General features: G+C 37.6%; 3 protein-coding genes across 3 annotated transcripts in view; all 3 read left to right on the forward strand.

The window, feature by feature from the left end:
• LOC144899461 (uncharacterized) overlaps positions 1-1,903 on the forward strand; it is a 7,485-nt gene extending 5,582 nt beyond the window's left edge. The window contains exons 6-7 of the mRNA XM_078791716.1: positions 607-704; positions 1,722-1,903. Coding sequence (XP_078647842.1) covers positions 607-704; positions 1,722-1,832 — 209 coding nt within the window. The 3' untranslated portion in view covers positions 1,833-1,903. The remainder of the gene's footprint in view (positions 1-606; positions 705-1,721) is intronic.
• A 3,272-nt stretch (positions 1,904-5,175) lies between these two features.
• Positions 5,176-33,519, forward strand: LOC144899556 (uncharacterized). The gene is made up of 7 exons (XM_078792270.1): positions 5,176-5,636; positions 12,397-12,630; positions 19,582-19,730; positions 19,883-19,997; positions 21,428-21,689; positions 30,114-30,205; positions 33,385-33,519. The coding sequence occupies exons 1-7, from the start codon at positions 5,586-5,588 to the stop codon at positions 33,517-33,519; spliced, it is 1,038 nt and encodes a 345-aa protein (XP_078648396.1). The 5' UTR covers positions 5,176-5,585.
• A 15,399-nt stretch (positions 33,520-48,918) lies between these two features.
• LOC131109148 (uncharacterized) lies at positions 48,919-104,567 on the forward strand. The gene is made up of 8 exons (XM_078792269.1): positions 48,919-49,142; positions 53,538-53,790; positions 54,709-54,872; positions 60,368-60,527; positions 76,335-76,541; positions 84,792-84,915; positions 85,070-85,162; positions 104,131-104,567. Exons 1-7 carry the CDS (start codon positions 48,946-48,948, stop codon positions 85,138-85,140), a joined length of 1,176 nt encoding a protein of 391 aa, XP_078648395.1. The 5' UTR covers positions 48,919-48,945; the 3' UTR covers positions 85,141-85,162; positions 104,131-104,567.
• The last annotated feature ends 39,612 nt before the right edge of the window (positions 104,568-144,179 follow it).

Below are 144,179 nucleotides of genomic sequence, written 5' to 3' on the forward strand. Positions count from 1 at the left end.
AATTTAACGATTTAAAATATATCATAATACAATATATCATAATATAATATATCATAATAAATAATAAAATACTTTGAAATACAAGAAATATACACATTTTGTAATATAAAAATGTATAAATTACTACTGTAAAAAAATTGTGCATTTGTGTTCATTCATTCATTTTCTACCGCTTGAATTCTAAAAATAAAATATAGAGATTTTAACATTTTATATACTGCTGCATATCATAATACAATATATCATAATATAATATATAATATAATATAATATATCATATAATATATCATATAATATATCATAATAAATAATAAAATACTTTGAAATACAAAAAATATACACATTTCTTAATATAAAAATGTATAAATTACTACTGTAAATAAAAATTGTGCATTTGTATGAATTTAAAAAATAAAATATAGAGATTCTAACATTTTATATACTGCTATGCAAAGTAAGCCAACAGAATGTGCAAACTGAACTGCAGTTTAGGCGGATATGCATTTTAGGCTCATAGGCTAATATACCCATGAACCTCGTGAGGGCAAGCGGTATAGAAACTGGATAAATGGATGCTGTAAGAGAATTATCCTCTTCTTCTTGCAGTAAAGCCAACCGAGGAGGTAGTCCCCCGCCATGCTCTGCTGCTGAGGGAGCGTGAGCGACCTGACATGATCACGCTTGGCAGCCTTTCACTGCAGCAGGTCAGCGCTACAAAGAGGAATATCTGTGTCATCCTCCCATATTCACCAGCACATCAGCCACGTCCATTATGATGCATGCGTATGGGTGCAGCTAAAGCTAATGGACAAAGGATAGTATGTGTGTGTGTGTGTGTGTGTATTTAACTTTTTCCCTTTACTTGCCGCTTTGGCCCACTTTTTTTTTTGCCTTTTTCCTCTAGTGCAACTATTCTGATATTGCTACATCTCTTTCACAGAATGTCTTCTGAATGCACTTAAGTAAAAAGCTTTTAGTACATCAAGCATTCAAGATAGTTTGCAGGAAAGCTCCAAAATTTGTTCCATTCTTCGTTCATGGTACCTGAGCTTTCGACCCTTGCATAAGATTTGTAGCGAAGCCTTTTTTTTTTTTTTTTGCTGTATTCTGAAGCTACATCTACTGTAGCTCCGGGGTTGGTCCATCTTATTTTCTTTTGACTTGCATTCCAGTCACAGCATAAAGGAATCAATGCAGTTAGGGAATATAGAGCAACATTTACATGCCTGTGTAAACAGATTGCAGAACTTATAGCCACTGTTTATTTAGTCATAATCTCATTTGAAAGGGGAGTAGGAGTACGGTATTGTCAGAATAGAAAGGAAGTGTAATTGGCGAAAAATGGTCCAACAATGTCTCAGCATCACTGGGAAGTCAAAGACGAAGTTGACTCATCCTTTCTTACTGGATAATCAGTGTTGTGATATTCATGCACAGTTTCCACACCCACTACCCCATTCAAAGTGAATGATCCATGAGAGATTTCACATCTATTTAAAAGGAAATAATTGTGCTTTTCTTCTCCAGCTATTCTTTCATGGAAAGCCTCTTGTCACTTAGCTGCGTCAACGTGTCGTGTGAATGTGCTGACTTGGTTGTAAACTCGCACTCTTGAAATATCTTCAGGGTTTGGCCCAGTATCGATTCACAACAGATTGCGGTGGAGTTTGTTTATTTTTGCTCTTCCGTTTTGCAATGACAGCATCCATGTACATTTGCAGCAAGATGCTGAGAAGACACAGAGGGATTGGAGTCAGTGGGCAAAGATGAAGAGGAGAATGATGGCGGTCTTCAGTGGGAATGTTGTAGTAAGTGTTCGTCCAATAGCATGATACGATTAAAAAAAATTGGATCTAGAGTGGTGTGAAAACATGTTTGCCCCCTCCTGGTTTCTTTTTTTTTTTTTTTTAGTTTGTCACACTTATTTCGGTATATTTCGGTATCACAGGAAGTTTTCCAGGTGCTGAAGCAACATAACAACCCCAGATCATCACACTACCACCACAATATTTTGCCGTTGGTATGATGTTCTTTTTCTCAAATGCAGCGTTACATTTACGTGTAACGCTTGCATTTACATGTAACACTGCATTTGAAAAAAAGAACATCATACCAACAGTAAAATATGGTGGTGGTAGTGTGATGGTCTGGGGGTTGTTATGCTGCTTCAGGACCTGGAAGACTTCCTGTGATACTGAAATATACTGATACTGATACATGTAAATGTAAGCGTTACATGTAAATGTAACGCTGCATTTGAGAAAAAGAACATCATACCAACAGCAAAATATGGCGGTGGTAGTGTGATGTCTGGGTTACATGTAAATGTAAGCATTACATGTAAATGTAAGCCTTACATGTAAATGTAACGCTGCATTTGAGAAAAGGAACATCATACCAACAGCAAAATATGGTGGTGGTAGTGTGATGGTCTGGGTTACATGTAAATGTAAGCATTACATGTAAATGTAACGCTGCATTTGAGAAAAAGAACATCATACCAACAGCAAAATATGGTGGTGGCAGTGTGATGGTCTGGGGTTGTTATGTATGTCAAATGTATGGGGACATACACTTCAACCTTTGTCTCGTCAGACCACAGAGGATTTTACACTGACCTTAACGGAGGCCTACAGTTTTTTGGATGTAGTCGTGGGGTCTTTTGTGACCTCTTGTAGTCATTGCTGTGCTCTTAGGGTCATTTTTAGTTGGCTGGCCACTCCTGGGAAGATTCACCACTGTTCCATGTTTTCGCCATTTGTGGGCAATGGCTCTCTCTGTGGTTTGCTGGAGTCCCAAAGCTACTAATAAACTGATAAAGTTGTGTTATAACAGTGAGGGCACTTTTCACACAGGGCCATATAGGTTTTTTTCCCTTAATAATAAAAAGTTTAATTTAAAAACTGCATTTTGTGCTCAGTTGTGTTGTCATTGACTGATATTCATTATCTGAAATTTACAGTAAGTGCGACAAACATGCAAAAAAAATCAGAAAAGGGGCAAACACTTTCAAACAACTTAGAGTAGTCAGTGTACATTACGGAGGAGCAGCATAGATTGGAGTTGCTCCCAGGTACATGAAGATAGTACAGCAGTACAGTGCCACATAGAGCAGAGAGATGCCAACAAAACATTTTCAATAGAACATAACACACTCCTTTAATCATTATTATGTGTGGGTACGTGTGGTGGATTATGTGTTCATAGAACACATGCAGAGTAATTAACAACTCTGATTCTGTCTCATTTATTCCTCTTCCTAAGCACTGTGCCCCCTGCGTTGATGATATATTCAAGCACACAGTGTATTTCTGACTGTATTTCTGACTGTTCTGTGTATATATTTTTTAAAGCTGTATAATACCATGACGCCAAAACTTTGACAAAAAAGGTGACAAACACTATTTAATTAAATAAAGAACCCGTAGGAAAGCACGATGTTAGCATCTATTACAATAGGATATAAGTTAAGTATAACGCACGTTGCAGGGGGAACGTTTTAAGGGAGACACAAAACACAGAGTGAGCCGTTCAAGTGATCGTGATAATCACACCTGATGTTTGCACCTGCTTCTGAAGTTGTACGTGATGTTTAATTGAGCAAGTTTACAGCTCTAATCGTCCACTTTTTAAAGTTAAATTTGTACGGAATAAGAATTAAATAGCGTCTTCGTGGCTGTTCCGTCTTTCCCCTTTACTCCCTCCACTGTTCAGCACCAAGAGTCTTCGATAAAGGTGATGTTAAGTCTTAATTTATCCCTTTTAGTCGTCATTTTGCGTTATTTGTATGTGAGACTATTATTTTTCTTGATAAAAATGTGTTCTTATTTCTAAGTGTGGATGAACTGTATTTGTATTATTTTCTAAGGGAACAGTTGTTTTCGTATGTTTCGGTTTTCGTCGTTTCGACATTTTGTGTCGGACTAATGGAGAAAACGGATGTTTTCCACTGTTATTGTGTATTCATTATATTTTCATAATATTTCATAATATTTTCTTATTTAGTGTAAAGGTAAGAAGTGTTAACATTATTAGAGCCCTCTAGATATGACATAACACCCCTATAGTCACATTTACTATCATATTACTCAATAAAGTAGACATAATAAGATAAAAATAAGCCATATTAGACATATATAAGACAACATGGACTTACACGTTGGCATCGGGAGAGTTGACAGGGTGTTTTACTGTTTGTGTTGCTAATTATTGTTAAAATGAATATAGTTTTTTAATGTTTAAAGGCCCCTCATCCGCAGAGCCGTGAGGCACCAAGAGAAGCAGCTCAGCACAGACACAACACACTTCCCCACTGGTGAGTCCAGCCCATTTCATTTTCATATTTCTCCCCATACGTAGTACATCTGATGGCACATCATCGCCACTCGCGTGAAAAGCATCCCCACTGACATTTGAGAAAGCATGTAATCATATAAGTCCTCCGCGTGCATTGCATTGTGGGTAGGATGGCTCGGGGCCATGAAAATCTGTCCATGTCATTGGGCTCGGAGGCGCATCAATTCTCGCCTGCGTCCACTTGAAGCCAGAGATCACACGTCACATCTCGCAAAGCCGAGCGCCCCCGGCGGGCGTGCGGCTCAGCATGTTTGGGTTTTTAAGTAATTATGAGCTAGCATGGCGGCTGACGTGATAGAATCAAGAAACTACTGCGCCCATCAGGATCTTCACTCGTGTTTGCTTGCTTTATGGGTGGGTGGTAGTTGGACACCAGCCCTGTCAGATGAATGTAGTTGGGAGTTTAGCGCTATGACCTCCTCTCGACAGCTTTGAACCCTGTAAATTCCTTCTGATATCAATGGTGGGTGGCTATTAGACACGGGAGACTTTGTACGCATCACCTAGGGCTACATCTGCCTGGAATTGAATGAGAAATTATTTCACGTTTGCTCTCGCTGTGCCCATGAAAGGAATAAGAGGGGAGACATGGAGCTGACTTGTGGTTTTTGTAACAAATGTAATTCATTTGTCTCCACTGTTTCTGATTTAATGGAGGTTGAGTAATTGCATTAGGAGGCACATTGTGCCTTGTTGTGAACTGATGAAAGCGCACGTAATACTTTTGATAGGCAAACAGAGACGGCGGGGAAAGAAAGAAAAGAAAGAGCCATTGCCTGCCTTTGATGCCGAGCATTTATTTGCCGAATTATCCTTCTTTTTACTCGCATCTTATCCCCAGTCACAGGCAGGCCAGGGCCCCTGTGATATTGCTTTATTTTGAGGAATTAAGAGACGTAGCGAGAAGACAGAGGGAAGCAGCCGCTTATTACGTTACTTCTGATAAGATTGAAAGGCTGAGGAAGAGAGCGAGAGGAGGAGAGAAGTGTTTTGTTCTGGTGTTATTAGATTGCGCTGCTGTTGGCGAGTCTGAAATGTGCCGAGCTTGCTAACAGGGTTAGCTTCTTGGCTGTCTTTGTGCTCGGACATTGATCAGTGCTGTCCAGTGCGGCTCTTAAGGTGTCGGGGAGTGACGTTTACCTGCATGTTTACACTTGTGTATTTGTGTGTGTAGTCCATCGCACCGAGCGCTGGGGGAAGGCCAGGAAGCGATCTCCAAATATGGACAGATGACAGAACTCCCAGAATCCTCTTTGTCGGTGTCCCAATCTCTTTGGCAGGTAAAGATATGGTGTTAGTTGTCAAAAAAAAAATATCTGCAGTCGACACCCCTACAGAATGGCGCCAAAATATTTTCAACAATGGTAGTACAAAAAATTACAGTACTACTTGCAGGGAATATGACTCCCTAAATGTGTTCCCTAACAGTTGAACATCGAAAGACATACGATGTTTAACAACTGGGAAAAGTCAAAATTTTACTTTTGACATTTATTATATAGTTATCATTTATTATCTTTTTTTATCTTTTATATATTTATATTTTTTATAATTTTATATTTTATTTTATAATATATATCATATATATTATCATTTATATATTTATTTATATATATTTATAATTTATAATATATATATTTATTTTTTTATCATTTATTATATTACATTTACTTTCAGCATCAACATTCCTTCATTCATTTTCTACCGCTTATCCTCACGAGGGTCATGGGGGTACACCCTGGACTGGTCACCAGCCAATCACAGGGCACATATAGACCATTCACAACAACCATTCACACTCACATTCATACCTATGGACAATTTGGAGTCGCTAATTAACCTAGCATGTTTTTGGAATGTGGGAGGAAACCGGAGTACCCGGAGAAAACCCACGCATGCACGGGGAGAACATGCAAACTCCACACATAGATGGCTCACGGTGGAATTTAACCCGGGTCTCCTAGCTGTGAGGTCTGCGCACTACAAATGTATAATTATTCTCTAAAAAAAATGCTTTTGGGTAACTAGAATGTGTTAATTTGATTTAAATGGAAAAATGCCTCTGTTTTGGTATATTTTTGTTTTCTTTACAGTGAATTAGTGATGAAAACCGGAGTTCAAGAACGTGGGAATTTGAACCACCATTGTGTACAACATCCACAATTTTACGAGACTTCAAGTCAGCACATGTCATGTCTTCATTCAAAACGTGTTTCAGGTTTTATGTGACATGCAACAGACTGCCCTAATGCCAGTCAGTTTAATGGCCGAGTGAAAAACAATGAAAACAAGGGTATTTTCCGCACTTAAAAAAAAAAAATGGAATGCCTGTAAAGGGTGGAAAAACAGGAAATACATTTGGTCACCATGTCCTATGGCAGAGGTGGGCAAATATTTTGACTCATGGGCCGCATTGAGTTAACAAAATTTTCCGGGGGGGGGGGGGCATATATTTAACACACACACATACTATTTTATGCTTATAATTTTCCTTGAATTATTTGTCTAATTTTATTTGTAAAAGTGCTTTACTATCAGCTGTATGCCCCTTCATGCCCCTTTTTTCAAGAGCACTTTAAACATCAGACCACATCAAACTATATAATTTAATAGTTTTGTTGTTTTTTGGGGGGCTGCACGGCGGTCGAGTGGTTAGCGTGCAGACCTCACAGTTCAATCCCACCCTCGGCCATCTCTGTGTGGAGTTTGCATGTTCTCCCCGTGCATGCGTGGGTTTTCTCCGGGTACTCCGGTTTCCTCCCACATTCCAAAAACATGCTAGGTTAATTGGCGACTCCAAATTGTCCATAGGTATGAATGTGAGTGTGAATGGTTGTTTGTCTATATGTGCCCTGTGATTGGCTGGGGTGTACCCCGCCCCGTTTTGTTTTACTAAATAAGACATCCGACTTGCAAGTCATGTTGCCAGTTTTTATATTAAAAGTTCAAATACTTAAAAAGCAACTAGCGGGCCGGATTCAATCACTTAGTGGGCCGCATGTGGCCCTTGGGGCCGTAGTTTGCCCACCCTTGTCCTATGGGAACCTTTTAGACCGAATAAATGAAGACAAATCAAAGTTCCCTTGTGTTTTTATTGAAATTTTGTAATGGATTGTGTTCAACCTTGGAGGTTCCAGTGTATATTTGTTTGGAAATATTTAACAATTGCTAGCAATCAAAAACAATCAAGTGATGTAGTTTTTGTGAAATCATGTAATGAATAGTCACCCAGACAGGTTTGGTGTTTGGGATATGCACGAATGACCTCCCCTATTGAATGATTTCTTGCAGCTTTGTGGTCCTAGGTATGGAAGTAGGAGGAATAAGAAGATGAGAAGTACGAGAGTGGAGTGAGAAGGAAGCTCAGCAGCAGCTGTGGGAGGAGCGCGCTGTTGTGTTGCATGCGGGGATGAGGCTGCCATGCCACCATGCTGGCTTAAAGATGTAATGAATCTTCAGTCAGGGGCTTTCCTTCCAGGGTGACAACTGGCTTTGAGGAAGGTTGTAAATGCAGGGGAGATTGTGGTATAATTCCTCAGACTGGCGTTTGTGCCCCCCAGTCACCATTCGATTATCTCCCAAATTGCTGTGTTTCACTGAGATAAAGATTTTTTATGGCTTGCTGACTTGAAACAACCGGCACAGGCAGAAGAGAGAAAGCAATGGCCAAACCTGCTACGCATAGTAATTTCCTTTGGTAAATGACAAAATCTTTGTTTAGGTGACATTTCCCCAAAATGACTGCGGCGAGATGAATCTGAAATATGAAATGCCGCATTTGGCATGCAAAAGTATGAAAATGTATTTCTGTGCAAAATTCATGGAGGCATTTAATTTAGAACGTGTTTAATAACTATGGCAGCCTGCATCAGTAATCCTGCCCGGAGGTCCCAAAAAGATTGTCATATTTATTCTCTCCTTTCTTCACCCCCCCTCCTTCATTCCGAAGCCAAACATTTTTAAGGGTAAATGTTCATTGTTAATTAAGATTTACTAATTAAAATGAAAATAATTAACGAGAAAGCTTAATCTCTGAATATTAGCCCGTACTTAGAAAGAAAGGAAGTTTTTGTATGTGGCATTTCCTGTCTCCATTAAGAGTGCATTTTGTGCGATCAGTCAATGTGTGCAAAGCCTTGAGAAGATACAGTATGTCAGCGACAGGACGGGGGACGGCGCCTTGCCAGCCGAGGCATGGAGGGATCCCTCTGCGGAGCCTTTGATCTCATCTGTAGGAGTGCTGTAATGTTACGCCACTTAAAGCACGACTCCCGCTCGGGGGCGAACAAACCACCTCTGATATGGAAAAATTGGCCCACTTCACCTTTTGCCTTCACCTTGCCGTCTCGTGCAAACAATACCTCTTAAATACATACATGTGCAAATTGGAGTGCCGTGCTATTATATTTTGATTCCTTTGCTCCTTTATTCTCTTTCTCCCCATCCTCCTCCTCCTGTGCACTTTTTTTTTTCAGTGTGAGGGTTTAGGGGCCTCCGTCAACTCCTCCAAAAATGTGTGGGCTAAACCCCTTTGCCACCAATTATACTCATTTCACTGAACTGGAGGTAGCAGAGATGCGGATTCTGTGGTTCTTATTGGGAGTGACCGGGATGGATAAGATCAGGAACGAGGGACATTACATGTTAGAGGCCTTCACTGAACTGGAGGTAGCAGAGATGCGGATTCTGTGGTTCTTATTGGGAGTGACCGGGATGGATAGGATCAGAAACGAGGGACATTACATTTTAGAGGCCTTGGAGATAAAGTCAGAGAAGCCAGACTGAGATGTTCGGACAAGAGGAGGTTTATGGATGTAGTGAAGGAGGACATGAGGGTAGTTGGTGTGAAAACACAGGGTTGGATGGAGGAGATTGATTTGCTGTGGCGACCCCTGAAGGGAAAAGCCCAAAGAGAAAGAAGATTCTCATTTCACTTCTGCTCAAATTATTTTGTTTTGGTTTAGTGATACACATGACAGAGTATGATAAAAGATATTATATTTTTGTACTCATTCATTTTCTACCGCTTACCCTCACGAGGGTCGCGGGGGTGCATGAGCCTATCCCAGCTGTCTTCGGAAGAGAGGCAAGGTACACCCTGGACTGGTCGCCAGCCAATCGCAGGGCGCATATAGACAAACAACCATTCACACTCACATTCATACCTATGGACAATTTGGAGTCGCCAATTAACCTAGCATGTTTTTGGAATGTGGGAGGAAACCGGAGTACCCGGAGAAAACCCACGCATGCACGGGGAGAACATGCAAACTCCACACAGAGATTGCCGAGGGTGGAATTGAACCCCGGTCTCCTAGCTGTGAGGTCTGTGTGCTATATTTGTGTACTGTATCACATAAAAGTACACACCTCACACTTCAGCAGCCATGTTTATTATATCTCTAAATAGAGAGTATACCTCAATTAACAATGCTCTGGACGTTGAGTTAACAGTCGGGTATTTTAGCTTGATGGCTAGTCCTTTTCTGGACCTTAGTTTGAACCTAAAGCACAATGCAGGAGCTGCGGGGCCAGCTATTTTGGTATTTGATAAAAAAAAAAAACAACTGAATGCAGCTTCTTAAAGGGAAAGACCAACGGATTTTAACCAGCTTTCAGTCTTTTCGAGTTGTTTTTTAAGGTATATTCGTGCCAACGACGCCAGAAAATAATTAACCTTAACTAAGTAATCATTTTAATTACCTTCCGGAAGTGACGCACTGGGTTCATCTCGCCCAATACAACAACATAACACACTGATCTTACCTGCAGCGGGCTACACAGTTGATCGATCGCATGCAAGTTTACTTCTAATATGCCTGCTTGCCTGCTTGTTCCATTTAAAAGTCACTTGTAACGAGTGAGTGATCTTAAAACTTCTCATACCTATGCTTGGTTTGATCCAGAGTGTCCTGAACAAGTTACACGAAGAGGTAGAGTTCTGTAAATACATACGCATTTGTTAGAGTTCCTCTAGGTCCTCTTGGCTTTGGAAATCTTCTCCAGTTGTACTGGTGGCTCCTGAAGTAGGTGTCTAGCACAGCTTCATTTAGGTGAGCCACGAAATCTGGGTGCTCAGTCACACACTTCTGTACATAGCCTGGATGCTCGTCGTCTTCTTCCACATCGGTTGGCTCAGGGTCGAATTGGTCCACTATTGTTTGTGCTTGTTGGATTTCATGACAGCACACACATTCGTCTTCTGTCGGCATGGCTTGGCATTTCTGGCATGTGCACCAGTAGTCGCCGGTAACCCGGCCGGCTGGTATGGCCGCCATTGTGGTTGTTCTGTCCGCCTCTTCAGCCGCTCTTCTCCTGGCTTCTACTTCTTCTGCTGTCAAGTTTGGCTCAAATTGGTAAGGCCGAATGGTTCCTCGATGAAAAAATTCATCTTCAGAAGACGAACTATTCCCAGAAGACGCCATAGTCTCATATGGCAAGTGAAGTTGGTCGGTCGTGTGTAGCGTGTCAATGGCAGTCAGTGTGTTATGTTGTTGTTGTATTGGGCGAGATGAACCCGGTGCGTCACTTCCGGAAGGTAATTAAAATGATTACTTAGTTAAGGTTAATTATTTTCTGGCGTCGTTCGCACGAATAGACATTAAAAAATAACTCGAAAAGGCTGAAAGCTGGTTAAAATCCGTTGATCTTTCCCTTTAAATGTGAATATAATCACATTTCCTTAGTTATCCATGAAAGCAAAATTACTATGTTTGTGTTAGGAAAACAACCCTAACCCGAAGCAAATCTTTGTGTTTTTTTGTATTGATTTGATCCATCAAGGGCAAGGATGGGCAAACTGCAACTCATATATTCCTACCGCAAGGCATGCTGGGCAACTCTTTATTGCAGCTGAACTACCCAGCATGCCTTGAGGGAATTTGTAAATAACATTTTTAAGTTACGTGTTATGTTTAGCGCTTAGTTGTTTTTATGTGATGACGTTAACTTGCCGTGGATGTGCTGTGTTTTTGTTTTGTTGCTCCGTATGTCATTCTGTTTGATGCCGCATATATAAATAGACCTCCTCGTCCACTTTTCCATGACGATGTCACTGCTGGTGACCTAACTCGTGCTTTTCCCCCCACCTTCCTTTCTTCTGGAGTTGTGTTTGGGCTAAATTTTTTTTGGACAGTTTTCCATGACAGGGAACCATGCTTTGCTTCAGAACATCAGTAATGGTAATGGTTTAATTTCATTTGAACATGCATCAGATTACAATTGAATGCATCACATAATCAGTTCCCAGTTCCACATGTCGAAAAGGAGTAGGAAGAAGCAAAGCTTATTAAATCCTACCCCTCCATCTGGTCTTTTACAATCAGTAACTGTTACATTTGTTCACTTCCTGCTTTCCTAATATAGTTTAAGTTTTTTTAATATTTTTATTTTTATTTTTATTTTTATTTTTATTTTTATTTTTATTTTTATTTTTATTTTTATTTTTATTTTACTTGTATATTATTTGATTTCTTTTATTTTTGTCACGTACCGAAGTACAAGGTGATATGACCATCCAATGACATAATGGGTACCATAGTAAGTGTCAATATAGTGATATGTATAGCACATCATGACTGGTTCAAGACTCTTCATCCTTGTATTTAGCAAACATCAACTGCTTGTATTGTTTCTTGAATTGGCTCATCGTTGTGCATTGTTTGAGGGTCTTACTCAATCCATTCCATAGTTTGATTCCACATACTGAAATGCTATGGCTAGCATAACGTAGTCCTAGCATATAAGTGTTTCAAATTTAGTTCTTCCCTGAGATCATATTTCTCTTTCTCATGTTTCTCATGATGCTCTCTTGTGTTGCTAAAATATCCACATTTAATTTCTACAGTATTGTCATATGAGAAGATGTACTGTATTGGTAATGCTGAAATATGAGGGGTGTATTTTCCGAAACAAAGATGGTGGTATGATGTCACATTTGCTACGTAGCTGACGCAACACTCACCATCCTGCCTACACATCTTATGATAGCAATACTTGCATAAAAAATACAAATATGTGTGTGTGTGTGTTATGCTGTAGGTGCATCACACTACAACGACAACCCCCCAGCCTGTGCATGTGTGTGTGCGCTGTTTAAGGGCCACCAGAGACAAGCTTCCCAGGGGCCTCTACAGCATCAGTGTGGCCCTTCACAGCCGTCTTGGGGGCCCAGCTCTAGCCTGGAATAACGAATGGATGGTATCCACCGACCCGGTTGAACACCAAGGCCACCTCTACGACATTGACCTGCACTTCAACCAGAATGTGGTCATGGTGAGGCTATTTCCAAAACGTTTTTTAAGTGTACATTTTTTAACCTGATTCTAATCTGATGCATGCCAAAATATGATTGAGTGATTCCTAACTGCCGTGTTTTTTTAGCTGTGTGTAAACAGTGGAGCGTGTTTGGTTTGCACTATGCATTACGATTCACAGATAAGACTTGCATGGCTCAATGACAACGGAAAGATCTTCATTGACAGGTAACAGTGACATGTTGCCTCCATTTCCTTTTGTGGATACTAATATGTTTTTATTCAAGCAGGCAAAGACAGAATGAAGTGGGGGGGGGCCCCCGTTTATTTACATTATGCTCAGGGAAGTGTCTTTCTCTCAGATGTGTGTATGATGAAAAAAGAGGCACAAATGCAAAACATGTGCTGCCTCTGCAACTCTGACGCTGCACGAGAAACTCGAATTGATGGGAAATTCATTGAAAAGCAGCACGGGATGCAATCTGGCATTCTGTACAGTTTCTGAAATCCTCCCCCTGTTTCTCAATGTGAAGACAGCATATGAAAATACGCCTGATACGCAGCCGCAAGGTTTTTTTTTTTTTTTTTTTTACCCCGGGAATCTTAGCATGAATAAAACAACAACTTTTCAACGTGACATTTAACCCTCGCATGTAAATCAAACCTAAAATCAATTATTCATTTAAATAAGGGAAGTCATGTTTTATTGGAATGCAATGAGAAATGCTGTCTGTAGGCATACTTGGAAAATAGTGGAGCAGATTTTTTGCAGAACTGACTGAAGATGTACTTAAGTCCTGAAGCGGTGACTTTATTCATGAAATATACAAAAATAATTAGGGATGTCCGATATTGGCTTTTTTTTTTTTGCCAAAAAATGATATGCCGATATTCTCCAATTCTCAAGTTCTGATCCTGATATCAGCCAGAAAATAGTGGAGCAGAACTGACTGAAGCTGAACTTAAGTCCTGAAGCGGTGACTTTATTCATGAAATATACAAAAATAATTAGAGATGTCCGATATTGGCTTTTTTGCCGAAAACCGATTGCCGATATTCTCCATTTCTCAAGTTCTGATACTGATATCATCCAGAAAATAGTGGAGCAGAATTTTTGCAGAACTGACTGAAGCTGAACTTAAGTCCTGAAGCGGTGACTTTATTCATGAAATATACAAAAATAATTAGAGATGTCCGATATTGGCTTTTTTGCCGAAAACCGATTGCCGATATTCTCCAATTCTCAAGTTCTGATACTGATATCAGCCAGAAAATAGTGGAGCACAATTTTTGCAGAACTGACTGAAGCTGAACTTAAGTCCTGAGGCGGTGACTTTATTCATGAAATATACAAAAATAATTAGGGATGTCCGATATTGGCTTTTTTGCCGAAAACTGATATGCCGATATTGTCCAACTCTCAATTTCTGATCCTGATATCAGAGAGAAAATAGTGTTGGCATACTTGGAAAATAGTGGAGCAGAATTTCTGCAGAACTGACTGAAGCTGAACTTAAGTCCTGAAGCGGTGACTTTATTCATGAAATATACAAAAATAATTAGAGATGTCCGATATTGGCTTTTTTTTTGCAGAAAACCGATATGCCGATATTCTCCAATTCAATTCAATCAAGTTCTGATCCTGATATCAGCCGATACTGATACCAATATGTGTATCATGACATATCTCCTGTGGCGGATTTAATATTGTTTTTCATGATCAGAGAAAAAAAATCAACTGATTTTTATACTGATATCGGGTACTTATTATCGGTACCAATAAGCAACCTGAACCTCCTGTCGGAGTGCACTCTTTTCAGCGCACTGAATTGGATGGATATAGATAATAAAATACAGATGCGTCATATAATGAGATAGGTGCATGAGATAGAAGGTGCTTGTCACTGCCGTCCTTCCATAGAGAGGAAAAGCCAGCACCAGCTAGAGGTGATTCAAGCTTTTCCCGGAGAAATCCATATACAAATGAAAAGGTAAGACCACAAATGTTTTTCAGTTGATAAAAAAAAAAATAAAAAACGGGACTAAGAAGTATTTCAAAACTAAAATATATTATTTTCTTCTTACCTTTGCAATAAGTAACCTGTACAGTAAACAAACAAAACAAGTCTCAAATTGTAAGGACTAACTCAAATATTCCTGCTGGGTCAATTACGTAGGTTATTTTAGTATTTTGCTTTATTTAGATTAGATTTCACGAAAAGCTTCTAAAATATACTTATACATATACTATAAGAGTGCCATTGTCTCTCTCTCACACACACACACACACAGAGAGAGAGGAGAATAAGGCAAATATTTGTCATTTCTACATGCTGTCATTTTCACACTGTTTATGTTTCAAATAATCAAAACCGCACCAGAGTAATGTGCGTGATTGTCGGTGCACATCAGGGTTCAAATAATCTCCTTTACACTTAACCAAAATCCCCCCAAAAACCTACCCCAATGTATCCACGTGCTATTTTTGGTATTGTTTCTTGAGAAGGTATACTGTAATAAAAATTTTGATTTTTGACTCTTTATCCAATTAGTAAATCAATTTGATTCTGCCAGATTGGAGCCATTCGATTACTTAGTCATTCCCTACTGTATACTGGGGATCATTTACACAGTGCATGCCCAGTTTTATATTTTCGTAAACTCATTAAATTGGTCTTTTTTGGTAAAGCATTTCAGTCAATTGCATGGAATCCATGCACATTTAGACGAAAAACATCTCGAGTCGCTGCCAAATGAATGGTCAATAGTGACAGCTGGATCTTTGTGTCGGTTTATCCTGTGATCTTCACACTGAAGTTGAAGGGTTTCTTCTCTCCATTATGCCATCCACACTAAAGGCCTTAGCTATAGCTGGAGCATTCAGCCCATGTGGACACTGTCAGTGCATCTGTGGGCGTATTCACTGAGCTCCAGCATCCACATGAGATTGTCTCCTGCTCCCATCAAACATAAAGAACGGGCTAAAAGCTGGCATGAAGTGAATGCAGACCTGGGATCTGATTCAGAAGTTTAAAAAAAAAAAGGTTTAAGTACAGCATGGTAAATGGCTCATGACACTCACCCCCGTTCCTTCTCATCTCCCCAAAAAAAACAGCTATTGACAAACTGTTGTTGTCGTCCTCATTGCAGTGGTTGGTTGCTTGATCAGATTTGTCTGACGATCAGAGCTGGCTTGGTTGTTTTCTTTCTTCCGTCTGGCCCACACTATATAGCGTGCAATCTTTCCCCAGCCTTCTCTAAGAGGAAATGAGGAATTAGTGATAGTAGGAGGAAGCCAGGAGCTTATTTTTCTTTCCTCCCTTCTCCCTCCCGACTCTTTTTTCATGCACCCAGAGTCACTTCAGCTGGCGAGTGGGAGCGAAAGAGTCAGGCCTGCTGTCTTTGTTGTTGGTTTTTCTCTGAAACACTAAATAGGAAGCAGCACAAAAGTTTTAAGGTTAAGAGGATTTAAGAATTTATGGGATCCCCTTCCCTCCTACAATGTGTTTGCATGGTCAGTGAGGAATGTTTTTTTAATGTATTTCTATTAGCTGTTGGGAAATTGGGCCACGATTCTCAAGAATTTAGCAGGAAAATCATTTTTTAAATTTTTTTGTAGAACCAAAAAACAAAATAGATGCTATTATTCATTCATTCATTCATTCATTCATTTTCTACCGCTTATTCTCACAAAGGCCACGGGGGTGCTGGAGCCTATGCCAGCTATTTTTCTTTTTTTTTTCATTTTGAATATTTTTTTTCATTTTTAATCTGAAAAATTATGAATTCCAGACTAATTTTTTAAACAATACTAGCCCTCATTCATTCATTTTCTACCGCTTATCCTCATGAGGGTCGTGGGGGTGCTGGAGCCTATCCCAGCTATTTTTTCATTTTTTTTTTATTTTTTTCATTTTTTTTTCATTTTTCATCTGAAAAATTATGAATTCCAGACAATTTTTTTTAAACAATACTAGCCCTCATTCATTCATTTTCTACCGCTTATCCTCACAAGGGTTGCAGGGGTGCAGGAGCCTATCCCAGCCTTTTTAAATTTTTTTTCCTTTTTTTTCATTTTTCATCTGAAAAATTATGAATTCCAGACTAATTTTTTAAGCAATACTAGTCCTCATTCATTCATTTTCTACCGCTTATGCTCACGAGGATTGCGGGGGTGCTGGAGCCTATCCTAAGAATTTAGCAGGAAAATCATTTTTTTTAATTTTTTTGTAGAACCAAAGCATTCATTCTTTTGCAACAGTGAATAACTCATATGAGTTTGCCGTAGAAGGCAAGCGTTACAATAGGCTAACCACTGTTAACCTATTAAACTCGACAGACCTCAGCAGTCTGTGTTGTTGCTATGGTAATTGCTACCCTCGGATCAATAAACACATGCCAGAGGAACATCAGCTAAAAGCTAAACAAAACAATTTTAAGCACATGTATTCGATATAAAAACAAAATTTTTTGTTTTGCTTCAATTTTTCATGATATCACAGATCCGAGTGGGTTGAAAAATCAGTATTTTGTGTGACTACTATTTACCTCAAATACAGCATCCTGTACATACTCAGTGGGTGATACAGTGTGTCCATGGAATCATGTACAGATCCTTGCAAAATGGGGCCATGCAATATCATGCTGCAACATGAGGTAACCCATACCACCACCACCGTTCACCTGATCTGCAGCACAGGTTCATTTTATCAACAGCATTTTAAATGCGGATCGGCATATGCACTACTTGAGGTACCTGGTAATAACACCAGAAAATAATTGCTTATTTTGGATTGGCCTTTTATTGTAGACACATTTGAGTCCTGACCTGAATCCTATTAAGATGCTGTGCCGTGACCTTATAAAGGCGCTTGGCCAGAAGGTGTGTGTCCCATTACATCTGGCGTAAAAGAACAGCAAACCAGTAAAATACGGTGGTGGTAGTGTGATGGTCCGGGGCTGTTTTGCTGCTTCAGGAACTGGAAACTTACTATGATAAATGGAACCATGACTTCTGCTGTTTACCAAAACATTCTGAAGGAGAATGTCCTGCCATCTGTTCGTCAAACTGAAACCAATTTAGGTTCCTCAGCAGGACGATGATCCAAAACTCAACAAGTCCACTTCTGAATGGCGGAAGAAAAACAAAATGGCATAGTCAAAGTCCTGACCTGAATCCTATTGAGATGCTGTGCCATGACCTTAAAAAGGCGCTTGGCCAGAAGGTGTGTGTCCCATTACAAGCCAACAGTAAAATATGGTGGTGGTAGTGTGATGGTCCGGGGCTGTTTTGCTGCTTCAGGAACTGGAAGGCTTGCTGTGATAAATGGAACCATGATTTCTGCTGTCTATCAAAACATTCTGAAGGAGAGTGTCCTGCCACCTGTTCCTCAAACTGAAATCAACTTGGGTTCCTCAGCAGGACGATGATCCAAAACACACCAGCAAGTCCACCTCTGAATGGCTGAAGAAAAACAAAATTGCCTAGTCAAAGTCCTGACCTGAATCCTATTGAGATGCTGTGCCATGACCTTAAAAAGGCGCTTGGCCAGAAGGTTTGTGTCCCATTACAAACAAACAGTAAAATATGGTGGTGGTAGTGTAATGGTACGGGGCTGTTTTGCTGCTTCAGGAACTGGAAACTTACTGTGATAAATGGAACCATGACTTCTGCTGTCTACCAAAACATCCTGAAGGAGAATGCCCTGCCATCTGTTCGTCAAACTGAAACCAACTTAGGTTCTTCAGCAGGACAATGATCCAAAACACACCTCTGAATGGCTGAAGAAAAACAAAATGGCCTAGTCAAAGTCCTGTGGCATGACCTTTTAAAAAGGCTTCATGTTGGAAAAGCCTCCAATGTGGCTGAATGACAACAATTCTGCAAAGATGAGTGGGCCAAAATTCCTCCACAACGCTTTAAGAGACTCATTGCAAGTTATCACAAATGCTTGATTGCAGTTGTTACTGCTAAGAGTGGCCCAACCGGTTATTAGGTTTAGGGTGCAAACACTTTTTCTCCTTTTTTATTTAAACACAACATTTGTTGATGATATGAAACATTTAAGTGCAAAACATGCAAAAATATAATAAATCAGGAAGTGGGGAAAAACACTGTTTCACACTACTGTATGTTTAGTACATTGGATTCTCGGAAGAAACACAGCATGTATGTCAAAATGTGTACTCAAAAGACAGTCTACATGCATTATTTAAACGCCGTCTTCATGCAAAATGCATTTCTTACATTAAATGAATAATATGAAATGCTATTTTAAGTCATAAACTAGTGTCCTACATTAGATACTGATGCTTTTTTTTTCTATATATTCATCCGAAAAGCAAATCAAATCTCTGTGCTTTCTATTCCTACTAATAGACAGAATAAGTATTTCCACCTGGTGATGGATGAAGTGGCCCACACCTCACTGTCAGTTCATTTTTTACACAATTCTCCGGGTAAATAAGAATGCATGTGTTTGGCATGGAGCACGATAACCACTAACACTATTTGCCTCATGCAAGATCGCCTTAATAATACCATCAGTCTGATTGATGGTCTCCTCCATGCGTTGCGAATTCAGTAACTGTCAGCTTGTCCTGTTCCCTCCACTTTGCTTGGATGCTTTATCACTCTCGCATCTCACTTCTGTGTGGACGGGTGGGAATGACAGTTAAGGAGGTTCGCACCAAAAAAGAAAAAAGAAAAAAAAACATGGAAATGAGATAAAGAGGATTCAAGTCTAGGATGTAGATTAAATTGACCCCCGAGGGCTCCTTTTCCTGTTGTTACCTTCTGTCTGTCATTGGCTTTGTGGTTGAGAACACGTCTGTGCATGTTTACTTCATTAGTGCTGCATTAATAAATGTACTGTGTCCATACTGTATGTGTGCTTACGTTGCGGGATGCACCTGCAGGCATCATCTGCATAAAATTAGGAGTTAGGTTGCACCCATTTTGTGTCTGCAGATCATGCCTCCAACCTGCGAGCTTCTCCCCTCCATGGTCCTCGTCTTCCAACTGATTGCAGCTGTGCAGCAGAGCAGCTACATGAAGTCGGTTCTGGCTTGGGGAGCATTTCCGGTTTGTGGACCAAGACTTGGCCTGGTCCAAGGCAGGTATGCTATATACTGTAAAACAGACTATGAATATGCATTCTTAGGTTTCATGTATTAAAATATTCATAAAGAAGAGCACCTGCAACTGTTCTGTGTGCATAAATCAACTACATGAATTGGCAAAACACATTTGTATACTTTACTCAAACCAGCTACAAAACTCCACTGCTGAGAGGGGAGCCCAACAGCCAAGTGAACCAGTTTAGGAAAATTGAAGCCCTCATGTCCTCTGATCTCGATCACTGGCTGTGCAACATGTACTTTCAGGTAGGCTATTTTTCCTTGATGGTGGAATTCCAAAATTTCAAGTGCTTTTAGCTCAGCTTTTTTGTGTATCTGCAGCTTTAATGCAAATGAGTTGTGTTTGTTTACAAAGGTCTAATGTACACTTTATCTACCTTAATCTATGAACAAAATAGATGCTATAATTCATTGATTTTCTACCGCTTATCCTCACGAGGGTCGCGGGGGTGCTGGAGCCTATTTTTTCATTTTTTTCATTTTTTTCATTTTTTTCATTTTTTTCATTTTTTTCATTTTTTTCATTTTTAAAATGAAAAATGATGAATTCCAGACAAATTTTTTAAACAATACTAGCCCTCATTCATTCATTTTCTACCGCGTATCCTCACGAGGGTCACAGGGATGCTGGAGACTATCCCAGCTATTTTTTCATTTTTTTCATTTTTTCATTTTTTTCCATTTTTCATCTGAAAAATGACAATTCCAGACTGATTTTTAAACAATACTAGCCCTCATTCATTCATTTTCTGCTGCTTAGCCTCACAAGGGTCGCGGGGGTGCTGGAGCCTATCCCAGCTGTTTTTTCATTTTTTTCTTTTTTTCATTTTTTTCATTTTTCAACTGAAAAAAGACAAATTCCAGACAAATTTTTCAAACAGTGCTAGCCCTCATTCATTCATTTTCTACCGCTTATCCTCACAAGGGTCAGCGCGGGGTGCTGGAGCCTATCCTAGCTGTTTTCGGACGAGAGGCGCGGTACACCCTGGACTGGTGGCCAGCCAATCACAGGGCACATATAGACAAACAACCATTCACACTCACATTCATACCTATGGATAATTTGGAGTCGCCAATTAACCTAGCATGTTTTTGGAATGTGGGAGGAAACCGGAGTACCCGGAGAAAACCCAGATGGCCGAGGATGGAATTGAACTCTGATCTCCTATCTGTGAGGCCTGCATGCAGCCTATAAATCAATGTATAGCCATTTAAGCTAAAGTGCTAATATCGGTACTAGTACAGAACTATCTAGTACAGAACTATCTATCTGTTCATCCATCTAAATGGTGTGTACAGAAACATCATGCTAAATGATCCAACTTAAATCATCAGCAGCAGCTGACTGAGGGGCAGTTGGCAGCCATGTTTTATTTAAAGATGTGTAGTGAAGCCTGCTTTTTTACTGAGTGGTCTTATAGGAGGCGATGATAAAACACTTCACTGTACTGACTAATAATCATGTGCATTTTATACTCGTGGTAAGCCTGATCTTTATTGAATTAAAGTGTCATTATTTCATGCTGTGACATGCTCATTGATCACACATACCTGTAGTGTAATTACACACACATGCTGCTCTCCCGCAGATAATAGCTATAAAAGTCGTGCACCTGCAGAAAACAATAAACTGAGTATTTGAACTCAAAATATTTTCCCTTTTTTTCATATTCAAGATAAAGGCACACCCACCAGGAGCATCCAGGGTACCAGAGTGCCCCAACCCCCTGCAGTCGCCACCTTTAAATACGTCTGTCATGCTCCAACCTGTGGTCAGGCACAGCCAACCCCAATCCAAACCTGATCCACAATCCCAGTTGAACCCGCTCCATGGCGGCGCCAGAAGCAGAGCAGGAGAACCCGCCTTGATTCACTCTCCCCAGGGCTCTCCCTTTCACCTGTCAGCTGATTCCACTTGTTCTTCATCATCTCTGCCAGGTAGGGGTTCAAATGTTCAGTCCCACCCCCCACAGACTATGTCACAGTGGGTAGAAAATGTCACCCTAATGTCACTTGAAGTGGGATTCAGTATGTTTCTTTCCCGGTGCTGGAGGGCAGGGATGGGTTAAGACAGTGGGCACCTCAATATAACACCTCAAAGTGTCTAAGGATCTCTTTGGTAAAAAACAGGGAAATAGAGCACATTCATGGCCATAAGTCATTGACCATTTGATTGATAATGAGTAAAAAAAATGAGGATATCCGTATTTCATGCACACAAGCACGCCCTCCAAATCATCAACCTACCACTGATCAGATATCATCAGATTTTCATGGAAAGGTCTGTGATCGCCATATGCAGATCGATACCAACTGATCCTTACGAAGCTATAGCACCATGGTGTGTTCCGGAAACTGTTTTTATGCAGACTGAGAAGGTAGTAAGTACTCCAGAACTTGGAACTTGGATTACTTGCACCAACCTCAATTTCTGCAGAATAGTTTTAAATTGTTGACCCATTTTGTGGTCCCTGGAACAGGACTTTTTGTATCGTTAAGTTTTGGGCATGCTTTTCTGGAAGAATCGGTTGTAAAACGTTTGACTTTTTGTGTAACTGACGGTGATGGGTAAGTTTTTCCAGATCATATTGCCAATCACTGCATGGTGATTGTGTGGTTAGAGCGCAGACCTCACAGCTAGGAGACCCGGGTTCAATTCCACCCTCTGTATGTTCTCCATGTTTTCTCCGGGTACTTCGGTTTCCTAGGTGTTCCTATTTTAGCAGCACAATGCATATTCTTTTAGCATGTTCCTAAAACATGCTAGGTTAATTGGTGACTCCAAATTGTCCATAGGTATGAAAGTGAGTGTGAATGGTTGTTTGTCTATATGTGCCCTGTGATTAGCTGGCCACCAGTCCAGGGTGTACCCCACCTCTCGCCCGAAGACAGCTGGTATAGGCTCCAGCACCCCCTGCGACCCTCATTAGGAAAAGTGGTTAAAAATGAATGAATGTTTCTTCTTTAGTCGGGAACTGATATTTTCCCCAAACTTCCATATGTTCTACTACTGATCACTAAAGAACGGAAAAAAGGTAGAAACAAACTTTTTGTTTGTGATGAAAGAAGGGGGGCTGCACGGCAGACGAGTGGTTAGCACGTAGGACGAGTGGTTAGCACGCAGGTCTCACAGCTAGGAGACCCAAGTTCAATTCCACTCTCGCCATCACTGTGTGGAGTTTGCATGTTCTCCCCGTGCATGCGTGGGTTTTCTCAGGTACCCCAGTTTCCTCCCACATTCCAAAAACATGCTAGGTTAATTAGCGACTCCAAATTGTCCATAGGTATGAATGTGAGTGTGAATGGTTGTTTGTCTATATGTGCCCTGTGATTGGCTGGTGACCAGTCCAGGGTGTACCCCAATTAGTTTGGAATTCGTCATTTTTCAAATGAAAAAAAAAGAAAAAAAAAAAAAAAAGAAAAATAGCTGTGATAGGCTCCAGCCCCCCCGCGACCCTTGTGAGGATAAGCGGTAGAAAATGAATGAATGAGGGCTAGTATTGTTTCAAAAATTAGTCTGGAATTGCCATTTTTCAGGTGAAAAATGAAAAAAAGGGAAAAAAAGCTGCCCGAAGACAGCTGGGGTAGGCTCCAGCACCCCCGCAACCCTCGTGAGGATAAGCGGTAGAAAATGAATGAAGGAGGGCTTATATTGTTTAAAAAATTAGTTTGGAATTCGCCATTTTTCAGATGAAAAATGAAAAAAAGGAAAAAAAGAAAAAATAGCTGGGATAGGCTCCAGCACCCCCGCGACCCTCGTGAGGATAAGCGGTAAAATGAATAGAATGAATATCGCCAATCTAAGGGGTGTAACCAGGAATTTGGGGTTCTAGGAAAAACTAATAATCATGTTGGGCCTTGTTCCGTTTTTTTAAGAATTACCTATGATCCCTTGGAATAGGAATTTTAGCATTCCATCCGTCCATCATCTTCCGTTTGCCAGGCAGGCAATCATTCATACCACCCCCACCAGCTCCAACGGGGGGCCTTCCTTGGCCAGCTGTGAGACATGGTCACTCCAGCATGTCCGAGGACCGACCCGAATGCGTCCTCCAGGTTGGAATCGACCTGGAGGCATTTGACGAAGATGGGGATTTGTCCATTGTTTTTCCTGACATTATCTGTTAGCTCTTACCCAACTTTTAGTCTTAGTCTTAACCTTAGTCGTCAACTTCTCACCCAACAGCTTCAAACAGTCATTTGGTATCGATCCCCTTGTTGTTAATCCATTCGGCGCCTCATCTTTATTTAACAGTCCTCAAAAGTTTCTGCTTTAAACATCACACGGGCTTTTTAATTACAAATGAGTTGTGACAGGTCTGCTGGGTAGCACCCTGGCCCATTTTAAACGTGATGCCGACTGACAGCTCGGCAGTGTTCTCCCAGCGCTGAAACATGTGGAAGAAATTGGTCTTTTACATTTCACAGCTTGTCGCTTCCTCCGCCGACTGACCTGTGACCCCCCACAGAGAGCCCTAACGCCCACAAGGGAAGTGTCCCCAACGAACCGAGTGGCTTTCGAGGGAGAGTGAGAAGAGTAGGGTTAGATTTATGTTCTGCCAACACAGGTCTAAAGGTACACGGTCTCCTCGAAAGCACATGGCTTCAGACAAACTCGGATATATGTCAGCACACACATCCACACTCTAGGTGAGAAGGTTGCTTTGGAAGTGAACCCGATCCGTAAGTGAAATAACGGATCAAAAGGTGTCCCAGCAAGCCCCTCATATCCGCCGCTGCCTAAGCCAAAGTGACGTTTTTTGCCTCTTTTGCATGCAGATCCGTTCATGTTGCATTATGTCTGGAGCACATTCTGCTGTTTTATATGGAGGGATTACATCAACATTGAAGGAAAACCATTGGGCGGACAGCTTTAACCGATCTCAAAAATGCAAATCCAACTCAATGGGGAAAAAGAGGAAGGAATTATTCCCTCCCTTCTGCAAGTATTCAGGTTTTGAGACGTTTTCCTTCCCATTTCATCGCTTCTAATACGTTCTGCGTGGCGCCGGATGTTCTTCATCAGTCATTTGTCTCCGAATTGGGACAAGTACATGGAGACCTCTTGGCATGCCATGTAATATAAAGCCGAGCATGACAGTCGGGCTGGAAGTTTGGGTTCCTGAGGCTAAAATTTAATTAATCCCCCTCGAAAAAGAAAAAAAAAAAAGTGTGAGGTGTCTGTTTCGGAACAAAACCTGACATCCCAATCTAAGAGAATAACTGACATGTTTCAACCCCTAAAAAAATGTTATTGTGTAATGATATAGCTTATTTTTGGATGAAATGTCTCATTTGACTCATCCAAGCACGATGGAGAGTATTTGGCTTTTTAACTTGGAGATTAGCTGGAGGCGTTCTGGGTTAAGTGACCTTTCCCATTAAATGAATGATCCAGTTACATCGGGGTTTGTTTGAACCTACATGACTAATTAGATTAGCGTCTTGTTTCGTGATCGCCATTAGTGGATCACCATAAGCATGCAGATGATTCCGCAGCTCCTTCATTTTTGCTGCCTCCATTAAGACATCCGTCGCCCTTGAGCGGATATGTGGATTTCAAGGTTTTCTTATTGAATGTCTGCTTCGGAGCGTCACCCCTTCAGTTTCAGGATGTGGTCTCCTCGGGGGCCCCCGGTCCCTGTCATCATAGTTTGAAACCGCAACATCCTCCTGATGGATTCAATATTGGACTTCACAAGACATGCATAGTAAAAGGATTGGCTGAAATGCGAGGTGTTTTCGAGGGACAATAGTAGAAAAATCTTTACAGTAGTCAGTGTACAGTTTGTATACATTTGTAATGGTAATGGTTTTATTTCATTTGAACATGCATCAGATTACAATTGAATGCATCACATAATCAGTTCACAGTTCCACATGTCCAAAAGGAGTAGGAAGAAGCAAAGCTTATTAAATCCTACCCCTCCATCTGGTACTTTTACAATCAGTAACTGTTACATTTGTTCACTTCCTGCTTTCCTAATATAGTTGAAGTTTTTATTTATTTTTATGTATTTAATTTTTATTTTTTTATTAAAAAGTTATTTTTTTATTAATTTAATTTTTAATTTATTTTTTTAAGTTTTTGTCATGTACCGAAGTACGAGGTGATATGACCATCCAATGACATAATGGGTACCATAGTAAGTGTCAATATAGTGATATGTATAGCACATCATGACTGGTTCAAGACTCTTCATCCTTGTATTTAGCAAACATTACATAACATATTACTAATATGAACCTTTTTTGATCATTTTGTATTTTTTATATTTTTTTTTTACTTTCCTTGTGTTTTGATACTTTACTTTACTTTATTAATTATCGTAATATTATAACTTTTTCTCAATTAATCTGACAAAAATTTCAACAAAATTACCCATTTTAGTCAATTTTTCATAAGACATCCCCTTCAGTTACAGCCATTTTTCACCCTAAGGCACATGGAATGTTTTAAACATAATTTTTAAAATAGACTTAAAATTGCTCTGAGATGAAATCCATTAGTGGAGAGTTGCATCATCATTACTTTTAGCCTTTTGCGCAAAAAAAATCATAAAAGATGTACTCTATATACTATATATACATTGTTGGGGTCAAATGTTACGTAAATGGCCCCCATGTCACACTTTGGACACTGCTGGTATAAATAGCTGGTGTGTACACCTCACAGTGAACATGTCCAAAATGTGACTATTTAGTGTGAGCATCCTTTAGCATTGCCTTAATCATTTGTTATCAATTGTTATTGATTTATGATGATTTCATTGGTAGAGCGAGTGGAGACACCTAGCTTGCCAGGGCACTCGTGCAGCCCCAAAGCATGATGCTACCACCACTATGCTTGACTGTCTGTACTTAGTACTCACAGGAGAAGACATAATTTAAAAAAAATTGCTGACATATTTGGGGCGTACTCACTTTTGTGCTACTCGATGTTCATTTTTGTGGATGAAAGTAAATGTCCTATATTTTTTAAATTTTGTTTTTTCACCATACAATTGTTCAGTTAGTCATTTTGCCCATGCTGAGATGATGAGTACTTACATGAGAAGAAATAATTTAAAAAATGGCTGAAATGTGAGGGGTGTACTCACTTTTGTGCTACTCGATGTTCATTTTTGTGGATGGAAGTAAATGTCCTATATTTTTCAAATGTTGTTTTTTCACCATATGATTGTTCATTTAGTCATTTTACCCATCTCACTCACACGAGAAGGCATGAATTAAAAAAATGGCTGACATGTGAGGGGCGTACTCACTTTTGTGCTACTCGATGTTCATTTTTGTGGATGAAAGTAAATGTCCTATATTTTTTAAATTTAGTTTTTTCACTATATGCTTGTTCATTTAGCCATTTTACCCATGCTGAGACGATGAAACATTTTTAAAAAAGTCCCGAAAGCATCACAAAAACAACCCGGCACACATACTCAAGGGTGAGCAGCTGACCTGTGATCCCTGTGCAACTTTGGAGCAGTCATCAGGCAATTAGGGGCCCAGGTGAGCAGCAACTGCCATCTCAGCGGTCAGCGCTTACACACTGATGGGGTCTCGACAGTGTTACGGCCCTCGGGCGTTTTCTGTCTCCTTGGCCTGTTTGGCGAGTGAGGTGTGTAGAAAGGCAGCACTCCTCCCACTGTGGGAAATGCAGAGAATAAAATGTTACTAATGATGGTGCGTCATTACAACGCAGGATGAGCGTGTTTGCGTTCTTCATACGTGCACGGGGGGATTGTTTCTGGCCTTGAGTACTTGAAGAGGCCTGAGTCGTGGCGGCTCCGGCGCGCCGAGTTCACGGACGTAGCCCTCGAGGTGTGCACGTTGAGGCTTCATGAAATGACGAGCAAAAGCATCTGAATTCACAGTGGGCCAAACGGTTGCTGTTTGTTTTTGCTTTTGTCCTTGAATGCATGATGAGACATTTGGCTGGTCTGCTTGTGTGCATTCATTCATTGCAGATTTGCCGCTAACCCAGTTTAGACAGTTCTATGGCTACATACTGTACCTGGTGTACTGCAGAACTCTTTAGTTTTGTTGCTCAATTACTAATAGTGTGTTCTCTCGCTGATTAGATTACTATTTTCATATAGCAGATGGTGTTGCATCTTTTTCCAGCAAGAATGCAAGGGCCACTTTGATATTAATAATGTATTTATGCTAAGAAGTTGTATACGTATATGGCATATTTCAAGATATATTTTGTGATATTTTTTACTTTTTTTTATTTCTTACTTAATTATATTTTTATGAATTTTAATATAACAGTAGGACCTTCTTTTAATATTTTATATTATTATATTTTAATATTATAAGTTTAATTTCAGTTTTATTTATTTAAATTTTCAAAAAATTTCATTTTTATTTTTTATAGTTTCTCATAATATTACAACTTTAAAAATAAGTTTCTTCAAAAGTCTTCAAAACAATATTTCACCTCATAATATAATATATATAAATATACAGTATATTATTCCTTTTTTAATTTTGAGTTTATTCTTGTATCATTATATGATTTTCCGCAACATAATTTTCCAAAAATACGCCACTATTTATTTTTTTTTTGATTGTCACAATATTACCACTTCACGATTTGTCTTTCGGATTTTTCCTCATAAAATCTTTTTCTCTTTACATTGCAAATTTTTTATCTTAACATTTTGACTTTATTATTCTTCTTTATATTCTTCTATTTATGCTGTCGATATAGTTTGTATTCAGTTTTGAAAAACATAAAGAAATAACTTAAAGTAGCAGAAAAAGGGTAAATAACAATAAAAACTGACAAACATTATATAATAATGACTAGATAAATACAGAATATACTATTGCTAAAAACATAGATAGATAATACCTTATTAAATACTACAATAATACATTTGATTTAACGATTCAGAATTCAAAACCTTGCAAATTTGTGGATTTTTGGCCAGCAAAAAAAAAATTATGAATTCATGAAAATACTCTGAAAAGTCCATAATAGTTTGTAAATATGTGATAATAACGCAGAAATATAAAAATAATAAATACAGATTCTTCCATAGTCAACTTCTGGCTTCAAAACGTCCGGACACAAGTTAATATGTACAACTCATTAGTATGAATTGAATAGTTAAAGTCAGTTATTGCAAATGTTGATCCAAAATCGTAACAGAGATCCAGCAGGAACAGGAATTAAAATTTTTCACAATCTTCTAAATGAATCTTGAATCTTGAATGAATCTGAAGCTTTTTATTAAATATAATAAGCCCTCTGGTGGGGACTGTATCTTCTCAAAGCCCCCCCCCAAAACATTGCTCCATGTATCTCTTAACACCCTAAATATAAAAATATATCATTTGTGTCTGGTTTTACCAAAAATGTGCCTAAAATCTGATGCAAAATGTAGATCACAGTTATGTAATGATAATGAAAGCGTGGAAAGACATGGAACCTTGTTACCGTGCAACTGAATGCAATCCAAATGGTTTGCAGCACTGCACTCGTAATTAACGCGAGCTGTGTGTTAGGATGAAATCAGATTTCAGACCCCCTCAAAAATTGATCTTAGCACTCTCGTCCTGCCGTTTAAAAACTATTTTGCTGTCAGAGAATTCTGATGGGTTGCCTATTTTTAGGTTTTTACGACTGATGGGGGGGAGGTGGGGGTGTTTCATATGTATTATATAGATATGACCGCTTCCACTGGGGCACCGAGTTTCACATAGTGAGATTTTTGCATGTATAAAAGCTAAGGTTTACTTAATTACAACCTTCAGGCAATGCAGGAACCCCGTTTTAAAATTCTGTGAATGTTAATATGCTAAATAATGCAGATCTCTGACTCTTCAAGCATGAGACACACATCTGGCGGCTTACCATTTAAATTACAGGAAAAAGGGATGGAGAGGGGGGAAAAAAAGAACACTTCAAAAAGTAATTTTCCAAAGAAGAGACAAATGGGAAACATGTATTATTTCATTTATTTTTTATACGTTTTTATTGCATACATTAGAGTCTGCTAGATGACTGTGCACTTAAAATGTGTGCTATGCTATAATATATTATTTCAATGGTTAGTGTCATTTTGTTGAAAATGGATGCCAAAATTTTGCCTTTTTCCGGTCCAACTGTGTTGATGATGATGCAAGAGATAAATTAACATTTATCAGGTTATTCTTCTTATTATTATTGTAATTATTATTATGCCTTTTCTGCGTTTTGCAGCTGCTATCAAAAAAAATATTCAATTCAAAAACTAACTCATGGCAAAACAGGAAGGTGGTGTCATTTTGAAACAATCACATGTTGTGAATTTTTCTCTTTCATTCATCATTTGTATTTATGCATTGTCAATACTATTTACTATCTCCTTTTAGGGAAGGATTCTTCTCCACGAGCCATTTGTGGCAACGCCGGAACAAAGGGTCATCCTCGCAGGGAGAAAGAGGAGCTTGGGCCTCACTGCAAGGTAACAAAATATCAACAATATTAACCATTAGTTGTAAGAGTTTTCTAAAAATATAGTTTAACAAGAGAACATCAAAAAACAATAACAGCAAAAATGAAAAATGTGCAGATTTTTTACTAAAAGAAAGTGAAAATATTCAGAGAAAAGAAGCTGGAATTTTACAACAGGAAGTTAGAATTTTATGAGAAAAAATAACATTATTTTAGGTGCATGAAGTTTAAATATTCACAATTTTTTTTAGTGAGAATATGAGAATCAAAAACTTTATGGCAAAAGTTATAATGTATGAGATAAAGTCAAAAATGGGGAAAGACTTGTAATATTAGTAGCGTAAAACTGAAATGTTACATAAAATTACTGTAATATTATTAGAAACAAAACAAAATAAAGGCAAAAAAATACTGCTGTGCTAATTTAGCATGCTAGCAAGCTAATTTAGTTAGTAATGCACCTTATCAGGCTAACACGTGATATTGATAAGTGTTTATACATGTTTGAAATTACAAAATGCTAGTATGCTAATATAGCATGTTAGCAATGCACCTGAACATGCTAACACGTGATTGTGGTGTTTGTGTCTGAATATAAAACATGTTAATATAGCATGTATAATATAGCATGTTAGCAATGCACCTTAGCATACTAACACGTGATAGTGGTGTTTGTGTCTGAATATAAAAATGTTAAAATGCTAATATAGCATGTTAGCAATGCACATTAGCAAGCTAACATGTGATAATGGTGTTTGTCTAATGTAAAAAAATTGAATATGCTAATATAGCATGTTAGCGATGCACACTATTATGCTAATACGTGATATTGGTAAGTGTTTATATGTGTCTGTATATACAAAATGCTAGTATGCTAATATAGCATGTTAACAATACACCTTACCATGCGAACCCATGATAGTGGTGTTTGTGTGTGAACATAGCATGCTAACGTGTGATATTGGTGTTTATCATATGTCTGAATATACAAAATGCTAGTATGCTAATATAGCATGTCAGTGATGCACCTTAGCATGCTAACATGTGATAGTGGTGTTTGTGTCTGAATATAAAATGTTAATGTGCTCATATAGCATGTTAGCAATGCACATTAGCATGGTAACACGTGATATTGGTAAGTGTTTATAAATGTGTCTGAATATACCAAATGCTAGTATGCTAATATAGCATGTTAACAATGCACCTTAGCATGCTAGAACATGATAGTGGTGTTTGTGTCTAATATAAACAAATTTTGATATTTTATTATGTTAGCGATACACATTAGCATACTAATACGTGATATTGGTAAGTGTTTATATATGTGTCTGAATTTAAAAAAATGCTCGTATGCGAATATAGCATGTTAGCAAAGCACCTTAGCGTGCTAACACGTGATAGCAGTGTTTATGTCTAAATAAAAAAAATGTTAATATGCTAATATAGCATGTTAGCAATTCACATTAGCATGCTAACAAGTGATATTGGTAAGTGTTTATCATGTGTCTGAATATACAAAATGCTAGTATGCTAATATAGCATGTTAGTAATGCATGTGATAGTAGTAAGTGTTTATATACATATGTGTCTGAATATTAAAAAAATGCTACTATGCTAGTATCATGCTCCAGCTTGTTTGTGTGTGAAACTCCTCCCTCCATCTTCTGCATGGTGTCGTGTCGACAAGGCATCGCACATTTTGACCAATCACGTGCGGCTTTATCAGAAACAAAAATGACGTCTCGTTCACTTCAAAGAGACGCCTCTAAGAGCCGCTTTGTTCACGAACAGCCCATCTCTACTTCCCACCTCCCCGGCTTATTATCTGAGATTTGTCAAAAAGCATTTCACACCGACAGGTATTTGGGAGCCTTCAAAGGCTGTTTTGACTTGCCTGACAAACTAAAAGCAGGTAAAATTCAGTAAAATCATCAAAGCCGCATAACCTGGCCTGCGCTTTGCTCTTCTAGTTTGCATGTTACCTGATGTACTTGGAGGGAAAAGCTGCTTCTTTGTTTTTGTTATCCGCTACCCGTGCAGGTCTTGAACCTCCCTCCGCTGATGTACAAGCGACCCCACTCATTCATCTGTGATGACCTGTTCTATAAATTGGTTTTAGTTTGCCGCATCCTCTACAGACTTTTCTCCTCCTGCTCTTTAAAACCTTGCTACGTCTGTCAAACGTTGTGGTGTGGAACCCAGTTGTCTAATGATTAAGTGGAGTGATCTCCAACTTGCCCCAGCCTGGAAGCACAAGGGATCAAATTTCAACCATTCAACCTGCAGTGCAGGCCTAATTAAAATGAATTTTCTCCAGGCGACCACTTTGCCCACAGGGCAGGAATCCAGCTATACACCAGATCTGCTTTTAAGGTATTGCATTAAATTTATTGCAGGGAGACGCCAGAGAACATTGTGCTTCATATACCCACTGCATTTCTTCTCTTTCTCTCTCTCGCTCGCTCGCTTTCTGCTTTCTTTCCCGTTCTCCTTTCCACCTTTTTTATTGTGATCATCACTCTGGAATCCGAGCTTTCTTTGGCAAAGATTGCCCTATGAAAACGAATGGAGCTTTTATTGGGCCCTGCTCGTTTACTACTTCCTGGGTTTGTCTCAGGAGAGACAGAGAAAGGAGGGAGACGGAGGAGAGGAGCAGGTTGAAAAGAAGGAACGAGAGAGCGTGGAGCTCATTAGCATACATCAGTATGAGTATTTCGCAACTTCAAGCAGAAAAAGGCACTAAGCCCACCCAAGGGCAACGCAGGCAGGGGCTGACAGGGCCGGGGAAAGCAAGCCGTTAACATGTTGGCGGCTTAACAAATAATATCTGCTCCCAAGTACCTTGGTGAAATATTTAAAGCCCCACTTCCTAACTCCATTTGACTGTGTTTATGATGATGACAGTAAACGACTTGTATGCGATATCATATATTTAACACCGCCGTCGCCGTCGCCGCTCGCACGTTTCCCCCCCCAAACAGACGCCGAGTGAATGATGGCGTGCCATATGCGATTTTGCCATCGTGCTCGTCTCGTGTCAATGCCGCTGCGTTTTGAGACGCTCGGAAAAGCGCCACCGCTGTCAACCGTCTCCGCGTGCATCCCCCAAGATAAATTCCGAGGTCTTGCTTCCTGCTTTGCTTACAAATGACGTCCGCGTGTGTTCTCCCCAATTCCTGTTCCTCACAGAAGAAGCCAATCAAGAAGACAAATAGCCGCGGTCCCAGCGTGAGCGGCAGCAGCAGAAGCAGCGGCGGCGGCAAACACACGATGCACAAACTCTCTGTGGAGGAGATGGAGGAGTACACCTTCTCCCTGCAGTAAGTCACATTGTCACTCATGATGAAATACACAGTATCTCATGAAACCACTACCTGATTATGATTCATATTAGCTAAATAGTCAATGAATTACAGTCAATAGTCAGAGTCACAGCTCCCCAACGTCAGCAGCACTCATGCAGCCCGGCCCTCAATTAGTCATCAGTACAATTTGAACGTTATTGAACAAACATCCCGATCATTACGGCATTTTATTAATAAATGCAACCCCTCACCTCTCATTCATTGAACCACAGCTCCCCAACGTCGGCAGCACTCATGCAGCCCCGACCCTCAATTAGTCATCAGTACAATTTGAACGTTATTGAACAACCATCCCGATCATAACGGCATTTTATTAATAAATGCAACCCCTCACCTCTCATTCATTGAACCACAGCTCTCCAACGTTGGCAGCACTCATGCAGCCCGGCCCTCAATTAGTCATCAGTACAATTTGAACGTTATTGAACAAACATCCCGATCATTACGGCATTTCATTAATAAATGCAACCCCTCACCTCTCATTCATTGATCCACAGCTCCCCAACGTTGGCAGCACTCATGCAGCCCGGCCCTCAATTAGTCATCAGTACAATTTGAACGTTATTGAACAAACATCCCGATCATTACGGCATTTTATTAATAAATGCAACCCCTCACCTCTCATTCATTGAACCACAGCTCCCCAATGTCGGCAGAACTCATGCAGCCCGGCCCTCAGTCATCAGTACAATTTGAACCTTATTGAACAAACATCCCGATCATAACGGCATTTTATTAATAAATGCAACCCCTCACCTCTCATTCATTGAACCACAGCTCCCCAACGTCGGCAGCACTCATGCAGCCCGGCCCAACTGCTTGACACTGCTTGACTGTTGGCAAGACAGCTGCTAATCATCTTTGTTGCCACGGCCTCAATATCAGTAGCTATTAATAAGATACACTAATTGGTTCCTACTTTGCGGAAATTCACTCATCACAGTGATAAGTGAATTTCCACAAAGTAGGATTCAGTATTAATAAAATGAATATGTCCATAGTTTGAGAAAACCTGGGTAGAACCTCCTAATATTGATTATTATTATATAGATATTGATATTAATATATGATTTTTTAAACATTATTAAGAGTAAATAAGTTTTTCTAAGGGATGATTGTGATTGTTGTGAGATATTGATCAAGTCTGGCATTTGTGACAAGTGTGGAATATCATCCAGGGTCTTTGAATGCATCATATTTGCATTTTAGTTAATTTATCCATTTTTATGTTTGATAATGCTTAATTTGCTTCAATATGCATATTTGTACATTAATAATAAGGCTGTATTCAAGCACAAACATTATGATTTATTAATTAATAGGGATGACTGTACTGCAAGCTGTACACTGACTACTCTGACTACTACTTCTCTTGGTCAGAGTGCACCAAGCAACCATAATCTTCCCACAAAAACTCCACGTTCAAGTCTTGCATTGCTACCAACAAGGTGTCCCAATACTTTAGTCCATATTGTGATCTTCTGGTGGAAATATTGCAATATTGGAAATCCTGCAAGCACAACTGGCAATTTTGGGGGTAAGCAAAAAAAAAAAAAAAAAAAAAAACGAAACAATGTCCTTTCATTCCTTAATGAAATTTCAACTGTTTTGTATGCAAATGAATATGGAGTCCATATTGCTCATGTGTTCAGCTTAAGTTTTTGGCTACAATCATTTATTTTTCCCGGACCCCATTTTGGCATCAGAATTAAGTGACTGAAGTTTTCCTTTTCATCATCGCTTTCGGCATTTGATTTTAATGAGAAAAAGGGGAATGCATGGAAAACAAACAAGGAGCGGGGCACCGCAGCATTTCAAACAGAGTTAAAAGCAACAAGGTGCAGAACTTGCCCGTGGTGCATCAAAAAGTGGCTGAAAGCGACATTTTCTTATTTGAAAGTACACACAGGTACGTATTTGTTGGATTTGAAAGCCGGCTAAATTAAGGGGGAGGGTATAACCAAACGCTACTGAAGAATATGTTTCTTCATTTGTGCGTGTTGGTGATTTATAGCTGCTGGTCACATATTAAACAAGATCAGAGACTACTCGCTGACATCTTGTGAACATACTGAGGGAATTCAAATGATTAGCAGCGTGTCCTGCCAACAAATGTCGACTATCTGGAGGGAAAGTGAACACAATTAAATATTATTCAGTTTCAGACGTTTCTTTCATTGCTTTCTATAGAAGCAAAGTAATGGAGGCATGGCTGCATCCAAGTGTTGCTATTGATTTCATCTTCACAGGAGAAGACATTACACCATCTTTTGAGCTAAAGGCTCTTTTTATGACCTCACCTAATCAGAACATTAGAGAGACACACAGTGCCGCTGTCGGCTTTTCACAGGCGATATAAAAGACACACCGCAAAGCTCAAAGTCATCGCCTCACGCTTATCCCTCCTGCTGTGATGTTTGACTTTGCCGAGGCTTCTCCACATTACCTGCAGGAGGCACGGATTGTTTATTTGTGTCGGATTTTTTTGTTTTTTTGGATGCTAAAAATCCTATCAAATCAATAGATATAGTACCTGTATAGTACGTGTACACATGCCATCCCTGCTGCAGTGATTGAGGGATATTACTGCCATCTATTGAGCCACCAGAGACTGAGCTCACTGAGGTTTTCATAGGGTGTCCTAATACTCATGCATTATTAAACAAACATTCCCCAACTCTACATGGGGGATTGATTGGGGATATTCACATGAGTGACACGATGCATTCATTCCCAGTCATGCTCATCAATGTGGTGTGCACCTGTTACGCAAAAAAAAAAAAAAAATTACACTGTGATGTGTCTTAAGAGGCTCCACGGCTCAGTCTAAAACAAACGGAGTACATTCATTCATTCATTTTCCTCACGAGGGTCGCGGGGGTGCTGGAGCCTATCCCAGCTGTCTTCAGGGTGAGAGGCGGGGTACACCCCATACTGGTCACCAGCACAATCACAGGGCACATATAGACAAACAACCATTCACACTCACATTCATACCTATAAACAATTTGGAGTCGCCAATTAACCTAGCATGTTTTTGGAATGTGGGAGGAAACTGGAGAACCTGGAGAACATCCAAACTCACACACAGATCGCCGAGGGTAGGATTGAACTCGGGTCTCCTAGCTGTGAGCTCTGCACGCTAACCACTAGACCACCGTGCAGCCCCAAACAGCGTACATATTTGTGAAATTCTTTGGCTGCGGGTGCAATTTCAACATCTGTAGCAAGTCGACTGTCTGTCATGCGCGTGACAAGTGACAGCTTGTATAGGAATTAATCAGTGGCGCTAAAGTGTGGAGATCACAAACAAAATCCTCAGCAAAGGAACTCACTAAATAGACATATCTAAAATTATGCTGAGCTTCTCATTGGGAGTGACCAGGATGGATAGGATCAGAAACGAGTACATCAGAGTGACATTACATGTTAGAGGCCTTGTAGATTAAGCCAGAGAGGCCAGACTTTGGAGGAGCAAGAGTCAATATATTAGAACTGCCAGGTCGGAGGCATAGAAAAAGACCAAAGAGGAGGTTTATGGATATGAGGGTAGTTGGTGTGAGAGAGACAAGGTTGGATTTGCTGTGGCGACCCCTGAAGGGAAAAACCGAAAGAGAAAGAAGACAGTGGTTGTAGGTGAGGAACCTGTTTTAATCAAAGTCATTCTCACATTGCAATTAGATCTAATTAGTCCAATTATCAAGATTCTAATTACATTGAAATATATCCCCTTATTCTCATATCAATTATGTGACTTGTCCTGATCGGGAGAGACAGAGAGACGGCGTCAGGACGGAGCTGGGAGGTAAAAGAGAGACGCATTTTCTGTCTCGGGAGGACTTCACTTGTCCCCGAAGGTGTTTCCCAAAAGTGAGGACATCTTCTCAGTACTATAGAAATGAGCAGTCAGTAGCCACGTTTACATTAGGAGTTTTTCTCTTTCCGAATGGAATCTTTCCGAATGACCTTTCCGAAAGCAATGGTATCCATGGAAAAGAATATTCCAATCGCGTGTCTACATGAGCCGCTATAATCAACCAGAATAGTCAATGGGGCATTCGCAGTAAAGCGTAAACACCAACATCACGTGATACCGACTTCCTCCAGTTTTTCTTTCACTTGTTGGAATAACTCCGTATTGACAGTTTTTCGTTGGTCCAGTCTTGAAATTTAGTTTGAATCAAAAACAAACTTTCCGCAGCAGTCCAGTGCCGATTTTTTTTTTAAATCGAAGAACGTCTGGAGCTGCGTGTTACGTCATATCTCAGCATTCCCTGAAAGAACGCACCTGGGAACAGGAAAAGATAAAGTTCAATCTTGCTAATATTTTATAATTAAGCTCGGCACATGTTTTATACAGATATGTATTTTATTTTTTTAATAAAACTGGACTTGTGAATGGCGTATAGAAGGGTTTAGATTCTCTTCCACAGATGGCGCTAATGCACACGAAAGCTGCTTGCCAACCGCCAATAAACAACAGAAGAAGAAAAACACCACGAAGAAGAGGAACGCAGTCTGACAACTTTCCGATTGAGCGGGTACAAGATACCTCAATCGGATTGGGGAAAGGAATATTCCACCCCTGGGAATCCGATTATATATTCATTCGGATTGGCACTTTTTTTTCCGGAATGAGGTGTATACAAAGGTTACATTCTTTGAGCAAATAAACCGAATGGAATTGGAATATTTGGGTCCATGTAAACATGGCTAGTATACGGCTTGTATATGTGGATGGATGCCAAAGTGAAGTACTTGAGGTGCATGAGTACTGCCAACATGGGGGAGCTGTGGTGCATCACATATACTGTGACTAACCCACACACACGTAGATGCTGTGAACCTAATTTTAGTTTTATTTAACCTGGTGAGACAAAGAATAACTATTTGTTATGTTGTATTTGTGCGCTAATAACATCATAACTCTCCTGATCTAATAGTAGAAATACTGCTACTTGTATTAAAATCAAGCATTCTCACAGTATTCGCAGTATTGCATTACGATGCTGTAGGTACAAATGACACACACGGCATGTTCTTGTTGTAGAATCAAAGAGAACACAATGACCTAATTTCCCCCAGTTAGCTCGCCTCGTTGGGGACCAACGTTCCTCTCCGCAGCCTATCGCCGCTCACTCGCACCGCTTCTCGCCGTCTGCATGCGTCCTCCATCTGTTTACAAACGCAGTAGAAAAATGGACGTTCTAGAGATTTCTCAAGAATCCATCTGTTTGGCTCTGTGTCGCTAATTACTCAAGCGGAGCTGCCAACCTTGAAGAAATTTTACGAGTACATCCCCCTTTCCATGCCAACTTGAAAAATCACCTTTTATCAGAAAAAAAATGGTAATGGTAATGGTTTTATTTCATTTGAACATGCATCAGATTACAATTGAATGCATCACATAATCAGTTCACAGTTCCACATGTCCAAAAGGAGTAGGAAGAAGCAAAGCTTATTAAATCCTACCCCTCCATCTGGTACTTTTACAATCAGTAAATGTTACATTTGTTCACTTCCTGCTTTCCTAATATAGTTTATATATTTTTAATTTTAATTTTAATTTTAATTTTAATTTTAATTTTAATTTTAATTTTAATTTTAATTTTAATTTTAATTTTTGTCACAAAGTACGAGGTGATGTGACCATCCAATGACATAATGGGTACCATAGTAAGTGTCAATATAGTGATATGTATAGCACATCATGACTGGTTCAAGACTCTTCATCCTTGTATTTAGCAAACATCAACTGCTTGTATTGTTTCTTGAATTGGCTCATCGTTGTGCATTGTTTGAGGGTCTTACTCAATCCATTCCATAGTTTGATTCCACATACTGAAATGCTATGGCTTTTTAACGTAGTAAAAAATTGTCTGACCTTTTGCCGTTCTTAAGTAATCAGCAGTAGAACACAGGCAAGTTTCAGGGAAATATCGGTTCCCGACTAAAACAAAGAGAAGCCTTTGAGAAAACAAAAAAATGAGTTATTTTACATCAAAATAACAATTTATTGACAAATAATAGCATACTACATACTACGACTACATACTACTAGGCTAAACTTGAAAGAGAAAACAGCAAAGTACAACCGAATTTGTACCTGGAGAACAGCAAAGTGCACAAGTGTATAAGGGTCAAAGTGTGTGTCATGTATGAAAAACACGAACATTGGCAGGTCTCCACAGGATTTTGTGTGTTGTGCATTCAGTCAACCTCACAGAAAAAATAAAATAATCCTGTGCACACTCAGGGGGGGGGGGGGGGGCAAGGAGAGGTGGGCCACTTTCCTGTGCTGAAGGGGCAGAGATGTTTATGAGAGGCCCCCCCACCACCACAGCGTTAGGGATTTCTATGTCCAGGCATGCTGTCAGCTTAGCAGCAAAGCCCAACGTGTGGGTCACTTCATATCTTGCATCATCTCACTTCCTCCTTTTACGGAAATGAGATCTGTCATTTTCCTGACAGGCGAATGAAGCCAAATGATTGGCTAATCTGCAGCGATGTGGCTGTCAGTCGATGCTGACTGGGATCCCATTGGTGCGCTGGGTCACATGCATGATGCTTGACAGGAACGATATGTGTGTGTGTGTGTGTGTGTGTGTATTTAGGCCAGAGCTCTGCAATCACTCGCTCCTCAGTCTGACACAAACATGTCAGTCAAAGTAAACAAACTGGTGCTTAAAAGCAGATTGTTATGACTTTTAGCATGCAGATGTGTACGGCAATGCAAAGAAATACCCGACATGCACTTTGAATAATAAAACTGACTTATTTTTTGTTTTCAGAATTGAATGTTGGAACAGATCTAATACTACTGTGGTCAAATAGGTAAATACAATGAAGGATAAGCGGCCTAGAAAGTGCATGTATGGATGAGTGTTTTGAGCAACAACTCTTCCTGTCGTGTGCCCTTCACTGGCTGGTTTGTCCCTTTTAGCTTTTCACTGTGGCTCACTCAATTTTCCACCAAGATCTCTCTAGCGACCATGTCCTGTAGTTTGGGATACAAGGTCGGAAACCAGTTAAATAATGATGCAGTTCTCTGGAGGCCTTGATCCTTTGCAGTTCTGGAAACGGATAATAATGCATTGCATATAATAGCTGGTTATTTTATCTAATTTTATTCCATACAGAGAATGACTTCAGGAAGTGGACACAAGTGTATGTGTTTATGTAAAAGAAAAAAATGCCCAGATGTCATCATTTCAAAACTTTTATAAAATGTAGTACTTCTATTATAAGAAGTGGTAGTTATTATTAATAACTGGCAGAAGGTGCATTGATTTTACAACATGTACATGTTCAGTCCCTATGCTGGGCTCCTGCACGGGCAAGCGTACCGTTGACTTTGTGGCTTATTTCTAGTTGTTCTGGTTAGTTCTGCTACACAAGGTGGTGATTAGTAATAATAACTGTCAGGAGGAACGATGTGAGTAGAGTCCGCATGCGGCGTTGCCGCATGAGCTACCACACTGTCGTCTTTGACATTGTGGTTTATTTTATGAGTAGCTGGTTAGTTCTGTTATGCAGGGTTGCAATTATTTTTAATAACTAGCAGGAGGAACGTTGTCACTGAGTATACAGTGCATGAACAACCATACTGTCGTCTTTTGACTTTGTGGTTTATGTTAAAAGTTATTCTGTTTCGTTCTGTCATGCAAGTTTTCAATTATTTTTAATAGCTGACAGGAGGAACGACGTAACATGCCCAGGTTGGGTCCCCATTCTGGGCCCCAACATTACCGTTGTCTATGCCTTTGTGGCTTATTGTATGAGTCGTTCTGGTTTGTTTTATTATGTAAAGTGGTGATTATTCTTTATAACTGGCAGGAGGAGCGATGACATGTTAATGTTAGGTTCCCATGCTAGGCTTCTGCATGGGCAAACGTACCATTGCTTCTGACTTTCAAGTTGTTTTCATTACTTCTGTGGCGCAAGGTGAGGATTAGTATTAATAACTGGCAGGAGGAGCGATGTCATTGATTATGCAACGCGTCCAGGTGCCAGGAGCGATGTAATTGATGATGCAACACGCCCAGGTTGGGGCGCCATGCTGGGCTCCTGCATGAGCAAACATGCTGTTGAAGAACTGTAGGAATCGCTCTCATTAGTTCTATGATGTAAGGTGATTATTCTTAATAACTGGCTGGAGGAGGGTCCAAGTTAGGTCCTCATGCTGGGCTCCTGCATGGGCAAGCGTACTGTTGCTTTTGACTACAAGTTGTTTTGATTACTTTTGTGATGCAAGGTGAGGATTAGTATTATAACTGGCAGGAGGAGCGATGTAATTGATTATGCAACACATCCAGGTGCCAGGAGCGATGTAATTGATTATGCAACACGTCCAGGTTGAGTCAACATGCTGGGGTCCTGCATCAGCAAACATGCCGTTGAAGAACTGTATGAGGCATTCTTGTTAGTTCTATGATCTAAGATGATAATTCTTAATAACTGGCAGAAGGAGGGTCCAGGTTTGGTCCTCATGCTGGGCTCCTGCATGGGCAAGCATACCGTTGCTTTTGACTACAAGTTGTTTTGATTACTTCTGTGATGCAAGCTGAGGATTAGTATTAATAACTGGCAGGAGGAGCAATGTCATTGATTATGCAACACATCCCGGTTGGGTCCCTATTCTGAGCTCCTGCATGAGCAAACATGCCGTTGAAGAACTGTATGAGTCATTCTTGTTAGTTCTATGATATACGGTGATTATTCTTAATAACTGGCAGGAGGAGGGTCCATGTTTGGTCCTCATGCTGGGCTCCTGCATGGGCAAGCGTACCGTTGCTTTTGACTACAAGTTATTTTGATTACTTTTGTGATGCAAGGTGAGGATTTGTATTAATAACTGGCAGGAGGACCGTAATTGATTATGCAACACGTCCAGCTGCCAGGAGCGATTTAATTGATTATGCAACACGTCCAGGTTGGGTCCCTATGCTGGGCTCCTGCATGAGCAAACAAGCCGTTGAAGAACTGTAGGAATCGTTCTTATTAGATTTATGATGTAATAACTGGCAGGAGGAGCGATGTCATTGATTATGCAACACGTCCAGGTTGAGTCCCCATGCTAGGCTCCTGAATGGGCAAGCGCATTATTTTGTTTGACTTTGTGGCTTATTTCAAGTCGTTCTGGTTAGTTGGCGATTATCATTCATAACTGGCAGGTATCATGCAGAGGCCAGCGCTCATACTCATCATAACAATTCAGACCTCATGTGTCTGAACGTAATATAATTTCTCTAGTGTGAGTGCACCCTAAAATATCTTAATAAGCATTCCACAAATGGCTGGCAAGACTGCCAAAGACAAATACCATCAAATCCTAAAACAGATGCATAATCAAGAAGATGAGATGTAAGCAAAGATAAGGTATCACCCGTCCTATCTCTTTGACACCTTAGATAATCACGCTTCTATAATCAGCACAGCAGTCATGCATGTGGGCCACGAAGAGAACAATCACATTATCTGTCAATCTTTTAAGTCTATTTTCACACTCTCAATCTTTAGCTTTCTCCACTTGCCCAACAGCAAGCCATTCCTCGACGATGTGTGAAAAGATGGCTGGTTTTTAGTGGCATTTATAAACAATGCCAGTGGCCCAAATAAGAAAGTGACAGGAAATAACTTTAATCCTCAAAATGAAAGGATAAGTCCGATACTTTAAGTGGCCCTCCACTGGAGGGTTTAAGCCAGCGGGGCCGTTGCAGAAGGATTCGGAGGGTTACCTTCTGTGTTCCCGGCCCCTGGAGACGTCGTTCCATTAATCTGCTATTTAAAATGAAACACACTACTGTAATCCCTCCCTCACGCTGCCCATTCTCATTACCTATGCATTTAAAAACATTTAATTCCTGTTTGTAGCAGCTTTTATTTTGCTATTTTTAAAAGGGAACCCCTCCAAGAGACGGTTCTTTGCACAGATGATTGACGGGTTATTTGCATACCTTTGCACAATCTGGCGAGGTTCGGAGAAACTGACGAGTCCGTTTTTGCAGGGGAAAAAAAATAAAAAATGGGAACACAAACATATCCAAAGTAAGCTAATTAGGGAACAGCTTTTGACCCAGATTTGACAGAATCCTTTAAAGTGCAATTAAAATGTCGTAATGTGTGCCAATGCATGGTTCATTTTAACTCTGGGCCTTTGCCACATGCTATCAGTTGTTCAAGGGACAAGCTCTTTCCTGCAAATCCAACTCTCCAGTCCCTGTTTATTGACGCATTATACATTTTGTATATGGAGGTGCTATAATGACATCAATTCAGTGGTGAGAAGAGATTTCACATCGAGTTACCAGCTCGCTTTGGAAAAGACGCAAGGCCGCCGCTCAAGTGTCTAAAAATATTCCTCTTTCACGCATCATCAATATCTTCATTATATGAAGGATGTGCGTCAGGTTGTGTTTGCTGTTTTCACTTAATGCCACATGACAGGGGACCGTCTTGCCTGTGTCTACGGCACGCTCATTTTTTTTTTTTTTTTACCACAGTTGTACGATTCATTGAAAAGGCTGGCAATACCGATCACATGGATAAGTGCTATTGGCTATATGTGTCTGTGTCTTCAACTGAGGACGATGCCAAAACTCATTCATTCATTCAATTTCTACCGCTTATCCTCAAAAGGATCGCGGGGGTGCTGGAGCCTATCCCAACTGTCTTCGGGCGAGAGGCAGGGTACACCTCCAGCCAATCACAGGGCACATATAAGACAAACAACCATTCACACTCACACATTCATACCTATGGACAATTTGGAGTCGCCAATTAACCTAGAAGCCCAGAGAAGGGCTAACGTCATTGCAGCACCCCAATGAATGCGTTGCTCAAATGCAATACAGTATGGGAAAACTTTAAAGGATTTTTTCATTCATATTGGTACATGTTTGTATATTTGAATGTGAAGTTGTTGTATGATGACTTTAGTGACTGTTATATTGTTATATACAATATTTTTATACACTATACTGTTATATACAATCACAGGGCACATATAGACAAACAACCATTCACACTCACATTCATACCTATGGACAATTTGGAGTCGCTAATTAACCTAGCATGTTTTTGGAATGTGGGAGGAAATATTCCTTAACATTCATTAAACTTTCAGACCGTTTAGTGTAGTAAATACACCTGCATTATACTTTTGATGATATGTGTCTTTATTTGAGGAGCCCAGAGAGGGGCTAACGTCATTGCAGCACCCCAATGAATGCGTTGCTCAAATGCAATACAGTATGAAAAAACTTTTAATTCATATTGGTACATCTTTGTATATTTGAGTGTGAAGTTGTTGTATGATGACTTTAGTGACTGTTATATTGTTATATACAATATTTTTATACACTATACTGTTATTTACAATCACAGGGCACATATAGACAAACAACCATTCACACTCACATTCATACCTATGGACAATTTGGAGTCGCCAATTAACCTAGCATGTTTTTGGAATGTGGGAGGAAACATTCCTTTACATTCATTAAATGTTTTAGTGTAGTAAATAGATCTACATCTTACACTTTTGATGATGTGTGTCTTCATATGAGGAGCCCAGAGAGGGGCTAACGTCATTGCAGTATGGGAAAACTTTAAAGGAGTTTTTAAATAAATTACATTTATTATAGAGAAAAATACCGATATCAATGGGCCGATATTGTCAGACATCCCTAGTTATAGGTGGTCAACTGAGTCAACTCCACATATGACCGACAAAGACGGGCTCTCTCTGATTTTTACTTGGTCTTATACTGTCAAATTCCTGGCTTTTTTTGTCCGCTTTTAGGCAGACTTTCCCTCACTTGAAATATGTACAATATGGAGTCGCGGGAAGGGCTTTTCGCCAGTGTGGACAGGCACACACAGTGCAAAATGAATTGCAAACCATGAACCAGACGGGCTGTGTATATATGCAGATGAACAATTTGGTGCTGATCTGAATTAGAATTTTGAGACTCTGTAGGGATCTGCACTGTAAACTAGTCCTTTTGTATTCAATCTTTGCCATAAAAGAAAAAAAACTATAGAAATCTCGTTTTTTGGTCTAGTGGTTTGCGCGCAGACCTCACAGCTAGGAGGACCAGGGTTCAATTCCACCCTTGGCCATCTCTGTGTGGAGTTTGCATGTTCTCCCCGTGCATGTGTGGGTTTTCTCCAGGCACTCCGGTTTCCTCCCACATTCCAAAAACATGCTAGGTTAATTAGCAATGCCAAATTGTCCATAGGTATGAATGTGAGTGTGAATGGTTGTTTGTCTATATGTGCCCTGTGATTGGCTGGCGACTAGTCCAGGGTGTACCCTGCCTCTCGCACAAAGACAGCTGGGATAGGATCCAGCACCCCCCGCGACCCTCGTGAGGAAAAAGCGGTAGAAAATGAATGAATGAATGTTTTTTATGATAGTGTCATGGATCCTTTGTATACAAAACTATGGTGAGACCAGCCATGTTGTTTGGTCCAGAGACAGTACCACTGAATAAAAGACAGGAAGCAGAACTGGACGTGGCAGAGATGAGGATGCTGTGGTTCTCATTGGGAGTGACCAGGATGGATAGGATCAGGAACAAAGTACATCAGAGGAACATTACATGTTATAGAGGCCTTGGAGAAACAAGTAATGGATTCTTTGTAAAGAAACACTTTGAATAGTGTGTATACTGTATATGTAACATGTGACTAAATACTATGATAATTAACACCACTCACTGTAGTTGTAAATGAACACATTACTGAGCACAAACGCTACAACAGTGCAGAATTCTGCCATTACTGTTTTGACCATGTTTCCATGGTTGTTGTCATGTAACTGAACCAAAACAACACCATGTTTATTAGTTTTGAGCCTCCTTGCTATATTTGTGCACAAGTGTGGCATCACACGAGCAGACAGCAATCCCTCGCAGCGGTGTTCAGGATCCCTCAGCACCTCTGCCTCCTCTGTGCCGCCCTTTGTTGGTCTGCTCAGCTATTCCCTTTCATATAGAGGGCACAGATGGAGCAGCAGAGGAGACAAACTCGCAATATGTCAGAGTGGGCGAGTATACTCGGGTTTGCGTGACAAACTAAAACCGATGCACGGGCACATATAGCATATAGGAGCGTTCTGCGCTGTATGCTGTAATTTGTACATGTAAACACACAAAGCAATGCTTGACCTCTCTCATCCGGCTAACATTAATTAAAGCATTCTCAAAGAAGCCGAGTTCTAGTGAAAGATTTGATGGTGCGACTTTAGGCCTTTGCCTGTGGATATCCCAGCGTCTCACCACGGTGTCCCAGAGCACGGTTGGAATTCACTTTGTAGTGTCTATCTAGGGAAAATGTTCCAGTGCCTAAGGACAGAAAACAGAATCAATTGTGTTGCCCTACCCCTCCACCCAATAAATTAGTCTAGACTTGCATCTCGCATTACTTTAATGGACTCCAAGCAAGCACACCGCATTTCCTCCCAACTTGTATCCTTGCCTGAATATGCAAAGTTTGTCCGCGTACAGCAAAACAGATTCTTTTTGTGAGCTTGGCATTCTCTCTGAGGTGTTGGATTGTTTCAAGTTCCTCAGTGGATGCGCACATGGGCAGAGGGATTCATTGAGAAAACGCTTAGACAGCAATTTTAGGCTGATGAATATTAATAGGGTTCCTGAAACAATAGCAAGCCAACATCTGTCATGGAAGTTGGCCACTGGTGAGTTGAGATTAAGTGCAGAATTTGAACATTTCCCTTTTTAAATACATGTATATAGGGTGATCATATTCATTACTCAATGCCAGGACACTGAGATAGTCCTGTGTGCGGATGGGAAATGATGTTAAAAATGTTATCAATAACCAAAGACACTAATTCCAAATGATAAATGTTTATAAATGTTATAAATACATAATAAATACATATAATAAATAATATATGTAATAATATATAATAATGTAATAATATGATAATAATATGATAAATAATGTCATAAATAATATAATAAATGATATAATATTAATATAACAATATTATTATATTGTTATATTATTATTCTATTATTTATTATTTATAAATAATTATAAATACACATTTATAAAAAACATTTAATAAATATTTATAAAAATGTATAAATATTTATAAATATAATTTTAAAAAGTGGCACAAAAAATAATCAATATTTGGGGAAAATATTTAATAATTTAATAGCTAATATAATAATAATATGACAATATAATAAATTAACATTTATAAATATTCATTTATAAAAAAAAACTATTTATAAAAATGTATAAATATTTATAAATATAATTTTTAAAAGTAGCACAAAAAATAACCAATATTTGGGGAAAATATTTAATAATTTAATAGCTAATATAATAATAATATAACAATATAATAAATTAACATTTATAAATATTCATTTATAAAAAACAACTATTTATAAAAATGTATAAATATTTATAAATATAATTTTTAAAAAGTGGCACAAAAAATAACCAATATTTGGGGAAATATTTAATAATATAATATATAATTATATATAATATAATAATATATAATATAATAATAATAATATAACAATATGATAAATAAATATTTATAAATATTCATTTATAAAACATTAAATAAATATTTATATAAATGTATAAATATTTATAAATATAATTTTAAAAAAGTGACACAAAAAATAACCAATATTTGGGGAAAATATTTAATAATATAATAAATAATATAATAATAATATAACAATGTAATAAATAAACATTTATAAATATTCATTTATAAAAAATAAATATGTATAAAAATGTATAAATATTAATAAATATAATTTTTAAAAGTGGCACAAAAAATAACCAATATTTGGGGAAAATATGTGTACCTTCTAAAGTCCCGGGAGAGGAAATATGTCCTCATTTTTACAAGACTTCAATTTTCGATGAACTATGTGCATATGTTTTGCTTTTTCTTTGGATTATTGGATCTTTTGACAACATTAATTCCAATACCCGCCCTTTCAGGGATTACATCACATGTAGTTGTGTTCTACATTTTTTATTTTTGAAAGCAAATGGGCATCTATGGTAAACAAACATGGCCGTGGACTAGACAGAGAATGTTTGCAGTGTGAATTACTGTGGATTTGCTTATCTTTCAAATTGTCTTGTTAATGAGCATAAAGGGGACCCCACAGTAAACACATTGCTGTGAATGATGTTAAATAACATGTCTAATGCATTGGATGCTTGTCGCTATGGCGGAATCGTGTTTACAATACAATAAACAAAACACGACTTGTTCTCTGCCAACTTTGACTATCATCCCTTGTCTTGAAACAGATCTCCACATCGTGGACCGAGTCCCTCTCAGCTGTCCGATCCAACCCACTTGGCCCTCCGCATGCTGCCGTCCGAGCTGGGCCTACCGTTTCCCCGGCAACAACAACATCAACAACAAATGCGCGGTAGATGTACGGGCTACGTTTGGCAGCTCGGCCTCATTATGCTGCTGCTGGCTTTGATGTGGTTTGTGAGGCTCTACCTGCATTACTGCAGCCAGTGGCTCTACCTGCAGGCCATAGCAGTTCCTGTCAACAAGTGAGTTGCCTTCCTTTGATACTGTCATTCACACACACGCACACACACACACAATGTAAGGACGGGTAGGGGATTGCACTGATATGTAGACAACGCAGCTGTATAGATGATTTTCTAGTACATTCTGCTGTAACACATAAAGTACAGATATTGCTGAAGTAGACATATTGGATCTTTGTATTACATTCCAACAAACATTATTAATATTAGTCAAGGTTTGGCTAGAAATAAGATATGAAAATAAATCCTAGTAGCTCTTCACCATCTTCATTTTGTAAAAGTGAGAAAAACATTTATTGACCCCTAATATAACCAATAGTACATTTAATTAATTAATTAAATTTAATAATAATTTAATAATGTGTATATATGAAGAATTTGGTATCAATATGAATTAGGAATGATCACACTTGCACTCTACTGTTCCATTTGCATCCCACTTCTGACACCAAAATATGTCACTGTTTTACATTTTCCCGAATTTCTCATTTTATTGTTGCATTAATCCTAATCCATGAATCTAGTCATCTATCAATGAAAATGTGGCATTGATCTGAATTAGGAATGAAATGACTTAGTAAGGGTCTGCACTTTATACATGCATCCAACTTCTGACACCATAAAAGGAAAACAGTTCTTTCAACACAACATAAAACAAATACTTTAAAAAAAAAAACATTATTGTTGTCTTATACTTTTGGTAACTTTGCAAGGTCTTTATTTTTTTGCATTTTTCGGAATTTTGCATCTTGTTGCATTCCTCTTTTCAAAAATTTTGACATAGACAGAAGCTATGTATCTATAAACAATTTGGCGTCAATGTGAATTATTTGCATCCGACTTCTGACACCATAACAGGGAAAAATAAAATTATGAAGCAATTCTGAGTTAAGAATGACCATACTTGCACTCTACGATTTCATTTGCATCCAACTTCTGACACCAAAACAGGGAAAAATAAAATTATGAAGCGATTTTGAGTTAGCAATGACCATACTTCCACTCTATGATTTCATTTGCATCCAACTTCTGACACCAAAACAGGGAAAAATAAAATTATGAAGCAATTCTGAGTTAGCAATAACCATACTTCCACTCTATGATTTCATTTGCATCCAACTTCTGGCACCAAAACAGAAAAACACGAAATTATGAAGCAATTCTGAGTTAGCAATAACCATACTTCCACTCTATGATTTCATTTGCATCCAACTTCTGACACCAAAACAGGAAAAAATAAAATTATGAAGCAATTCTGAGTTAGCAATGACCATATTTGCATGCTACAATTTCATTTGCATCCAACTTCTGACACCGAAACAGGAAGAAATAAAATTATGAAGCAATTCTGAGTTAGGAATGACATACATCCACCCTACGATTTCATTTTTCATCCAACTTCTGACACCAAAACAGGAAAAAATAAAATTATGAAGCAATTCTGAGTTAAGAATGACCATACTTGCAGTCTACGATTTCATTTGCATCCAACTTCTGACACCAAAACAGAAAAAAAAGAAATTCGAAAGCAATTCTGAGTTAAGAATGACCATATTTGCACTTTACGATTTCATTTGCATCCAACTTCTGACACCAAAACAGGGAAAAATAAAATTATGAAGCAATTCTGAGTTAGCAATAACCATACTTCCACTCTATGATTTCATTTGCATCCAACTACTGACAACAAAAAACAGAAAACCACGAAATTATGAAACAATTCTGAGTTAGCAATAACCATACTTCCACTCTATGATTTCATTTGCATCCAACTTCTGGCACCAAAACAGAAAAACACGAAATTATGAAGCAATTCTGAGTTAGCAATAACCATACTTCCACTCTATGATTTCATTTGCATCCAACTTCTGACACCAAAACAGGAAAAAATTAAATTATGAAGCAATTCTGAGTTAGCAATGACCATATTTGCATGCTACAATTTCATTTGCATCCAACTTCTGACACCAAAACAGGAAGAAATAAAATTATGAAGCAATTCTGAGTTAGGAATGACATACATCCACCCTACGATTTCATTTTTCATCCAACTTCTGACACCAAAACAGGGAAAAATAAAATTATCAAGTAATTTTGAGTTAGGAATGATGATACTTGCACTCTACGATTTCATTTGCATCCAAATTCTGACACCAAAAACAGGAAAACCTTTGGAAAAATGTTGTTCCCCAAATTGCAGATACGTCTTAAATGTTCTAAGCCTCACACTCGGTCCAATTAATGGTACTTTTCTTGGTCTTTTACCATATTGTTTTGATCCAAGCTCAGCATTAAACATCGTAATATCACCGGAGCACACTTTTCACACAACTTCTTTAGACCTTCACAACTTTTCAGTCTTAAAAATCTCACAAATATAAAACATACCCTAAAGCATCCACATCAAAAAAGGCTTCAAAAGTTCAGATTCATGTCAAAAGAAACCCTATACAAAATCTGTGAGTTGAAAATGCATAATTTATAATGTTTGGGACACCTTCACAATACAAATCCTGCCTTAAGACGATGATACTGCTTAGTTTTTTACTTCAGAATAGAAATATGGCATCTACACAATGATACTGTATCAGAGGTATAAACTGCATTGGTGTGTTTCGCTTCATATAAAACATCCAAGCACGTCGTCAGCGAGATTAATGAACGGAATCAGGTACGCTTTGGACTTTTAGAGCAAGTCAGGTGTGACTTCATGAGCATGACTGATGGGAAGACTGATGGGAAGATTAAGGAGCTCATGAGGCTTGCTGTAAATGCTGAGTCGAGCTAACAGAAGGTTGAACTCGATACTGATTTTACTGCCATTTCTTGTCGCTTTTTTTAATTTATTTTTATGATGATAGCAGCATCACATCACCAACACATGCATATTGACACATGGACATTACGACTACTCCTCCAGATTCCAGTTCCACGCACACACGGTGGACCTTGTGTACCAATATATTAAATATTTATAAATATAATTTTAAAAAGTGGCACAAAAAATAACCAATATTTGGGGAAAATATTTAATAATATAATAAATAATAGAATACTAATATAACAATATAATAAATAAACATTTCTAAATATTTATTGATAAAAATTTAAATTAATATGTATAAAAATGTATGAATATTAATAAATATAATTTTAAGTGGCACAAAAATAACCAATATTTGGGGAAAATATTTAATAATATAATAAATAATAGAATACTAATATAACATTATAATAAATAAACATTTCTAAATATTTATTTATAAAAAATTAAATAAATATTTATAAAAATGTATAAATATTAATAAATATAATTTTAAGTGGCACAAAAATAACTAATATTTGGGGAAAATATGTAATAATATAATAATAATATAACAATATGATAAATAAACATAAATATTCATTTATAAAAAAATTATAAAAATGTATAAATATTAATAAATATAATTTTAAGTGGCACAAAATAACCAATATTTGGGGAAAATATTTAATGATATAATAATATAACAGTATGATAAATAAACATAAATATTCATTTATAAAAAATATAAAAATGTATAAATATTAATAAATATAATTTTAAGTGCCACAAAAATAACCAATGTTTGGGGAAAATATTTAATAATATAATAATAATATAACAATATAATCAATAAACATAAATATTCATTTATAAAAATAATAGATATTTATAAAAAATGTATAAATATGAATAAATATAATTTTAAAAAGTGGCACAAAAATAACCAATATTTGGGGAAAATATTTAATAATATAATAAATAATAGAATACTAATATAACAATATAATAAATGAACATTTCTAAATATGTATTCATAAAAAAGTAAATAAATATGATATTTATTTATTAAAAAATAAATAAATATAAAATTTATAAATATTAATAAATGTAATTTTTAAAAGTGGCACAAAAATAACCAATATTTGGGGAAATATTTAATAATATAATAATAATATAACAATATAATAAATAAACATAAATATTCAATTATAAAAAAATAATAAATATTTACAAAAATTTATAAATATTAATAAATACAATTTTTAAAAGTGGCACAAAAAATATATTATGATATATAATATTTAGGGAAAATATTTGTACCTTCTAAAGGGAAAGGAGGATTCAATTTCTCATTTTTACAAGACTTCAATTTTTGATGAACTATGTGCATATGTTTTGCTTTTTCTTTGGATTATTGGATCTTTTGACAACATTAATTCCAATACCCGCCCTTTCAGGGATTACATCACATGTAGTTGTGTTCTACATTTTTTATTTTTGAAAGCAAATGGTAAACTACGGTAAACATGGCCGTGGACGAGACAGAGAATGTTTGCAGTGTGAAAACATTCTTACGACTACCCCTCCAGATTCCAGTTCCACGCACACACGGTGGACCTTGTGTACCAGAGTCCTTTGCTCCACACCCGCGAGGAGCTGGCGATGGTGGTGGTGGGTCCCCTGACCTTGAACGCACTAACGTTCCTGCTGGTTCTGATCAGATGGGGCTGTCAACAGATATTTGGCTCACTCCCTTCCTTCACGTCAAAGTTTATCATGGCTCAGGGAGTGTGGACAGTCCTGCACCCCCTGGCAGTCCTTGCAGTGGACGCCGTCCTCGGGGTAAGTCACTTAAAAATAACTTGGACACTTGTGCACTTTAAATAGGAGTTCACTTTATCTTGGCAAAGTGACTTTAGATTACAAAAAAAAATGAGGAAGGGAGAGAGGATGAGAGAGAAAAAATGCAAGGTTAGCTGGGTGTCTTTTTTTTTTGGTCACAGGGACATGTTGGGTTCTAACTGTAACTACAGGTTATACTTTTTATTTTTTTTACACTTTTTTTTCGTAATGTCAACAAATAAACATTGCCCTGTTGATAATATTCATTCATTCATTGAGAGGCAGGGTACACCCTGGACTGGTCGCCAGCCAATCACAGGGCACATATAGACAAACAACCATTCACACTCACATTCATACCAATTAACCAAGCATGTTTTTGGAATGTGGGAGAAAACCGGAGTACCCGGAGAAAACCCACGCATGCACGGGAAGAACATGCAAACTCCACACAGAGATGGCCGAGGGTGGAATTGAACTCTCCTAGCTGTGAGGTCTGCGCGCTAACCACTCGACCGCCAAGCAGCCAAGTAGTTTCATGATTTTTAGAAATATATACAAAATATGATTACTATATTTGGGAATACAAGTGTAAAGGTCACTATAGGGGTGTTAGTTCATGTCTAGAGGGCTCCAATCATGTTAAAAACTGTTTTCTATGCTTGATCAATGAAAATATTCATTTATAAATAAGGAATCCAACTACTATATTTGGGAATACAAGTGTAAAGTTGACTATAGGGGTGTTAGATCATGTCTAGAAGGCTCCAATCATGTTAAAAATAGTTTTCTATGCTCGATCTATGAAAATATTCATTTATAAATAAGGAGTCCAACTTAATGAAAATTCACTTATCACTGTTGGGCGACAACCTTATATGCCTTTAAGTCAATATTCTCAAATATTTATCTTTGCAGCGTCTCACCTACAGCCCAGACAGACCAGTAGGCGACGCCGCCAAACTTTTCTGGCACTTCCGAAGAGTGGACCAATCGGGTGCAGCCGGGGTGATTATCACCGTCTTCCTTTACGGTGTCATTTTCCTTCTGTCCGTCACCATCGTCTGCATTTACCTGCTCAGGTGAGACTCCTGGTATTATGCTATCTCCCATTTATGTGAGCTCCATATTACTCCTCCCCTGTGACGGAAAAAGCCAGAAATTGTGTGAGCAATGAAAGTCATGGCTATTTCTGAACCAAAGCAACCTGTAGGGACAGTCTGACAATGAAGATGAATACCCTCTCTGGAACACACTGCCCCTTACCATCAGACTATACATAAAATGTCCATTCAGAAATAACTCTTCTACACCCCAAAGTTCAAAGTTTGAACACATAATACATTATATTCACTGAACATTCATGCATGTATATGTCCTGAATGTCCTGAACGCACCATGCTGAAATCAAATCTTGGACAATTATAACCCTCCTCTTGTGTTAGGGTCGGCACAGACCCGTTTTAAATTTTAATGCATAAAAAGAATCGCATAACATTTGTTTATTGCATTAAGGCTTTTTGACTTTGTCAGGAAACTCTATTTCAACAAAATAAAACCAAAAAAATCATTTTTACTACATTTTAAAATGGTCTGGTTGAAATTATGACCACTGTATTGTTAGGGTCGGTTATAATAATATGACTATAAAGCAATATTTTGAGCCACAACTGAAATCATAAGTGTACAATTAGCCAACACAATGACAACCAGCTCATTTTCTCATCATGTAAGCTTCAGGGGATTCTCATTTTGACCGTTTTTCCAGTATACATGTGAGGTGAATTCACTCATTTGAGTGGCTGATTTCACATTTATAATTTTGGATCATGGAAAGAATGAATGGAAAGAATGGCAAGAAGTACAGTGAACCAAGATCTGGACCTGTTCTGCTTTTTGATTTCAGTTTATACTAAAGTTCTGTTGCTGAAAACAATAACTTTTTTACCTTTTTTTTTACATTAATATATATGGGTCAAAATTGACCCGAACACCATAGATGTTTCTTTAGTGATTAACACTAAAATTAGAAAATAAATAAAACTAATTAATTTAAGAGATATGTTCTATATCCCTCAGTAATAACCAGGTAACAAAAGAACCTTCAATTTATTAATATGATTTTTTTAAGTTCATTTTACCATTTTTGGAAATTGAAATTGAGGGGTATAGTGACAAAAAAAGGCCTCCATGCCCACACCAAAAGTATTAAAACCAATATTTTCATGGATGAGGAAGCCTTAGAAGGTAACCAAGGTAACATGAGAAGTAACTTATTGTTTTTAGTGTATTTTATAGTATTTTAAAATACATGGGTCAAAACCGACCTGGTAACATAACAGATGATACTAGAAAGCTAACACAAGAGGAAGGTTAAAATGACCCCCCCCCCAAAAAAAAAAGATGTGTATAAGTGTAAAATCCGAAGGTGGCTTATAAATGACTGAGTCGTCTAACACAGTATTCATTCAAGGTGTGTTCCCTCAGCCTTGTATCTGCCCAAATTCCATTAACAGGCCCAAATGTAAGAAAACCCTTATTGAATTAATCAGTTTGGGATTGGCGGCCGAGGAGAGGGTGCCATCTAATTTCAGTAAGCGGGACGCTTATCGGGCTGCGGCTAAATGGACAATATTAAAACAGCAGCCGGGAATAATGACTTCTGCCACTCAAGCGCCACGTGGGTTTGTATTGAATGTAGGCCACAAGGCTGAAGCAAGGCTGATCATTTTATGGGTTACGGTTTTCCTATTGGCTGCAAGGAAGGGGCTCTGACATGGAGCATGACCCATTTTGAAAAAAAAAAAAGAAGCCTTGGGCTATATGTAGTATAGATAGAATGGACTGTTATCCTTTTTAATTATATTTTAGGCAGCCTTTATTCACTGGTTGCAAATGTGCTTATCAATGATTTACACCTCTATCCTTTTTTTAACACCTACAAACAGGGTCATGTGACATTGAAGGTGACGCTAGAACCAAATCGTTACATGGTTACACGCTGTAGGAATTAATGAGTGTATACCCGATGTGTCTTTATGCCTTTGGGTTAATAGAGTTGCCACAATTTGGATCAATAAATCATAGCCAATGGACATTTTGGGGTTCCGCCATTTTGTTTCACATGTCAACAGGCAAAAACACAAGAATTCCACAAATTATAACAAAAGACTCATAAGAAATTGCAGCGTTTTTGACTCTGACTTTGATCTCCTGTAAATAATCCATCTACGTTATTGAAAGACGAATCGCTCCACTGCATTTTTATTGACGATGTCTTTGCACACTGCTTACTGTACTTGTAAGCAACGTTCTTGCTTGTTATACAGCATCAACGATCTTTGAGTGTTAAATAGACAATCTACGTCAGTGGGCAGGACAAACACTCCTGAAGGCGCAAGTTCTTGTCTACATGACGTCACATTTGATCATAGTTGTTGCTAGCTCCAACTCTTAGATTATTATTGGAATTCGAAACCGGACTACCCGGAGAAAACCTTCCCATGCACGGGGAGAACGTGCAAACACGAGACAGAGATGCCCAAGTCAAGAATCAAACCCAGGTCTTCCAGATCTCCTGACTGTGTGTCCGACTTGCTAACCACTGGCCTCACAAAACTATAGATGCTCTACTTGTAATCACCCAGTCGTTAATAAACACCATAAATACACCATCACGATCAAAAAAGGACAAACACTCCTGATGGCGGAAGTTTTTTGCTCTGTCATTGCTAGATTATTTAAACTTGAAACCAGACTACCCGGAGAAAACCTACCCATGCACGGGGAGAATGTGCAAACACGAGACAGAGATGCCCAAGCGAATTGAACCCAGGTCTTCCCAATCTCCTGACTGTGTGTTCTACATGCTAACCACTGGCCTCACAAAACTATAGATGCTCCACTTGTAATCACCCAGTCGTTAATAAACACCATAACTACACCATCACTCCTAAAGGCGGAAGTTTTTTGCTCTGTCATTGCTTGATTACATTCGATTGTAGTTGTTGCTAGCTCTAACTCGTAGATTATTATTGGAACTCAAAACCAGACTACCCGGTGAAAACCTACCCATGCACGGGGAGAACGTGCAAACACGAGACAGAGATGCCCAAGCGAATTGAACCCAGGTCTTCCCCATCTCCTGACTGTGTGTTCTACATGCTAACCACTGGTCTCACAAAACTATAGATGCTCCACTTGTAATCACCCAGTCGTTAATAAACACCATAAATACACAATCACGATCAAAAAGCAGCACAAACACTGCTGAAGGCGGAAGTTCTTTGCTCTGTCATTGCTAGATTATTGAAACTTGAAACCGGACTACCCGGAGAAAACCTACCCATGCACGGGGAGAATGTGCAAACACGAGACAGAGATGCCCAAGCGAATTGAACCCAGGTCTTCCCAATCTCCTGACTGTGTGTTCTACATGCTAACCACTGGCCTCACAAAACTATAGATGCTCCACTTGTAATCACCCAGTCGTTAATAAACACCATAACTACACCATCACTCCTAAAGGCGGAAGTTTTTTGCTCTGTCATTGCTTGATTACATTCGATTGTAGTTGTTGCTAGCTCTAACTCGTAGATTATTATTGGAACTCAAAACCAGACTACCCGGTGAAAACCTACCCATGCACGGGGAGAACGTGCAAACACGAGACAGAGATGCCCAAGCGAATTGAACCCAGGTCTTCCCCATCTCCTGACTGTGTGTTCTACATGCTAACCACTGGTCTCACAAAACTATAGATGCTCCACTTGTAATCACCCAGTCGTTAATAAACACCATAAATACACAATCACGATCAAAAAGCAGCACAAACACTGCTGAAGGCGGAAGTTCTTTGCTCTGTCATTGCTAGATTATTGAAACTTGAAACCGGACTACCCGGAGAAAACCTACCCATGCACGGGGAGAACGTGCAAACACAAGACCGAGATGCCCAAGTGGGGAATCGAACCCAGGTCTTCTGGATCTCCTGACTGTGTGTCCTACATGCTAACTTCATCATGGAACTTCACCTATATAAGGTATTCCGCCCCTCTGTGACATCACAAAGGGGCAGTTTTACCACGCCTTCTGAAACAGTGTTTTGAACCATCCCAAACTATCTATCTATCTATCTATCTATCTATCTATCTATCTATCTATCTATCTATCTATCTATCTATCTATCTATCTATCTATCTGTCTATCTGTCTATCTGTCTATCTGTCTATCTGTCTATCTGTCTATCTGTCTATCTGTCTATCTGTCTAGCTCTCTAGCTCTCTAGCTCTCATACTCTCCATCTCTCCATCTCTCCATCTCTCCATCTCTCTATCTCTCTATCTCTCTATCTCTCTATCTCTCTATCTAACTATAAACCATATAAGGAAGTCCACCCCTCTGTGACATCACAAAGGAACGGTTTTACCACGCCCTTTCAAACAGAGCGTTTTGACCCATCCCAAACTTCTTTCAGGTCTCACTTCCAAATGTGGAAACCTAATTATCTGAAACATTGGCATCGTTTAACAGGAGAATACAACATTCTTTTTAATTTATTGTTGTGAATTTCAGAGAAAAAATGTTACAAGCATGGTCTGAAACCGCTATGAAAAGGGAACCTAACGCCAACAAATGTCTTTTCATTGACCCTTTATATTGAAGAGGAATGGGTGGATCACTCCCACATTTCATTCAAATACAAAGACTTGTGTTTTCAAGCTCAAAGATGCAAAGATATGGACGTCTTTCTTTTGCGAGAGACCGCATAAATGAATGAGAAGCGTGATTCAAGTGTAGCATGAAAATAGATGCATGCTGTTTGCAGTGTGTGAGGTCAAGATACTACAAACATCTCCATCCCAAGAGGGACGGGGCATGATGCTGGGTTCAAAGCCGTGCACCACTTCCATGCATAAATCCCCGTTTCCTTGATGTCGGGTGTATTTGAGAGTTGATTACCCTCTGACAGACTACAATCTCTCTGGAAGGGTGCAAGGTCGGTTGGTTTTGATGGTCAGCCAATGCTATTTTTTTGTATACAGACGTGGTGATTCCTTTTTCAAGGGGTTGGCTGCATGCATCCATGTGTGGCTAAAAGAAATATAACACTTTGTGTTATGGATCAATATGCAGTCTGCTTTGGCCGAGTCTTTCCATGTGACTCAGTGCGGGTTCTCCAAACCGCACCAGGAAGATCTCAGGATTGGACTCCCACACATTAGCAGATGCATCAAAGAAACATGCACAGACAGAGTGCTGAAGTCAGCATGAGAACAAAGTGCTTCCTACACACGGGGCAATGTATTTGATTCCGTTTGCACTTTGAATTATTTTCATTGTGTATCAGCCATTGCATTGTGTGATCAATAGTTATCTTCATCATTCCTAAAAAAAGCCACAGTGACAGTAAAATAACACAACTGCTACTATTGTATCCACACCTCGGCTTGTTTTGTCTTGCCTAAGTATTTGACCCCACGTGACCCTTCCCGAGAGAGAGCGGAGACAGTGATTCAGGCTGGCATCCCTCCTGCTTCCACTCCCACATCTTTGACTTCTTTTCCACTCCTTCTAGATTTCACAACGACGGCCGCATGCTGGACGTCTACCAGAGGCTCACAGCCAAGGAGGGGACTTACTTCCTACCTCAGGACTTGGAGCTGTCCAATCAGGAGCTCAGCTACATCGTCAAGAAGGCGGAGCAATGGAGGGGCTTTAATGGAGAGAGACGCAAGGTAGGCAAGTCTGTTCTTGTGGCTTCCTGTCAAATCTTTTTTAACCCTTTCTTGATGAATTGGGCTAGTGGTCACTTTTTATCTGACATAACAAAGGATGGTATTAGTTAATTGCCCATGTGGCTAATTTTAGTTCTTATTTAATGTTATACTATGTTTAAACTATATTTAAGGCTATATTTATTTGTTTATTGTGAGCGTATTGTTTGGGTGTATAATTTCTAATAATATAATTATAATAATAATTTGAAAATCTGAGATTTCCATGAAAAAAAGTCAAAAATTTGTCATTATAAAGTTGGAAATTTACAAGAATGAAATTATGTCAGAAAAAATAGATCATAGATCTTCATGATTAGCATGTCTAGCCCTTCCTTACTTATGTCTAGCACCCCCTTTTCATAGCGGTCTCAGACCATGCCTGTAACATAGTAAATGTTTTTTCTTGAAAATTCACAATAAAGTCAAAAGAATGTTGTATTCTCCTGTTAAACGATGCCAATGTTTCAGATAATGAGGTTTGCACATTTGGAAGTGAGCCCTAAAAGAAGTTTGGGATGGCTCAGAACGCTCTGTTTCAAAAGGTGTGGTAAAACAGCTCTTTTGTGATGTCACAGAGGGGCGGAATTCCTTATATGGGCGAAGCTCTCTGCCGTCCCAAGCTCTGCTCCTCTGTTTACTTGCTAGCAATGGCTCGTTTCGGGAGTTCCTGATTCCCTTCCAGCAAAAGAAATACATTTTATTCTGTCTTTCTGTATTCTGTATTTCAAACTGGACTATTTGGTGAACATGGGCCAGTATGCAACTTTCCATAGGAAGAGCAAGCAGTAAGTAACAATTTATCAGTGTCCTAACTGTGTATTTTTTTGTGTCACGGCGCAAAAGTTGCTAATAGCCGTTTCCCACCATATTAGACGTTACCAATGTTGTAGAAAACACTAAAATGCTAATGCTACTTACCATTGAGAGACGTCTTGACGTAACCTCTTTTTTTGAGACACATCGGAATGTCCAGTCTCTACTGGATCGGATTCAGAATCTATCACATACAGCTTTTATGGGTTTTTTTACGACATTTAAAAAAGATACATCGTTGTTTATTATCAACTCCTATACCGTACGCAGCTAGCGGCAAGTGTGACCTACCAAAGCGGAGTGGGCGTGCCTGCAGGCGGGCCATGGGTGGAATCAATTAAAACAGACCGTTTTTGCGGGAACCATGAAATAAAATTGAAAAACAGTTGAATAGGTGCAGATTCTGGAAGAACTCGAAAGCTGTGTGTGCTCTTGGAGTCCACAACTCAATACAAAGGGGCCGAAAAATGAGCATAATAGGTCCCATAAATAAAAAAATGTAATTGCATATTACTTAAAATTACTAAAAAAATATTAACAAACAAAATACAGCATATTGTGTAAAATAATGCACAGAGTTGGCAAATGATTACATTTTCTTTAGTTACATTTCAGAAAGCTGAGAACTCATCTCAGAGGTATTTAGCTTCATTGTAATTAGAAGAGGATAATTACCAAAACAGAAGCCCAACTAGGAGGCTGCCTGATTAGTCTGTGGAAACCATATATTCCAAAGATATTTCAATAATAATAATTCTCAATCAAAATGCATATGGGATGAATATGCAACACTGGGCTTTATCTTAACGTGGGCTGGACAAGTCAATGTCACGAGTGCAGGATTCCACTTTGCATAAATGTCTGTCCCCATGAAATGAGGAGTGCGGCTCCCGCATGTTTGACAGCCAGGGATACCGCAGGTCAACGGCGACGACATCGACGCGAAAAGTGTATTAGCACCGAGCCGACACTGCCGATGTCAAATCTTTGCATGGTGAGTGGAAATGTGACTTGTTGAGATAAGGGGAAATAGAACGTGGTCATCAAACTGCAGGCCCCTCTTTAATTTAGCCTGGTGGATTTGTAGCGGCACGCATCGCTCTGTGTTCTCCATCTTCATTAACTCCATTTGCTCTTTGCACATACTGTAACCCTGCAAAAAAACTAATTTAGGTGTTTTTTTTTCCCTTCCAGTCTAGTGTCAAACAAGTGTCAACAAACGATGCACCATTGACTAATGCTTACTAATCTACACTTTTTTTCACAATACAGATAAAGTAAATACAAGAAAACTGAAAAGACATGACTGCTATATATATACATTATACTAATATGTCACATAATTTTAAAAATATGACTTTATCATAATCATTTTCCGATGTGCAATTATTTGTGTCACTTTCCCCCTTATTAACTATTCATCCCGTACAGGGGGAAAAAAATATATAAATATGAAAATTCATGAAGGCAAGCAAAGGAGCCGCCCGACAAGAGCTGAAACTAATATTTTGCAACTCTAATGATTTTTTGCATCCCTAATTAGATAGAATAGGGTTGATATGATTAGGTCAGGATGTAGTGTTTTTCATTAAAAATACATTTCAGAAACTGTATTCCAAATGTGCCCCTGCAATTAAATAATGAATCCGCCGCATTTCTTATTATGAACCCAATTAATATGAGAGGCAAGGGCGAAATTTTTAATAAGAGTAGGCCACGAGGCCTTCATTAGCTGGCTGAGAGAAAGGAGGGATGAGGGAACAGGGAAAACAGGGGACTGTGTCTAATTTTCTCATAGTGAGATCATTTTAGAAAGGTATGGAACAGGATATGACATTTTTAACCAAGGGACCCAAATACCGCTTATACCTTTTATGGTAACAGGTGAATTTTAGCTGTCAGAGGTAGAAACAAATGGATAATACATAATACATAAAAAAAAAATAATAACCACAAATTTGAATTGGGGATCATCCCCAGCAGTGTTGACGTAGCCATTCATTCATTTTCTACCGCTTATCCTCATGAGGGTCGCGGGGGTGCTGGAGCCTATCCCAGCTGTCTTCGGGCAATAGGTGGGGTACACTTTGGACAGGTTGCCAGCCAATCACAGAGCACATATAGACAAACAACCATTCACACTCACATTCATACCTATGGACAATTGGCAGAGGGTGGAATCGAACACGGGTCTCCTAGCTGTGTGGCCTGAGCGCTAATCACTTTGAATCACCGTGCAGCCCATTAGATAATACAATCACATTTAAAATCAAATAAATGTAACTGGGTCGAGTGGTTAGCGTCCAGGCCACACAGCTAGGAGACCCGGGTTCGATTCCACCGTCGGCCATCTCTGTGTGGAGTTTGCACAGAGTTCTCCCCGTGCATGCGTGGGTTTTCTTCGGGTACTCCGGTTTCTTCCCACATTCCAAAAACATGCTAGGTTAATTGGCGACTCCAAATTGTCCATAGGTATGAATGTGAGTGTGAATGGTTGTTTGTCTTTATGTGCCCTGTGATTGGCTGGCGACCAGTCCAGGGTGTACCCCGCCAAACAACTATTCACACTCACATTCATACCTATGGACAATTTGGAGTCGCCAATTAACCTAGCTTGCTTTTGGAGAACATGCAAACTCCACACAGAGACGGCCGAGGGTGGAATTGAACACTGGTTCCCTAGCTGTGAGCCGTGTGTACTAACTACTTGTCCACAGAGCAGCCTTATCTCATCAAAAAAACGAACAAGCTGCAGGCTAAAAATATAAGTGTTCAAAAACAGGACACCGCGCCTCAACATCAGGGCCAGAAGGTGGGGCGCAGGTACTTGAGGTCCATGTTGCCTACTCATATCCCCGACACAGACAAACAGGGCAGCTCGATTGTTGTCGGTTATACTCTCCAATATTATACTGTGTCATTGTCTTTTATATAGGTATTGCATAAGGGCGTTGTTGCAAAAAAGCAAAATAACCTTTTCGTCTTTGATTGCCGTGGGAGTATTGATGAGCTCAGTGGTGTGAAAGGCTGAATTCCACTCAACAACAACACAAAAAAAAAATCCACCCATCCCCAATGTCTGTACTCTAACGTTCTGAGTTATGGAGGGTTCTATAGAGCTACTCCTGCTTCAGTAATGAGCCCCATTAATTATGTAAAGGGAGTGATGCAGGCGGACCTTATTAATTGTCTCCTGTCACCCTCCCTCGGATCACCGTAGCGAGAAGGGAGGTGTTAAATTCTCTAATACTTAAACAGGTACGCAAACTGTTTAGTCAGAGGCACGGCTATGACAGTGACAGAGTGGAGCAGCGGCTTACCTGCTGCAAACCTCGTTTGCTGCTAATTCATCCAAAAGCAAAGTTCCCCGATGGTGGTGGCGGTGGTGGTGGTGGTGACATTGGGATAATTGAAGGAGAGGTTAGATTAAAAAGAAAGCAGAAGGATGGCTAAGAGGTGGTTTGCACGGTGGCCCCGGAGATGTTTTCGCAACCTGATTGCATCAACACTCCTCCGTGCCGTTTGTCTTCGCATGTGTAGGTAATGGATTACCTCGGCAGGCAAATTTGGGAACACCCAAGGTGCTTTGCAACGGGGAGGAATCCTGTAGTGCGCATCGCAGCTGTTATGATAGCTTGACTGTGGCAGGTAAACTGTTATATCATTCATGGAGCTCAATGACAGTGAGGGTATTGAACGCTACTTTCATCTAGTAACTAGCTTTTTTACAATGGGATCCAATAGTGCATGTTTGTTAGGGGTGTACACAATAACAAAATATAGGACTGGATTAACAAAATAAAGCAGGTAAACAAAAAGTAGTTATAACAGTTGAGATGTTAGTAGATGTAGTTCGGTAAAAACACATGTAAAATAGACACTAAAAGAACTACAATTCCCATGATACCAGGAGGTATTGAATTGAAAGAAAACTTATGCAGCGATCAGACAAAACTTAAGTAAGTTTGATCAAATGCAAAATTACTATAGCTTCTGTTTGGACATTAACATTGGTGTGGCTATTAAACCTATTATTATTTTTCGACCCTTTGTATTGAGTTGTGGTCTCCTGTAGAGCAGCTACACACAATAACCCGCACAGAAAACTTTTTTAGATTTTACAGAATCTGCACCTATTCCAGCTGTATTTCCTTTGATTTGTGCTTCCTGCGAAAATGGCCGGTTTTAATTTATTTACAACCAACTACGCTGTGATTGTTCACAAGCCCAAAGTGATTCCTAACTATTAATTATTATAAATATTAATTATTATTATTTATTCAAAAATAATTAGAATTATTTGTACAAATAACTGTTCACGCTGTACATTGTTGCTCATATTTGATGTCATCTATTTATTCTCAACATTATTATTATTATTATTATTTATTATTAAACGGGAGCAAGGCAACAACATTTCATTGGCAATTTCTATTTCTATCTATCTATCTATCTATCTATCTATCTATCTATCTATCTATCTATCTATCTATCTATCTATCTATCTATCTATCTATCTATCTATCTATCTATCTATCTATCTATCTATCTATCTATCTATCTATCTATCTATCTATCTATCTATCTATCTATCTAGCTATCTATCTAGCTATCTAGCTATCTAGCTATCTAGCTATCTAGCTATAAACCATATAAGGAAGTTCACCCCTCTGTGACATCACAAAGGAACGGTTTTACCACGCCCTTTCAAACAGAGCGTTTTGACCCATTCCAAACTTCTTTCAGGGCTCACTTCCAAATGTGTGAACCTCATTATCTGAAACTTTGGCATCGTTTAACACGAGAATACAACATTCTAACTACATTTATAGGTCAACACTTACATTTTTAAACAGATTTGACAATTAAAATTTTTCATCACATGCTGTGGTCATCGTACAGTGACACGAGTCCTAAGCCACCTGAGACATAAATGTTGACCTTAAGTAGCAAGGGGAGGAAGCTGAATGGGGGGTTTGGTCAGACAGGGGGGGCGGCAGACCACGACGGAATACACAGGAACCGCTGTCACTTAACAATACAACCCACCGCTCCCGAAACAGGAACCCATAACAGCAGCACAGGAACACCAAGGGAGGCGAGAACCAGCTGAGTGCTTTTGGTGGCATAGGTCAAATCAGAGGGGGCAACCTGTGGTCAATGGTGTGTGTGTGTGTATGTGTGTGTGTCCCTTGCGAGCTCTGAGTGTGCGTTTGTATGCTTCACTGCATTGCAAGAATCCAACTGGCTGATTATTTGAATGACATTTGTGCATGTTCATCTACAGCCTTACACGCATGCAAACCTTTTTGCGTGTCGCATTAAAACAGCTCCTTCTATTACAGAGGAGGTTTTTTTCCTCCTTTTTTTTTTTTTTTTGGACAGTGCTTTGGGCCGCCATCGCCTGAGGCGATAGCAGTCAGGCAAGGGCAGGAAGCACCGCATCTACACAGTCTGAGCATTAGGGAGCTCAATATGAGAAATGACTGCAAATGCTACACGCGGCCATGTTCCTGAAAAGGTCACAGACTTTGCTGAGCACTAACGTGTGAAAGCAGCGGTCAACTCAAACTAACGCGTAAAAGATAAGAAGACGAAACACACATTGCACACGATTCTTCTTCTCCGAGTCCAATGTGCAAAATTTTATGGACATAAGTACAAAGCGCATTAGGGGTAACCGAGCACTGACTATACATGACCATTGGAGCTAGGATGCAAAAGTACATGTTGTCTCCTAAATAATAACAATTCTGCTATAAAATGCTGCATTCATGAAAACTAGGAATCTGGGAATTATGGATGTAGCAAATGTGGTAACTAAATTACAGTATAATTCCAATCCCTTTCAGATTAATGTTAATTCATCCTGATTAATTCATTGGCCCGTGGTGATTAATTCGATTAATCTGATTATTGCTGTTATTATTCATAAAGAAGTGTAATATTTTCGACACAAAATATGCATTGACCATTGAGCCATGTGTTTTGTTTACCTGACCTCATAGGCTAGTTCCCATTGTTATTGAATGCACCGTCGACACTATTATTTTTAAAGCACCACTACCACTACTGCTATAAAATGCTGCATTCATGAAAACTAGGAATCTGGGAATTAGGGATGTCGAAAAGGTGGTAACTAAATTACAGTATAATTCCTTTCCCTTTTAGACTAATTTTAATTAATCCTGATTAATTCATTGGAACATGGTGATTAATTCAATTAATTAAATTATTGCTGTTATTATTCATAAAGAAGTGTAATATTTTCGACACAAAATATGCATTGACCATTGAGCCATGTGTTTTGTTTACTTTTAACCTGACCTCATAGGCTAGTTCCCATTGTTATTGAATGCACCGTCGACACTATTATTTTTAAAGCACCACTACCACTACTGCTATAAAATGCTGCGTTCATGAAAACTAGGAATCTGGGAATTAGGGATGTAGAAAAGGTGGTAGCTAAATTACATTTTAATTCCATTCCCTTTCAGGTTAATGCTAATTAATCCTGATTAATTCATTGGAAACATGGTGATAAATCTGATTAATCTAATTATTGCTGTTATTATTCATAAAGAAGTGTAATATTTTCAACACAAAATATGCATTGACCATTGAGCCATGTGTTTTGTTTACTTTTAACCTGACCTCATAGGCTAGTTCCCATTGTTATTGAATGCACCGTCGACACTATTATTTTTAAAGCACCACTACCAGTTGTAAAAGAGGAGAAAAGTCTTCCAGTATGAACTTGTCGGTCTGAACGCTTTAATTACAGGGAGTGTCAGCGCCATTGCTTAATGTGTCCCTCACAATTAATCCAGGGAGAGGATGTCATTATCCATGGGCAGGCTTTGGAGGGAGAGGGAAAACAAGGCAAAGGGATGAGACGGAGAGCGAGTAAAAGATCCCAAATAGGTAGAAACCATATTGTGTTCAACCAACATGCATAGATGGACACTAACTCCTGAGGTTAAACTTGACAGATCTGATTCTTTGTGACGCTTTAGTGTTAGTCACTTGGTTTCCTCCTCCTTTGCCTTTAAAGACTTTGACCTTGGCTGCTTCCTGCGCCCCTGAGGGGATGAGGGAGGGAAGGTTCTGGTGATGGTGACAGGTGTCGCGTCTTAACAGCGCCACATGACATCCCGAGGAGACTTTTTTTTTCCACTCATAACCTTAAAGAGACAGCGGTGCATGTCCACGATCCACATGTGAACGCGTCTCATCACTGATTCCCAGCTCGAATTTTGGTTATGACCTGTGAGCCTCCGAGGCCTGATTAGTTTGAAGCATGCTCCAAAGTCAAATGTGTGATATCAAAGGCAACTTTGGCATCAGTGGGCTGCATCTTAATGCAAAGATGACCTGGTGAACTCTTTAAATGTGCGTGCACTTCAAAAGTCAGTGGTAAAAATGAGGTGGCAAGTCGACAACATACCAATGTGGTATTAGTTTATAGCTTGTGGGGTAGCTTTAACTTTAAATATACATTTCTGGGTACAGCTTTTCCATTTGATATAGTATAAGGCCTGGATAAAATTGTTAGCATTTATTTATTTGGGTTTTTTAACCAGGGAATTACCATAAAAAGTGGGGAAAAAAGAAAACACAGCAAAATATTAATGACACGGCAACAGTCTGAATCACAGTGACATCTTACAAATAAAATTACATTCATCACACAGCAACTTAACACTCAAAAGGTATACCTAAAAAATGTGCAAACATGTACGAGCTTTAAAGTTTTCCAATAATGCTTTTCATTGGAGGACAAGCAGCATAACAAATGGATGGATGGCACTGCAATGCTGCCTCTATCCACCAGTGAGAGCCACCAGAGGGAGGCTGATGTCATTGCAGCACCACAATTACTTTGTTGCTCAGGCGCATTTCATTTCGGGAAAACTTTTCAATTTTCAACACATATTGGCATATATTTGTATATTTTTTTGAATGTACCTTTTGAGTGTTAAGTTGCTGTGTGATGAATGTAGTTTTATTTGTAAGATGACACTGTGATTCAGACTGTTGAGTTATGACCTCTTGCAGTTTTCAATGGGTTGACAGGTGACTTCCTGTGACTTCACTCATTGCTTGTGATCGGCTTAGAGCGGCACAGATGAGTGTTAAGTTGCTGTGTGATTAATGTAGTTTTATTTGTAAGATGACACTGTGATTCAGACTGTTATATTGCGTTATGACCTCTTGCAGTTTTCAGTGGGTTGACAGTTGACTTCACTCATTGCTTGTGATTGGCTTAGAGTGGCACAGATGAGTGTTAAGTTGCTGTGTGATGAATGTAGTTTTATTTTATAAGATGACACTGTGATTCAGACTGTTATATTGAGTTATGACCTCTTGCCGTTTTCAATGGGTTGACAAGTGACTTCCTGTGACTTCACTCATTGCTTGTGATCGGCTTGGAGCGGCACAGATGAGTGTTAAGTTGCTGTGTGATGAATATAGCTTCATTTGTAAGCTGACACTGTGATGCAGACTGTTATATTGAATGATGTCCTCTTGCAGTTTTCAATGGGTTGACAGGTGACTTCCTGCGACTTCACTCATTGCTTGTGATTGGCTTAGAGCGCCACAAATGAGTGTTAAGTTGCTGTGTGATGAATGTAATTTTATTTGTAAGATGTCACTGTGATTCAGACTGTTATATTGAGTTATGACCTCTTGCCGTTTTCAATGGGTTGACAAGTGACTTCCTGTGACTTCACTCATTGCTTATGATGGGCTCAGAGCGGCACAGAATTAATTAATTAATTAATTCTGGCATAGTAAGCAGTAATATTTTATCAAACCATTCTTTGTTTGATTCAATGTATCTCTCTCTATATTCATTACCATATCTAGGTTATTCTTCTGCTATGTGTGTTAATTTGATTAACTGACTATTTTGATACACAATTGTGTGTTTGGGTTTTAGCAGCATTTTGGGCTATGAGAGAGCAGGTAAACTTAAGTATAAAAGGGGAAGCGATGTCCTTAGGGCCCCAGTGTGAGTCAGACACGGTGTAAAAGTAAGTGATGGCCTTCCATGTGACTTGTTTACTGTAGGCTGGCAATAGGCTTTATTTCCCATAAAGGAGATTAGTAACAGTAAATTATGCATATCTTATTTTTTGGATTATCTTAGCCACTCAGCGATATTATCTCGCTGGATAATCTTCTTTTAAAAGTCGCACAGTTTATTCCGACTGTGTATAGCCATCACTGCTTGTTTATCTTTACTCGAAGTCAAATTTGGTTCGCGCTAGTTTATGACGGAGGACGTGTGCGCTATTTTAGCTGTGATTATTCCAGTTGAGATGCTCACAGGCAGTGGCTTTGCCGCATAGGCACAGTAATGAGGCCGGTGAGAGTGTAGTGTTTGCTGTTTTGTCACTATTTGTGTGCATATGTGTGTGTGTTTCCAGCATGCAAATGTGAATGGGTGGCCTGTCTAGCCCAGTGGTGCGTTTAACAAGACATAGACCTTTGCTTCGGCCAAATCAGACAGTGTGCATCCATGCCATTTTCAAGCTGCTCCAATTATATCCGTCGAGCATCCACATATTGGCCAGATTTACAATAATAGCATATCTATTTCCATTCTAATGGCTGACATTGCTTGGCTTATCCATGCATGTACGTCCATGCTCTTTTATGCTTTGTGCAGCCACACTTGTGTATTTCATCAACCCACACCGTGTGTTTGTGTGCGGATGAGCATTTGTGCAACGTGAACCTTGACATATGAGGATTGTTCGTGTGTTTCAGCGTACAGTGTGCACTTGTTATGTCAAAATTGTGAATGAGTCCAATTCATCTGTGTTGGCATGTTTTTGTATGCGCAGTGTCTGCGAAGCTGCAGCATGTAGGCCTTGAACCTGGGTCAGCTCCATGGCGGTGGCGGGAGAGCATCCTGCTAGGGGACGAGGGTGCGGGGTGGAGGGGTGAAAGAGGGGGGGTTGACCCTCAATAGCTTAGATAGCCTCTACACGGTGCGTACTCCTCTCACCCCTCCTCCCTTCTCCTGCCCATCTCCTCCCCCACCTCCTCCTCCATGCTGCCTGGCCCTGAGTGCCCGCAGGCACTGGAGATGCACGCATGCTCACCGTACGAGGCTTTGTTCATGAGCAAGCGTGTGTGTGTGTGTTAGCATGTAGATGGGTGTTACTGTTTCTATGTGTGTGCGGCTGAGGGATCTGTGGACAAAAGAAGCAACCGTTTCGCCTCATTTTTCCAAATACATCCCGATGCCGTCACTGTCCTGCAAGAACGTAAATTTACTATAATTTACTACTTCTAGCTGTCTAAAAAAAAATACTGAAATAACAAATCCTTATCACTAAACTCTTTGTTGTAGTGACATTTATTAACACTACCTTTAGACACTAGTGGCAGTTTCATGGTCTAGGGCTGCATGAGTGCTTCTGGCAGTTGGGAGCTGCGGTTCATTGTGGGGAACATGGATTCCAACACATACAGTGACATTCTGAAGCATTCCCTGAGCCTTTTTGTGTTCTTACCAACAAAGGACAGCATATAGGGTAGCATATAATTAGCATTGATCATCATTTATCTGCTAAATGTATCGTTTAACTCATTCAACGCCTTCAATACCGACGATTAGTCATCAGCAGTAGAACATAGGTAAGTTTCAGGAAAATATCCCTTCCCAGTTCTCATTGAATGTACTTCTGCCACCTTGTGCCAACAGTGAGCTGTATTATTATGATTATCATACAGTATATGGTTATGGTAATGGTAATGGTTTAATTTCATTTGAACATGCATCAGATTACAATTGAATGCATCACATAATCAGTTCACAGTTCCACATGTCCAAAAGGAGTAGGAAGAAGCAAAGCTTATTAAATCCTACCCCTCTATCTGGTACTTTTACAATCAGTAACTGTTACATTTGTTCACTTCCTGCTTCCCTAATATAGTTTTTTATTTTTTATTTTTTATTTTTTATTTTTTATTTTTTATTTTTTATTTTTTATTTTTTATTTTTTATTTTTTATTTTTTATTTTTTATTTTATTTTTTAATTTTTTTTATTTTTTATTTTTGTCACGTACCGAAGTATGAGGTGACATGACCATACAATGACATAATGGGTACCATAGTAAGTGTCAATATAGTGATATGTATAGCACATCATGACTGGTTCAAGACTCTTCATCCTTGTATTTAGCAAACATCAACTGCTTGTATTGTTTCTTGAATTGGCTCATCGTTGTGCATTGTTTGAGGGTCTTACTCAATCCATTCCATAGTTTGATTCCACATACTGAAATGCTATGGCTAGCATAACGTAGTCCTAGCATATAAGTGTTTCAAATGTAGTTCTTCCCTGAGATCATATTTCTCCTCTCTTGTAGAGAAGTATTGGATGACATTTTTAGCTAATTGGTTATTTTTAGCCTTATGCATTATTTTAGCTGTTTGAAGATGAACTATATCAGCAAGTTGAAGTATTTGTGATTTTAGAAATAAGGAGTTAGTATGTTCTCTGTAGGCGGCATTATGAATTATCCTTACTGACCTTTTTTGCAGTACATTTAGCGAGTGAAGATTGCTTTTATAGTTATTACCTCATATATATGATCAAAACAATGTTTATTTGGTTTAAAAAAAAAAAATTACACACACACTCTTGTGTCCTCCTGCGTCCTCCATCCTTATTTCTAGGAATGGTTCGAGCAGCACCAATCAGTGTCAAAAAGTAGTACAGTGCAGTCATTTGACTTAAAAACTTGAGTAAACATGCAAACCATTGTGTATAGTGATACATTTCCACCTTCTCCAACTCCACCATACCCCAATCTCCAGCCTAGCCCATACCGCGGTCCTGTAGCCACATCTTCGCCTTCCATTGTGTGAATGATACATAAATAACCAAGCCTGTCCGCCACCCAGGCAAATTCAAATGCACCTGTCAAAGTGATGAAGCACCCGCCCGCAGGGAAGCATTGTTTACATTTTCACTCCACTCTTTGCAAAAGTGAGACTCTAATTATTTTCTCCTATTGTAAATTAAAGCCAAGTGGGACAGAACCAGAAACCCGACCATATCTGGACTGGTGGTCTGGGTGCAGCAGAAACCTTTCCTTTCCAAATACTGTCTTAATACTGGAATTAAAGCAGAAAATATTACCAAATCCTTTACATTTACGTACACTTGAATGAAAATTACACCTATACCTCAAGGTAATTACTTTTATTATGTATTTTCATGAGGTCTGCTTTAATTTGGTGAGTGTAAAATCACATTTACCCTGCAAAAAGACAGACAGGCTCTCTTCGTGACCAATCCCTGCACACTTCCTGTGCTCCTGTCCCTCTCGCCCATTCTCCATTTGCCGTAATGTCCGCAAATTTTGAAATTTATGTCCCTGCTGGAAAACATGGTTTGCCATTTATAGTCCCGAGCCAAAAGACATAAGGTCTGTCTCTCCTGATGCCAGTCAAGGGACTCTATCAGATTTCTAAATACAGACCCCGACAATAAATCCCAGCTTGATTGGCTTTGAATTGGGTTAACTCACTTGAATGCTATCTGCTTAAACCACAGCTGGCCTGTCTGCTCTATGCAGGCATTGAACCTAAATCAGTCACTTAGTGCTATCAAATGGGACAATGGTGGAGTGGAAAAAGCACTCCCAAGTCTTGTTAGAAAGCAAGAAGCCAGACGAGCTGCACAATGGAACAAAAGCAGACCAGAAGAAGAGTAGTGTGGAGTGTTTTGTCTTAAGCGTGATGCGCCCTGAGAGCCATGGCGCATTGCATGAAATGGCATCACCCAAACCCGGTACGAAAACACCTTTTCAAGCTTTTGTTGGGCCTTGTCAACTGGATTTCACATGCTAATTGGTGTGGGACTGTAGCATGGCGAACGGAAGGGGGGGGGGGGGGGGGGGAATCATACATTTACCACAAGCAGGTCCGTTTAACCAAAATAACTTCCATACTGTGCCTCTGTCAATAGCCACGTTTACATGGACCCAAATATTCCAATTCCATTCAGGTTATTTGCTCAAACGGAAAGATGTAACCTTTGTATACACCTGATTCCGGAAAAAAAGTGCCAATCCGCAGCTGAAGATGTTCTTCGATTTAAAAAAAAATGGAGGGGAGCAATCGACACTGGACTGCTGCGGAAAGTTCATTTTGGATTCAAACTAAATTCCAAGACTGGACGAAGGAAAAACTGGCAATACGGAGTTATTCCAACAAGTGAAAGAAAAACTGGAGGAAGTCAGTATCACGTGATGTTGGTGTTTACGCTTTACTGCGCATGCCCCATTGACTAGGAACATATTTGTGATTAGAAACTTCTAATTTCCTCAACAAAAGGCTGAAGTCAATGGTTATCTTATGGAAAGTCTTCTAAAACATTATTATTCATAATAGCAGTGCATAGTTCCATATTTACATATTGGGTAAGACACTTCACCCACCTTGTCTCCAGTGCGTCTCCTGGTAGTGGTCGGAGAATTGGCAGCCATATTTACGTCAGACTACTGTGGGGCATCTGTGTCTACAGATGTAGAATACCACAACCAGTGTGTGACTGAGGAGAGAATGAATAATGGGTTCAAGTACTTTGAGTACCTTGATTTTTTTTTTGTGTGGGGCCATGGTGTTTTGTGCGTGTTGTCGTTTTACATTCTCTCACCGCTTGAGCAAAAAAACGGTGCGTTCAGGACACATCGGTAGCCTTTACCAGCACACGCTCTCAGAGTGGGAGCGAGAGCTTCCATGATCTTCACACATGGATGACTTCGAGTTACATGACCTATATAACATGTTACACGCTCTGCTTGCTGCTTGTGTCTCACCCTAATAGAGAAGGGCAGAGCATTACAGGTGTGTAAGGTGCAGATACACACACACACACACACACACGTGCGACGGACACGTCTGCTTTAGGGATGTGTATGCATGGTTGCATACACAACCAGCGTGTTTACCTGCTGCTGATTGGGCCCCATAGGACTCATGCGCTAGTCACAATTAGCATCACATACAGCCAGGCCAGACGGTGCTAATGTATGTTAAAATATTAAAAATAATGACATTTCACAAGTCATTTTAAAGGTCACCTCATAAAGTACACAATAACACTATTGAATAATCATTATGGCATCTTTTTGTTGTTTTTTTTGTTGGTTAGTAGTTTGAGTAACTGTAGCTTTGCTGGATTTATTTTGGAATATTGTAATTATTTTGTCCGAGTGGTTCTCCCCGTGCATGCGTGGCTTTTTTCTCCGGGTACTCCGGTTTCCTCCCACATTCCAAAAACATGCTAGGTTAATTGGCGACTCCAAATTGTCCATAGGTATGAATGTGAGTGTGAATGGTTGTTTGTCTATATGTGCCCTGTGATTGTATATAACAGTATAATGTATAAAAAATATTGTATATAACAGTCACTAAAGTCATCATACAGCAACTTCACACTCAAATATACAAACATATACCAATATGAATATTAAAAAAACAACTCCTTTAAAGTTTTTCTATAGTGTATTGCATCTGAGCAACGCATTCATTAGGGTGCTGCAATGACGTTAGCCCCTCTCTGGGCTCTTCAAATAAATAAATCATCAAAAGTATAAGATGCAGATGTATTTACTACACTAAAACGGTCTGAAAGTTAAGGAATGTTTCCTCCCACATTCCAAAAACATGCTAGGTTAATTGGCGACTCCAAATTGTCCATAGGTATGAATGTGAGTGTGAATGGTTGTTTGTCTATATGTGCCCTGTGATTGGCTGGCCACCAGTCCAGGGTGTACCCGCCTCTTGCCTGAAGACAGCTGGGATAGGCTCCAGCACCCCTCGCAACCCTTGTGACGATAAGCGGTAGAAATTGAATGAATGAATAAATGAAATAATTAATATAACTTAATATTATTCAATTTTACATGTGTTTGTGTAGGTGGCGGTGTATGACTACATCTGGACAGCGGAGGACCCACTAGCTGGTTCCGCCACGCCTTTAGATGACCCACATAGGGAGCAAGTGTCGTCACCCCTGCCAGAGGGAGAGACCAGCACCCACCTGGCCGTTTATACGCTCTACCTAAGCGGGCTCAAGCAACGACACCGTCATTTCCTGCGACAACCAGATGGGGCCATTATTGAGGTATGGCTGCTACACAACATCAGGTACACCTGCAGCACCGGTATGAATGACGAAGGCGTCATAAAAGGTAGAGAAATGGGCAGGCACGCAGAATCCCAGCCACTCCCTGTAGGGAGGGGGGGTGAGAATAAGGGAGGGGTTTCGTCACTGAGTGCAATCCACAGACAACAGTACAGCGATGTGGTGTGAGGGGGTGAACAGCTACATAACAACTAGAAGAACTAGAATCAAAAGGTTTTCCTTGGGCAAAAACAAATGTAAAATTGTGTTTCCTTCTCAAACATAAGAGAAAAAAGATTTGCCCTCAGAAACAAATCCTAATAACTTTATTCAAAACATGTAGTAGTCACTGCTTACCAAATAGTATCCAGTCCAGCACCTTATTGAGACAACAATACATGGGGAATTGAACGCTTCATTACCGCTCCTGCGTTCCTCCATCATTCCTGGCAGTCATCCCCCGAGAGGAACCTGCAGCGTCTCAACAAAATTAATATTTGGAAGTTTGACTGTCAGATAAAAGAAGTATTGAAGGAAGACGCTATAGGCGCTCACAATTAGTGTTCTGTCCTAATAGTCGTCTGTCATTATTTGACTGATGGGGGGGGGGGAGCGTAAACATGCAACATGCGTCTCTCTGTGGTGTGTGTAGCCTGCAGAGCTGATCAGACATCTGGGTAAAATACACACACAAACACACACACAATGCAGATATATGTATAACCATCTACACCAGTGAGCTGATAAAGGCCACGTTAAGTGAAGGGATGCATGTGTCCCTTGGGTGCTGCTGTCTTTTCTTTGCATCTTCACCACAAGAGACGCTGATGGCATTTCACCCGCTGGTAGAACAAGAAGGGAGGGAGGAGGGGGGGGGGCGATAACACCAAAAAGAATGAGCCCCTCTTTGCATATTCCTAAACTAATCCTCCCTTGACTATATGGAGACTGCATTTTATGTTGATATGAGGAATCACCAAAGGGCATTCCCTGCACTTGAAGCTGATTTTTATTGGTGTTTTATACAATTGTAGCATTAAGATACATGCACACTGTGTACAAATTGTCCTCCAGATGTACAGTGATAGCTCCTTGGAGATAAATAGCAATAAAAACATGAATAGATAGACGATGGAATAATAGAAAACAAAATAGCTTGATTGGTGGATCCGTGGCAGGCGCTGCATTTGGTAGTCGGGCCTTCAGTGGGACAGAATTTTTCTCGGCGGAGGGCTGGTATTGGCTGCAAGGCGGTCACCCGGCACCTGAGTTCAATCCCACCCTCGGCCATCTCTGTGTGGAGTTTGCATGTTCTCCCCGTGCATGCGTGGGTTTTCTCCGGGTACTCCGGTTTCCTCCCACATTCCAAAAACATGCTAGGTTAATTAGCGACTCCAAATTGTCCATAGGTATGAATGTGAGTGTGAATGGTTGTTTGTCTATATGTGCCCTGTGATTGGCTGGTGACCAGTCCAAGGTGTACCCCGCCTCTCGCCCGAAGACAGCTGGGATAGGCTCCAGCATACCCCCCGTGACCCTTGTGAGGATAAGCGGTAAAAAATGAATGAATGAGGGTTAGTATTGTTTAAAAAATTAGCTTGGAATTCGTCATTTTTCAGATGAAAAATGAAAAACAAAAAATGAAAATGAAAACGTGAAAAAAAGAAAAAATTGATAATTTTTCATCATGGAAAAAAATGAAAAAAAATGGTCTTTTTTTAAATTAGTCTGGAATTCATCATTTTTAGATGAAAAATGAAAAAAAATGAAAATGAAAACAAGAAAAAAAAAAGACAGCTGGGATATGCTCCAGCAAGCCCCGCAACCATTGTGAGGACAAGCGGTTGAAAATGAATGAATGAGGGCTAGTATTGTTTAAAAAATTAGTCTGGAATTCGTCATTTTTCAGATGAAAAATTAAAAAAAATGAAAAAAATGAAAACAATTGTCATTTTTGGTCATGAAAAAAAGAAAAAAATCATCTTTTTTTAATTAGTCTGGAATTCTTCATTTTCAGATGAAAAAGAAAAAAAGAAAAAAATCACCATTTTTGGTCATAAAAAAAAGAAACAAATATGTCTTTTTTAATTAGTCTGGAATTTGTCATTTTTCAGCTGAAAAATGAAAAAAAGAAAATGAAAAATGAAAAAAAAATTGTAATGAAAAAATTTGTCATTTTTTGTCATTAAAAAAATGAAAAAAATTGTCTTTTTTTAAATTAGTCTGGTATTCGTCATTATCCACTGCTAACCCTTGATCTTTAAATACATTGTCACCGATACGCCTGACTAATAACTAACATAGCATCAGTAACTTCCACCACTCCAGATCTCTACACGACAACATTATCTGCAAATGTCATTTTGAGTTTTATGTTCAAGACCTGTGATACTGATATGCTCAGGTGTTTTTAAACAATCTTGGTAAAAATTGTACACGCATGTGCCTGTCAGGCCCCTAAAGGTGTGTACCGAATTCGGTGGTGATTCAGATAAACACCCTTAAGTTACAGTGGTTGTTTTGTATTGAGTGTGTTTGCTTATACAAACAAATACATGCAGCAAAATGGGATTATCAGTTTATGATATATATATTTATATATTTCTGCAGGTTTGATTACACCGGGTAAAATATAAAAATATTATTTCTCTATCCTCAAAATGCACTTTTATCCTCGCCTCAAATCTTTGGTTGGACCTGCCCTCCGAGCTCCACACTGATACAAATATTTAACCTCATTTTAATACATAATAACGTGACTGCGCTCTCCTCCCAAGCTTAGTTAACAAGGCTAATCATGCTCCTTAAGAAGGCTGCTTCCATTTACTGAGGAAATATTGACGGATGGTTCATTTCCTTTAAAGTGCTCTGTTGTCACAGGCAGCGTCCTGGACGCCAATGCCCCGGAGGAGCAGCTCCTCCCTTAGACTAACATGACCAGTGCTCCGGGGGCCAGCGGCTTTGCATATTACTCACACTTTTTACAGCCCAAATTTGTCTAAACGAACACCTTAACAAGTCAAGTCCTGGAGCGATGGCCCTGAGCTGTAGACATTGTTAGACACGGTTTGGAAGCAACCCAACAGTCAGGTGTATCCTGTTTGGAGAGAAACAGTCGTGCAAAAACTCAATATTCCCGTGTTTATCCAAGCAACTTACCGTATGTTGTTTGAACCTGAAACAACAACATTTGCTGTGAATGAAATGCCACAAATTGTGTAGTAAAATGCCACAATAATGAGGTATTTATCGACTTTCGCTGAAAGAACGTTAATATTAATGATGTATATAATATGCTCAGTCTGCATAAGGGCCCCCGCGGCATAGTGACCCTACTTTTTGGAGCGGAATCACAACAATACAAAAACATTGTTATCCGTACGCTAATAAAAAGACACTGAAGGTAAAGTGAGGTGTAGCTTTGCAAACACTCATTACCTATAAACAGATGTTCCCCAGATGCCAGCTCACAAAATACGCCGCTGACAACAACATTTAGGGCCGAAAATGACGCAGGGAAGTGCATCTGTATAACGCGGGACCTTCAATGAAGGCCTCATAACCGCTCTGTCTGCAGAAAACAAGATGGCTGATGAAGAAATTAATGCAGGGAAAGTCATTATCTCCCCTCCTAAAACCACAGTGGGTTTATGTCCCCCCGTGTCGTCTTTTTTCCTTGCGGGCTAGCGCTTAAGTGTCGACGGACAACTGTGCTCTCGTCTTTCGGCTCCATATGGGAGGTGGCGGCATATGCAAAAAAACTGGCTCGGCTTCTGTAAAACTTCCATTAAAGATGCACAACTAAGACTCCGCCAGCTTGACTATTACCTCTCCCCGCAAATTATTTATGGCTCCCCCGAAAAAAAAAAACAAAAAAAAGAGCTGATGAGGAGTATCTCCAGCGACGTGGATAAATAAAACGAAAAAAAAAACCAAAAAAAACCTTAAAATTTCTGCTGTGTTGTCTCCCTCCTTCTTTGAGAGAGAGTATGCAGTTTATTCACACGCTGCTGTTTTATTCTGCTGTTATGCTTTCTGAATATGAAGTATTCTGCTCTTTGGTCAAAAGTATAGGGACACCTAGCTGTAGTGCTGTAATTGGTAGTCACACTTAGAGCTTAAAAGACAACAAACATGGCCAACAATCATGATAAGATAGTATAATGATAATCATTTCATGTAGAGACCGTTTATATCAGGGGTCTCAAACATGCGGCCCGCGGGCCAAATGTGGCCCGCAGGACACTAGTTTGAGGCCCCCGCCTTGATATGAAAGTTTAATGTTAGTGCGGCCCGCGCAAGTTTGATATGGATGCTGTATGGTATCATGTACCCAGAAAAAAATATTACGTTTGATTAATGTTCATGTTAAATAACTGTTAATAGTTGTCCTCCCTATCCGTGTGGAAGTGGTAAGTTTTTGGCTATTTAAGTTTAAAGGAAATAACTTGAAGGCTACCGTTTAGGTCGCTAACTCTCTAGTTTGCGAGTTAGCATGTGTCTCAAGACCCTGCAGTTGCGCAATATGTTGTAAATAAAAAGAGTATAAATGTGACTATAGTCGTGTTTTGTCATGTCTACAGGGCTCTAATAATGCTTTGTTCATTTTAATCTGAAAAAAATTATTTGTCTACCCACCAACTATATGTGGTTTCTTAAGTTTTTATTATTTGCCGTTTTATTATTATTATATTTATTTATTACTGATTGATTGATTTTCTATATTCTTGATTTGTTTATTTATTTTTCATCTTATTTTGTGCAGAAAAATAAAAAGTAAAATATTTGAGAACAGTGGAATGTTTTATCAGAGCTTTTATTGTAGAAAATCGGAACCAAAGCACTGAAAAAGTTTGTATATTTTTCTGTTTTTAATAAATGCCTAGCACTGGACCCTAGCTCCAGTGGCCCCCAGGTAAATTGAGTTTGAGACCCCTGGTTTATATGATATAATGGCAATTAACTACTATAACCAATAAACTAATTTTTATTCAAAATAAAACATATTTGGATTTAATCCTCTAATGCTTCCCACCACATGATGCATAGTGATAATTCGAATTCCCAATTTCTTGTCACTTTAGACGGCTCTTTTTTCCTTCAAAATATTAGTTATGTTCCAAAATGTATCTTCTTTGTTGTTCTGGTTTTGGAATAACATTTTTTTTAACATTCTTCTTTTGGATTTAGTTTATAGGCTTTAGACCCGACTGTGTTAAATAAATTATATGAGTCAATGTCAATAAATGAATATTTTCATAGTTAGGGTAGCATATAAAACCTGTTTATGGCTTTCTAATTGCAGGTTTTAACATCATTAGAGCCTTGTAGACATGAAATAACACCCCTATATTCTTTGTTTACATCACGTTGCTGATGCTACGGTGTCACTGCAGGGACATAACGGATGACCGGTGGTATCATAGCAAACTAGTGAGCTAACTATTCGAGTGGGGGATCAAAGGAGACGATGACATGTCGGCTCGGCTCTGCTGGCTCAATAGCTAGTTTCCATGCAGTGTGACAGGAAGTGTAATTTAAGTTCAAATAATACAAATCATATACAAATACAAATACAAAATTGGGGTCCTCACCGGACCAATATTGACCTAATTTAACATGCAGCGAATATGAAGGTGGGGGTTAACCTTTTTAAAAACACCTTGCAGCAACATTAATTGACGTCAAAGTGGACAAACTACATTAAACTCATCGCACAGCGACTTAACACTCAAACATTATCCCTCAGAAATATCGAAACATGTATCAATATCAGTTTTATATGGGGAAAAAAAGAACCATAATTTCCTCGCTGACTTGTGAGCAGCAAAGTATTTCAACAATTAGTAGTAGTAGTATTAGTAGAGATTAGCATTTAGCCCAAAATTAGCCGCACCACTGTATAATCCGCATTGTTTATGTTTAAGAAAAAATTAGAGGCGTTTCAAATGTTGCAACTCGTGTGGTAAATATTTTTATTATTTAAAATAATTTATATTAATATAAAAATAAAATAAAATAAAATAAAATAAAATAAAATAAAATAAAATAAAATAAAATAAAATAAAATAAAATAAAATAAAATAAAATAAAATACAACCTTTTTAAAAACACCTTGCAGCAACATTAATTGACAAAACGCATCCATTCTCCCTCCTGCCACTCTTTTGTAATTACTCAGCCCGCATCGTTTTGATTGCCGCTTCGGCGCTGGAGGAGCCACGCTTCATTTGCCGTGAGGTCATCGTCAGCCCTCAGAAATATGAATCTGATTTAGAAAGGAAGGGCTCTGCATGCTGCGTGTGTGTGTGTGTGTGTGTGTGTGGCTACAAGACAGAGGAGAACGTCCTTGACTATGTACTGTATGTTGCATGAAGAGATTAATGCCTCCCTGGCAGCCATATCTGCTTAGCAGGAGGACTTCTCCAAAGTACACCGCATGTAATTATCTGGCAAGTTAGTGCAAGTTTTAGATAAAGAAACACTCGGCGGCACATTTTTCAAGTTGGCTGCCCTATCTCTTGCAATGTGCAACTTTACAAAAGTGCCTACCGACATTTTTTCACATGATCGTGTTGAGAAATTACCTTCGCCGAGGAGGTTACCATTTCAACCACACTTTTTGGAAGGATGGACCAAGGACGGACCCTGTCATTTTTATGAGGATGCATTAAAATTGATAATGTATGAATGCTAAATGACAAAATTGAAGCATGTGCAGGAACAGGGCATCCATTTTGTCATTTACCATCAAGATGCATTCACAGACACTCCGAACATCACAATGTCTTTATTATGCATGCACATGTGGTCGAAATACACAGAAGTATAAAGAAACACGAAAATAGGATATTTGTATTACTCACTTGGTAACTCCTAATGTACAAGTACAATTTGCTGCATTTAAGTATGCTTGGAAATCCCAGAAAATACACCAAAAATATGAATTCAATTCTGGTGTATAAATTGTACCCTCTAAAGTTTGAGAAAAAACGATAAGTCACACATGTCCACGTCAAAGTGGACAAACAACATTAAACTCATCACACAGCGACTTAACATTCAAACATTATCCATCAAAAATATAGAAACATTTATCAATATTAGTTTTATATGGGGAATAAAAGAAAGAGCATTTCCTCGCTACCTTGTGAGCAGTACAGTATTTCAACAATTAATAATAGTTAATAGCATAGGAGATTAGAATTTAGCCCAAAATTAGCCACACCGCTGTAGAAACCGCATTGTTTATGTTTAAGAAAAAAGTAGAGGTGATAATGTCCTTAAATGCAACCCCAGTTAAAGTGTGTTTCAAATGTTGCGACTAGCATGCTAAATATTTAAATTATTTAAAATAATTAATATAAATATAAATATAATATAAATATAATATAAATATAATATAAATATAATATAAATATAATATAAATATAATATAAATATAATATAAATATAATATAAAATATATAATATTAATATTTAAATATTAAATATTCAGTTCATTAAATCATACAAATATAGATTAGAATTTAGCCCAAAATTAGCCACACCGCTGTATAATCTGCATTGTTAAAGTGTGTTTCAATTGTGACTAGCGTGGTGCTAAATATTTATTTAAAATAATTTATATTAATATAATATTAATGTAATATTAAATATTAAAATATATAATATAAATATTCAGTTTATTTGGAGCTTTTAATTCATACAAATATCGATAATCATGTCCTGTCATTTCTTCCCATATCTTTCTTACAATAAAATACACCAAAAATTGCCACATTTCACACATAGTTTGCAAATGTGATTAATCCTAATTAATTAATTTGAAAATGTGATTAATGCGATTAATCTTTTTTCTAGAATTTCACAAAAATGCAGATCCTTTAAATGTTTTTTCTACAACTGGAAGGAATTTGGTATGTATACACATACGTATATATTCCCAAGCTTTACTGTGGTAATACGTAATGTGTTGCGAGATGTGAATTGCATGTACAGTACATGAGGTAAGCCAAACCACAGTTGCGAGAGCAATTTCCCCTGCAGGACAAGAATGTGGACTATACATGACAATACTACACATGTGCCTGCAGGAGAATAATGGTATTTGTATTTTGAGATGCCTGATAAATACTGTATGACTCCAGGCTTTCTGTTTGCTGCTCAAACTCGTTGTTCACTTCATGCATTATATTTGAGTGCACATTGCCTGAGAGAGACTCACTGATTGGGAGCTTTTTGCTGAAGGTGATTGGCGACCTGGACGGGTTAGACAACGCCACCAAAATGCCGCACAACCCGACTGAAATGACGAACCAGGACGGCGCCGGCATCACCCACCAGCTAAGAAAGCGAAAGAAGCTCTTCGGACGTGAGTGCTGTTACGGTATTGAATATGATCTCGCATAATAAGACACCATTGACTCATCTCAAATATGTGTCCCTCCTTACCTGTGCAAACATTTTCCTCCCGCTGTTTGTTCAACTTAATGTACACAGTTTTACGGGTGCTCTGTTCCCCTCAGGGTGCCCTCGTGTTGAGCCAGTAGGAGGAAGCAGGTGTGACTCTGGTTTAGCACAAGACCTAAACCAATGAGAATCGAGCACAGGACTAAAAGGTTTGACCCTAAACTGATATCATGTCACCTTATAAACTGCCATTTTCACATTTCAAATATTCATATTCTAAAGAGGTAAAAGATGAAAAGTAGTTAACTAGTTAATGCAAGTGGTCGGCGGATGTAAAAGTTACTAATCTCAATATTGGCTTGCCATAAGGCAGGATAATATCCCGGCCAGCTTGATTTGTATTGAATATGTGTCTGCTAGTCAGTGCTTAGTGTAATGAAGTAGCTCACAAATCAGACCATAATGGCCGCCTACTTACGCATATTGCTTCATTAAAGGTTGTGAGCTTATTAGCATGTGTCCTCGGTGTCGGGGACCGGGTGATGGGGAAGGGGGATCAGGGGGTGTGGGTGTCGTCGTTGAGGGCCAGGCTTTAAAGATTTTATAGATAGCTAATGCTAAGCTTAATAATGTGTCATTTCTATTAATGAGGAGTCTCCTTTATGGGCATGGTATTACACAGCAGCTCCTGGGTCAGAAACTCTCAGCCACAAGGGGGCGTAGTTGCGTAATAGCTGGGGTTTGCTATGATATGCTGTGATGCGTAATAAAAGTGTTTTCTTTGATTTGTGTTTATTAGCAGATATAAGATACTTTATATGAAAAAAAATATGTAAGATTATCACTCCCTCTCCATTACAGGCATATTCAAAGAGTGAGTAATTTTACTTTATTTTAGTTATATTTAGCTAGCTTTATGGTGCTAAAATTTTGCCTAAAACATTAATTAATTCATTCATTTTCTACCGCTTTTTCCTCACGAGGGTCGCGGTATGTGCTGGAGCCTATCCCTGGAGCCTATCCCAGCTGTCTTTGGGCGAGAAGCGGGGTAAACCCTGGACTGGTCGCCAACCAATCACAGGGCACATATAGACAAACAACCATTCACACTCACATTCATACCTATGGACAATTTGGAGTCGCCAATTAACCAAGCATGTTTTTGGAATGTGGGAGGAAACTGGAGTGGAGTGGAATCAAACTCGGGTCTCCTAGCTGTGAGACCTGCGCGCTAACCACTCGACCGCCGTTGCTTAACACCTTTCTTGTACAATTTTTGAACCATAACCATGGAACTTACCAAAATAAAGATTACACCCCCGTCTTTCATCATAAAGTAATCAGCAGTAGAACATGGGTAAGTTTCAGGAAAATATCAGTTCCATACTAAAAAAAAAAGTCACAGCTTTTTATGAAAACATATATTTCAAGCAGAACTCTGACTTTGACACAAATATTTCTTTTCCTCTGATATGCCAGTTAATTAATTAGTGCAGATTAATTAGAATAACTCATAAGTCAACCAGCATCATGCATTGACTTCCACTGTCATGTATTCATTGAAAGTAACACTGTTACGTGTCCATCTGCCTTTTGACACAAGCCAGAGCCCAAAGAGCTTAATGCCCTCCAATTAGGGATCACTCCATTAACAGTGACAGTGCTACACCCCCCCACCCCCCAATTCAATCAGTCCCATAAGGAACATGAAGCAGAGACAAGAGTTCTAGAGATGACAGGATGCTCTCGTCTGTCGCTTTCCTTGTGGCCTATACCTCTGAACTACAGTATATTTATCATGGTTCTTCAAAAATATATTCGAATACAGCCTATTATTAGTCAAAAATATGGATATTTTTGTGCATGAAATAGTTTAAATGAACAAAAACACAAATATAAAGCATTGAGAAGACCCACACATGATGTCGTCTTGATATGTAGTATTCTACACTGGCCACTAGGTGTCGGAAATGTGGCTGTAATATTTGATGAGACACACAAGCACCAAACTATAACTCACTATAACTCACCAGAGCACCTTAACAGCTGCCCTTATGTAGACCTTAAATGGCTTTTTTCCTTTACTGTATTGGGTAATATGATTGTAAAGGTTACTATAGGGGTGTTATATCATGTCTAGAGGGCTTTAGTAATGTTAAAAACTGTATTTAGCAGGTCATTTTTGCTGTATGAAAATATTTTTAATTATTTAGAAAGATTAATAAATAAGGAATCCTATTTAGTGGAAATTAATTTGTACTTTTTTCTTTCAATTGAATAATGAAATACAATTTCATAATTAAATGAAATAAAATAAAAATGTCATTATTATTATTATTATTAAAATAATTATTAATATAGAATTTACTTATAATTGAATAATTAAATACAAATTTTATTGCTACATTTGTATTCACTTTGAAAGTATATATTATTATTATTATTATTATTATTATTTGTAGTAATAGTAATTGAGTAATTAAATACAACTTTCACTTACCTTTTTTAATTTAAAGTTTTATTATTATTAAAATGTATATTTACATTTATATTTAAATTATGTACATTATATATACTAATTTAATTAATTAATGTAATTTAATTAAATAATTTAACTTATTTTATTAGAATTTTATTGAAAGTATATTATTATTATTATTATTTAAATTATAAATACAGGTAGAATTTAATTATAATTTAAAATATATTATTATCATTAGTAGTAGTAGTATTTACATTATCATTATTTACATTATTTTTATTGTTATTATTTATTATTCATTAAAGATACATCATGCAAAACCGAAATATAACTTCAGACCGCGGACCTAGTGAGCTAGCTGCTGTGTGGAGCAAGTCATACCAATATTATGATGCCGATACAAACCAGTATCTCATTCTTTATGCCGATGTAGGCCCATAATTTCAGTGGGCTGATATTATTGGACATATAAATGTGAGTGAGTGGCATCCAAAACGGGAGGGGCTCTAGGTACTGCACTGGTTCAAATATTTGATTGCTGAGGACAAACAGCATTTCACCACAATCTAAATTTCAAAATGATCCCTGGGAGGGTAAAAAAAAAAACATCACTGGGAGAAAGAAAGAGCGACATGCCGCTGGGTCTCAGTGCCGCACATTTGCTGATTTATGTTAAAAGAGGGCGGGAAGCATTTTTGCAGAGCTTTCATGAGGGAAGTGCAACTTTTTGAAGTGTGTGTGTGTGTGTGTGTGCATCTGCTTCAAGCCAAAGCCGACCTGGGGATGTAGCCTGAGCATGAGGGGCTGAAATATATGAACTAAAGCACTTTGTCCAATTCTATATTTATGAAGGCCTCAGCTGGAGGTGTGCACAATTTGTATTCAGAAGTGGATCAGCAATTCTTCAGGCAAATTCGTTTGAATTCAACTTACTCAACTAAATGAAAGGGATTCAAATTGCACACACTTGGCTGCTTTGTGTTGATTTTTTTTAAAACAGTAAAGAATTTGAATTGTTTCTTAGAAACTACCAGCTATTATTATTATAACAAAAATCTGTAAGTATACATTGAGGCTGCTTTCAAGAGTCTTGTTTATTTTGCACTTAGACGCTTTTGACTAATCTTTCAAGGCACGCAGAATATTGTGTTGAGTAGCTATATGAATATGGAACCTACCAAAAGAAAGATTAGAATGTCGTCTTTTATCAGCGAAAAAAAGTTGCTTTCTACCTTGTTCCATTCTTTAGTAATCAGCAATAGAAGATTGATAAGTTTCAGGAAAATATCAGTTGCCAACTAAAAAAAGTGAGGAAAAAGAACTATTTGTGAAAAGATATTTCATGATTATAGTCTTGTGTCTTTTAGTTCTTTCCTTTTTTTTATACTTTTATTGCTTTGCTTCTTGTTTTTAATATTTTAATATCTATTATACTATTTTATTACTTATTTGATCTTTTAGTTTTGGATTAAATTCAATTTGTACCTTTACTTATTGTATTTTATTTTTACTTTTTATTTTACTAGTTTTTGCAGCACTTTGGAAACTCTGTTTATAAAATGTATAAATATCAATATATTCAATATATTCAAGCATAACTTTCACTTTTCACTTTATTTTTTTTTTGCTTTATTGACAGCTCAGCTAGCTAACAACTATACCATAAAAATAACAATTCACAACATGAATATTTAAAATGTTCACATTTAGAACAGTATATATATATATATATATTGTGCGCGTGTGAATGTGTTCAAATTTCCCAACAACGTGCAACTTTCATGATCCATGCCAGGCACTTCTGCCACCTGGTGGCAGTTTTAATTCCTTTGGAGGGAAATGCATTAGTGGAGAGTTGCATCATCATCACTTTTTGCCTCTTGTGCAAAAAAACGGAAATGATGTATTAATACATTATTGGGATTGGGTATTCTGGTTTATAAAAAAAGTACTTCTTTGGCGTTGAATACAACTTTTATCCAGGAGTTTGGCTGCAACAGTAGCCTGTGTTGTTATTTTGATTATTATGTTATCTCACCAAACATTACAGTAGCATTACTGACACCTAGTGACCAGTGTAGAATACTACTTATCATCACAACATCTGAGTCTGTGTTTTCATTCATGTAGCCATTTTTATAATTGAAAATGTTTTATTTCGGCATAAAATATGTAATATATGTTTCAAGATACGTGTATTTTGGCTGATAGTTTGAGAGCTGAAATCTCTGAGCTAGCTTTTGTATCCTTCCCCTAAACCATGATGTTGAACAGTCTATGCTCAAGGGTCATTTGACAGTTTCTGATCCCAACAACCGGTGATTTATCAAGGAAAATCTTGAAATTTATCTGTGATTTTACGTAATAATAGTGTAAAAGTGTGTTATGTCATATTTAGAGGGTTCCGGTTATGTTGAAAAATGTATTTAGAAGGCTTTCTGTGCTTCAAGATACGTGTATTTTGACTGGACTGAACTTGAACTGAAATCTCTGAGCTAGCTTTTGTATTCTTCCCCTAAACCAGGGGTGGGCAAACTTTTTGACTCGCGGACCGCATTGATATGACAAAATGTACGGGGGGGGGGGGGGGCAGACTATATATTTTACACGTAACAGTCCACCTGGTATTATTGTATCTGTAAAATTGTCATGCAATCTGCTATTATTATTTATTATTTTATATTTATATTTAAATATTTTAAAAATAATAAAATATTATAATAATTACAATAAAATTAAAATAATAATTATTATATTATTATTATGTAAAATATACAAATATAACAATAATATATATAATTAATATAATAATTAGCATTAATATAATAATTATAATAATCATAATAGTTCTAATAATAATTATAATACTCTAATAATCTAATAATAATAATAATAATTATTATTATTATTATTATGTGCTTGTGTCCCTTTTTTCAGGAGCACTTTGTAAACAACAGACCATGTCAAAAAACGAAATTGATAAAACCATCAAAAGGTTGGCTCAGGCCATGATGCCAGGTTGTATGTTGAGTTTAAATGAAATACTTTGGAAAGATTGGGTGGGCCGTATTCAAACACTTGGCGGGCCGGATGTGGCCCCCGGGCCTTGTTTGCCGACCCCTGCCCTAAACCATGATGTTGAACAGTTTCTGATCCCAACAACCAATGATTTATCAAGGAAAATCTTGAAAATTGATCTGCTATTTTAAGCAATAACAGTATAAAGGTGTTTTATGTAATGTTTAGAGGGCTTTGGTAATATTGAAAAACATATTTAGAAGGCTTTCTGTGCTCTAATGACCAACATATTTAACTCCCAAGTAAGGAATCCTAGTTATATATATTATATATATATATATACCTATATATTTGAGAATCACCTGACAACAAGTGTTCCAGCAGCTTTTGTATTCAGAAGCGCTAATATGCTAATTATGCAAAATATGCAAAATATGCTAATCCAAGCTGTATTCTTCTCTGGTGACCCTGAACATGATTTCCTGGTGCTTAACTTGTGCAAAAACACAGGAAAAGACAGCTATAGGATGTCAAAATTGTTCCATATTACAGTGGCATCTGGATGGTGGATCTTGTGCACCCCCCCCCCCCCCACCCCCACCCATTCCACAGTGAAGTCAGGAAGGCAGATGTCCTGCTCACAGGAGAAATCATTTCCAGTGGGGGTTAAAAAGAAAAAGAAAAAAGAAAAGCAAAAGGGAGGTGGAGCAAAGGAAAAAAAATATATGAATATGCAAATCCAGTCACAGTGTGGAACCATGTAATGAGTGGCAAATGTAGACGCTAGCTTTCATTATGCAGAGGTCATTGCTTAATGCCAGGCAGCTGGGCCTTGCTTGCTTTCTCAGCCACCCTCCCTCCCTCGCCACTACCTCCGCTGTCATCTCACCGCAACTTAAAGCAGACTGGCACAAAGAAACATGGCACACACCATGACATGCGCGTATAGCAGGAACACTCAACCACCTGCAGATGACGCTTCAGCTGGTCGCATTTCATACTAGCTTTGAATACCTATATTATTGATAAGCACAATCCATGCTAAATCCATACTATTGCCTTTCATTATTGGTCATTTAATGTAGTTAACATTTTAGCCATTATTTTTTATCAATTTTATTTAAATTGTAATAAATTGTAAATTTAAATTGTAATAATAAATGTATTATATCTATGTATATATTTCATTATTAAATGAAATAAAATAAAAATGTCATTATTATTATTCTTATTACTATTAAAATAATTATGAATATAGAATTTACTTAGAATTGAATAATTAAATAAAAATTTTATTACTACATTTGTATTCACTTTGAAAGTATATTATTATTATTATTATATTATTATTAATATCATTTTAGTAATAGCAATTGAGCAATTAAATAAAACTTTCACTTACATTTTTTAAATTTAAAATTATTGTTATTATTAAAACATTTATATTTCAATGATGTGCGTTATGAATACTAATTTAATTAATTAATGTAATTCAATTAATTAATTTAACTAATTTTATTAGAATCTTATTTAAAGTATATTATTGTTATTTACATTTGAATTACAGATAGAATGTAATTATAATTTAAAATATATTATTATTATTATCATTAGTAGTATTAGTAGTATTTACATTATCATTATTTACATTATTATTTTTTATTTTTATTATTTACACTATTTACATTATAAATACATATGGAATTTAATTACAATTGATTATTATTATTATTATTATCCCGTGTTCATGTTAGTGAGTATTGTATAATTTCAAATAAAATATATTATTATTATCATTAGTAGTAGTATTTACATTATCATTATTTACATTCGTTTTTTAATTGTAATTATTTACATTATAAATACATATAGAATTTAATTACTTTTTATTTTAATTTAAATTTTTATTTTTATTTTTATTTTTATTTTTATTTTTATTTTTATTTTTATTTTTATTTTTATTTTTATTTTTATTTTTATTTTTATTTTTATTTTTATTTTTATTTTTATTTTTATTTTTATTATCCCGCGTTAGTGTTAGTGAATATTGGTCCATCCAAGGTGTTGTGAAGCTAATTATTTCATGCTCCCAACAGGAAAGTGTCTGCTTTATGAATAATATGAACAAATTAATTACTATAGTTTTTCTCAGCACAACATGTCCGCCATGTTTGTGTTCACAGGATGTCGATCCAGTAGATCCATTTTTAGACAAGAGGAGACTGAGTACAGGGAGAAAACGGAGCACTGCAGCAAAGTGGAGAATGTGGACGTTAGCATGTGCAGTATATGTCTGAGCAACAATAGCAACGGGAATGCACGTTAATAGCTTTTCATAATTAGAGTTTCCAACTCCTGCTTTCCCGTGCACTCCTTCAAATAATCCCGTCTTTGAATGCTAAAAATGTAATGAACTTCACGCTTCATTGGCTCTGACATTGCTTAATTAATGGCTGCATTTAAAGTACATAAGGCCCCTGTAATTGATTTATATGCATGATTTGCACATACAGCTGTTGGCTCCTGTAGGAAGCCTCATCACTCAAAAAGCGGCGGGGTTGATGATCATGTCGCAAGGTAATACACGGTTCGGCCTTGGGAGAAATTTTGGGAGGATCAAACATTTTCATTTCTTCACCTGCTCATTTTTCCACTACGAGTCACCTTTTCTGCAACGTTAGCATCGAATCCTTCATTGAGCGATGCCTTCATGCGTCATCCTGCATGCGCTATACTTCTAATTAATGTTTTTCCATGTGAAGTTAGGGGTCACTGTTTATTTTGGACCGGGCCTCTGAGGAGCTCGGATCAATCTCTCTACCTATAAACAACAATCTGGCACATTCCTATCGCTGGCGTGTATTGATTTTTCCATGAGTAGGCATCATGCTGTGTGCAAGATGTTTTTCACTCCATATTTTGAACATGCACAAACATCCTAGCGTTGTCATTGTGCATATTCTTCAGTCGTAAAATGGCTAGCAAATAAGTTAAGGATGCGGCACGGTGAATCAATTGTGCTGCTTATTTCTTTTCAAGACATATTTACAAATTATATTCATGCTGTTGTTTAGCAATAAAGAACCAATAAGGGAAATGTTGGACTACGGAGAAAGATCAGGGAATAAAACATCCCGGCAGAATTTGTCAAAAGCCAATAATCATTGAGAGCGAGTACTACATCAGTAGCGGCAAATCAATATCGCATTACTTTGAGTATGAGAGTATATACAAGACTCATCAAATTGATTATTTTTGATGCTACAATGGCAGTTTCATTTACTGGGGCCCTCTACCACGACGACTGTTCAATTACCGTTGCTGTGTTTTGGCAATGTGTGTGTATTTGTGTGTGTGTGTGTGTGTGGACGGAGGAAGGGAAAAAGAAAAATAGAAACCCACCAAGACAAATGGCTGTTGATTTGACTAACTACTGGAAAGCCTTGGCTGGAATAGAAATGAGGGATCGTGTGTCACGTTCAAGCTCTGCTTAAAAGATGACGTGCTTCATCTGACATTGAGATTTTCATGAATATATTTTCCAAGGGTGTGCCGGGGAAAAAAAAAAAAAACAAAATTTATCATGAAGTTTGTCGCAGGCCGTAATGTCACAGCAAAGATTAGTCAAATTCCTAATGGATTCGGTGTGGAAATGTTAAAGATGATGCCTCCCTTACTTGCTTTTGTTGTTTTGCTAAAATAAAGCCATAATAGCTATTTAAATACATTTTAATACTCATTTAGGCATATTTTTTAAAAACATTTTTAAGAAAAATATTGGACATTATATCAACAACTAATCTACAAAGTCATCATCAAGTCATAAAATACTATTAAAAAAATAAAATAAATGGGAAAAATCCCTATATAGTCAGAAATTCCCTGAGCTTTTTCCCCTGTCACTCACAAACACCAGCAACCTGTTGAGATTTAAGAATGTAAGAATATTTTTTGCCTTAAAAAAAAATCACAAAATAGTCAGAGCTTTTCTACCCGTCACTTACCAAACAGCAACTACTGAACTACTTTAAAGTGTAAAAAAAAGAAAAAAAAACCTTCCACCATAATTTTTAAATAATATTTAACCCATATTTATATATATGAATAAATAGTACTTATATACACGTATAATTGTAGTAGTATACAATGTAATATGTGGGGTTTATTGACTGTATTGACATTTCTTCCCGTCACTCACAACACTAGTAACTTGTAGTGATCCAGCTCATAGATGTGGCTCATTTTAACAGTTTTATAGTGTAAAAAAAAACTATTGTTACAAATAAAAAAAACATGAAAATATTATTTAAAGGATTAAAAATCACAGATGATACAGAGCTTTTCTTCCCATCATTCACAAACATTAACAACCTGTAGACATCCTGCTCGCAGACGTGCCTTATTTAAAATAAGTAAACTACTGTTAAATGTGACCCGACCCTAACAAAGTATTATTAAAAGTATATTAAAAATAATGGATAAGAACAAACCAAAAATATATATAGTACTTACATACAATACAAGTATAATCGTAGTAGTATTTAATGAAATGTATTGACCCAAATATGAGACAATATTTGTTTCCCTTATAAAACGGGAAATTCACAGGCAAGTCAGAGCTTTTTTTCCCCGTCACTCACAAACATCAGTAATGTGTAGAGATTCAGCTTGCATGTGTGCCTCATTTTAAAACTATTAAAACGTAAAAACATTTGGGCTTCACTTAAAATATTACTTAAATAATACTTTATTATTTAATAATATTATTTGATTATTATTTATTATATATGCAGGTTTTATACAAAAATCCCTTTAAAAAAAAACAAAAACTTAAATTCCCCAGCATTTCTACCCGTCACTCCCAAACGCCCAGAATCCTGTAGAGATGCATGTAATAATTTGTTATGTGTGTAGCTTCCTATAAAATAGATGGGAATTCCCAGGTCAGACAGAGCTTTTCATTCCGTCACTCACAGACAACAGTAACCAGATACAGCAGGCAGCGACAGGTCATTGAATCCTCATGCTAATTTTAAGTTAATGGTGATCAATGAAGCATAAAATGTAAAATGTAATTCATGTTTTTGGGCTTGAATTGATATTATTTCCATGTTCTATGCGCATCAATGCAGTATTTTATGTGTCTAATAATGTATTATTAAGAATTTCAACAGTATGAACGGTGGTTCCAACTCTAAAGTGCCCCTTAAGGAGCATCATCAGTCCAACTGTTGCTATATGAACAGCCGCCCCCTTAATAGCTCTAAGTCTTCAATATGGGGCCATCAGGAGAAACAAAGCGCGGTGGCTTCTTGGATGATTAAAAAGTCATTTTCTTAACTGTCCTCCCAGGATTTGTGAGTGTTTTGGAAAGAAAACATTAAATTGCTCCAATCAAGCATAAACGTCTCCTGCTTGTGGTATAATTTGTGCTGCTGTTCACATGGTGGGCGCTTATTTGTCATCCTTTTCCTTTGGCGCTTTTCCCAACCGCCTTGATCAACAATTAATAGTTGGAATTGCTTCCTAGTTACTCGTAGCTGTGCGTGAGACAGATGCCGAAAAGGAGTTTTCTCCTTTTCTACAGCTCCGGCTCTTCTTTCTCCCTTACTGTTCTTTCCCCACAATGACCTTTAGTGCTCGTTTCTTCATTGTGGGGACAGGCCGCGGCCTGGCATCTGATAGAATCAATATTCTATTATGATAGTGCGTGGAGCGTGTGGGGCTTTACAACTCCACGGTAATAGTCTCGCTATTTCATCCCGTGGCAGCAATGGCCTGAGGGATCAGTTCCGGCTTCTCCGGGCTCTACGCTTCCAGCGTCACCCCCTTTCCATTAAGTCCTCTCTGCCTACCAGGGGACAATCTGTGTGAGCGATGGATGGGGGGGGCGGAGAGAGTCCAGCCCAGGTGCATTGTATGTCAATAGAGGTCGTGATGGCTCAATATATAAATATAAATACGTAAGCAGTTCTTTTATTCTATCACTGTATATATTTCACTATTAAATCAACCCTGCAGGAGGATTGTTGACAAAATCATTCCATATTTGGTTGGAATCAAACAATTCATTTATTTTTTTGACATTGATTACAACCATTTTCTGCACGTTTAACTGTCTTGTATGTTGTTTACTCTTAATGTGATGGTAATTATTCCCCATTCCTACAAAAGTTACATGGAAAATTGCATGGAAGCAAAGGTTTTTAGACCCTTTCACACAGAAATGCACAGAATTGGGCCATTATCTATCAGCCGTTTGCCTGTGCCTTATAAATAAATAAATATAAAAAATATATTTAAAAAAATAATATATATATGGAATGAAATATATATATTTTTTCTCATTAGAATGCAAATTTTTCTCCTAATATTTTGACTTTATTCTCGCAAAATCTCATCTTTTTTTCAATTTTTGCACTTTATTTGAATTTTCCAACTGTCTCAATGTGCTTCTTCATTCACATCATATTTTGACTTCATTTCTCATAACATTCAATTTTCCGCAACCTACATATTTAAATTCCTTGACCACGAAAACATACCACAAAAGGGATTGAATGACTGACCGAATGCTGTGCAGAGGGAAGAATAGTAAAAATAAACATATGGAATGAAAAATAATATTTTTTTCTCATTAGAATGCAAATTTTTCCCCTAATATTTTGACTTTATTCTCGTAAAGTCTCAGCTTTTTTTTTCAATTTCTGCACTTTATTTGAATTTTCCAACTGTCTCACTGTTCTTCTTCGTTTGCATCCATGACAGATGCACAAAGGACGCTCATAACTGCATAAAAAAAGAGAAAAATTTGACACCATGCTTGTTGGATGCCAGTCCCTGGTGGTGTAATGGTACAGCTGCTACATTTTATAGTAGAGGTTGTTTAATTTTGATTGAATGACTAGTAAAATGAATAATAAAAATAAATATATGGAATGAAATTTTTTTTCTCATTAGAATGCAAAATTTTCTCAGAATATTTTGACTTTATTCTCGTAAAATCTCAGCTTTTTTTCAATGTATACACTTTATTTTAATTTTCCAACTGTCGCAATGTTCTTATTCATTTGCATCCATGACAGATGCACAAAGGATGGCCATCACTGCATTAAAAAAAAGAAAAAGTTGACTGCCAGTCCCCGGTGGTGTAATGGTACAGCTGCTACATTTCATAGTAGAGGTTGTTTAATTTTGATCCCACCCCCATACACTTTTTGTTTTATTCCAAAACCTACATATTTCAAGTCATTGACCACAAAAACATACCACGAAAGGGATTGAATGACTGGTAAAATGATTAGTAAAAATAAATATATGGAATGATTTTTTTTTCTCATTAGAATGCAAAATTTTCTCAGAATATTTTGACTTTATTCTCGTAAAATCTCAGCTTTTTTTCAATGTATACACTTTATTTAATTTTTCCAACTGTCGCAATGTACTTCTTCATTTGCATCCATGACAGATGCACAAAGGATGCCCATGACTGCATAAAAAAAAAGACAAAGTTGGCTGCCAGTCCCCGGTGGTGTAATGGTACAGCTGCTACATTTCATAGTAGAGGTTGTTTAATTTTGATCCCACCCCCATACACTTTTTGTTTTATTCCAAAACCTACATATTTCAAGTCATTGACCACAAAAACATACCACGAAAGGGATTGAATGACTAGTAAAATGATTAGTAAAAATAAATATATGGAATGATTTTTTTTTCTCATTAGAATGCAAAATTTTCTCAGAATATTTTGACTTTATTCTCGTAAAATCTCAGCTTTTTTTCAATTTATGCACTTTATTTAATTTTTCCAACTGTCGCAATGTACTTCTTCATTTGCATCCATGACAGATGCACAAAGGATGCCCATGACTGCATTAAAAAAAAAGACAAAGTTGGCTGCCAGTCCCCGGTGGTGTAATGGTACAGCTGCTACATTTCATAGTACAGGTTGTTTAATTTTGATCCCACCCCCATACACTTTTTGTTTTATTCCAAAACCTACATATTTCAAGTCATTGACCACAAAAACATACCACGAAAGGGATTGAATGACTAGTAAAATGAATAGTAAAAATAAATATATGGAATGATTTTTTTTTCTCATTAGAATGCTAAATTTTCTCAGAATATCTTGACTTTATTCTCGTAAAATCTCATCTTTTTTTCAATTTATGCACTTTATTTAATTTTTCCAACTGTCGCAATGTACTTCTTCATTTGCATCCATGACAGATGCACAAAGGATGCCCATGACTGCATTAAAAAAAAGACAAAGTTGGCTGCTTTCCCCGGTGGTGTAATGGTACAGCTGCTACATTTCATACTAGAGGTTGTTTAATTTTGATCCCACCCCATACACTTTTTTTATTCCAAATTCGGCCAATGACAGATGCGCAAAATAAGAACGACAACTGTTTTTTTCAACACAACAGGGCAGGATAAAGGGGTCAACTTTCATGTGGTTGTCATTCACACAAAACTACACCACAGGGCAGCGTGAAAGGGGGGCTTTAATGACAGCGTTGCCACCGTGTGCACTAAACCCCTGCATGCCAGGCAGCTGTTGGTACCAACGGGCCCTACGTTGCAGCGTACTAGTGTGTAGGGAGTGCTAAAGTGAAATGTTAAGCTATTAGAGATCATTGCACCAGGCAGACCTCCTATAAAAGATTAATACCATTGCCGCTGCCTTTCTCAAATAATTAACTTAGGTGAGTATTTTACACTGCCAAATGCAGTTAAGGCTTTCAAAATCCTCGCATTCAAATGTCACTTGGGTGTGGAGTTTTGATGGGAATTTTTTAATCTCGGGCAATAAACATTATGAGGTTACCGGGGCATGCAGGAAAAGGGGAGGGCAAAAAAAAAAAAGACTGTTATGATACCATTCTGTGATTTTCATCAAAGGTGTGAATTCTTTGCACTGTAAAATGTCAACATTTATTATCAAATAATTCATGCATGGAATTTTGTCACGGATTCCTTTAAAGCTGTGATGAGAAGTGATGATATTTATGCATTGATATGTTAGAAATGTGCCTACCGTCTTCAGCTGGTGGAAGGTGCTTGTCGCTGCCATTCTTCTATCAAGAGAAATACTTTTTTTTAATGTTATTCAAATGCACAAGCGGTAGCGTTAGCCAGAGTTAGCAACAAATGCGGTAAAGTAAATGCTCTAACTAAAGAATTTGGCTGCTAAAATGGAGGACTGTAATGTAGCGTTCCGTTTGCACTTCAGTCTTGGCAGACATGATCCCGTACCAGCTACAGACGCCATCTTGTTATGGGTTACCAACTTCAGAGCTACTGGATCTGCATTGAAACAAAGCGATTTAATTTTTAAAACGTAATGAACGTAATGTTACTTTACTTTATTTGCCTTTTATTTAACCTACAAATGTGTCAGATCATTTTGCCTTACACTGTATATGGAATGAAGAATAAACATTTTTCTTTCTCGTTAGAATGCAAATTTTTCTGCAAAAAGCTGTGATTTTACGAGAATAAAGTCAAAATTTTATTCTCGTAAAATCACAGCTTTTTTTCAATTTCTGCACTTTATTTTAATTTTCTAACCATCTCAATGTTCTTCATTCACATCATTTTTTTACTTTAGTCTCGTAAAATTCAATTTTCTGCAACTTTGTGCTCCAGAAATGTTATTTTATTAGTAATATGACAACTTTAAAAAAATATATTTTTCCTATCATATTTCAGCGCCATACTACTACAATGATATAACTTTTCCTCATAATCATTCATTCATTCATTCATTTTCTACCGCTTATCCTCGATTTTCCCCTTTTTATGTGCTTTATGTACTTTGGACACTTGATACTGCAGTATCTCACAAAAATGAATACACTTCTCATGTTTAAGGAGACATTTTTATTACTATGTGATGATGATCTGACAAATTTGTAGATTAAATAAAAGGCAAATAAAATAAAGAAACAAAAAAGTGTTTTTATTTTGGAAAAGTGCATATAATGCCATTTCTTGGTGAGCATTGCGCTTTCACCGTGGAAACGTTTATCAGCAGTAATCTCACAAGAATAAAGTCAAAATATTAACAGCAAGAAGCTGTAACCTAATGTTTCACAAAAATTACGTTGTAATATTATGAGGAAAAGTTATATCATTGTAGTAGTATGGAGCTGAAATATGATTAGAAAAATTTATAATTTTTAAAAAAAATTTGTCGTATTAGTAATAAATTAACATTTCTGAAACACAAAGTTGCGGAAAATTGAATTTTACGAGACTAAAGTCAAAAAATGATGTCAATGAAGAACATTGAGATGGTTAGAAAATTAAAATAAAGTGCAGAAATTGAAAAAAAGGTGTGATTTTACAAGAATAAAGTCAAAATATTATGAGAAAAATTTGCATTCTAAACGAGAAAAAAAACATTTATTATTCATTGAATCTACAGGGTTAGGCAAAATGATCTCACACATTTGTAGGTTAAATAAAAGGCAAATAAAGTAAAGTAACAAAAAAGTTTCTATTTTTGAAAAGTACATACTATAATGCCATTCTGTTTCATTATGTTTTAAAAATTAAATCAGTTTGTAAATCAGTAGCTCTGAAGTTGGTAACCCATAACAAGATGGTGTTTGGAGCTGGTACGGGATCATGTCTACCAAGATTGAAGTGCAAACGGAACGCTTGTTGTGTTGCAGTTCCAGATTGGTTTGTTTTGATAAACGTTTCCACAATAAAAGCATGATGCTCACCAAAAAATGTAATTATATGCACTTTTCGAAAATAAGAACACTTTTTTTGTTATTTTACTTTATTTGCCTTTTATTTAACCTACAAATGTGTCAGATCATTTTGCCTGACCCTGTATTTAGATTATACAGTTGAAAACTGAAAATTTTCTGAAGTATTCTTTTAAGGAGTGTTCCCGCCCCAAACATTTTCTATAAATTAATATTTTCAATTTCCGTGTGAAACCACACCAGTGTTTACTTGCAAGCGCACCGAGAGCCCACCTCTCAGGTGGTACCGGTCGGCTTGCTCGGCGCAGACCGTGCTCCTCACTTGATTGAGAGTGGAGGTACGTGATGAAGCCTCGCTCATCTCCTATTCATCATGATGTAACCGTGAGCAACCTCATCTAAATTACCTTCGTCTGGCATCATTCCAGCACATGCTATAAATGAGGTAATCGTCCTTGACTATAAAATTTGCATTTTCCAGACTTAATTGCTATCATTACATTTTTTTGCGTGCTTCTATTAATTTAACAGAATGGGCTGGATCAGAGGCTTTTTTTATGGTGATAATTTGCAGTAAAAGAATGCATTTGCAAAATAGGAGTAGCATCAGGTCCACTTCCATTATCTGTTCCCATGTCATTTAGCAAATACTCGGGAAGCATGTTTGTGTAGAGCCGTATAAAACGCCGGCATATCATTGTGTGGGTTAAGTCAAGCTTGTGTCTCGGAATCTATTTTTGCCTCTTTTGTGTGAATGCGTACACCATGTCAGCTGCACTCAGTGGCGCTACGGAGGAGAGCACGGCGGATGACATGGAACAACAGAGCCATCAACTCCCATTTATGCCTCCCGCCGTGACCTTGCCACAGACGTCGAGCGAGGTTTCAGCGGCGCGCCGAGAGAAACATTCTGCAACCCGCTGCACTTCCTCGGCACTCTGCTGACCTTAAAAGTGTGTCCTCGATTTGGGGGAAGGCTGGAAATGTTCATAGGCGTCCTTGTGTTACGTGTGTTTGCGCTGCCCTACTTCCTTTCCCGAAAAAGACGCTCTACTGCAAGGGTGTCCAAACTTTTTCTACCGAGGGTCACATACTCAAGGGTCACTGCGTCCCAGCTTTGAGGTGAAAAAATATAAAAAATTAAAAAAGATGGCACTAGCGGTATTATCTACCTCTGTATGCGCTATAAAATATTAATTGTAGATGTTGTAGTGTTAACTCATCAGCAGTATTAATGCTGACTGAGCATAATCCTTGTTCCAACATTGGTTCTGTTGTGCTCCTATTTCAACATCCTTTCCTTTCCTGTGCAGAAGGAAGAATAGAAAAAATAAATATATGGAATTAAAAATGTAAAAATAATTCTAATTAGAATGCAAATTTTTCTCTTAATATTTTGACTTTATTCTCGTAAAATTTCAGTGTTTTTCAGAATGCGAACATGCTAATGCTAGCCTGCTAACATGATAGTGTGAAGTGTTCGTGAAATTGCAAAAAATGGTTGTGTGCTCATATTAATGTGATAACAATGCTAACATGCTAACATCTATCATAATAGTGGCGACTTATCAAAACTCATAAAAATGTTACTATGCTAATGTCACCTCTCGTTTTTTTCTCGTAATATTTGGACTTTATTCTTGTAACATTCAATTTCCCGCAACCTACATACTACCTATATATTTAGATTCTTTGACCAAGAAAATATACCACAAAAGGGATTGAATGACTGACAGAATGCTAACATGCCAATGCTAGCCTGCTAACGTGATAGCGCTAAGTGTCGGCTTAAATTCATATTCATGAAATTGCAAAAAAAGGTTGTGTGCTCATGTTAATGTGCGAACAATGCTATCATGGTAACACCTAACATAATAGTGACTACTTATCAAAACCGATAAAAATTTTACTACGCTAATTACCTATGTTTTTTTCTCATAATATTTTTACTTTATTCTTATAACATTCAATTTTCTATCTATATATTTAGATTCCCTGACCACGAAAACATACCACGGAAGGGATTGAATGACTGACCGAATGCTAACATGCTAATGCTAGCCTGCTAAGTGTCTGCTTAAGTTCATATGCATGAAATGGTTGCATGCTCATTTTAATTTGCTAACATGCTGACACCTAACATAATAGTGGCTACTTATCAAAACAGATAAAAATGTTACAATACTAATGTTACCTATGGTTTTTTCTCATAATATTTTGACTGTATTCTCATAAAATCGCAGCTTTTTTTCAATTTCTGCACTTTATTTGAATTTTCCAACTGTCTCTATGTTCTTCATTCAGATATTTTGACTTTGTTCCAGTGTTCCTAGTGTTCCAGAAATGTGTTTTTATTAGTAATACGACAAATTAAAAAATCATTAATTTTTATATAATATAAATATTATATAATATTTCAGCTCTATGCTACTACAATAACATACCTTTTCCTCATAATATTGCAACATAATTTTCATAAAACATTAGGTTACAGCTTCTTGCTCTTAATATTTTGACTTTATTCTTTTAAAATTACTGCTGATTTTGCCCTTTTTATGTGCGGGCCATGGGCCGTACTTTGGACACCCCTGATACTGCAGTATCTCACAAAAATGAATACACTTCTCATGTTAAAGGAGTCATTTTCATTCCAATGTGCTTATATATAGTAGCCTACTTATATACTTTAGAGTAGTCAGTGTTGTATAAATGCACTGAAAATGACACCACATTACCATCAACTCCAGTAAATACAAATTGGTCCCAGTATTGACCCCTGAGGAACTCCGCATGTAATATATGAACTTGCAGATGTGTATTCACTTAGCTTTACGTATTGCGTATTGTCAGTAGCTTTTGACCCAGTTATAAATTTATTTTATGGCTTAAAATTGAAGTGAAGTATCTAAACTCATGCAAAAATGTGTGTGTGTGTGTTTACACTCAGGATGCATGGAGGTGAGTCAGGCCCCTGCACACACCTCCGTGGCCACCCTCGCCAAAACGCTGCTGTCAGCAGCACTCTCTCGCTACGTAAACACCTGACAGCTTCCCCCTTGTAACGTGTGCAACAGAGCCACAACACGCAAGTCACACCACAGATGCTTGAAACAAAGACCCGGGAAGGAACGAACGACCTCGGCGCAGGAGCTTTTTGAGCTGATGCCGCCTGACACGGTCACAACATTGTGCCTTCATCGCCGCTACATCGGGCACCAGGCGGGGGTCGTACCTGCTTCCTGTTTGAAGGCTGCGTGGAAAGCGGCTGTGACGAGCACCTGGTCGGTGTCAGCAGAAGTCAGCATGAGGATTGGAGAAGCGGGGAAGCCTAAGGAAGCCCTCATAGTCGTTGTTTTCCAATACTATTGAAATAAACTGGATATAGTCAGTGAATATTTAGTGTGAGCACCATTGTTATCTAGCAGTACCTTAATCCTCTTGGGCATGGATATTAAAGTATAATTTATTGCCTGAACATTACTGTTTAATACTTGGGAACACACCTGAGTCAAGAATATTTAGTGTGAGCAGCATTGTTATCTAGCAGTACCTTAATCCTCTTGGGCGTGGATATTAAAGTATCATTTACTGCCTGAAACATTACTGTTTAATACTTGGGAACACACCTGAGTCAAGAATATTTAGTGTGAGCACCATTGTTATCTAGCAGTACCTTAATCCTCTTGGGCGTGGATATTGAAGTATCATTTACTGCCCAAAACATTACTGTTTAATACTTGGGAACACACCTAAGTCAAGAATATTTAGTGTGAGCACCATTGTTATCTAGCAGTACCTTAATCCTCTTGGGCGTGGATATTAAAGTATCATTTACTGCCTGAAACATTACTGTTTAATACTTGGGAACACACCTGAATCAAGAATATTTAGTGTGAGCACCATTGTTATCTAGCAGTACCTTAATCCTCTTGGGCGTGGATATTAAAGTATCATTTACTGCCTGAAACATTACTGTTTAATACTTGGGGACACACCTGAATCAAGAATATTTAATGTGAGCACCATTGTTATCTAGCAGTACCTTAATCCTCTTGGGCGTGGATATTAAAGTATCATTTATTGCCTGAACATTACTGTTTAATACTTGGGAACACACCTGAATCAAGAATATTTAGTGTGAGCACCATTGTTATCTAGCAGTACCTTAATCCTCTTGGGGCGTGGATATTAAAGTATCATTTACTGCCTGAAACATTACTGTTTAATACTTGGGAACACACCTAAGTCAAGAATATTTAGTGTGAGCACCATTGTTATCTAGCAGTACCTTAATCCTCTTGGGCGTGGATATTAAAGTATCATTTACTGCCTGAAACATTACTGTTTAATACTTGGGAACACACCTGAGTCAAGAATATTTAGTGTGAGCACCATTGTTATCTAGCAGTACCTTAATCCTCTTGGGCGTGGATATTAAAGTATCATTTACTGCCTGAAACATTAATGTTTAATACTTGGGAACACACCTGAATCAAGAATATTTAGTGTGAGCACCATTGTTATCTAGCAGTACCTTAATCCTCTTGGGCGTGGATATTAAAGTATCATTTACTGCCTGAAACATTAATGTTTAATACTTGGGAACACACCTGAATCAAGAATATTTAGTGTGAGCACCATTGTTATCTAGCAGTACCTTAATCCTCTTGGGCGTGGATATTGAAGTATCATTTACTGCCTGAAACATTAATGTTTAATACTTGGGAACACACCTGAGTCAAGAATATTTAGCGTGAGCACCATTGTTATCTAGCAGTACCTTAATCCTCTTGGGCGTGGATATTAAAGTACCATTTACTGCCTGAAACATTACTGTTTAATACTTGGGGACACACCTGAGTTAAGAATATTTAGTGTGAGCACCATTGTTATCTAGCAGTACCTTAATCCTCTTGGGCGTGGATATTAAAGTATCATTTACTGCCTGAAACATTACTGTTTAATACTTGGGAACACACCTGAGTCAAGAATATTTAGTGTGAGCACCATTGTTATCTAGCAGTACCTTAATCCTCTTGGGCGTGGATATTAAAGTATCATTTACTGCCTGAAACATTAATGTTTAATACTTGGGAACACACCTGAATCAAGAATATTTAGTGTGAGCACCATTGTTATCTAGCAGTACCTTAATCCTCTTGGGCGTGGATATTAAAGTATCATTTACTGCCTGAAACATTACTGTTTAATACTTGGGAACACACCTAAGTCAAGAATATTTAGTGTGAGCACCATTGTTATCTAGCAGTACCTTAATCCTCTTGGGCGTGGATATTGAAGTATCATTTACTGCCTGAAACATTAATGTTTAATACTTGGGAACACACCTGAGTCAAGAATATTTAGCGTGAGCACCATTGTTATCTAGCAGTACCTTAATCCTCTTGGGCGTGGATATTAAAGTACCATTTACTGCCTGAAACATTACTGTTTAATACTTGGGGACACACCTGAGTTAAGAATATTTAGTGTGAGCACCATTGTTATCTAGCAGTACCTTAATCCTCTTGGGCGTGGATATTAAAGTATCATTTACTGCCTGAAACATTACTGTTTAATACTTGGGAACACACCTGAGTCAAGAATATTTAGTGTGAGCACCATTGTTATCTAGCAGTACCTTAATCCTCTTGGGCGTGGATATTAAAGTATCATTTACTGCCTGAAACATTACTGTTTAATACTTGGGAACACACCTGAGTCAAGAATATTTAGTGTGAGCACCATTGTTATCTAGCAGTACCTTAATCCTCTTGGGCGTGGATATTAAAGTATCATTTACTGCCTGAAACATTACTGTTTAATACTTGGGGACACACCTGAGTTAAGAATATTTAGTGTGAGCACCATTGTTATCTAGCAGTACCTTAATCCTCTTGGGCGTGGATATTAAAGTATCATTTACTGCCTGAAACATTACTGTTTAATACTTGGGAACACACCTAAGTCAAGAATATTTAGTGTGAGCACCATTGTTATCGAGCAGTACCTTAATCCTCTTGGGCGTGGATATTGAAGTATCATTTACTGCCTGAAACATTACTGTTTAATACTTGGGAACACACCTGAATCAAGAATATTTAGTGTGAGCACCATTGTTATCGAGCAGTACCTTAATCCTCTTGGGCGTGGATATTGAAGTATCATTTACTGCCTGAAACATTACTGTTTAATACTTGGGAACACACCTGAATCAAGAATATTTAGTGTGAGCACCATTGTTATCTAGCAGTACCTTAATCCTCTTGGGCGTGAATATTGAAGTATCATTTACTGCCTGAAACATTACTGTTTAATACTTGGGAACACACCTGAGTCAAGAATATTTAGTGTGAGCACCATTGTTATCTAGCAGTACCTTAATCCTCTTGGGCGTGGATATTGAAGTATCATTTACTGCCTGAAACATTACTGTTTAATACTTGGGAACACACCTGAGTCAAGAATATTTAGTGTGAGCACCATTGTTATCTAGCAGTACCTTAATCCTCTTGGGCGTGGATATTAAAGTATCATTTACTGCCTGAAACATTACTGTTTAATACTTGGGAACACACCTAAGTCAAGAATATTTAGTGTGAGCACCATTGTTATCTAGCAGTACCTTAATCCTCTTGGGCATGGATATTAAAGTATCATTTACTGCCTGAAACATTACTGTTTAATACTTGGGAACACACCTGAATCAAGAATATTTAGTGTGAGCACCATTGTTATCGAGCAGTACCTTAATCCTCTTGGGCGTGGATATTAAAGTATCATTTACTGCCTGAAACATTACTGTTTAATACTTGGGAACACACCTGAATCAAGAATATTTAGTGTGAGCACCATTGTTATCGAGCAGTACCTTAATCCTCTTGGGCGTGGATATTAAAGTATCATTTACTGCCTGAAACATTACTGTTTAATACTTGGGAACACACCTGAATCAAGAATATTTAGTGTGAGCACCATTGTTATCGAGCAGTACCTTAATCCTCTTGGGCGTGGATATTAAAGTATCATTTACTGCCTGAAACATTACTGTTTAATACTTGGGAACACACCTAAGTCAAGAATATTTAGTGTGAGCACCATTGTTATCGAGCAGTACCTTAATCCTCTTGGGCGTGGATATTAAAGTATCATTTACTGCCTAAAACATTACTGTTTAATACTTGGGAACACACCTGAATCAAGAATATTTAGTGTGAGCACCATTGTTATCGAGCAGTACCTTAATCCTCTTGGGCGTGGATATTAAAGTATCATTTACTGCCTGAAACATGATTTTGTCTGTACTCCCTCCAGAACAAAAAGCAGTGGTATCATCCGCAAATAATACCAGCTTTAAGTCTTTCGTGACTTTGGAGATATCGTCAATGTAGTTGTACAGTTTTGGTTCCAGTATTGACCCCTGGGGAACTCCACATGTAATATATGAACTTGCAGATGTGTATTCTCCTAGCTTTACATATTGCTAATGTTGCTACATGCTATATAGGCTACTTCCTGGTTGTTGCAGGATGATGTACACTGACAAGATTGTAGCACTCGGTTTTGAAGATGTGAAAGAAAACTATTTCATGTTAAAGTAAACAAGTTCGCGTGCACTACGCTTCACAAAGACTAAGTACACACGTTTGTGAGTTCTGCGCTTTGTTTGGGTTTACTGGTGTTGAAAGCTGCAACTTAGCGCTAGCGCTGTGCTAATCCCCATCTATCAGCACACTAAGCTCACTGTATTCAATCAAACTACTTCTGCTGTGATTTTGTTTAGAGTGTCAATAGCATGCTCCCGACTTCATGTGGCATTTTTTTTTTTTATGTTGTGGTCTAAGTTTGCAAAGTGTACATTTGGAGAGTTGCATTAATGCCAAAATCAAGAGGTCGTTTAGCAGCAGAGGGAGATTTTGTTGATGAAGCACTGTACTTGGCATTCATCTGTTGTGCAAATTAACATTTAATAGCCACACACATTTGAATATGTTCTTTTCACAACACAGTGTGGAACGCGCGCACACACACACACACACTTGTACACACATGCATGCTGAGGGGGACGTGAGAGACGGCTTTGTGGCCGCGAGCGCTTTTGCCCACTGCTAGCGACATTCATTGTTTCCAAAAAAAAAAAATTTTATGTTGTTTCTCGTGCTTCCTCTTGTAAACAACTTTTGCCTCAACTTGTTGTTGATAACGTTACACTGCATGGCTGGGGGAACACTTGGGTTCACAAAAGTAGTACCACTGAGGACCAAAATGAAAATGATGAAAATTAGTGTATTTTTATTTTATATTCAAATAAACATATATGTAGATATGTAAGTAAGTTTATGGATATTTAAAAATGTTAATACAATAATAAATGTAATATATAAATATTTTATTTTATATTAAAAATATATAAATAAAATACATAAATATAATTTAATATTTAAAATAATATATAATAATAATAAATAATATGTATAATAATAATCTATATATAATATAGATATACATATGTAAGTAAGTATATGGATAGTTAAACATTTTAATACAATAATAAATGTAATATATAAAAACTTTATTTTATATTTAAAAATATACAAATAAAAACATAAATATAATTTAATATTTAAAATAATATATAATAATAATATATATAAATAATATATACAAAATAAAAATAATAATATATATAATATAATAAAATATAATAAATATATAGATATGTAAGTAAGTATATGGATATTTAAAAATGCTAATACGATAATACATGTAATATATAAATAAATACATTCATTAAATAAATATATACATTTTATTTCACATTTAAAAATATACAAATAAAATACATAAATATAATTTAATATTTACAATAATATATAATAATATTTTTAATATATGTTAATATTATAAAATAATATAATAATACATAATAAATATATAGATATGTAAGTAAGTATATGGATATTTAACATTTTTAATATGATAATAACTGTAATATATATTTTATTTTATATTTAAAATATATAAATAAAATGCATAAATATAATAATTAAATATTTTAAATCATAAAATATATGCCAAAAATGATATTTTAGGAAAATTAAAAAGTAATATTAATAATAATAACAATCATTTATTAAATGTAACCATCCTTAAGTCGGGGTACCAAATGACAACACCTTCCAGAGTCTCTGATTCACCATCCAAGCATTTTTCGACTGCAGGAGGAAACGGCACTGAGTAGTTTGGCCGTTCTCCCTCAGGTGTGACTTCTAAGGTGACAAGGTGTAGTCTGAACAACAACGTTTAGCACCTGGACGCCGCTGATCCTCCTAGCCAGGATCAGGTGCTCTCCCTGGGGATGAGCGGTACGGAAACCCTGATAGCTACCTTGACCCTGAATTAAACACTCTAAGTCCTTGTGTGTGAGTGTGTGTGTGTGTGAGTGTGTGTGTCTCTGATTGAGACTGATGCGTGCCGATCGGTCGCCAGGCCGTGCTCAGCGGCGGCTCGGCAGTGTCAGGTGAAATTAGCAGCCGCCGATGAAGGACCATCAGATCCTGGGGGATTCATTAGGGACATACCCCCACTCCGCCCCACACACACTCTCACACGAGCCTGCAGCCCGTCACAGCATGCTGACAGCACTTCACACTTCTAGAGCCCTGCCACACATTGCATGCAAAGATGCAATCCTGTTAGTTTATTAGGTACACCGGCAAACTTCTTAACAAGTAAATAAGATATATATATATATATATATATATAATTTACTTGTTATATATATATATATATATATATATATATATATATATATATATATATATATATATATATGCATATGCAACCAAATTTGATGCATTTTCTTTAAACAAAAACACAAATATAAGTCTTGCAAATGCATTCAGTTATGATTCTATGTAGTATTCTACAAGTCACTAGGTGTCAGTATTGTTACTGTAATGTTTGGTGAGACACAAGCACCAGACTTGACTGCCAGAACAACAGGCTTTTATTGCAGTTTTGAATAATCTCACAAACATTAGAATACTAGACCTCCGCCAAGCTCCATAGTTCCCCCCCATGTTGTGATTTACACCATAAATGTTCGGCCTACATTAATTTTTACTACATATGTTGCATTGTTAATTCATCTGCAGTATTATTGCTGACTGAGCTGCATAATCACAGTTCCAACATTGGTTCTGTTGTGCTTTTATTTATTCATTAAGGTCCTGTCCTTTCCTGTGCTGCAAGAATAGTAGAAATAAATATATTTCTCGTTAGAACGCAAATTTTTCTCGAAATATTTTAACTTTATTCTCGTAAAATCACAGCTTTTTTTCCATTTCTGCACTTTATTTTAATTTTCCAACTGTCTCAATGTTATTCTTCATTCACATCATATTTTGACTTTATTATGAAAACATACCACGGAAGGGATTGAATGACTTACAGAATGCTAACATGCTAATGCCAGCCTGCTAACATGATAGCACTAAGTGTCTACTTAAGTTCATATTCATTAAATTTAAAAAAATGGTAGTGTTACTATGCTAATGTTACCTATGTTTTTTTCTCGTAATATTTTGACTTTATTCTCGTAAAATCAAAGCTTTTTTTCAATTTCTGCACTTTATTTTAATTTTCCAACTGTCTCTATGTTCTTCATTCACATCATATTTTGACTTTATTCTCATAACATAAAATTTTCCGCAACACACTGTTCCAGAAATTGTATTTTATTAGTAATACGACAAACAAACAAAAAAAACATTTATGTTTCCTATCATATTTCAGCTCTATGCTACTACAATGACGTAACCTTTCCTCATAATATTATAACATAATTTTCATGAAACAACAACAAACTGTCTACTTAAATTCATATTCATTAAATTTAAAAAAATGGTAGTGTGCTCATGTTAACTTGTTAACAATGTTAACATGCTAACAGCTAACATAATAGTGGCGACTTATCAAAATGGATAAAAATGTTACTATGCTAATGTTACCTATGGTAACACCAAGCATGATGGTATATGGTATATACGTATAGTGGTATATGTTTATATATGTGTCTACCCATAAACAGCAAAAAATTATAGTATGCTAAAGTTAGCATGCTAACAAGTGCTGTGACCATTTTTTTGTGTGGCAAAATGGTCCCATTTGGTAATGTTAACACAATAACACAGACTACTGTTGCTATGGCTGCAATCCATTCCAGCGTAAAACTCAACTCTGAATCGCCCGACGTCACTTCCTGTCCTCCACACATTTATTGCAACACACATGCGCGTAGGTCTTATGTATGTCTTAAATGGCTTAATTTCTTTTATTATCTACTTACATAGGATAATAGGACTGTACAGGTGATTATAGGGGTATTTTTATTTATTAATTATTTATTAATTATTTAATTATTATTTAATTATTATTTAATTATTATTTAATTATTATTTAATTATCATAAAATTATTATTTAATTATTTATTTATTATTTAATTTATTATTTAATTATTTAATTATTTTATTGATTGCTCGAGGGCTCAAATAAGGTCAAAAATGTATTTAGAATGTCATAAACAAGTATGAAAGTGTTCTATTTAGAAATAAGGAATCTATCTCGGCCAGTTCAGGAAGCAAAACAAGAGATTACTATTGGTCTATCAGATGCAGGTGCACCAAATCAGACAATATGGTCCAAAAGAAAATAAAAATACTTTGAAAGAGAAAATGGCACCTGACAGATGGATGTGAGTTGTCGCATCAGTTTCACCTGATAAACAACACAAACGTTAACACGTCCTCATCTGTTCTGCGCTGATGACTTTGGAAAAGATGGCTCCATTTACTCTCCCGAGAGTCTGTTAATCCAATGTTTACCACTTTAGGAGCTTGTGGCAGCGCCGCTCATTAGAAATCAGAGACATTAGTTACGAGCAAAGGAACTCTATTTCACGCACGTCTCCCCGACTGACTAAATGAAGCTTTGCGAATCCTCGCGCGCGTTGTTGTAATAGCTGCCGCTAATATTACAGGTCACATGCGATCGCTCCCTCTGATGTCTGCCTGATCCAACACAGACAGAGATTATCGCTGTTATTTACGCTTGTGTATCGCACTGGCGTAAACACTCGTTTATGGAAATGGGATCGCTCGACGGTAATGCACTTTATAATGATTTATGCTGCAGTGATTTGTGGGAAATAAGGCAGCAGCATCACCAATGCATTTTTTTTTTCATCCAGAAACACTAAGAAAGAATTATTATTTATACTTTTGCAATATGACATCATTAAAATCATATTACAGTCAATAACTGGGGGATTTATACCTCAAGCTGTCTTTTTAAAAAAAAAAACATTGTAATATTATTTTGTCAGGTTTTTAAAATGTATTATTATTTTTTTATTATTTGTTTTAAGTATTATTTATTAGAAAAAAATCAAAAATAACAGGAAAAATATAAATATATTTTGTAACAAAAAGTCACACCCTCTCAAGAAAAAAAGCTGTCTTTTTTCAAGAAAAAAAACATTGTATAATTTTTTTATCAGGTTTTCAAAATGTATTATTATTTTTAATTATTTGTTTTAAGTATTATTTATTTTAAAATATCAAAAATAACAGGAAAAATATAAATATATTTTGTAACAAAAAGTCACACCCTCTCAAGAAAAAAATATAATTTTTTTAGAAAAGCTTCCATAATCTTTTTTAGAAACATTTCAAATGTGATCAAAATATTAAGAATGCTGTTGGAATACTTATAAGAATATTTAGATTGCGGACAACGTGCTGTTTGAATACCTTTTAGAATTTTACACATTGAATCCACTTCGAAAGTTTTTAGCCACAAGAATGGGCATTAATATTTGGAAGGCTCTCAGAATGCGGTCAGAATGTTTCGAATGCATTTTGAATATCCAATAATAAACCAGCAAATTTTTATTTATTTTTTTTTATGAATTTTAAAATGTTAATTTTAATTCTGATGCCATTCTGGCACATTCTACCACTACGGAGTGGCCAAACTATTTTATTATATACTATTATACTATTAAACTATTTTATTATATACTATTTATACTATTTTTTTAACTATATATCATCACGTTGAATGACATACTTTCTCACGGTGCAACAAAACAAAAAGAACACATCCACAGCAAGTTAACACCTGCACCATCAATATAAACAATGTTAACTCTGTCAATACTTTCAATATATTTTGCAATCAAGCCAAAATGCAACAACCAACGTAAAAAATGTTGAGAGAAAGAGTACCACAAGCTACCCAGCATGCTTTGCTACACTTTTGCGATAATGAAGGGGTTAAATTTTGAAAAATGGCTGGGATTGAATGAGTTAATGACAAAATATGATGACAAAATCAGCAGGTTCTGCTACTTTTTAATGATCTTGGTTTGTCTTGGCAACTTAATGGTCATTTACACGAGAGGGCATTTAAAAAACGTAACCTTGGTAACAACAGACAAATCCCACCCTGATATCCCCTGCAGTCCAGCATCCGCAATCCAAGTAATTCATTGTGTTTCACTTTGTGTGCGAATGTCGTTGGTGTCTATACAATTCGTCAACTCGTAGAGTTCTTTTCAGTTCGCTCCCCCTGCACGACTGAGCTGGGTAACGTGGCGCTTTGCTCCGAGACGACTTCAATCCCCTATTATCAGGAGAGTGCACATTGCCGCTCACGAGGGTTTAATTTATTTGTGCCTGTTTCAGCCCAAGATTAAAGTTTAATTGGCGCTGACTGGCAGCTCCCAAGTTTTGACTAATTCGCCTTATCAGGAATCCTTAGCGAGTAGCTGTGAGCAATGTGAGGCATGCCTGCCTGCCTTGCTGTGTTTGTGGCACCAGTGTCCCCCCCCCCCGCCCCCCCACCACCACCACTACCACTACACTACACAGTCAGCATAGTAATCCCTGTGTTTAACTGGTTAATACAATGAGCACCTGTGACTGCACTAAAATAATAGACCCGCGACAGTACCCCCCTCAGTGGAACTCACCAAATTATTTGAGAAGCACTGCGTTATGTATCGTCCAGACTTATACATGTTTTTTTACTTCTTCATTGTGTATTTTTGGCTAGTGCAACTTATGCTCCAGAGCAACTAATAATCCGGAAAATACGGTTACTACAAATGCAACTACTACAGTTTTAGTAAAAAGTTCTACTAAATTCTTGTGATTAAAAACATGACCAGGTCAATAATGTCCAAATTGTGTACTCGCCATATTATAATATTTCCCGGCATGCATAACAAGTATCCATCAATATCCAAATGCTAATAAAGCAAGATCGAGCCTTCATATGCGCCAGAGGAAATACATTTAACGTTGCAATGGTCCAAAATATAGCTTGTACATTGTAGAAATGGGGGAATACCCCCCCCAACACCACCACTACCACTACACCACACAGTCAGCATAGTAATCCCTGTGTTTAACTGGTTAATACAATGAGCACCTGTGACTGCACTAAAATAATAGACCCGCGACAGTACCCCCCTCAGTGGAACTCACCAAATTATTTGAGAAGCACTGCGTTATGTATCATCCAGACTTATACATGTTTTTTTACTTCTTCATTGTGTATTTTTGGCTAGTGCAACTTATGCTCCAGAGCAACTAATAATCCGGAAAATACGGTTACTAGAAATGCAACTACTACAGTTTTAGTAAAAAGTTCTACTAAATTCTTGTGATTAAAAACATAACCAGGTCAATAATGTCCAATTTCTTTGTGTACTCGCCATATTATAATATTTCCCGGCATGCATAACAAGTATCCATCAATATCCAAATGCTAATAAAGCAAGATCGAGCCTTCATATGCGCCAGAGGAAATACATTTAACGTTGCAATGGTCCAAAATATAGCTTGTACATTGTAGAAATGGGGGAATACCCCCCCAACACCACCACTACCACTACACCACACAGTCAGCATAGTAATCCCTGTGTTTAACTGGTTAATACAATGAGCACCTGTGACTGCACTAAAATAATAGACCCGCGACAGTACCCCCCCTCAGTGGAGCTCACCACATTATTTGAAAAGCACTATGTTATGTATCTTCCAAATTTACACATGTTTTTTTACTTCCAAATATCCAAATGCTAATAAAGCAAGATTGAGCCTTCATATGCGCCAGAGGAAATACATTTAACGTTGCAATGGTCCAAAATATAGCTTGTACAAAGTAGAATGGGGGGAATACCCCCCCCCCCCACCACCACTACTACACCACACAGTAAGCATAGTAATCTCTATGTTTAACTGGTTAATACAATGAGCACCTGTGACTGCACTAAAATAATAGACCCGCGACAGTACCCCCCTCAGTGGAACTCACCATATTATTTGAGAAGCGCTGCGTTATGTATCGTCCAGACTTATACATGTTTTTTTACTTCTCTATTGTGTATTTTTGGCTAGTGCAACTAGTGCTAGTGCAACTAATAATCCGGAAAATACGGATACTGGAAATGCAACCACTGCAGTTTTAGTAAAAAGTTCTACTAAATTCTTGTGATTAAAAATATAACCAGGCCATTAATGTCCAAATTCTTTGTGTACTCGCCATATTATAATATTTCCCGGCATGCGCAGGCATGCATAACAAGTATCCATCAATATCCAAATGCTAATAAAGCAAGATCGAGCCTTCATATGCGCCAGAGGAAATAAATTTAACGTTGCAATGGTCCAAAATATAGCTTGTACATTGTAGAAAAGGGGGAATATTTCATTAATATTTTTTAATGAATTAGCGCCCTTATCTCTAGTGGCCCGACCTGTGCTAGCCTGCTGTTTAATTTCAAAGTCATTTCCTTGCTATGTGAGCGTGCCGTTTATACGTGCTAAGGTGGCGGGCCTTGTCAAGCAACGCCGTAATTCACGGAGGAGTTAGCGTCGGCGTGCATCCCGATGTTTTGCAATTAAGCCCCAGAGAAAGACCGCCTTAGTGAAAAACAATGATATTAGCGACAATAATGGAAATAATTGCCGGTGAAGCCAACAATGGTAATCACACATCGAGAAATACCTCTGTGTTTGACCGAATCATACACAATTATCATGCATGTGTATATAATATAATTAATTCTACGTCTGAGCCTCTTAGCCCCGAGGCCATCGGCATAGAATCACTTTTGTATGTATAATAGATCAGAGAGCAGTTCATGAATAAAAGAAACGTATGCAGCACTGACTGTGAATGTTTGTCTATGGACAGCACAATCAAAGTGAACATGTAATATTGAGATAATCCATACTTGATGAATTCAAGGGGCTGACTTGCCTTGGCTAAGTTCAGCTAATTTCCAGACAAGGCTTGCCTACGTAATTGAGTTTCCAATAACATTAGGATTATTTCAGCCCCGGCGTGATAATTGAATTCAAGGTATTTTTGTAATATTGTAGATGTGTGATTATTATTATGCATTTGCATGGAGATACCGCTGCCTTCCTGAAACTCATCACTTTCCTGCATAACTGGATTTCTGATATTGTAGCATACATTTGGCTTCGTAACAAATGACCGGATCCCGTTCATATAATAAGAGTCAATGAGCGCAAAAAAAGTTCATTTCTATATTACCCAAATACCACATCAGTACACTCACGCAGCACTACAAACTTTCAGCATACGGATGCTAAAAAAACGTTTCACTGACTTATTGTATTATTAATTGAGTGTCTAATAATAAATAAATTAATATAATCTATTAACCGAGTGAGTGAAAAACGAAAACTGCAATTCTATTCTGTCTAAGGTATGGTACCAGGGCCTTCATTGGGGACCCAATCCATCAATTATATTAAAACACCAATAATATACAAAAGTGCAATATAAAATATATTCTTTTATTCAATTAATTTAAAACATCTTATTCTCTCATTTATGTATTTTTATTATTATTTTATTATATTTTTCTGGCCTTAAAATTTGTTTATAATTATATATTTTTTAGTATTGCATCTGTATGTCTTGTCAGTTGTGTGTAAATTTCTTTTTTTTTTTGACGTGTTGTAAAACAGATTTGGTTACATACGACACAATGCATTTTTGTCACTCACACAAGCTTAACGTTCACTTTCACTTCATCCTGTTGCTCAGTACACAGAACACATTCAGCCCAATCAGAGTTGCACAACACATACATACGTCTGATGGACAAATACTGTGAGAGACACAATGCATTTTTGTCACTCACACAAGCTTAACTTTCACTTTCACTTCATCCCGTTGCTCAGTACACAGACCACATTCAGCCCAATCAGAGTTGCACAACACATACATACGACTGAGGAAAAAATACTGGGAGAAACACAATGTATTTTTGTCACTCACACAAGCTTAACTTTCACTTTCACTTCATCTTGTTGCTCAGTACACAGAGCACATTCAGCCCAGTCAGAGTTGCACAACGCATACATACAACTGATGGAAAAATACTGGGAGAAACACAATGTATTTTTTGTTACTCACACAAGCTTAACTTTCACTTCATCCTGTTGCTCAGTACGCAGAGCACATTCAGCCCAATCAGAGTTGCACAACTCATACATACGACTGATGGAAAAATACTGGGAGAAACGCAATGTATTTTTGTCACTCACACAAGCTTAACTTTCACTTCATCCTGTTGCTCAGTACACAGAGCACACTTAGCCAAATCAGAGTTGCACAGCACATACATACGACTGATGGAAAAATACTGGGAGAAACACAATGTATTTTTTGTCACTCACACAACCTTAACTTTCACTTTGACTTCATACATTATATCAAATATCAATAATATACAAAATTGCAATATAACATATATTATTTCATTCAATTAATTAAAAAAAATCTTATTCTCTCATTTATGTATTTTTATTATTATTTTATTATTTTTTCTGGCCTTTAAATTTGTTTCAAATTGTTTTAGTATTGCATCTGTATGTCAGTTGTGTGTAATTTTTTTTTTTGACGTGTTGTAAAGCAGAATTGGGTTGGAGTTGGCGTTGTTTTCTTTCCTTAATTTCACTGTTTATTAACACCCCCCCCCCCAAAAAAAATAAAAAATAACATCAGCAAAACCTAGCTGTGCCCTTATCCCGAGCCCACACAAACACTGCACTGCCTGTCACATTCACAGACAGTCGGAAATCACAAACTTGAACACTATAAAAAGCTGCTAAGTCGCTATAATTTTATTATCTGATCAATCTGATTGGTTTGAAAAAAAAATATATGCCATAATAGTGTCTAAAAGTGTTTGATATGGGCCCTCAATACTGATTCTGAAGGCCCAAATTGCATTGACTTGGCAACACAGACATGAATTGTGGTCTTTAATGCAACAACCAAACCCCTATCATGAACATTATACAAAGTAGTCATATTACAAGGAGAAAACAAGCCTGTCTGCTGTAATATTACATCAAAAGTGATTTTTTTTTTTTTTTACTGTTCAACTCATCAAATTCACATCACTTCAGAGTTTGATCCTGCTTACGAAAACCTAGCAAACTTAGACATCTTGGCCCCAATGCTCATCTGTTGCATAATGTAGACTCTATAAGCAGCATCGCTAAATGCAATTTTCATTACCCCGCGCACCGAGATACAATAGACGCTTGCTGCATTATTCTTTTCAAAGACATTTTCCTCACAGCTCGAGGTGAACTCGCTGGCATCGTCTGCGCCCCTGCACAAAATGAATTTTTGACAAGAAGTTGTGCGTTCATGCATGCAAAAGTGGGGAATTATTGAGCGTTTCGGTGTTAGCTTTAGCTTCCTCGTGCTAGCTAGCACAGTTGGGGCCTTTACTGGGCACACACACACACACACACACACACACACACTTGGCTTTGTGGCTGTGAATAGAGCCTCTATCCATTGTCATGATTAGGAGTAGCCACAGGGCCTGCACAGTTGCACTAGCATGCCACCAGCCAAGACGTCATGCCAGACTTTCCGCTGTTGTTTTGCATAAATGTTGAATCATGCCAACGTCCTTTTTTAGTGTGTAACAACAGACCGCATTGATATTGATTTAATGCTCACTAATATTTAAACTGCCCTGAGGGATCGATGCGCTTCCGCATGATTTAATATGGCCTGCAAGTACACAAATACACCAGCAAAACATAAATCGATACTGCTAAAAAATAAAAAACATATGGTTTTAGTTTAAGGAAATATAATAAGGATAAGCATTTCACTAAATAAACCTCAACATGTCCTTTAAATATCCTACTAAAATTTTTATTATTATTTTGCCAGGCACTTGAAATTTTCCTGCATGCTTTGAATGGGGAAAAAGTAGTGCCATCTGGTGGACGAATATAAAACATAAAAAAATTTTATTGCATTATTTTGTAGTTTCTTACTGGCTCCCATAAATGAATTAAAAAACATAATTTTGGTTCGTAAACACGACTTGCTTAAAAACTAGATAGAGCCAAAGAATACACTATGCAAATGTGTATGCATAATTAAGCAGTGTAGTGGTCTTATTATTGAGATGGAAAGTGTTTTGGCTTTTGATTTATTACTTTTTATTAGATTTAATTACTCTTTCATTTAATTACTATTTCTGTACTCTGCGTTTTTCGTGTTTTCTGAGTTAACATAGGTATAAAATTCGACTTACATCAACTGGTCTACAAATTTTTGGACTCAATTAGCACACTTAGCGCAATCAGAGTTGCACAACACCTACATACAACTGATGGGAAAATACTGGAGACACACAATCAATGTATTTTTGTCACTCACACAAGCTTAACTTTCACTTTCACTTCATACTGTTGCTCAGTACACAGAGCAAACTTAGCCCATTCAGAGTTGCACAACATCTACATACGGCTGATGGAAAAATACTGGGAGAAACACAATGTATTTTTGTCACTCACACAAACTTAACTTTCACTTTCACTTCATACTGTTGCTCAGTGCACAAAGCACACTTAGCCCAATCAGAGTTGCACAACATCTACATACGGCTGATGGAAAAATACTGGGAGAAACACAATGTATTTTTGTCACTCACACAAGCTTAACTTTCACTTCATACTGTTGCTCAGTACACAGAGCACACTTAGCCAAATCAGAGTTGCGCAACACATACATACGACTGATGGAAGAAATACTGTCAGAAACACAATCAATGTGTTATTGTGACTCACACAAGCTTAACTTTCACTTTCACTTCATCCTGTTGCTCAGTACACAGAGCACACTTAGCCCAATCAGAGTTGCACAACACCTACACACGACTGATGGAAAAATACTGGGAGAAACAATGTATTTTTGTCACTCACACAACCTTAACTTTCACATTCACTTCATACTGTTGCTCAGTACACAGAGCAAACTTAGCTAAATCAGAGTTGCACAACACTTACATATGACTGATGAAAAAATACTGGGAGACACACAATCAATGTACAATTACTCACACAAGCTTAACTTTCACTTCCACTCAAACCTAACTTTCATTTTCTTTCATTCTGTTTTTTGTTGACGATCCCCGTCATTGATGCTAGAGTCCAGCTTTCTAACCAAATCTATTTTTCTTATTTTTTTTTAGGATCAAGAGAAGCAATAGCCATTACAAAAATAAACTAAGGTGAGCGTTAATCTCTTGGAATGTTCCTAATGCTGCCCATAATGCTGAGCATAATTTGGTGCTTCTTTCGACAGCATAGCAGTTGATCTTGCCTGAACAGCGCCTCTGCTGGTTGCAGCCAAGTAGTGCACTCTATTTAGCCCCAATACAATGAATACATACAATATAATGTTATGAACAAAGCAGCTGACATAATAATTATGAAGGATTATCATTAGTATAAAAAATACAATATACATTTCAAGGTAATAACGCATCTCTCGTTTTGTTTTCCAAGTGGATAAACGTCATTCGGGAAGGTGACAAGGAAGTGCGTGGGGCGGAAAAGGCAAGCCAGACGTGAGTAGCAAAGAAAGGTTGCAACAACTTTTAACAAAACATGACACCCGAGTGAGGGCCGCGTCCTCATTTACATACGCTGACATTTTGCTGAGAATATTTCAATGTTAGGCTGAGCTGTAATGAACTCCTGCCAGGGAGCAGTCAAGGAATAATGTTTCCATAAAGGTAACCTGTCCACATCTCATGGAGAAAGATGTGGAGGAGGAAAAGGCCTTTTTTTTTCCTTTTCCTTCTGCAATGTTGGCTGCTTGATAACAAAGGAGCATTTTTCTTTCAACGGCCTTCATCCGTCTTTAGTGATTTAGTGAATTTTTCCAGCCTCTTTACAGGCTAATTGCACTCCGAGTCGTGTGAATTTGTTAGTGGTGACACCTTGCCTACCCACTGGGAATGCATCTCATTACTGGACGGCGTGTCCAGGAACATCAGATATTATTAGCTGTCATTAATCTGCCACATACGGGGGGAGGATCGGGGTGGGGGGGCAACAAAGAGACACATATGTGGCAAGGTCAAAAGTCAGAAAGGTTAAAATCAACCAATAAGGGACAAGGAGAGGTAAAAATGATCAGAACTCTATGAAATATGGATGCTGGTTTTGATGGTTTTGATGGCTACTGCTGTCGATTTCGACTCCAAATGAGTTTCATTTCATTTTGTTTGTGATTGACTGGTCACCAGTACAGGGTTTTAGTCCACTTTTGCCCAAAATCAGCTGTGATAGACTCCAGCGCAGCGGAAGAAAGTTGATTTGCAAAGAGCTAGAAATGTCACAGTCCTATTTGGGCTGTGTTTCAAGTGCAGGGATGTTCAGAGTGTAGCCTGGGGGCCATTTACGGCCCGTGGCTTTTTTGGCTCAAAAAGAAAATTCCCAAAATGGAAAAATTTGAAATAATTCTACAAGAATAAAGTGACAATATTAGGAGAAAAAGTTATAATCTAACAAGGAAAAGTCATCATTTTATGAGAATAACATTATTATACAAGGAAGGTAACATCATTTTAGTAGCATTTTTTTTTTTCATTTTAGTAGCATAAAGTTTGAAGAATCAGGTAATATCACCCCCCCCCCCCCCCCCCCAAAAAAAAAGTTAGGAATAGAATAGAACAAAGTCTAAATAGTTCTAATCTAACAAGAGGAAACTGAAATAAGTTTAAAAAAATGGAAACATTTTAAAAATAGCTGTAATTTCACGAGAATAAAGTCAAAATCTTAAACAAACAAACAAAAATAATCTAATCATATTATGAGGAAAATAGAGCCATAATACGAAACAAAATCACAAATAAAGTTGTCATTTTTGGGAAATTAGGTTGCAGGAAAAGTTAAAATTTTACAAGAATGAAGTTAAAAAATATTATATAAATGAAGTCAAAGTAGTCCGGCAATAAAGTCACAACTAGCTTACAAGAAGAAAGTTGAAAAATTGTTGGAAACTGTAAAAAAAAAGTAATTTTACAGGAATAAAGTCAAAATATTATGAGAAAAAAATTATATTTTAACTATTTTAATAATTTAAGGAAAAATATTTCAAAAGTCATAATATGAGTCACAAAATAAATAACAATATAAAATAAATAAATAACAAAAAAAATATTTTTGGGGGAGGAAAAGTTATAATATTATGTAAATAAAGTCATAATATTTGAAAATTTTTTTTACCTTATTTATGGAGAAAATTTAAATATTGTGGGGGTTTTCTCTGGGCACTCTGATTTCCTCCCACATTCCAAAAACATGCTAGGTTAATTAGCGACTCCAAATTGTCCATAGGTATGAATGTGAGTGTGAATGGTTGTTTGTCTATATGTGCACTGTGATTGCCTGGCAGCCCCACTTCTTAACCAAAGTCAGCTGGGATAGGCTCCAGCATACCCCTGTGACCCTAGTGAGGATAAGCATCATCAAAAATGGATGAATGAAAAAAATTAGGAACTAAATATCAAAATGGCTGTCCTTGGAACAAATTTGGACACCTTAACCTAGCATCTTCCCACTATTAGCACTTTTCGAAACATTATTATTGTTTACATTTTTCAAAAAACATGCAAAACATGATCTCAAACTATTATTGTGACATTAGATTGTATATTTCTCTACGTCAATAAAGACTGCTTGATGTAAGTTCACAGTACACAGAATATTTTTGTAAATATATCAACTATGGGTGTGTTTATGCCATCTTTCCTACCGTTTTTGTTCTGCAATCCCATTTGACTTAAAACGAGTATGACAACCCTAAAGAAGATTTTCAGACAATCCATTCCCTTTCAATTCAACCTGATTGCCGACTGGTTTTGTCACATATGTTTAATTTGATACAGCATCTTTGGCATTTCCCTTAGCCCGCACAGCCCCGCCTGGAGACTACTACACGCATACTAGATAGGATTACACCTTCTAAGCAGATTTGGTTGCGGAAGGGTTAACACAGATCCCCGTGCTTTGCTGAACAAACAGGACATCATTTGAAGACACAGGAACTAAGCGGGCCCTCATTAAGAACAGAGAGAGAGGGGGGGGGGGGTTCTGTCCTGCTTTCTACGTTTCGGCCTCCTGCCGCGCCGCCTGGCTCTGTGAGCGACATTCTGTATGTGGCCTAATGACTAAAAGTTCCTCTATAAAAAGTATACAACACAGCTCCCTGCAAATTGAGCTTCCTCTTTGTGCCAATTGAGGGTGGTTTATGTAGGCTGCAGGGAGTTCCTTTGAACTCGCCTCCCCAAAAAAACGCCAAATTCCTGGGTCAACCCCCTCCAAGCCTCCTTTCCTCTTCTTGAGAAAGAGGAGGATGATGGCTCAGAGACCCAAATTCATGCCACATTGCACAGAAACCCGACAGAAGTAAAAGGTAAAAATCACTGATTAAGAATAAAATTAGGACAGCATTCTTCTTTTTTTTTCGTTTGTCACACTTAAATATTTCAGGTCATCAAACTAATTTAAATATTAGTCAATAACAACACGACTGAACAATATAAAATAGAAATGGAAAAAAAATAATTGAGTTCTATCAATCTGGAAAAGGTTCTAAAGTCATTTCCAATGCTTTGGGACTCCAGCCAAGCACAGTGAGAGCCATTATCCACAAATGACAGTGGTGCACCTTCCCGGACAACTAAAATACCGTATTTTCTGGACTATAATAACTCCGGAGTATAACTCGCACAAGGCCAAAAATGCATAATTATGTAGAAAAAACATACATAAGTCGCATTTTTTGCAGGTAATTTATTTTACTAAGGCAAGTTCTAACATTAATAAAAAAATAGAGAACAGGCTGAATATGTGTAAGATATGCTAATGGTTATGGCTACACAAAAAATAAACAATAAAAACAATAAAAAATACTATAAAAAATAAGTTGTCCGCTGTTTATGTAACATAAACAGTTTTTCATTTATAAGTCGCAGGAACAGCCAATCTATGAAAAAAAAGTGCAACTTTTAGTCCGGAAAATACGGTAACTTCAAGAGAGCAGCAACGACTCATCCAAGAGGTCACAAAAGACCCCACAACAACATCCAAAGGCCTCACTTGCCTCAGTTAAGGTCAATGTTCATGACTCCATCATAAGAAAGACACTGGATAAAAATGTTAAACCCCTCCTGAACAAAAATAACATTAAGGTTTATCTCAAAAACATATTGATGATCCGGAGAACTTTGGGAAAATACTCGAAAAATAACGCCGCATTTCCAGAGTATAAGTTGCACAAGGCCAAAAATGCATAATTAAGTAGAAAAAACGTACATAAGTCACACTGGAGTCGCATTTTTGCGCGTAATTTATTTTACAAACTACTTGACCAAGGCAAGTTCCAACATTAATAAAAGAATAGAGAACAGGCTGAATAGGTTTAAGATATGCTAACACAATGGTTATGGTTATGGCTACACAAAAAATAAACAATAAAAAAATACAATAAAAATAAGGTGTCCAGTGTTTATGTAACATAAACAGTTTTTCATTTCTAAGTCGCTCTGGAGTATAAGTCACAGGAACAGCCAACCTATGAAAAAAATGTGCGACTTTTAGTCCAGAAAATACGTAAAGAATCCCAACAAAGCAGCAACAATTCATCCAAGGGGTCACAAAAGACCCCACAACAGCATCCAAAGGCCTCACTTACCAACAGTTAAAGTCAATGTTGATGGACTCCATCGTAAGAAAGACACTGGACAAAAAACATTAAGGTTTGTCTCAAAAACATCTTGATGATCCCTGAGAACTTTGGGAAAATACTCTAAAAGTAACGCTGTATTTCAGAAAACCAACATCACACTAACGGTAAAATATGGTGGTGGTAGTGTGATGGAAATTTGGTTAATTTGTTTGATAATCTGACATATTTCAGTGTGACAAAAATGCAAAAGAATAAGAAGTCAGGATGTGGCAAACACCTTTTTACACTAATATATGCTCATTAAAACACAGTGTTTGGACACAAATATGAAAAATATATATATTTTTTGACTTTACACTTTAGTGAAGTCATCTTAGCAGGCTTGGTTTTATTTTTTTCAAGCTGCTGTCTCTTTCTGTAGGCCTTAGAACACACAATTAGTGCCCGTATTTTTAAATTACTGTCAAAATAGTGGCAATAATTTAGCATAAAGCTATAGTTAATACTGTAGGATATTTTGTTTTTACAACTTGCATATTAGTTTCTACAAATATGTTCACTCGTCTTCCAAACTGCTCATCACTGATGCAATAAATACATATTAAAAACTAAAATCTGCCAACACTTTGCTGTCTTTTGTTCTCCGCTATCTTTATTGCCAAAAGCCAATGTTGGCGGCATCCCATGTGGAAGCAACGGGGGCCTCGATGCCCACGACTCAGCCAAGTGGCACCAATTGTCTTCCATGATGGAGGGAGGTGCGGGGGGGGGGCATGAATGCTCGACACTCATCAAAAACCCTCAAAAAGGTCTCGGTGTAAATCCCGACACTACTTCTTTTTCCCTTCTTAGTTCCCCCACACCCTGCCCTCCTCGCAATTATCCACACGCACCGCCATAAATCTAATGCGCTTTCATGATCTCTGCAAGTACATAAAACGTGTTTGGCGGATTTGCATACAAACATACTTATTCTAAATCCCCCTCAGAAGTTGTAAATGATTGTCTTTTTCCTGAAATACATCTCCGCAAATTGTATTTGGGCATGTTTATGGATCCTATTACGGCGCAAGGTTTATCATATTTTGTGGACAGCGATGGCTTCTCAGCGTAGCTGTTAGGAAGACGGAGAGCGAGGCCTTGGGCGATTGTCATTTGTTTTAGATAGGCACTGGATTCCCCTTCATTGCTCTGTGACAGCTTCACAGTACCAAGATGGATCTCGTAAGTCCGTGCATTAGGACTAATTCAGTAACGACTGTCTAGTGAGGCAACACGAATGCAGACACACTCGTCAAATATATGTATATATGTATCATAGTCTTGGGATATACCTCTTATTACATCCGTAGTTGGATATAAAATTACGCTTGATGTAGGAGGGACGTTTTCTGTTCAAGTCTACATATTTTGCTACATGTATTTACCTCTGCATGCACATGAAAGTGTCATGTGTTGGTGTGTTGGTTGCAATGAACTCATTACCAATATGGCCGAAAATGTATTTACGTAGAATATCAATATTTTCCATATACTAAATTTTGACAAAAGTTAAAACCAAATATGTGTGCAAAGTTTTAAAAATGTAAACAATAATAATGTTACTATTAGCGCTAATAGTGGGAAGACGCTAGGTTAGGGTGTCCAAATTCGTTCCAGTGAGTGCCATTTTGATGTTTAGTTCCTCGTTTTTTTTCATCCATCCATTTTTGATGACGCTTATTGTACACTGGAGCCTATCCCAGCTGACTTTGGGTGAGAGGTGGGGCCGCCAGCCAATCACAGGGCACATATAGACAAACAACCATTCACACTCACATTCATACCTATGGACAATTTGGAGTCGCTAATTAGCCTAGCATGTTTTTGGAATGTCGGAGGAAAGCAGAATACCCGGGAAAAAAACCCACAATATTTCAATTTTCTCCATAAATAAGGTTAAAAAATGTTCAAATATTATGACTTTATTTCCATAATATTATGAAGTTTACAACTCCCAAAAAATACAATTATATTTTGTTTTGGTACTCATATTATGACTTAAATTATTAAAATAGTTAATTAAAATATAACTTTTTTCTCATAATATTTTGACTTTATTACTGTAAAATTAATTTTTTAAACAGTTTCCAACTATTTTTCAACTTTCTTGTTGTAAGCTAGTTATGCCTTTATTCCCAGAGTACTCTGACTTTATTTCCATAATATTTTTTACTTCATTCTTGTAAAATTGTAACCGGGTTAGCGCCGTTAGCGCTTCCATCTCACGTTCCCAAAGACGACCGACAATAAACATGGATGATGTCGTCTTTGAAGACCTTTATACTGTCTTTTCTGCTGTTCTATGCAGCCTCTTTACCTCTATTTCCACTGGGATATCTAATCATTCGATGTAGCGAAGGGATGCTAACAACTAACAGCTGCTCCCCAGAGTCAAAAACGGCGCAAGCAGAAAGCTACAAATGTAATAAAGTGAACATCCATAGCTGCACACTTGCTTAAGGGGTCGCTATGGCACAAAAACAATAAGGAAGCTAGCTTGCAATCGGGCGCCGCCATCTTGAAACACGAGACCTCCGCTTGTTTTTGATGTCACACTTCACAGAAATATCGAGTCTAACGCTATTAATGCTAACGCTATTACAACATTGGTTCTGTTGTCGCTGTGTTGTGCACTTGTTAACTAGACGAATCAATCACCTCAACGCATCTCTCAAGTGGGGCTTGCCCCTTAAAGGGCTTTTACACCGTCCTTTCCTCATGGATAAATTTACAAAAACGGCCAAATATATGACATAATAATGTAGCATCTTCGCAGAAGGGTAGATATCACTAAAATTGCAATTCCTTATTGTATGTCACCCCCCCCCCCAAAAAAAAAATGTCCTCGTGAATTGCTGCATAATAGAGCAGTCTTTAGTGAGGTTTCGTTAGCAGATGGCAATAATAAGGGTTCGCTCTACCTGCTCGCAGCCATAAATCAAAGCCACTTCAACATTGTCACATATTTTCTGCTTGTTTCCTCTGGGGGGGTGGCACTGAGGTCTCATGCACTCATCAAGCATTAATTGGTGCTGAGTGGGGAAGGTCATAAACATTTCAAGAGTTATAAAACTTTCATTAAGTTCTCGCGATATCGTGCGAGTGAATGACCCTATTGGTCTCTCACTGGCTTTTTTTAAATTTTTTTCTTCAAGAGGGGAGCGATTGGGGAACAAGCGGCCTCTTTGTGGCGCGGGGAGCCTTTTTCAAACTGTCTCGGCCTCTTGACTCGTCCTAAGCCAGAGATCAGAGCTTGGAAAGTGGCAAAACAAAGGGCCGATTTAATGAGATTGTAAAACAGGCTGAGTGGAAAGGAGGGGGGTTACCAAATAGCCAGACTGCCAGCTTTGGTCCGTTTCAAAAGGTCTTTTCAGGATCTCCTCGAAGCTGTCTCAATATGAGGGGGGGGGGGCACCAAATCAAAGGGAACCAAAATGCTCTGACAGCTTTTGACATGAAGAAGATGGGAATTTTTGTCTCTATCGCACAATGGAGTCACATTCCTCACATGGAATCTGTCTTCTCCATTTCGCATAAAATCTGTATTTTCTGAGCTATGCTGTACAACCAGCTGAGGTTATATTTAATTTAACATTTTAACTACTATTTTTACATTTTCAACTCAATTTAATTACTCAATGAAACAGTTTGACTCACGGTTTCATCTTACAAACATTAAACTCATCACACAGCAACTTAACACTGAAAAAGTACATAGGAAATATATATTACGTATACCAATACGAGTAACAAACAACAATTGTTTTAACATTTAATGCATTATTGCCAGAAGAGCAGTTCACTGGAGCACCAATCCCACAGGGAGGCTGACGTCATTGCAGCGTCAATGTCTTATGGGAAATGTTCATGTTTAAAATGACCAAAAAACATTTTATACATGTATTCATAGATATTTGTATATTTCAGAGGTATACTTTGGGGGTGTTAAGTTAATGTGTGGCTGTCCTGCAATTTCCAATGGTTTCCTCACTGACTTGCAACACTGGAGCACCAATCCCATAGGGAGGCTGACGTCATTGCAGCGTCAATGTCTTATGCAAAATGTTCATGTTTAAAATGACCAAAAAAACATTTTAAGCCAGTAACAATGTTTAAAATGACCAGAAAACATTTTAAACATGTATTCATACATATTTGTATATTTCTGAGATACACTTTGGAGGTGTTAAGTTAATGTGTGATGAATTTTCAGTAAAATTACACTGTGAGTCAGGCTGTCCTGTAATTTCCAATGATTTCCTCACTGACTTGCAACACTGGAGCACCAATCCCATAGGGAGGCTGATGTCATCGCAGTGTCAATGTCTTATGGGAAATGTTCATGTTTAAAATGACAAAAAAACATTTTAAACCAGTAACAATGTTTAAAATGACCAAAAAACATTTTAAACATGTATTCATACATATTTGTATATTTCTGAGATACACTTTGGAGGTGTTAAGTTAATGTGTGATGAATTTTCAGAAAGATGACACTGTGAGTCAGGCTGTCCTGCAATTTCCAATGGTTTCCTCACTGACTTGCAAGGAGCACAGTATTTAAAAAAATCAATATTCATTATGAAGAAAATGGTATGTCAAGATTTTAGAATTTAGCCATAGATTAGTCACACTGTTCGAACTGCAGGGTTCAAATTTTCAGAGTACCGGCTTACACAACAGAATTTCTGGGGGAAAAAAAATCCAAAACAAGAAGTCAATTTTGTGACCTTTTTCCATCCTCCTTAAATATTATATATTATATATATATTACAATATATAATATAGTTGGGGAAATACTTTTGATAAGTGACAATGTATAGCCTATAAAAAGTTCAAACTTCAGTCCGCTCAGCAGAGAAATAACATGAGAAATGAGATGTGATCTTATCAGAATGCAGGAAGAAAACATCCAATTATGATAGTAGGAGGGCGGGGCTTCTTGTGGTTCACCCATTTGTCCTATAAATAGCTCCGGCGCACATCACAAAGGAAACAAGGCTGCCATTCACGTCGCTGCCCTGCTCTCTCCAAGACATGCCATCATCTGATTTATCTCCTCGCATCTGTCACGTATCTACACTCCCCAAAATCTCAAAGGAATTGGACCATTTAACCCCTCCTCTGTTGTCATTAGACGTCGGGCGGTTAGACGGGCTCGGTGGACGCGACGGACGCAGGAAGGGGAGGGTGGGAGAAGAATGAAAACAAGTCAAAGTTGAGGAGATAACCATCAGGCTCCTGAAGCCATTATGTGGCCCTGCTGCAGTGTGGAGTGTCAGGAGTCACACCCAGGTCCAACTTAGCCTGGAGCTGTTTGACCCCCACGCTCTCTGCTGACATTTTCCATTCAGATGAATGACTCTTCGCTGCATGCTAGGAAGTGTCCGGTTTGACCCTTACCTGCCCCAAAGATTCCCTCCATTATTAACCGGGTTGGAGCCCCACTGTCTGTCTTCTATTCTATGGCCGCCTTCTCTGAGTAATAATGTCGGACAAATGATGGCAGACGGAACTAATAGGGCTGCTTTTTAATGACACTGATGTTTTTGTGTGTGTAGTTGCTTTTCATGTATAGGCATAGGCAAATTTACGTTACTACACCAGGGCAGCTGTGACTACAGATGGAGTTTACCACCATAACATACAGTCCATTCATTCATTCATTTTCTACTGCTTATCCTTATCCTCCCAGCTGTCTTCGGGTGAGCCAGCCAATCACAGGGCACATATAGACAAACAACCATTCACACTCACATTCATACCTATGGACAATTTGGAGTCGCCAATTAACCTAGCATGTTTTTGGAATGTGGGAGGAAGCCGGAGTACCCGGAGAAAACCCACGCATGCACGGGGAGAACATGCAAACTCCACACAGAGATGGCCCAGGGTGGGATTGAACTCGGGTCTCCTAGCTGTGAGGCCTGCACGCTAACCACTTGTCCGCCTTGTCCGCCTTGCAGCCTCTAATATAATATATAATATAGATAAATATATAATATAATCATAATAATATATAAATAAAAATATAATATAATTAATAATAATATAATATAATATACAAATATAATATACAAATATTAAACGAAATAGTTTGTTTTTAGCACATGGAAAACCTGTTTCTAACTATCTAAAAAACGCTTTTATCATTATTAGAGCCCTGTAGACATGAAACAGCATGGAATTCAATAATATAATATAATATAATATAATATAATATAATATAATATAATATAATATAATATAATATAATATAATATAATATAATATAATATAATATAATATAATATAATATAATATAATATAATATAATATAATATAAATATTAAACAAAATATTTATTTTTTTATATTCATATACAGTCCATTATTATTATTATTATTATTAATATTAGAATGCCATTCTTTCAATTGCACTTGCACTATTTAACAAAATCAAGCAATGGATGATTGCAACTTTCCTGACTTTATGGTTTATTTGTAGTACTTATTTTGATTTCTGTATAAGTTATTAGCAGGAAGGAGTAGGAAGAAGCACAGCTTATTAAATCCAACCCCTTCATCTCTTTTACAGTTCAGTTTTAGTGTTCACTTCCTGTATTCCAAGTATGAATAATGTGGAAAAAATGTGAAAAATACAATAAAATTTATATTTAATACAAGGCGGAAAGACAGTACAGTACAATAATGAATTGAATTGAATATGAATTATCATTTAGTGACAGGTGAAGTATTGTAGAGCTGGATGGCGTGTAGAATTAATGAAGTCCTGTAGCATTTACTGTAGGAACGGAACTGGAGGAGTCTTTACATTATTTCCAATGGGAGAAATGGTTTCGGTTTTCATCTGGGAGAATTGAAAGTGAATGAATGAATGAAAGGTTTTCTGCGGAAAAACAGCCTATTTTTTTGAAAAAAATTATTTAAGGAAACATTTTTTTAATCAAAAATCTGCAAATCTCAAATATTTTGATACAAAATCAGCTCATAAAAACCGTGCTTTGACTGTATTTCTGTGTATTTCTGGGAATAATAACTTAAAGCTTATGAAAAATGTTGATTCACGATGTATCGTATTAAAACAACTTTTTCAATAAAAAGAAACTGAAAAACTGAAGTTAGGCGGGACTTAAACAGAAACTGTCTATTTAGAGCGGACATTTAAAAGCAAAATTATGGAACCTTTATTGAATGAAGTAGAGGAAACGTGTGTCTTTCAAAGTAAAATACCAAAAGGACCTTCATAGGTGTACTGTAGTTAACCAGTGTAATTAGCAAGAACACAAGTAATCAGTCCAGGGAAGTGTGTCATTAAATGGCACCTCCTCCCCCCCTCCCCCCACCCCTGTCCCTATGTGATTAATTTGCCGCTCTTAATGACAAAATGAACCTTCTCGATGTCCTTAATGACCCTGGTTAATCTTTGAAGGAAACGTAGAAGGAGTTAGAGATGCATGAGACGTTTACGTTACCGGACAATAATACTCTACAGAGGAGTGGTTAAGCAGCAGTGCAAACAGTCCATAATAATAATAATAATAATAATAATAATGTGTATGTGTGGATAATCCCCTTTTAGCGCTATTAAAGAACAGACGAGCACATGGCAGCCAGCATGTGACACCAAGTGGAGCTGGTGAGGAGATTAGCACAAAAAGAAAAGAGGCCCTATTATACGCCCTGTTGCATTATTAAACACACCTATTTTATTCAGTACATATTTGTCTTGGTAATTTTTCTTAAGCCGTGATAAAGCAGAATTAACCACTTGAATTAATCATGGGAACTAATGCTTTGATAGCAGGCGTGGGCCCTCACATGGAGGCAGCTGCAACGGGGCCCGAGCCGGGGACCGGGGACCGGGGCCCTGACTGCTTAACACCAGAAGTGCCAAGCATATGCTAGTTGGGAGGCGGAGCGGTGGCCCGGGTGGGCAGAGAGGAGGTCCCCGTGGAGCCCTTCACAATGAAACACAATATCCTCCTCCTCAGACGCGTGCAATGACTTAAACACTCCATTGTATGAAATATGAATGAGGTCCCCTATTGTCCGGGTGCAAGACAGTGTTGTCGATTAGCCACATGATTAAGCAGACGACACGGTAGGGGCCGGCGAGGTAAATAAAGGCCGCCTTCTGTCATTTCCTCGTCCCCAAGGGTCCCCCCTCCCTCCTTTGCAAAGTTACGTTGGTTAAAGCCAATTGACGGGAAAAAGTGATAATGTATGAGCGTGAAAACAGCTGAGCGGGGAGATTAGTCCGTGAGGAAGTGTCTGGGAAGGAAAAAAAGAAACATTTCACCGCAGCCGTGCCCCATGTCAGGTGTTTATTATCACATTGTTTCATTTGCATATGAAAAAAAGATGTGTCCAAGCCCTCCTGCTTCCCTGCTTGGTGATTGGCTGAGTCGGGCATCTGTGCAACACTTACAAACCCCCCCTTTTTTTTCACCTTGTAAGTCGAGTGCGTGAACCCAGTCCCAGGCCCCAGTGTGTCAAACGGTTATTACGGGCGGTGTTAGCCGGGAATACAAATAGAGGCAGAGAAGCTAATAAGGGAAGGGAATACGTTGATTTAATCACTTCTCCTAATGAATCCATTTGGCGCAATATGTCACACACACGGGGCGCCGCATGCTATAACTGACAAGCCACTTAAATATTTACGAGTGTTTCTAATATTCTGGCTTTCTTATTTAGCATCACTTCAAGAGTGAATTATTATTAGTTATGTATTTTATTAGTTGGGGTCGTAATGTTCAATTAGCATTTGGAATATTGATATATGTTAGCATAAGTAAGCCTTTATGCATATGTACCACCGATGACTATTTGTGGTATATAAATTCATTTACTTCAGGTTGAAATTTTATTTTAAAGATTAAAAAAATATGTATTGGATTGAATTTATTTTTAATTTTCTTTCTATTAAAAAAATATATAATATTATAAAAGCACAACAAAACATAACATTTATTTTTTAAAATACATTTAATATTTTTCCCATGTTGTGATGCTTTTCAAAATTACATAAACAAATATTAAAATAAATTGTATTATTTTTTACAATATTTTTAGAAATTGTACATAAAACTAATACTCCTAAATAAAAATAATAATAACAATAATAATAATAATAATAATGTTAAAACTAGCATAATAAGTATAATAATTATTATTATTTATTATTATTATAATTATAATATAATTATAAAATAGTAATATAATATATAATAATTATAATTATATAAATTATATAATTATATATAATTATTAAAATATGTAAAGAATAAACTGAATCATAATACATATTCTTTTAACCTTTAAAATAAAAATTCTAAATTCTAAAAATATAATCTATATAAATATTCAAATAAAATGTTTTAATTATTGAACTTAAATATTCTTCTAAATGAAAAATATGCCATATAATATGCCACATTTATTTTTTTATTTAACATTAACAATAAATTCTAAATAATATAAATATTTTTAACACATTTTTTTTAATATTTAATTTTTAAGTAAAATGTGTTGTAATTGCACATAAATATTGTGTCTTTATTGCACAAAAATATTCTTCTGAAATCTGACATGTCACATTTTTACATGTATTTTGAATTAATTTATTTAATACTATCAATATTATACAGTAATAGTCAATAATCTATTAAAAAAAAAACAAATCAATACAAATATTGAAGTGAAAAGTGTCTTAATTCTTCCAAAAAAGTGATCATATAAATATCATTTAGGTTAAATCATTAGCATCCCGTCACCGTGCACGTGAAATCCTCATGTGGTTGAGAACGTGCCTTTTGGGTAGCTCCATCACTTCACTGTTAACTATGATTCCCCCCCCCTTTTTAATGATACCAAGCAGCTAACCTTAGCCCAATCTCCTGTCAGCATCACCCCCCCACCCCACTGCACCCCCTCCTATATCCCGATGCGGGACATTCAGGTAACTAATCTGCCTTTAAATATGTCTCGAAGGAAGCGCGGCTAATTAGTATCGGAATTTACTGCCTTCACTTTTATTGACTTGTCCTACTTCTCCGATAATTAACTAATGAGCAAAGTAATGAGCTATGTCGTTCAGTCGTGCTGTTCAATTAGAGTGCGGAATCAATTATTGAAAATAGTTTCTGATGCCGTGTGCATGCAGAGAGGAGGACGCCGGTTTAAGTGTCAAGGCCCTTGACCAAAAAAGTCAAGGGAAACAATCTGGCAAGGTAATTAAGGTGGAATATAAGCACCTTATAAGTGAGTTGTTGTTTTTTTTCCCCTTTTTTTTCCCTTACATGATGTTGACGACATAAAAACAACAAATGCTATTATTAATTTGCAAGAAGCTGATGAAACAACGAGCGGAGCTTAAAGCGGCAAACGGCGTTGATACATAACAACAAGAAAGCTTTGCAAAGCAGAAATCCCGTTGGAGCCTTAAATGAGCTCTCACAGTAAACAAACGTGTCATTGAGGCATTTCGGAGCTTTACAAAAAAACACTGGGTTCATTATAGAAAATTAATTAGAGTAACACACTCCCGAGTGTTTTGGCTGATAATGAACGCGATTTCGTCAGGCCCGTTTAGTCTGACTCTCTTTGATAATTATGTTTACGTCCAAATCAATGCCCCTTGTAATGAAATATGTTAGGATGCATCATACGCTTCCGCTTTAACATTGCAAGAAAGTTTTACTTCTCTTTTTTTCCACCGTTCTTATCAATAATATGTGATCGAAATTTGCCCCCCAAAAAAGACACACTAAAAGAGACAGCTCTTTCGACTCCCAAACGACTCCTGAGATTTAGTTGTTGTTGCTAAAATACGCTATTGTATGTATTTTCAATGAAAAATACTATAAAGTCATTTTGCCACCAGCTGCTTATAATTATCTGCCTTGTAGTTTCCAAGAAACTTTCTGTTACCGTTCATGAAATATTCTCGACATGCATTCATTTTGTCCTCATCAACAAGAGAGATTAATGCAAATAAAAAAACAAATCAAAACCCCAGGGGTGGGCAAACTACGGCCCGGGGGCCACATGCGGCGCACCAAGCGTTTTAATCCGACCCGCCAGCTGCCATCTAAGTATTTCAACTTTTAACATACAACAACTGGAAACATAACTTGTCTTATTGAGACAAAAATCAAAACAAAACTGTAAAATTCAATTTCGTAGTTTGCTGTGGTGTGATGTTTAAAGTGCTCCTGAAAAAAGAAAAAACACTTTTACAGATAAAATTAGACAAATAATTCAATGTGGACTGTTAGAATTATAAGCGTAAAATAGTGTGAGTTAAATATACATTCTGGCCCGCGAGTCAAAAATTTTGCCCACCCCTGCTCTAGACATATTAAGATGAATGGATTGAAATGTGAAGACAGGCTTTCTGATGGAACCGGTTGCTTCTAGACACACATATTCTCATAAACGACCTTATTTTGCGTATATTTCCTATTGTCAATATGCACTTCTGACCTACTTTTTCGTTATTAATGACTGACCTAAACTAATTTTCGACACAAATATGTAAAATTTGCTTAAATATGCATATTTTTGGATGCACAGCGACTGAGCGGTTAGCATGTAGGCCTCACAACTAGGAGACCCGAGTTCAATTCCACCCTCAGCCATCATGGGTTTTCTCCGGGTACTCCGGTTTTCTCCCACATTCCAAAAACATGCTAGGTTAATTGGTGACTCCAAATTGTCCATAGGTATGAATGTGAGTGTGAATGGTTGTTTGTCTATATGTGCCCTGTGATTGGCTGGCCACCAGTCCAGGGTGTACCCCGCCTCTCGCCCGAAGACAGCTGGGATAGGCTCCAGCACCCCCCCTACGACCCTTGTGAGGATAAGTGGTAGAAAATGAATGAATGAGGGCTAGTATTGTTAAAAAAATTAGTCTGGAATTCGGTTTTTTTTCAGATGAAAAAATGAAAAAAAAATGAAAATGAAAAAAAGAAAAAAAAGAACAATTTGTAATTTTTCATCATGAAATAAATGAAAAAAATTGTTATTTTTATTAGTCTGGAATTTGTCATTTTTCAGATAAAAAAATGAAAATGAAAAAATGAAAAAAAGGAAAAATTTGTCATTTTTCATCATGAAAAAAAAAGAAAAAATTTGTTGTTTTTTTTTTTATTAGTCTGGAATTCGTCATTATCCCCCGCAACCACCGTGAGGATAAGCGGTAGAAAATGAATGAATGAATATTGTTAGGGTAGTAATCGGCCATGACAGTTTTCCAAATATATTAATAAACCAGCGTCCATCATGTAGACCTTGTCCATGTCCATGTCTTTTGCAGCAAGTCTATCAAGCCCAAGGATTAGCACGCAAAGCTTTTTCCTCGTCTTGTAAAGCTCTACAAGACAGAGAATAAAATAAGAGAAGCGCGTAAACATGATTGTATTTTGGCGGAATCAATATTCTATTAATATTCACAAAGCCAGAGGTCTGAGTCTGGTGTACGCCATTCAACGCTGAGCCGATGTGACAGGCTCCCAGAAAGACGCTAAAGCCAAGGACGTTAAATTCCCCATGACAGCAACCTTGGAGGCCGTCCCAGGCACGCGTGGCTACATAAATCACAGAAATCAAGTCAAAAACACCATAAAGGAGTTGCATGTCGTTATTATGTTTAGTGTACACTTCCTGTAACCCTCCACGGTCACGTGTAAGCCCACTGTACCGCACAGGAGGATTACATTGACAGTGCATTAACCTATAGCATTATACATCCTCAATGCAGGTGCACAACCTTGGCAGGCTCAAAGCATGCATGCATTTGTATGACCAATATATAATATACAGTATAGATCCACCATGACACATAGCTTTGTAATCTCCCGTGTTGCATACAAAATGTCGAGCTATATGATTTGAGAGATGGAGATAACACGCATTCCTGTCAACTGTATTTGTTCCTCTGATTACATCCACAAAAAAGAGGAAATAAAACAGATTATGACACCACGGAAAAGCCTGAAGCAAGGCCCAATGTCTTCTATTCCCCCCTTTTTATTGAAGCCTTGGCCCAACCTTATCACCATTGCTCCCATTTGAATAGCATTACACACACGCTGGCCAAGAGAGATGGAGATGTCATAAAAAATTGTATTGATTTTTTTTTTTTTTTTTTTTGCGCAAGTCCTCATGCATTAATATCATCAAACAACTCCTGTTTTTTGAGTGTCGGACTGTGTGTGTCTATGCATGCACGAACCCCACACCCCCACTTCAATATGTCGTAACTGATTCGTATGACGTTATCTTTTCAGAGCAGCATGACTGATCCTTCTGCATCTTGTCAGGCCTGCCCGACAAAAACGGGAAGAAGGTGGGGGGGGGGGGGGCTGTTTGACAAGCACAGTGATGCTGTGCCAGGAGTTGACATGCAACCATGAACAGTGGCTCCTCACACTGGATGACCAAAACAAGCAGGGTGCTACTGTCTGCATGTCAATGTCAATTTTGCTTGGAGTATCTATCTATGTCTGGAATCCCACGTGTTGTTTTATGTGCCATCAGGGCCAGCAAAGCCTCCTCTGCAGGCCTAAACACCCACCTACATTTACAACTTATACATTAGTGAAATATATTGATTCCATGGCGTGTTTCTTGACTGCACTGTTTCCAGTACATGTATCAGTATGTTACATGTTTTTGTCCAATCAGACGTCACCTTGTATGTGTTGCTACGGCAATGTAATCATGGCCTTCAAAATCAGGAGTGCTGGCCTGTGTCACTTAAAATAGACAATGAAATAAAAATACAGAGGGGAAAACAAATAAAATATAAAATTAAAATAAAAAAGTAGAACATAAACTATAATTATTTGGCACCTAAAAGTAATATTATAATAATAATAAATAATAAAAGTAACAATCATAAAAACATGAAAAGGAAAATAATACAAAATAAAAATAAATAAAATTCAATATGCTAAATTTAAAGAGGGCCTATCATGCTAATTTTTTATTGAGTTGTGGACTCCTATAGAGCAGCTACTCACAATAACCCACACAGAAAGCTTTCTAGATCTTCCAGAATATGCACCTATTCAAGCTGTATTTCCTTGGATTTGTGCTTCCTGACAAAATGGTCTGTTTTCATTTATTCCACCCACGGCCCAGCTCTGGACATGTGCTTCCTAGCTATGAACCATATAAGGAAGTCTGCCCCTCTGTGATGTCACAAAGGACCAGTTATACCACACCTTTTGAAACTGAGTGATTGTACCCATCCCAAACTTCTTTTAGCATTTTTGAAACAGTCAGATTTAATTTTTGTCTCAAGGGGCCAGCTAAACACAGAGTGTCACCGATGGTATCGTTCTAAAACTCTGATATCAACAACCTAAAACACCCACAATGCATTGCACCATTGCATCATTTTGTCTTGGCCATGTGATCCAAGATGGCGGCATAAACAAACCAGACGGTATTTAGGACGCAAGTGAACACAAGCCAAGGCAAAATTTTAGAGACAATTTTGGTTGTTAACTGAAAAACATGCTAACCAAGGCGTGCGTTAACCAAGGTACCGCAGTGTTTTTTTGTATATTATTGACGGTTGGCTGTACACATAGTACAGATTTAGTGTAACAGATTTAAAATAGTATTATTTTATGCATTATTCTTAGATATTTTTCAAAGTGTCAGCTTTAAATAAAACATACAACATCATATTTCCTTAAAGTAACAAATAACCAATTGGAGGACTGCCTTTGCGCCCCCTTTAACACCACTCAGCACAATGCCCTGACACAAAGAGGCACCAACAAGGAAGTCAGCACAAAAAAAAATCCACCAAAAATCAGAGGGGGTCAGCATATGTCCAGTCAGCGTACGACACCTTGCAAGACAACTGTCCCAAGCAAGCAGATTGGCTCCGGCCTGCGCGGTGCAGTTGTGTGCACGTAATGCGTAACGCTGCGTGTGTGTAAATGTGTGTTTGCTCACGTCAAGTGCAATACTACGCAAGTGAAGAAGGGGCAGGATAGCAGGAGAGCTGCATGGGCACATTTGGGTGTTGCCCCCAGGGGGTGTACACTGGGTACCGTAAGTAGCAACGTGACAGGACTCAGACGCATTCTATTTTTTCAGGGAGGGAGATGTGGGGTGGGGGGGGGGGGGGGCCTCAACACAATAGAAGTTCACGAAATGAAGTATGAAAGATGGTCCACATATTTTCCTCCTGAAAGTGTCACGGTTAAGACTTTTTAGCTTGTTTGTTGACTTTATTTGACAGTTGTGCATGTGCATGCTGGATAGGTACAAGGGGATGCCAGGAAAATGTGGAAAAGGAACAAAAAAAGGCGCAAAAATGAACAAAAAGACAGTAATGGGATATTGGGTGACATACTGCTATTCAATTGCTTTAGACTACAGCCTAGTGCCAGAAACAGCACATATTTACACTTGAGCAGAGAATCGAACCCAGGTCTTCCCAATAGCCCGACTGTGTGGCCTACATGCTAACCACATGACTATGTAAAGTTGAACAAATTAAATATTACCGTAAATATTACCGACTACTGTGTGGCCTCTCATCTTTCATTAATAAAAAAAAATGTTTCTCAGTTTTTCCATAATAATAATAATAATAATAATAATAATAATAATAATAATAATAATAATAATAATAATAATAATAATAATAATAATAATAATTCATTTTCTACCGCTTTTTCGTCACGAGGGTCGCGGGGGGTGCTGGAGCCTATCCCAGCTGTCTTTGGGCGAGAGGCGGGGTACACCGTGGACTGGTCGCCAGCCAATCACAGGGCACATATAGACAAACAACCATTCACACTCACATTCATACCTATGGACAATTTGGAGTCGCCAATTAACCTAGCATGTTTTTGGAATGTGGGAGGAAACCGGAGTACCCGGAGCAAAACCCACGCATGCACGGGGAGAACATGCTAACTCCACACAGAGATGATAATGATAATAATAATAATAATAATAACAACAATAACAATAACATAATAATAATAATAATAATAATAATAATAATAATAATAATAATAATAATAATAATAATAATAATAATAATAATAATAATAATAATAATAATAACAATAACAATAACAATAACAATAACAATAATAATAATAATAATAGCAGTAGAACATAGGTATGTTTCAGCAAAATACCAGTTCTCGACAAAAAAGGGAGAAAAAAGTTGTTTTTTTCTCTAATTTATTCATATATATTTCGCCAAAATGTCAAAACAATGATGTAAAATAATGGCGAGATGCCTTTCCACTTCCTGATTGTTGTGCAGCGTGAATTTTAATGCGATAGATACAGGCTAAGTTCTTATAAAATGTGGTCATTTCTTTGGCTTAAAACTGAATCAAACATGCTCTCTTCTATTGTAGAGTTACATCATCACCTCAAAAAGATGTTTATAAATATGTTTTTGGGTGTTAGCGTAGGAAAAAAATCTTTTGTAGTGATTTCCTGTCCGGAATCTGTCTATAGTGTCCCATCTGTAAAAGAACTACAGTACATTCTTAGCTTAAATTGGCTCATTTTAGTTGTTGCTTCCTTTATTTTCCTTGAAGTCATGTTACACATTCTCAAGTTAGTTTTGTTGTGATGACAATAATAATAATAATAAATACAAAAAAATAATAATAGATAAAATAATCATTCAGCCAATGCCAGTGTCATTACTAAGTGTTCCACCTCCTGCACCAGTTGCTGATCCATCCAAAGTTAATCACTCCAAACAGTGTCACAATTAGTGCGGTGTGGAGACAAACATCCATCTCCGGCTCTATCTATCACTGTTTTTCTTTTTTTTTTTTCCCCTGTGTGCTAATATTCCCCAATTAAAGCATTATTGTAGCCTACTTCATCAAGGGCTAAAGTAATCAAGATTAATCTCAGTGAGCTGACACGCGCTGTTTGCTAAGGAACACACAGAACAATCGCTCTGGGCAAGCATCATTAGGAAATGCAATAAAATTGGGCAAACTGATTATATTTCCAGAAGTGGGGAGCAAAATAAAAACACAATTTGGGGAGGGCTTGCAATTATTGCAAACCCAAGCAACATGTTGTGTACGAGTGTGTTATTTTAGTCGGAAAATATACAAGCTTTGTTATATACAAGCTCATTTTTCTGCACTTATTGATGCCGTACCGCCACTTGGATAAATAAATGCCACACCTCAAACAGATGGCACTAAAAAATAATGAAATCAAATTCAATAAATTAAGTAATTACTGTTACTGTGACTGATAGCACCAACTGATGGTGTTGCGTATTTAGCATAATGGCGACATGGCGTATGTAAAGTTGAACAAATTAAATATTACCGTAAAGTGAAAACTAACTTCCGCCACATTGCTCAGTCTCAAAATTTTTGATATTTCATAGTGTTATATTTGTAAATAAATAGTTATTTTGATTTTTAGTTGGGAACTGATATTTTCCTGAAACGTGCTGATTTTTAAAGAACATAAAAAACTGTCACGTTAAAAAAAAAAAGGCACTTGTTGTTCGATGATACGCACCCGCCACTCTGAATTGTTCATATTGAGGGTGCATGCTAACCTAAGTATGTAAAGTTGAACAAGTTAAATATTATCATAAAGCAGAAGCTAACTTCTGCCACATTGTTCAGTTCCAGATTTTTTTATATTTCATAGTGTTATATTTGTAAATAAATAGTTATTTTGATTTTTAGTCTGGAGCTGATATTTTCCTGAAACCTGCTGATTATTAAAGAACATAAAAAACTGTCAAGTTTAAAAAAAAAAAGTAATTTGTTGTCAGATGATACACACCTG

Source organism: Doryrhamphus excisus, linkage group LG7, assembly GCF_037039965.1.
Source record: "Doryrhamphus excisus strain RoL-2023G ecotype Guam linkage group LG7, RoL_Dexc_Guam_v1.1, whole genome shotgun sequence".
Classification (NCBI taxonomy): domain Eukaryota; kingdom Metazoa; phylum Chordata; class Actinopteri; order Syngnathiformes; family Syngnathidae; genus Doryrhamphus; species Doryrhamphus excisus.

What these genes read in the sequence shown, in the direction of transcription:
- LOC131109148 (XM_078792269.1), top strand. Translation starts at nt 48,946, where the DNA reads ATGCTGCCGTCCGAGCTGGGCCTACCGTTTCCCCGGCAACAACAACAT. An exon ending in ATAGCAGTTCCTGTCAACAA is followed by an intron (nt 49,143 to 53,537) that starts GTGAGTTGCCTT and finishes CTACCCCTCCAG; the next exon opens with ATTCCAGTTCCACGCACACA. An exon ending in TTAATGGAGAGAGACGCAAG is followed by an intron (nt 60,528 to 76,334) that starts GTAGGCAAGTCT and finishes GTGTTTGTGTAG; the next exon opens with GTGGCGGTGTATGACTACAT.
- LOC144899556 (XM_078792270.1), top strand. Translation starts at nt 5,586, where the DNA reads ATGACAGAACTCCCAGAATCCTCTTTGTCGGTGTCCCAATCTCTTTGG. An exon ending in TGTCCCAATCTCTTTGGCAG is followed by an intron (nt 5,637 to 12,396) that starts GTAAAGATATGG and finishes GTTATGCTGTAG; the next exon opens with GTGCATCACACTACAACGAC. An exon ending in TGTGCAACATGTACTTTCAG is followed by an intron (nt 19,998 to 21,427) that starts GTAGGCTATTTT and finishes TTCATATTCAAG; the next exon opens with ATAAAGGCACACCCACCAGG.